General features: G+C 44.0%; 2 protein-coding genes across 2 annotated transcripts; one reads left to right on the forward strand and one right to left on the reverse strand.

The window, feature by feature from the left end:
• Positions 1 to 2,086: 2,086 nt before the first annotated feature.
• Positions 2,087 to 66,404, forward strand: XRN2 (5'-3' exoribonuclease 2). The gene is made up of 30 exons (XM_083448614.1): positions 2,087 to 2,341; positions 13,523 to 13,650; positions 13,729 to 13,840; positions 16,157 to 16,268; positions 17,060 to 17,118; positions 19,150 to 19,239; positions 20,404 to 20,476; positions 21,429 to 21,479; positions 22,231 to 22,388; positions 23,012 to 23,086; positions 24,631 to 24,764; positions 26,470 to 26,527; positions 26,617 to 26,724; positions 27,676 to 27,720; positions 29,421 to 29,555; positions 30,856 to 30,974; positions 32,400 to 32,535; positions 35,579 to 35,686; positions 35,785 to 35,874; positions 37,646 to 37,718; positions 38,608 to 38,691; positions 42,354 to 42,451; positions 42,537 to 42,616; positions 48,907 to 48,963; positions 50,143 to 50,211; positions 50,399 to 50,533; positions 53,803 to 53,939; positions 58,225 to 58,294; positions 62,681 to 62,825; positions 65,827 to 66,404. Exons 1-30 carry the CDS (start codon positions 2,267 to 2,269, stop codon positions 65,881 to 65,883), a joined length of 2,871 nt encoding a protein of 956 aa, XP_083304740.1. The 5' UTR covers positions 2,087 to 2,266; the 3' UTR covers positions 65,884 to 66,404.
• A 10,596-nt stretch (positions 66,405 to 77,000) lies between these two features.
• On the reverse strand, positions 77,001 to 79,501 carry NKX2-4 (NK2 homeobox 4). Its single transcript, XM_083449797.1, has 2 exons — positions 78,882 to 79,501; positions 77,001 to 78,517 (listed from the first exon to the last, which is right to left on the reverse strand). The coding sequence occupies exons 1-2, from the start codon at positions 79,276 to 79,278 to the stop codon at positions 77,799 to 77,801; spliced, it is 1,116 nt and encodes a 371-aa protein (XP_083305923.1). The 5' UTR covers positions 79,279 to 79,501; the 3' UTR covers positions 77,001 to 77,798.
• Positions 79,502 to 129,562: the final 50,061 nt, after the last annotated feature.

The raw sequence follows: 129,562 nt of genomic DNA on the forward strand, positions 1-129,562 counted from the left end.
TGACTAGATAACACCTCACATTTTAGTATCAAATGCAAAATATGTCAAATTTGGAAGTATGAAGGAAGCAATAATTTAGTTCTTGGTATAAAAACTGATCACGAACAAATATGAGGCACTGACAGCCATTTCACATAATATATCTGAATCTATCTGAGCGTTGTTTTTAATTTAAAAAATGTCATGAACTAAATAGATGTGTTATTAACTGAGTTATAGCTCTTGGTATTGACATACCTAAATATTTAACAGATTTGGAACAAATGTAGAATTGATATTCCTTAAATGTATGGGTGAGGGACGCAGGTGGCGCTGTAGGTTAAACCACAGAGCCTAGGACTTGCCGATCAGAAGGTCGGAGGTTTGAATCCCCGCAATGGGGTGAGCTCCCATTGCTCAGTCCCTGCTCCTGCCAACCTAGCAGTTCAAAAGCACGTCAAAGTGCAAGTAGATAAATAGGTACCGCTGTGGCGGGAAGATAAACAGCATTTCCGTGCGCTGCTCTCGTTTGCCAGAAGTGGCTTAGTCATGCTGGTCACATGATCTGGAAGCTGTACACCGGCTCCCTCGGCCAATAAAGCAAGATGAGCACTGCAACCCCAGAGGCGGCCATGACTGGACCTAATGGTCAGGGGTCCCTTTACCTTTAAATATGTGGGTAAGCAAATTTTCACCTATTGGCTTCAATTTCCTATTTGTACCAGCTAATGGAGCACAAAATATGGTCTGAAGCTCAACATCAAAAAAGCTAAGATCATGGCCACTGGTCCCATCACCTCCTGGCAAATAGAAGGGGAAGAAATGGAGGCAGTGAGAGAATTTACTTTCATGGGTTCCATGATCACTGCAGATGGTGACAGCAGTCACGAAATTAAATGATGCTTCTTGGGAGAAAAGCAATGACAAACCTAGACAGCATCTTAAAAAGCAGAGACAACATCTTGCCGACAAAGGTCCGTAAAGTTAAAGTCATGGTTTTCCCAGTAGTGATGTATGGAAGTGAGAGCTGATCGCCGAAGAATTGATGCTTTAGGATTATGGTGCTGGAGAAGACTCTTGAGAGTCCCATGGATTGCAAGAAGATCAAACCTCTCCATTCTGAAGGAAATCAGCCCTGAGTGCTCACTGGAAGGACAGATCCTGAAGCTGAGGCTCCAAGACTTTGGCCACCTCATGAGAAGAGAAGACTCCCTGGAAAAGACCCTGACGCTGGGAAAGATGGAGGGCAGAAGGAGAAGGGGACGACAGAGGACAAGATGGTTAGACAGTGTTCTCGAAGCTACAAACATGAATCTGACCAAACTGCGGGTGGCAGTGGAAGACAGGAGGGCCTGGCGTGCTCTGGTCCAGGGGGTCACGAAGAGTCGGACACGACAAAAGGACTAAACAACAAATGGAGTAACTTGATATTTTACCAAAGGCATCTATCATTTGCATCAACACAGGAATAATAGAACAACAGAACTGTAGAGTTGGAAGGGATTCTGAGGGTCATCTAGTCCAACCCCCTGCCATGAAGGTGTGGGGGTCAAACCTTGGTGTTATCAGCACCACACTCTAACCCACTGAGCTAGCCACAGGGAACAGTAATACGATGCTTAGAAATAAACAGAAGAATATCATCTGCAAATAAAACCAATAGATATTCAGCTGAATTATAGATTGCTCCGTAGATCTCCCTGTGTTGTCCAATAGCACAAGCTAAAGGGTTCCAAGCAAATATTCAAAAGCAAGGGTGAATCATATACCTTAATCCATTTTATTAATTCCAACGGAAATCCGAATTTCTATAATGCAACCACCATATACCTTTTAGAAGCTGAAAAAACCTTTGATAAAATATATAATGTTAAAATTATAAACTGATTTTTACATAAGTCTGTTAAGACCACAACTATCCTGATATTATTATACAAATGAATAGGAATGAAGAGGACTTCCAGCTCCTTCCTCTCTCCCGCCAGAGTCTCTCCCACGTGACTCCCGGGAAGCCGCGCGCCCGGCAAAGCCCCAGCCCTGCGAAGCGCGCATGCTCCCACGGCCGCGCGCCCCGAACCTTCGCTTTCCCCTTGTGCGCATGTGCTCTCCAGGTTCCAAGATGGCGGCGTCAAGCGAGGTCGCCGGTCACGTGGGCAGGAATTGCAAGGCGCCCCCATCCCGGCAGCCCTGACCCGGTGACCCGGAAGCGCTCCGCAGCCCGCGCCGCTTTCCTGCCTCTGGCTGCCTCGCGGTGCTGCCGGGCTGCGCGCTGCGCGAGGGGCGTCCGATGGGGGTTCCGGCCTTTTTCCGCTGGCTGAGCCGCAAGTACCCGGCCATCATCGTGTCCTGCGTCGAGGAGAAGGTGAGGCGGGCGGGCGGGCGGGGAGGGGCCCTGGCTGTGCGGCCTTGTCAGACCCGAGGCCCCGGGCTGAGGGCGGCGGGGAGGGCCGGGCGCCAGGGGCCGCCGAGCATCTGGCCAGGCCGCCTACCCGCAACCCCCCCCTCCGGCTTCTCAGAACTTAGCCCGAGAGCAGCCCCTTCGGCAGGCGGGAGCGCGCGTGGGAGCTCGGGGGCGATGCAGCCCTTGGGAGCCTGAAGATGCGTCGTGCAAAGACGGTGCCTTCGAAACCGTGATGGCTTTGCCCTATAGCGCCCCCGGTGCCCTAGAAGGGATGGGGGGAGGTGGCGGCCTCGATGGGGCTACACTCCCGCTGAAGTAGCGGGTACGGAGCTTGTGAGTCTTCCGGATCCTCGGCTGCTGCTTGAGGCTCAGGAGTGCCTTCCCTCAGCTTCCGCTGGCGGCCCACCTTCGCCCCTATCTGGACAGGGATACCTAACTGCTCTAGGTTCGGTTACTTCAATGCGTTGTACGTGGGGCTGCCTCTGAAGACGGTTTGGAAACTTCAGCTGGTGCAGAATTCAGCGGCCAGCTTGCTCACTGGGGCAAGATGGTTTGAGCATATTACTGCAATCCTGGCCAACAAGCCTGTGTTGCTTTGAATGTTCCCCATGCACTGAATACATAAGTTTTATTGATTTTAATTTATGGTTTTTGTACCATACATGATCACCCATGGTCAGAGGGGGCAGGGTTTCTGTTGAGGCAGGTGATTAGCTGTGGGAGGAGCTTATCAGAGCTTGCAGGGCAGCGGCGCGCGCCTAGTGGCACACGCAGTTTAATCCATCTTTTAGATTTAGGGGAGCTACTCTCAAACGTTTGTTGGGGGAGACCTAGGTTTTTTGGGGGGGTATTTGTCCTGTCTTCACGCTTTTTAAGATGGAGGACCACTGTAGGCCCCCCCCCCAACGACACGTTCTCAAGATGGAGGGGGAGGGAACAGCTGCAGTGGCCTGCGGCTCCTGCACAATGTTTGCCATCTTGCCAAAGGTTGCAGGCAGCTTTACCTGCAGCAATTGCATGTTGATTGCCCTCTTAGAAGACAAAGTCTAGCAACTGGAGGAACGTGCAGCTATGCTCCAAAGAATTAGAGAGCTGGAGCTCTTCTTGGAAGCAACAGAGCACACCGTCTTCACCAAGGAGGAGACAGGGGACACCCCTGAGAAGGAGGCTAGTTCACCAACACAGGTGCCAGATATATGGAGAAACGTGACTCAAAGAAGTAGGAGGCCCAGGGTTCGCTCTGATTGTTTAGAAATACACAATCGCTTTGAAGTCCTCTCCCCTAGCATGGAAGACGAAGAAGAGACTCCATTTGAGGATCTCTCCCTCATTACAGTCGATCAGGTATATGAAGACGAGCAGCAAAGTCAGTCCTCAGGGAATGTGCAGGCGACCTTGGAACGGACAGCTCACGGAAGAACCCCGACCAAACCTAAGAGGAGGCGTGTAGTGGTGATAGGGGATTCCCTACTGAGGGGAACAGAAGCAGTGATCTGTGGGCCTGACAAGATGTCTCGGGAAGTGTGCTGTCTCCCCGGGGCTAAGATCCAAGATGTAACTGAATGACTGCAAGGAATCATAAAACCCACTGACAAATACCCCTTTCTCTTGGTTCATGTGGGAACCAATGACACTGCAAGCAATAGCCTCCAGAAGATCAAAAGAGACTATGAGGCTCTGGGCAGGAAATTGAAGCAATTAAATGCACAAATTGTTATCTCATCTGTCCTCCCAGTTGAACGACGTGGCCCAGGGAGAGAGGGAAAAATAGTGGAAGTGAACAGCTGGCTTCACAAATGGTGTAAACAGGAACGGTTTGGATTCATAGATCACGGACTGCAGTTTCTTGAAGATGGACTTCTGGCAAGCGATGGGCTGCACCTCACAACGGTTGGGAGGAATGTTTTTGCCAAAAATCTCAGAAACCTCATCAGGAGGGCTTTAAACTGACTAATGTGGGGGTGGGAGACAGTGCTCCTGAAGGTAGGAGTCTATCAATTGATGAAGATAATCATCCAAATGTCATAGACCAAATGGAGCAAACAGCACACAGACCTAGTGGTGGGAGGAAAAAATCCTTACATAAGAGACACGGGGGAATGATTAATGGACTTCAATGTCTGTACACTAATGCGCAAAGCATGGGAAATAAACAAGATGAGCTTGAGCTCTTGGTACAGCAAACTAAATATGACATAATAGGCATCACTGAAACCTGGTGGGATAAGTCTCACGATTGGAATGTAATAATGGAGGGATACAATCTATTTCAGAGAAACAGACCAGACAAGAAAGGAGGAGGAGTGGCGTTATATGTCAGGGATGTGTATACCTGTGAAGAGATTCAAGATTTAGAACCTCAAAGCCAAAGTGAGAGCATTTGGGTCAAACTTAAGGGAGAGAAGAATAACAGTGACCTCATTGTGGGAGTTTACTATAGATCCCCAAGCCAAACGGAGGACATAGATGATGCCTTCTTGGAACAGATGGCCAAGCATGCAAAAGGAAGGGAGATAGTAGTAATGGGGGACTTCAATTACCCGGATATTTGTTGGATGTCAAACTCAGCCAAGAGCATAAGGTCAAACAAATTCCTCACTGGCCTTGCAGACAACTTCATTGTCCAGAAAGTGGGAGAAGCAACAAGAGGAACAGCCATTTTAGATCTGGTCCTAACCAATGTTGATGACCTGGTTAGTGGGGTAGAAGTGGAAGGATCATTAGGCACGAGTGATCATGCTCTTCTGAAGTTTACTATACAGCGGAAAGGAGCAGCCAAGCATACTAGGACTCAATTTCTTGAGTCACTCAGAGGAAAAGATGGTGAAATGCAAACAGGGGACATAGAAAGGGCTGAACTCCTCAATGCTTTCTTTGCCTCAGTCTTCTCCGATAAGGAAAACAATGCCCAACCTGAAGAATTTGGAGCAAATGATTCAGCAGAGGAAACATAGCCCAGAATAACTAAGGAGATAGTACAAAAATACTTGGCTAGTTTAGATGTATGCAAGTCTCCAGGGCCAGATGAACTGCATCCAAGAGTATTAAAAGAACTGGCAGATGTGATCTCAGAACCACTGGCAGTCATCTTTGAGAATTCCTGGAGAACAGGCGAAGTCCCAGCAGACTGGAGGAGGGCAAATGTTGTCCCTATTTTCAAAAAGGGGGAAAGAGAGGACCCAAATAATTACTGCCCAGTCAGTCTGACATCAATACCAGGGAAGATTCTGGAGCAGATCATTAAGCAAACAGTCTGTGAGCACCTAGAAAGGAATGCTGTGATCACCAATAGTCAGCATGGATTTCTGAAAAATAAGTCATGTCAGACTAACCTGATCTCGTTTTTTGACAGAATTACAAGCCTGGTAGATGAAGGGAACACAGTGGATGTAGCCTACCTTGATTTCAGCAAGGCATTTGACAAGGTGCCCCATGATATTCTTGTAAAGAAGCTGGTAAAATGCAGTCTTGACTATGCTACCACTCAGTGGATTTGTAACTGGCTGACTGATCGAACCCAAAGGGTGCTCATCAATGGTTCCTCTTCATCCTGGAGAAGAGTGACTAGTGGGGTGCCACAGGGTTCTGTCTTGGGCCGGTCTTATTCAACATCTTTATCAACGACTTGGATGATGGACTCAAGGGCATCCTGATCAAATTTGCAGATGACACCAAACTGGGAGGGGTGGCTAACACCCCAGAGGACAGGATCACACTTCAAAACGACCTTGACAGATTAGAGAACTGGGCCAAAACAAACAAGATGAATTTTAACAAGGAGAAATGTAAAGTATTGCACTTGGGCAAAAAAAATGAGAAGCACAAATACAAGATGGGTGACACCTGGCTTGAGAGCAGTACATGTGAAAAGGATCTAGGAGTCTTGGTTGACCACAAACTTGACATGATCTAACAGTGTGACGCGGCAGCTAAAAAAGCCAATGCAATTCTGGGCTGCATCAATAGGAGTATAGCATCTAGATCAAGGGAAGTAATAGTGCCACTGTATTCTGCTCTGGTCAGACCTCACCTGGAGTACTGTGTCCAGTTCTGGGCACCACAGTTCAAGAAGGACACTGACAAACTGGAACGTGTCCAGAGGAGGGCAACCAAAATGGTCAAAGGCCTGGAAACGATGCCTTATGAGGAACGGCTTAGGGAGCTGGGCATGTTTAGCCTGGAGAAGAGGAGGTTAAGGGGTGATATGATAGCCATGTTCAAATATCTAAAAGGATGTCACATAGAGGAGGGAGAAAGGCTGTTTTCTGCTGCTCCAGATAAGCGGATACGGAGCAATGGATCTAAACTACGAGAAAGAAGATTCCACCTAAACATTAGGAAGAACTTCCTGACAGTAAGAGCTGTTTGACAGTGGAATTTGCTGCCAAGGAGTGTAGTGGAGTCTCCTCCTTTGGAGGTCTTTAAGCAGACGCTTGACAACCATATGTCAGGAGTGCTCTGATGGTGTTTCCTGCTTGGCAGGGGGTTGGACTCAATGGCCCTTGTGGTCTCTTCCAACTCTATGATTCTATGATTCTACCTTGAGCCACTTTGTGGAGCCCACTTGGCTCCTTGGTATACTCCAGAACTTAGGGCGAGGCAACAAGCTGGAAGGTTGCTTGAATGGGAGTGGAGGAAAACTCCACTGTGAGGGCTCATTATCAAGCATATCTAGTGGCCAAAATGCTTTTTCCCTGCAGCCTGAGCAGGAGCACCTAATGACATTATAGTTACTGTAGCTTGTCTTCACTTACCCCACCCCACTGCGCTGCTCACAGTTAGGAAGAATATACTTACGTTATGAATGGTCCCTGTCACCATTAAGAAAAAGAGGTAGGAATAGGCCAATATATATGTGAACTGTCCCTGAATCAAATGACTTTTCTGCTTTAAGTTCTCAAAGTTCTTAACCCAGCTCAAGGTTGTCATCTGAACCAGCCAGATGTTTAACTGATAATCTATCACAGTCAGTTCATCATTTGAAAAAAAAGACTTTAGAGCTGTCTTGCCTAAAAATGGCAACTGGATGTTCCATTTTGGTGACTGTGACCTTGGTTTAAGTAGCCATTTGGCACCTAGCTTATATACCTGAATTTCTAACACTGGTCCAGAGCATTGTCCAACAGGTAGATCGTGAGTTACCGGTAGATCACTGGATGTGTGTGGTAGATAGATGGTAGATCTCATCAATAACAATGGGTAGATCACAGCCAGTATTCTTATAATGTGAGTAGATCACAGTCTCTTGGAAGTTGGATGTACCTGGTCTAGTCCTATTGTGTTGGATGAGTTTCATTTGGTAAGACTTGAGGACATGGACAAGCTGACAGGTGAAAATGTTTCATTTAGTCAGGCCTTTGAGTATTCTGTGGTCCTTTAAATGTTTGTGGGAGGGGTGTTATTGGGTTTATAAATGTATTTTGTGTTCTCATTTTATATTTTTATGTTGTTACTGCTCTATGATCTTTGTATAAAGGATGGTATACAGATTTAATTAACAACAGCAATAGCCCTGAGCCTAGGGTCCCAGGTTTTAGCAGTAGCCAGAAGTGCATTAGCGATAACGATACTGCAGCGCCGCAGAGCCTCGGTTGGCCTCGGATAGCCGGTTTGCGGCGCACCCGCGCGGCCTCCTGGTGCGGAGAGCCGTCTGCCCGGGGAGCGGAGTGCGGCTGGAAGGGGGCCGCCTCTCGCCCTTGGCGCGCCGCACGTTCGTGGGGAACCCGGTGCTAAATCATTTGTAGACGACCTGATTCTGGGTCAGGGTTTCGTATGTAGCAGAGCAGCTCCCTCGCTGCGATCTATTGAAAGTCATCCCTCGACACAAGCTTTTTTAAAAACAAACAAACAAACAAACAGAAGTGCATTAGCACATTCAAAACTAGTGCATCAGCTGCATCCATCTCTGGAGCTGTCTGTTCACATGGCCAGATTGCTCACTGGATCTAGTTAATTGATTTAATTTATAAATTTCTATACAGCTTTATATTTTTAAGAAAAATCTCAAAGCAGTTCACAGCATATTAAACATCAATAAAACAATCCAGAGTCAAACATTTCTGAAGAAAATAAAATATAAAGTACACACTCAAAGCAACATAATCAATAGGAAACCAAAATACCATCTCAGAGATTTCAGAATAAAACACTACAAAGGTGGCCAACTACAAAATACATATTTAACACAAAGTAAGTTAACAAAAAACAAACAAACAATCTTAAACATTAAAAAAAAGTTGCTAAGTGAAGTCAATTATAAAATGCACATTTAAAACAGCATAATTAACGAGAATAAAATATTATAATAAGCATTACATGGCTGTTTGACAGGCACAAAAAGATGGGGTAAAAGAATCCAATAATTAGGCTTTGTTGTCAGGCATAGCGATGTCCCTCCGGTCTCACCAGGATCCTCTTTAGTAGAGCTGGGTGAGTCTGGGCTCTGCCCCCTAAGCCAGCTGGAAAGGGCCTTGCAGGGAGTGGCCTTCATGACTCACAGCCAGGCAATGTTACAGGGAGAATGGAAATTCCTTGATACACCAGCTTACTGGCTTTCTATCTATTTCTGGGCGCAACTCAAAAGTGCTGGTTATGACCCACAAAGCCCTATGTGGTTTGGGTTCAGGCTATCTGAAGGATGATATCTTCCTATATGAGCCTGCTAAGACCTTGACGTCTTTTGGGGAGGTCTTTCTCTTGGTCCCACCTCCTCCACAGGCACGATTGAGGAGGATCCAAGAGAGAATCTTCCTTTTGCTGGCAGGCAGGTGCTCCCCCCCCCCCCCCCCAGTCTTTGGCCACTAACAGGCTATTGTGGCAGGGTCTTCTGAGGGTGGATTTTGTACTTGCCAGCCAGCTGGCACATATGGTGGCAATTTTACTCTCAAGTTGTGCAGCAGCACCAGCCAGCTGACTCGCACTGTGGCACGCACCTCGATGGTGGAGATGTCAGTTGCATTACCTGCAACAAGACATCTCAAATTGGTTGCAAGCAAACCATCCCCAGTTGCGAAATGTGCCTGGCGACCGAGAAATTCCGAACCCTACTTGTTTGTGTGTTGCATTTGTGCGTGTACAATGATTTTAAGTGTTTTCAGCACTGTTTTTAATAGGATTACTTATTTTACTTTTTAAAATGTTTATATTTTATGGCTTTAGTTGTATCTGTTTTAATTTTTGCTATATGCCAATGTGCATCATGCATTGGGAGAAAGGTGGGATATAAATACAGTGGTGTCTTGCAAGACGAAATTAATTCGTTCCGCGAGTTTTTTCGTTGTACGAGTTTTTTCGTCTTGTGAAGCACCACTGCATTTAAACACTGACAACGGCGGGGAGGGGCGGGGAGAAGCAGGACAGCTGCCGCAGCCGGTACCTCAGACTCACCTGTGCGTTGTGGCCACCGTGCGACGCGGCTGCTGGAGGGCGGCAGGGCTCAGGAGCGCGACTCCAGGGAGAGAGAGGCGCTGGCAGCAACGGCTCTCTGAGGGGAGCGCGCGAGGGGGTGGGCAGCGGCGCGAGGCACTAACCATCAGCCGGAAGGTGGGAGGGAGCCGGAGGAGCCGGAAGGTGGGAGGGAACCGGAGGAGTGGGGAAGCGAGCGTGCGTGTGTGCAGTGACCGTCGCCATGACACGAGAGGCAGGGCCGTTTCATCTAGCGAAGCAAGCCCTTAGGAAAATCCGTCTTGCGAAGCACCTCAGAAAATGAAAAACCCTTTCGTCTTGCGAGTTTTTCGTCTTCCGAGGCATTCGTCTTGCGGGGTACCACTGTAGAGTAATCAACACATCTTGTACTTTGCTCTCTGGAGAACTTTAGACTGGAGCTATGTTGGTCTTAGTAACTTTAATCTTTTGCTTAGAGTTTCTAACTTTTCCTTGCTGGTTTAGCGCAGCGTGCGGGGACTCGCCAAGTGGGCAGCTCAGTTTGGGGGCAGCTCATGGGCCAGTTAAACAACCCCCATGGGCCGCTTATGGCCCATGGGCCTTAGGTTGCCAACCCCTGCTCTAGCATCTTCAAGTAGAGTTGAGAAATACTCCTGTCTGAATTCCTGGTTACTGCTAGTCATTATTTACAACACCACTCTCACTATCACACCACCATCCTTTTGCTCAGAAGAGAGACCTTAAATTGGGAGTGTCCTACCACATGCATGGGACAATGACATTTTGGGACAGCCTTATAGTTGTCATGGTGGCCATGAAGTCTTGCAGCACCCCAGTTGAAGTGAGCTTGGCATAAATATTGAGATCCCCCAATGCTGCTGTTCTGGGATTCTCAAAACCAAATCCAAGACCATCTTCATCAACATATGTAGTGAAATAATAGAATTGTAGAGTTGGAAGGGATCCCTGAGGGTCATCAAGTCCACCCCCTGCAATGCAGGAATCTCAACTAAAGCATACATGGCAGAAAGCCATCCAACCTCTGCTTAAGAAGCTCCAAGGAAGGAGAGTCCACCACCACTCTTGGGAGTCTTTTCCACTGTCGAACAGCTCTTACTGTTTGAAAATTATTCCTGAGGTTTTGTCAGAATCTACTTCCTTGTAACTTGAAGCCATTCGTTAGAGTCCTATCCACCGTAGCAGGAGAAAACAAGCTTGAGAGTTTTAAATTGCAGGGGCAAGCAGAATGTGATGTTTGAATGGCTCTCTAAACTATGCCTGTGTGGGTGAATACAATCTGATCATAGCATATGTGCTCAGTTTCATAGAAATGGTAGAGGGAGTCTATCCTAATACTCAGTTGGCCTGGGATTCCGCATTATGACATATGAGGGCTTTGCTTACACTCAGTTATGTCCTCTTAACTCGACCCCCACAGCACAATCCCCTGAAGACTTTTTACACCTTCAGCCTTTTAAAATATTGCCTACATTTAAATTGGCCTCTGGCAAATTGGCGTTCTTGACAAGAACAGTTCAGGTGCTTAGTTGCATAGATAGTGAAATTTGATTTAGGTGCCTGGGCACCAGGATGGTGCCTGGCATCATCGGGATCCTTGGATCTTGACTGTTTTCACACACTAAGACCACATTCTGTAGAATTCTCTTGCTTATATTTTATCTGCGCTATCAGAATGAATTTCAAGAATCAAAATGCTTTTTCTGTGCAGCCTGAGCAGGAGCACTGAATGACATTATAGTTACTGTATTTTTTGCTCTATAAGACTCACTTTTTCCCTCCTAAAAAGTAATGGGAGATGTGTGTGCGTCTTATGGAGCGAATGCAGGCTGCACAGCTATCCCAGAAGCTAGAACAGCAAGAGGGATTGCTACTTTCACTGCGCAGCAATCCCTCTTGCTGTTCTGGCTTCTGAGATTCAGAATATTTTTTTTCTTGTTTTCCTCCTCCAAAAACTAGGTGCGTCTTGTGGTCTGGTGCGTCTTATAGAGCGAAAAATACGGTAATTGTTGTAGCTTGTCTTCACTTACCCCACCCCAGTGTGCTGCTCACAGTTAGGAAGAATATACAGTGGTGCCTCGCAAGACGAAAAGAATCCGTTCCGTGAGTCTCTTCGTCTAGTGGTTTTTTCGTCTTGCGAAGCAACCCTATTAGCGGATTAGCGCTATTAGCGGTTTAGCGGCTATTAGCGGCTATTAAAAGCTTAAGGGATTAGCGGATTAGCTGCTAAAAGGCTATTAGCAGCTTAGCGCCTTAGAAAAAGGGGGTGGGGAGCGAAAAAAAATCTCAAGAATCGCAAGACATTTTCGTCTTGCGAAGCAAGCCCATAGAGAAATTCGTCCTGCGAAGCGCATTGAAAAACGGAAAACCCTTTCGTCTAGTGGGTTTTCCGTCTTGTGAGGCATTCGTCTTGCGGGGCACCACTGTACTTACGTTATGAATGGTCCCTGTTACCATTAAGAAAAAGAGGTAGGAATAGGCCAATATATATGTGAACTGTCCCTGAGTCAAATAACTTTTCTTCTTTAAGTTCTCAAAGTTCTTAACCTTTTTTTTTTTTGTTTAATTTATTATAACATATAAAACGCTTACATTTACATTTACACAATACATATATGCAATACACTACCTTATTTTCATAGCATAAAACATACCTACAATACTCTGTATAATACCTACTTATACTATACATATCAACATACCTACACTCCTACCCCACACGGACACCCACCAAGTGACTTGACTTCCAGCCATTCTTGTTACGCTACTTTATTTTTCCAACTAGCTTAAACACATTTCATTGTTTCTTTGATCTCTTCTTCTATCTTAACTTTACTCTCCTTTCACTCTAATCATTTTCTGGATTCACTCAGTATCTGTCAAAAATTCTACTTTTTCCATATAGATTTTGATGTATTCCTTAAAGATAGCCCACTCCTTATTCACTTTTTGTAGCATATCTCCTCTTATCCTACCTGTTAATTCGGCAATATGGAAGTATTCCATCATTTTAGATAGCCAGTCTGTTTTAGTTGGGATGCTGCTGCTTTTCCAATTTTTGGCAATTAATAACCTTGCCGCCGTAGTCGCATACATAAATATTGGTCTGACCGTTCTTTTTATTTCCTCTGACATGATGCCTAGGAGAAGGGATTCTGGTTTTTCCCCCAAATGAGAATCTAAACATCTTTTTCAATTCGTTATAAATATTTTCCCAGAATCCCACTATCTCTTTGCACTCCCACCACATGTGTAGAAAGGTTCTTGCCCCGTTTTTGCATCTCCAACAGACATCACTACAGTTTTTATACATTTTTGCCAATCTAACCGGACTTCAAAGTTCTTAACCTAGCTCAAGGTTGTCATCTGAACCAGCCAGATGTTTAACTGATAATCGACCACAGTGACTTCATCATTTGAAAAATAAGACTTTAGAGCCATCTTGCAAAAAATTGGATACTAGACATTCCATCTTTGTGACTGTAACCTTGTTTTAAGGAGCCATTTTGCACCTAGCGTATGTATCTGAGTTTCTAACGCTGGCTAAAAGTACTTGTGCCGGAGAAAGAGAGAAAAGATTCCCATAGGCATGTGGTGAGATAGCTTAGTTACCTTTCATAAATCATAGTCTGCCTTTCGAATTTCCTTTCCATTTCCACCATGTTTCCTTGATTGTGTTTTTCTTTCAGATTTGAATGTGATGCATACATCTAAAAATCTTTTGTTATTCATTGTTTGCAGCCTAAAGAATGTAATGGTATCAAAATTCCCATTGACTCCAGCAAACCAAACCCCAATGAAGTGGAATTTGATAATCTGTATTTGGATATGAATGGCATCATCCACCCTTGTACACATCCTGAGGACAAGTGAGTCACATTTGTACTTTAAATAGGTAGCTTGTATTAAACATTGTTTGGATATTGACACAATGTCTTACATTGCAGACCAGCACCCAAAAATGAAGATGAAATGATGGTGGCCATATTTGAGTATATTGACAGGCTTTTTAATATTGTGAGACCGAGGCGGCTTCTCTACATGGCAATAGATGGAGTGGTAAGTACTTAAGTGGTTGCTATTGATGTATTTGGGTCAGGGTTGATAAAAATTGTGTCTGAATCGTTTGAAGTGCTATTTTCTGCTGTAGTTTAATTTCCACTTTATTTACAATGCTGTTGGACACAATGACTAAATTCCATTCCTGCATCTGTTTTGCCAGTTGGTGAACAGAGTCAAAATTAAAGTATCAACACTTTGTGAGTGTGAACATTACTTATGCCACCTAAGATAGATTGTGAATGGTGGCTTCATTTAAGGTTCATTAAGGAAGCTGCTCCGGCGGGAAGGTAAACGGTGTTTCCGTGCGCTGCTCTGGTTTGCCAGAAGCCGCTTAGTCATGCTGGTTACATGACCCGGAAGCTGTATGCCGGCTTCCTCAGCCAATAAAGCGAGATGAGCGCCGCAACCCCAGAGTCGGTCACGACTGGATCTAATGGTCAGGGGTCCCTTTACCTTTAAGGAAGCCACTGGTATGTGATCTCAGTTTGTTGATCTTCTCATCCCAGTGCTTGTCAGTGCTTAGTGTTGTGGCATACATGCACAGTCTAGAAAGGTATTGCAGGATAAGATGAGTTTGTCAACTCCCCTTCAATTTCTCTCTGAGTGCAGTCTGAACTCAAGAGTGGTATTCTTCAGGGAGGTCCTTTTAGAATGATGTATAACCTTAATGTTCAAGAAGAACTCCTTTTTATTTCTTAATCTTGTCTTTGCATTTATTTTGGCCTTAATCCTAACCCCTGAGTGACAGCCACAGGGCACGATGGAACGGCACAGCCAGAGCTATAGCTATAGCACTGGCACTCACACCAGGTCTCAGGCTGGTACTGCAAAGGGTCATAGATCAGACCTGTCACTGTCACATGATAGCAGCTGGGTCTGCACAGGTTCTAGCCAATCCTGTGCTGGCCCAGCCTTACCCCTCCCTGCCTCCATTTTGGGGTTTCCCTTGGCTACTTCTGGTGGGAATGCAACTGGCAGCAACTTCCATCCCTGTTTGCATCACACTTTGTCAGCAGAACTCCACCACTGACAGGGTGATACTTCTGCTCCATTCAGACGTATAGCTGTCAACTTTTCCCGTTTCTTGCGAGGAATCCTATTCGGAATAAGGGAATTTCCCTTTAAAAATGGGAAAAGTTGACAGCTATGTTCAGACATGCTCCAGAAATGGTGGTAGATCAGGGGTTGGGATTGTCCTGCTTAAAATGATAATGCGTTATACCCACTCTCAGTTTGCATTGCATATACACATCTGAACTAGAATACATTAATTTGTAAAATTATAAGCCTTCTGTTTTAGATTGCAAAACTGAAACAACCCCAAACACCTATTTTCATGTTCACAAGTTACTAGCGATATCTCAGTGGAGGATCCCTTAACTGATAAGGATTAATGAATCAAAAGCATATTTACTCAGGAGCTATTCCAGATTGTTTTAACAACCAGTTTAATCAGTTTAGCTGTAGACAACAGCTTGTGAAACTGTTCTTGCACACAGGATGTTTTAGCTAACTTCCATTAACTGTTACTGGTCAGGAAGCCTCCTTGTTCTGAGATCAGTTAGAGAATGATGAAGCAATAATTTTCCAAAGTTGGATCCAGTCATCTGTCCTGGACATAGTCATGTGTTTCAAGTTAGTTTTTTAAAACATGATTAATTAGTTTCTGTCACATACCAGTCTTTCCAGCTGGTAGACAAAGGGGAGAAGGCAAAAATGTCCCTGCCTATCCCAAAGCTTCCTTTGCTGTTGCTGTCTCCCTCCACCACTGCTACCAGACTCCACTGCAGTAGGAAAGAACAGGCAACTGTGTATAGCACAACAGTAAAAAACAGTGTTAACTGCATCATAACAACATATATAAAGTAGCAATTGTCAGCAAGAAGGTTGATTACATTCCACAGGTAAACAAAAAGGTTTTCACCTTGCACTAAAATGAAGCCAATGTGAGGACAAAGAAATGTTGCAGCTGCTGCAGTGGCAAAAAAATGAGGCACAGCTGTATTACTGAACTGGAAGCATATTTAATTGTTGTAAAGTTTCTCATGGGTAATGGAAATCGCCCCATGTTTAAATAAAATAATAAATGCAATTGCAGTTTCTCTTTTGAACGTTGGCTTAAGCTCTTGAGTATGTATTTTAAAACATAAATGGAAAAAATATTGCTACCAGCAGATAAGGCTTCCTCAATTGCATACATAAAGTAAGTAAGCTCTTGTTACGTGAATCATTCTAAGGTTCTCAAATTTAATAAAGTATAGAAATTAAGTATAAAGGGTGAAATGATTAGTCATGGTAATTCTATTCTTCTAGGCTCCCCGTGCAAAAATGAACCAGCAAAGATCTAGAAGATTTAGAGCATCAAAGGAAGGAGTGGAGACTGCAGAAGAGAAGCAGAGAATCAGACAAGAAATTTTAGAGAAAGGTATATAGATCTGTTACTTATTCAGTTTAGTTCTGTAACAGGTAACTTGAAGAAGAGTTGCATCTTCTGAAGTATTACTCTTGCGACAGGCGCCATATCACAGATATCACATGACTGGCCTAGAGAAAAGACTGACATGCACTTAGTTTTGTATTAAATTTTGCATTAGCAGTTGTTTGTGTTCTGTGATTTCTTGGGAGTGTAGGAAAGCTGTGCAATATGGAATTGAGCACAGAATTCAGGTTCCTAAAAATCTAAGCATATTTAAAACCACATTTCTAACCCTTATTTTTACCATTTATTAAATTTCTATACCACCCTTCATCTGAGGGTCAGTGGGAGGTTTACAATAGTTGTACAGATTTGCTTGAAATTGTATTAGCAATGCATTGTAAAAATTGAAGAGTTGCTGAATTAAAATTACCATTAGTAGAGAATAGAGCTACAATGGTCGGCATCACCTTGTAACTAGAAGGAGCTTAATAAAGTATGCAAAATAAAAAGTCAAGCAAATTTGCATGATTTTGTTATTGATCACTCATAATTTATACTTATAACAATACAAATGCATCCCTATGCAACCTGATCTGAAAGCTCCACTAAGAGCCATGGGACTTGTGCCTGAGTTTATACATATGTATAAAATTGTGGTTTTGATCACAACTAGTTGTGATTCCCATAACTGAGTGAAATGAGGTATTACATGTTCAAAATAACAGAGGGAGTATGTCTGTCCCCCTCCCTCCTGCAGTTATCTGTCTCAAACTAGTTAAATTATGTTGCTTTTAAAGGTGGCTATCTTCCTCCAGAAGAAATAAAAGAAAGATTTGATAGCAATTGCATTACTCCAGTAAGTATTCTTCTAATTCTAATTTGGGAGTTGTCACAGTACTGATCATGGTATTGTTGCGTGATTCTTGGCTAATTTCTGACTGGCTGTAGGTTTCTTCCCGCCTCCTATCTTCAGAATAGCTGTGTGAGGATAGACTAGGATCCAACAGCTTTTCTATAGGCAACAATACTGTTTGATGGCATTCACAGAGGAAGAATATTCTTCTCTTTGGCCTCTCCTGCTGCCAAACAATGCTGCACTGTAAGAACGGTGAGGAGAAACTGAAAGGCAGCAGCAAAGATTTTTCAAATTCATGGTTTTTCTCCATGTGGAAAAATCTAAATTTGTTGGCGTATTAAGAATTGCCCTGCCAATGTCAGCACAGGTTTGGGGAGCTGTGGCATGCAGGGAGTTTCGGCAGTTCTATAGGGTAATCTGTTGTTAATACCGCAGGTCAAAGAGAGAGCCTGCACCATGTTTTGGCATTTGCCTAACAAGCAAGCTGTAGAGATGGAGGCATGGGCATGCATGCAAGATTTGCCTTGAAATGGTTTGATATTTGAAGAGGTTTTTTAAATGTGTTCAACTGAACAAACTTAAACTCTCCTGTAAGTGGGAACCTTCTTTTACCTTTTACCTTTTATCTTTTATCTTTTACCTTTCTTTTTCTAAGTGCATTCTGTCAAACATGCTTAAGAATCTTCTTCAAGCTTTGTGCTAGTTGTACAGAACTTTGCATTACAGTTCCTATGTTCCGTTAGGTGCTGGAACATGACTTTAGGCTTATTTGGATTTCTAGCCAGAAACTTCCCATACAAAAAACCTTGGGCTACAACAGAGTTATCTCTTCCAGCCCTAATCCAGTGTTTAGTTTCATGCAGAAACCTTGTGTGAAGGTGTGTTCAGCACAGAAATCCTCATAGGCTTAAGAAAAATAAATCTTTTTTCACTAAGCAAGACCTGAGTGATGAAGAGCTCATTATGTGATGGATTTGGTTGTAAGGGTTTCAAGTTTGGTTTCCTAGTAAACGTCAAACATAAAATGTTAACCTAATCATTAGCCAAGTTGTATGTTTCTGAACCTCTTTGCTTCCTAGTGGAAAAAATGTAAAATATAAATGAGGCATGGGGAATTTCCTGTTGAGGAGAGTGTTCTCCGCACCGCAGTGCTTCATCTCTCAAGGGCTGTCTGCAGTGGGCAGGACCAGAGCCAGTATAAATATAAAAGTGGGGGTTTCCCCTTTTCTATTTCTGACATATTTTCTCTCTCCCTTCCTCTACATTCAGAGGGCTGCTGGGGACAGTTTTATCTTGCCAAGGGGTTTGAACTGGTGACCAGGAGGTTCCCCACATATATAAATGCAGATGCAGATTGTAGTTGTGTAATAATAATATTTTTTTTTAAAAAAATAAAATACTGTGTTGTAAATTTTGTGGCTGTCCTTGAGGTTAATTACTTAGTCTTGAAATTCTATGCCTGTAAAATTGTAGTACAGTGGTACCTTGGATGTCGAACTTAATCCGTTCCGGGAGTCTGTTCAACTCCCAGAACCATTTGAAAGCCAAGGTGTGACTTCCGGTTGGCTGTAGGAGCTTTCTGCACTCAATTGGAAGCTGCGTCAGACGTTTGGCTTCTGAAAAATGTTCCCAAACCGGAACACTCACTTCCGGGTTTGTGGCGTTCGGGAGCCGATTTGTTCGGGAGCCGTTTGACAACCAAGGTACCACTGTACTAATTGGAAGACTATGACTAGGCATTGGTATGCCTCCCCTGATGCATTTTAGGGCTTGAGCTGTGTTATTGCAGCTGTGGATTTATACTTGCTTAGGCATAGCACTCTCTATATGGTTCAAGGAGTGTAGTAATTGGGGGCAACTGGCCCTGCCCCCAAGCTTTCATTTTGCTTCATTTGCTTGCCCCTTCAATTGTTGGACTTTTGTGCTCTGCTTTTTTATTTTAAAAAAAGTAAGATGGCTCACATCTGCAATCTGCCCATCACAATCTAAATGTTGTATTATCCTGTTTTGTATTATTTCCCTGTTCTTTAGGGGACTGAGTTTATGGACAATCTTGCTAAATGCCTTCGCTATTATATTGCTGATCGTTTAAACAATGATCCAGGATGGAAAAACTTGGCAGTAAGTTTCATACCCGTATTGTTCAATAAATGGAACTTGTACTATTCTTGACTGATGCAAATGAGTTCCAGAAGATAGTTGTTTTAATTGAAGAAGATATACCAACAGTTTAACATCCAGGTATAGTTTAGGAGTTCCCAAGGTGTTTAGCTGTTTTATCTCAGATGTGGAAATTTTGAAAACCTTTCATTAGATCACTTCCTCATTTAGCAGTTATAGGCTAAAATCCATAGTTACTTTTGGAGTGTGTGAGCCCAGTGGCATTTTGACCCCACCTGTACCATATCAACTTTGAAACACGCTTGGCTTAAAAAGCAGCTTTTCATGTGTGGTGTGGCAAGGCAAGATGCGGGGGGTGGGGGGCATGTCCCCGAATATACCTGTGTGCCGTAAGAGGGTCTGGTGTGCCTTGAAAAATTCACTACTAATAACATAAGAGCCCGACTGGACCAGGCCAAAGCTCTGTCTAGTTCTCTCAGTGACTAGAAGACTCCTGTGGGAATCCTGCAAGCAGGACCTGAGCACAGCAGCACTCTCCACACATGCAGGTCCCAGCTACGGCTATTCAGAGGCATAGAGTCTCCAGCCATGGAGGTCGAGTGTAGTCCTCATGGCTAGTAGACAAATTCATGGAGGAAAAGGCTAATAGCCTCTTAAAGCCATCCAAGTTAGTGACCTTCACTACATCTTGTGGAGCGAACTCCATAGTTGAACTTTCGGATGTTTGATGCCAATAAAAGGTTTGATGATTATGATGATAGTGGAACTGTGTGCTGTGTGAAGAGGCCCTCTATTGCCTTGAAGCGGGAAGGTTCCATGTGCTGGTGCCTCCGCCCCTCACACAGCCTGCTGTATAGCTGATAGGCATGGTAGGATCACCTGGAAAGGCTTTCTGCCTGGGAAAAATGGGGGAGCAGGAGGCATTATCATCCAGACCATCTCATAGTTGTAAGGAGGATGTGTGAATGTTGTTTTGGGGAGTGATGTGTAACTTTGTGCATGAGTGCAATGCGCTTCCAGTTTTGATTTATTTTTTTAAAATGTCCTAGGTCTTCAGGAACACTGTGCCAAATAACACAAATTAGTAGTAATTTTAATGGTGTTGCAAAGTATTGAGTGTTTCACTCTACTTTTTATGTTTCCTCTTTGTGGTGATGTTTGTAGGTTATTTTATCTGATGCTAGTGCTCCGGGTGAAGGTGAACACAAAATCATGGATTACATACGAAGGCAAAGAGGTATTTTTTTGCAGTTTCTACAGTAAAAGTTGTATCTACTGATATTAGTAAAAGTGGGCTGTTCAATGTGAATAGATCTACTTTTTCTGAATATTTTTATGCAAAAGTGGATAAGCAAAACAGATGTGAAAAAAGGTGTTTAGAACAGTAAAGAGAGGTGTGGTTTTTTTATGAATCATAAATACTATAGTGGTTTTAGAACATTAGATACAGTACAGTATTAGAATTAAAAACATAGAGCAACTTGGAATGAAATATTGACCTTTAAAATGGGAAGGAAGGAGAGAGTGAGGAAGACTGGCAAAGACAACACCAGGGCCGGCTCCAGTTGGGCTTTGGGCTTAATCTTCATGAATTTGGAATCTGATTAAATGGCAAACAATCATTAAATATCCTGGCAGCTACAGGTATTCATATTATCTTGTAAACCGCCCTGAGATCTTTTGATGAAGGGCGGTACAGTCGTACCTTGGTTCTTGAAGAGAATGCATTCCGGGAGTCCCTTTGACTCCTGGAACCATTCGAAAACCAAGGTGTGGCTTCTGATTGGCTGCAGGAGCATCCTGCAGCCAATCGGAAGCCATACCGAACGTTTGGCTTCCAAAAATCATTAGAAAACCAGAACAGTCACTTCTCGGTTTCGATTGTTTGGGACCAAGGCGTTTGAGTTCCAAGGCACGCCTATAAATCAATAGTATTCTGGTGAAAACGCCACTAGGTCTGCCAGTTTTATCAACTTTCTACTTCTGTATTGCCTTTCTGACCTCTTGACTGTCTATTGTGCTTTTGCAATTTATTTATTTATTTATTTTATACGCTATCCTTTCCTACCAAAAGAGCCAAGGGCAGCATATGTAATTTTATTCAGCCTTAGAGGTCAGCAATGAGTAATTATTTCCTTCTGCCTAAGAATAATAAAATGTATCTAACATTTCTTTCTTTTTTGCTTTAGCTCAACCGAATCATGATCCAAACACCCATCACTGTTTGTGTGGTGCTGATGGTAAGTCCATTCTTAGTTTTCTTCCATTAGTAATTCTTCTAGCAGTTAAGTAGAGAATGATTTGTATGGGTCAGTACTGTGTATACTGAGTAAACCACATTTGTAAATGTGGCAATGCCATCTTGGGGTCTACAGTTATATTTTGGAGGTTACTAAGGTTGTTAAAAAACTTATGTCTACATAATTAACATATTTGCAATTGCTTAGAGCTTTTATTTACAATTAGTTGGTTGGCATCTGTCTGTTTTGGAAGACAATGGAGGAGTACACCTTTGGGTGTGAAGTCTAACTGTTGGAAGGTTGCAGCGTCTGCTGTGGCTCTAGAGACCAATAGAGGAGAGACATGTTTTATTGCATCTGGGGCAGAAGAAACCATCCAGTTGTGCTGCTGCAGATGCACCAAGACATTTCTTCTGTCTGCGCTCCTCCCAGCAATCATTTCTCCTCTGGGCACTGGTGTAGATGCATGACCTGACTCTGTTTTCAGGTACTGCGGTCATCTGTTGCCGATTCTCACATGGTGTGGTTGATATTGCCAGCCTTCATAGCATGTTTGCAAGCATCTTTGTAGCGCATGGTTTGCCAATGGGTCTGGTGCCTGAATTTACAGTTAAGCAGTATACATATTCTGTTATGAAAAATAATAATGTTATACTGCTAATTGACATTGTTTTGTTCGGAGGATCATCTGCATTGGCCATTATTGTAGTTATTTACTTAGTATTTGATTTTTGCTTTATTTCTTTTATAGCTGACCTAATTATGTTGGGATTGGCTACACATGAACCAAACTTTACTATAATTAGAGAAGAATTTAAGCCTAATAAACCAAAGCCATGTGCTCTTTGCAACCAGTTTGGACATGAAGTTAAGGACTGTCAGGGTCTGCCAAAAGAAAAAAAAGGGGAGGTAGGTTGAACAGTTTGCTCACTTTCTCAAGAGCCAGCGTGTTGTGCAAGAGAATGAAATGATAGGTTTGAACGAAGGAGATTCCTGTTGAGATCCTTCCTTAGCCATGAAGTCATTGTGTGGCTTTGAGTAATCTCTGTCTCTCAGACTAACATTGCAGGTTGGCAACAAGGACATACTGAAACCCATTCTCAACTATTTGTAAAGGAAGGAACACAAAGCAGGATTCATTTCCTTGAAATAAATGTGGTCTAACAAATTATGGGACTTGTGGGGAGGGGCAGATCAATTCAGCAGAAATGCCAAAATGTGTTTAAATATTGTGCAGCAAAATGGGAATGGGATGACAGATTAGAGGCAGCTCTGCAAGTTTAGACTTCATCCCCTTGATTTCAGAAACAGTCCCAGATACTCTTACCTGAGAATAAAGCATGCACAGGAATTTTCTGTAATCTTAATTTATTATTGAAGTGGCATTCTGAAACACACCTTTCTAGAGCAAAGAACTTAGTGAATTTAGCAGGACTTAGTTCTGAATAAACATGCTTAGGCCTGTGCTGTGGGAGAAGGTACTCTAAAGTAAAGCTTACATACAAATGGTATACCATTTTCCTCTTTTGTAGCACGATCAATTTGCAGATTGTCCTCCTGGTTCGGAACAAGAATTTATCTTTATTCGCTTATGTGTTTTGAGAGAAGTAAGTAATATTTGGATGTGTTTGAACTAAGGCTGTAATCCTATGCAGTGGGTCTCTGGACCTGTTAAATACAGTGGGGCTAACTTCCAAGCCAATGGGCACCAGTTGCCATGGCAACCAAAAAATTAATTCTGGCAATCGGCCAGGAGAAGCCATGTGTCTTGCCCTTTGTTTTTTGTTAGCTACCAGCATTTTCCCTGTTAAGCAGCAAGAGGTGGTTTCAGGACATGCTGCTGCTGCTGCTGAATGGTCTTACATTTAATCCTGCCCTGCCTACTCTTCTCTCATTCCTCTGACTAGGTTGGCATTTTGAGGCATTACTTCTGTTAGTCAGCTTTGTTCAGCTACCATACAAGGGTTTTGTGTGTCTTGCTTCTCCAGAGAGTCTTGCCTGCAAGGTCTTTCTCCGTTCCCAGCCTCCGCTCTCTTCTTCGCAGCTGGCATCTCTCTTTCACGCACCCCACTTTCCATCTCAGAAAGGAGGGGGGGACTGCAGAAGTTTCACAAGGGCTCCCCACATTTTGTTCTTCAGAGGCTGATAAAGGAACAAAAAAGATGAACTGGTTGTGATGTAAGCTGCAGCAAAGGAAAAAACAAAAATCTGGAGTAGACTTTTTTACGGCATGGAAAGATCATGTTCCTAGCCTTTTTAGCCATGACAAACAAGTTAGAGGGAAGGAGAAAATTTTAATTTTGCCAAGCTGCTGGAGGTGAATTTGGAAAAAATCAGGACTGGGGGTTTTGGAGGATGAAATTGTTGGGGGAGGACATTACTTAATTTCAAGGAAGAGTTATGCAGGAATTCCAGTTTGTAGGGAAAGAGTGTCTTTGCTAGATTCTCACCTTAATTCTGTGAGAGAGACAGATTGCGCTTGCTTGATGGAAATGGCTACTTACCTGAATCTGTAATGGATGGAAAGAGATACCGTAAGCATTTTCCATATGCTCTGATAGCTTAGCCATGGTGGTCTAGGCACTGGTAACCTCAAGCTGTATTACTGCAAGTCCAAGATTAAGGCTGGTTTGGAAGCTGCAGCTACTGCAGAATGCTGGTTAATTACAGCAGTTGACATCACTTTTCAAGAACTTGCACTGGCTTCCAATATGCTACTGGGCCACATTTAAGGTGCCCTTAGCAATTTCAAACCAGCCTACCTGAAGGGTCACCTTTCTCCTTACATTCTGCATATTCTTTGAGATGGTGGGTGTTATTGTTTTGTCTTATTAGAGTTTGTATTTTGTATTTTTATACTGTAAACTGCCCTGTGATCCTTGGATCGAGGGTGGTATAAAAATTTAATAAATAAATATGCTTAAGTCACTTTAGACATCTATTTGGAACGGAAGTGGGACATTAGGCATAGCAGTACCTTTATTGTGGACTTGATGGCCTGTCAGGCAGGTTTTTGTGCCCCACTTTGAGAATTCCCTCGATTTAGTGGTATAGAACTTTATGTATAAATAACTGCACACTAACATTTTATTTCTAGTAGCATCTGTAGAAATGTGTTCCATTTCTCTCTCTCTCTCTCAAATAATTCTAGTATTTGGAAAGAGAGCTAACGATGGCCAGTTTGCCTTTCACTTTTGATGTTGAAAGAAGTATCGATGACTGGGTTTTCATGTGTTTCTTTGTGGGAAATGACTTTCTTCCTCATTTACCTTCGTTAGAGATCAGGTATGGAAAGCAGCATTATATGCAAAGTTACTTGATGTGGTGAAAGGTTGTACAATGAATGTTATGAGAACGTGTTTAGGTGTCCAAAAGACTTTGGGCTCTTCCTGTGCAATTTCCCCCTATTTTTCAGAACCAATAGCATACCATAACCTTGTTTTGAAAGTTCCTTCAGTTTCAAAAATGGTTTGCTATGTGGCATAGAGTGGGGCTGATATTTGAAAAGCAAAAGCCTAAAGCCCTCTTTGGTGTACAACATTTAGCTTTTAGATTTAAGGCAACCCTTACCCAAACTGAGTATGTGTGCTGTCTCTGTTTTCCTTAAAAACAAAACAAAACTGTTTTTATTTATTTTCATGGTAGAGAAGAAAATTTTTGAGAAAACAATTGTTACAATAGTAAACAACAAATTACAAACTTTTATCATGCCATGTGTTAAAGTTTCATTTGATTCCTCTAGAGTTCACACCACATTTTCCCATGAGTGCTGAGTAGATTCTTGCCAGCCTGAACAATTTATGTATTCAGTAAACATTTGCCATACATTATAAAAGGAATATGGATTGTGTTTGCCCTCTTCCGCTCTCACCTGGCATGTTATTTTCTCAGCCAATTCTATTGACCATTTTCTGTTATACCAAGATGTGTAACAATAAAACTTGGAGGTTATGTAGCAATTCTGAGTCTTCAAGATGTGTCATGTAATAATGTTGCCTTGTTCTAGGAACCTTACGCAACTCTTCTCAACCTTGGGTTCCCAGATGTTGTTGGACTACAACTCCCACCATCCTCAGCTGGCCAAGGGTGATGGGAGTTGTAGTCCGGAAACGTCTGGAGATTGGAGGTTCCTGCCAATAGGAGCAGAGCAAGAATGGCTTTAGACAAGGGAGAGCTGAGATTCCTCCATTGCAGGGGGTTGGACTAGATGACCATGAGGGTCACTTCCACCTCTGCAATTCTGTGGTTCTGTAATAGGGCTTTAGCTGTTCCAAACTTATTAACTACAATTGGTTATCAAGTGTGTGTGTGATTTGAGGCTTTTTAAATGCATGACGTCATATAAATAATTACCGTATTTTTCTGTGTATAAGACTAGGGTTTTTCCCTAAAATAATAATGTTAAAAATTAGGGGGCGTCTTATACTCTGGAACACCCCCCCCCCATTTTCTTAAATCTGAGTCCCCCAAAATAGGGATGTCTTATACATGGGGGCATCTTATAGACAGAAAAATACGGTACTTTGTATTGTTTATATTTATCCTGCACATTACATTGAGGCTTCTTGAACGTCTGATTCCTCTGTGCCATGGACTGGGCCTGGGCTCATTCCCTCCCAGTTTAGTAGCAAGCTTGCCCTGTCATGTGTGCAGGTGGTTGTTGGTGCTATGCCTTTATAGTACAGGTGATTCAGAAGTGCTTTCTCCTAAAGTTGAGTTTAGAGGTTTTTTCCAGACCCCTGCCTTTTCTAGTTTCCCATAAGATAATTATAACAACTCTAATGAGTTAGGTCGCTGCTGCTTGTCGCTGAAGGAAAGCATTCATGGGTTTTCCTTGTTTCCAATGATATTCGTTATGGGAAGGAATGGCAGCAGGCCCTCTGTGAGATCAGCACTGGTTCACAGATTAGTAACTAAATGCTGGTTCAGACTGTGTGTGTACAACATCCTGTAAAATGGCTAAATGAATTCATTTATATTTGTTTCACAGGGAAGGAGCAATTGATCGTCTAGTGAACATTTATAAAAATGTTGTGCACAAAACTGGGGTAAGCCATCTCACCCGCCCACCCCAATTTAATCTCGTGGAATTTTAGGAGAAGGAAAGATCGTTACAGTTCTGTTTTACAATTTACAGGGATACCTTACAGAAAATGGCTATGTCAACTTGCAAAGAGTGCAAATGATCATGTTATCTGTTGGAGAAGTTGAAGATAATATTTTTAAGAAGCGAAAAGATGATGAGGTAAAAGAGTTCCTGTGACATATTTATTGTGTATCTGTGTTTTATAGAGAATAGTTTAATTTAATTACATTATTGAAAACAGTGAGTGTGGTTTATAATAATCTTCGTGTTACTCTAGTATGCAATAAATTTAAAAATCATGTTTTAACCAGAGACATTAGAGGATAGTTTGCCTCTGTAAGCTGTCAATGAATGTGTGCTGTATCTGGGGTTTATTTGATTTTTTGAATGGCTGGTTTAATGTTTTTAAGTCAGTTCTGTGAGGAAGGGAAAAGAAACAGGAGCCGTGTTGGCCCATGAGAGAGAGAGGGAGTGTAAGGAAGCAAAACAAACAATAACTTCATTAGGACCAACAAAAATAATAAATAAGTATGCAAACCTTTGAGTTGAACAGAATACTTCTTTCACTTGCATGTGAGGGGGGGGGAATGCAAAAACAGAAAAAGATTGTTGCTGGGCAGGGTGTTGCATAAGACATTCTTGGACAAAGAAGCAATGGTAGCTGTCTTACAGCAGACATCAGCTTCAGCTTCCATTATGCTGAGCAACATTTTCCCATTCCCCCCCACCTTTTGATTTTTGCTCAGCGTCTAGTCTGTAAAAGACCTAGTAAACATGAAAGCTTGCACGTTGCTTTGTGATTGACGGTGACATGTTGGGTGTGGAGTGTCTATGTGTGTGATGTGGTAGGAAAGCACCTGGAGATTTAAATAAACAAATGGATACTCCTAAACATTTTTATGAGTATTTTAGTTGGATTCCAGTTTTGTTTAGAACAACAGCATTTTTTGTAGCAGGAAGTAGGGAGTTCTGCATATGGCAAGTATGAATAATTGTTTGAGCATCCCCCCCCCCCCAAGAAATGACCCTAATAAATATTTCTGATGTTTTTGGTTTTTTCCATGTAATTTGTATGGCACACAGCTCTAATATCTTCATTCTTCATTTTAGGAAAATTTCAGAAGAAGGCAGAAGGATAAAAGAAAAAGGATGAAAGTAAATATAGAGCTTCTAGCCCTGTTGTTTTTCCTTGCAACATCCTAATTTAAGGCAAATATATCAGTTAGGGTAAAAACAGTCCTAATATGGTTATTTATTTATGTAAGCCAACTTCTTGACCATTTTGAGTTAAAATGTAGGCTCAAAATAAATAAATAATATTGCAGCTTTTTGCAATACCCATTCTATCCCAAATCACAAACTACTATTGAAGTTTCTCTTGGACGCGTAACATGGGGGCCTTTGAGAAACATGCTTAGTGCTTCATTAGGCTCATGGAACTAGCTGAACAATGATTTATATCTCAGCTGCAGCAAATGATCCAGACTCCAAATAACATCTGTGTGCATGCCCAAGAACGCATCTGCCCCCATAAGATCTTTGACTCCCCCCCCCCCCACACACTGTGTCTGGACCTACTTTCAGTTAGGAAACTGTCTTGCTGAGCAGCATGGAACGCTGCTTGGGTACATAAACCCCTTAGCTATAGGTTCCTTAGATGCTAGACTAAATTCAAGGCATACAGAACAATCTTATGCCTGTTTTTCAGAAGTAAATTCCATTGAATTAAATGAGGCTTTCCATAGAACTGCAATAATAAAGACTTCATATAAAAAAGATCATGTTTTTTGTGCCATTTTTACACTTCCTCACCCTCCCCCCAAAACTTTTTCTGGTAACTTTTATACAACAATTGAAACACCATGTATTCCACTGCTCCCAAGGCAGGGGGTGTCAATTGAACTCCTCTAAGTGTAGTCTTTACGGTAGATTTGTCTTCCCATCACTCTCATATCTCTACTTTAATGCCACCACCTTCCTCACATATGCCACCTGGATTAATAGCAGCTTATTCTAAGGCCAGGTCTCATATTTGATGTGAAACTTGTCAGAATTGTCTAGGAACACTGATGTTCGTGACTTAAATGTCTTCTTATATACATAAAAATATAAGAATGTTGCCATGCTGAAGTTTGGTTGGCTTCTGGCAGGTGGCAGGATGAACTACGGCATGACTGCCTTTCTCCTTTGCCGCTAGACTGGTGAAAGGGAAAGTCCAAATCTTTTGCCCCTTCATTTCCCACTCCCCTACTTTTGCCACTGCTGGAAGGGAGGCAGAGAATGAATGAGAGAAAGTGTTTCCACCCTTGCACCCTGCTGTGTTTCCTCCCTTCACCCTCCCCCCTCGCTCCTGCTGCCGCTCCAGAGAAAGAAGCCTCAGGCTTCCCTCCGTGGCAAGGAGGTCTGAGGGAGGTTGGCAACCTATGGGGGGGGACGGGGTGTTGGGGTGAAGTGAGCAGGGGTGGCAGCCCCTTTTATGCTTAGGATTGTACTGCTACTCTCCTGGTTAGATTTGGAAATGCAGCCTGTGACAGATGGCTAGCACATGTTTAGATTTTGGTTCTAAGCTTATTTCATAGTTGTAACACTTGCTCTGTTCTTTACAGCTGTTTTAGTAATGGAGATAACATAGTGACAAAACTGAAGCACTTTAACCAATCAACTAAAACAATCTAAATCCAAGTGGAAGCATTGGATAAAATGTATACTGCTACTTACTTATTTTATCAGTGGAACCCATAGGCTTTTGTGTACATAATTGCAGCCTCTGCTGAGTCTCAGCATTCAAGAAATATTTCATTCTTGCCTGGAAAATGATGATAAACATTTCTGCTAATGTATGTCTGCTCATCTAGAGGGAACAGCATTCTATGCCTGGTGGCCAGTTCACCCCACAACCTTTGGGGAGGGGAAATAGAGGAAGTCATCAACCAATCAATAATCCAAGACATGCAGCCTTTGAAATGAGAATGCAAGACAGACAGAGCACTGTAAGTGATTGATCTGAACTTTGTCACAAGCATAGAAGTAATGACTAAGTGAGTTTATAGACCTGTGGCTTACTAGTGGCTCAATTTTATTTCTGCAAGTGAATCTCTTTTAAGTACAACTTCAAGTTCTTTTAAATAGCTGTAGGTAAGCAACTGTCTGCTTGAACTTCACTATACATGTCACACCCTTATTTATTTATTTATTTATTTATTTATTTATTTATTTCAAATATTTACAAAACATCAGAACAATTATTAAAAGAGCTGACTATTCAGAACATTGTAAGCATCTGAACAGGCCTGTTAGCACAAACAAATTTCAAGAGATTGCAGGGGGTTAGAATAGATGAACCTTGTGGTCCCTTCTAACTCTGCAATTTTATGATTGTATGAAAGTGAGGTGCCTGAGAATTCCAAAGAGAACACAATACTTCTGGTTTCTGTTTATTGTAGTTTTCTACTGTTAATATTTATTGTTTTTGGCACTCTGAAATATCATTTATTTCCTCTTTCCCCACCATTCATCCAAAAATCCCTCCTTTTTCCTACTCCCCATTTTCTAATTTTACCTTTGCTCCCTTGGTCCTAGAGGTTAAACCCAGGGTGAGACCAGGAATTGCCTTTGTCTCCTTACCATGTGCCTCTGTGCATATGTTTGTATGCAAACATTAGTTTTAAAATGTTTAAAATGTGTTGTTGTTTTTTAATTGTTTTGATGTTTGCTGTCCTGGGTTCCTTTGAGAGGAAGGACTGGATAGAAATTTAATCAATCAGTCAAATTAATGAACTCTTGAGACATACACATACACACCCCAGTTTCATGTACAAGGAAGTTTGCTCCATATGTGTGGAGCCAAGACTGGCATTTTCCAGCACAAATTTCCACTGTTTACATGAAGTTAAAACAACATATATGCACTTTTAATGGTTTTAACTGATAGATGCACCTAATAAAATTGTAACACATAAAGTAGTCTTCAGCTCTGTTGAGTTGGGGGAGCAGGATCTCTAGTGGTATGTTTTCCTTCTTTTAAACACAGCGACTCTCTCTGCCTGCCGTATCACAATCTGCTTTTGAACCGCACCCCCCCCCCGGTGGCTTTTTACATGGAATGGAATGCTACTTGCTCAAAGCCACTTGGGTGCCTGGAACTGGCTTGTACATGATTCTTTTGGATCCCAGCTTCTGCACCTCAATAAAATAGATGGTTCTTTTTTTATTTCTTTATGACAAAGCCATTATTTTTATAAGTGTAATGAAACCTTTTTCCAACTATCTGCCTGACAACTGCATCCCCAGACTCCTTCAGCGTCTCCTAATGCGAGTTTCACCTCTGATGGTTCACCATCCCCAGCAGGAGGAATTAAGCGGAAAGTAGAGGACAGTGACAGTGAACCTGAGCCTGAAGATAATATCAGGTGATACATTTGGTACTTTGTTAGTGAATTGTCAAAAGGGATGTCGCCTCATTAATACTGTTTACCCTTTATCTATAGCACCTTCTAATGCTTTTCCATGATCTTTTTATCCACCAATAATTAATGTGGAGGGTTGGGATACTCAGGAAATTCCAGTGAGATGTGTAGGCTATAGCTGTTAAATTTTAAGTGTCTCCATTAGTATGCATGAAGGTTTTCGTCCTAAAAGCTACTACTCCCTTTGAGACTCAGCACCAGATTGGCTAGAGGTTCAATATTCAGCTCAGCAACTGTGAGCAGAATGTCATTGTTTTACAGCATAAATGAAACTGTTTAACTCTTAAAGTTCTACAACCAAATCTCTTTACTTAAGGCTTCAGCTCCTTTGGGGAATTGGATTATTGCTAAAGGATATACTTTTTACTCTCAAAATTCCAGGCTAAAAACCCAGCAGCTCCAGTTTAAAAAGCCTCAAGCTGGAAGCCTCTGCCTGTCAGGGTAGACAATATTTGGCTAAGTTGACCAGTGATTTGATTCTGTATAAGACAGCCTCATGAGTTCATACATTCTTCTGTGTACTCTTAAATATGTCAGAAATTGTGGCATGGATCCAAAGTAGCACAGAGTCACTGCTGCTTGTATATGGGCACCTCTTACAGCAACTCCCCTCTAAAATGCTTTCCAAAAGCTGGGGGATTCTCCATAATCGCTTTTAATGGGGAGCCTGTAGTTTTTTGGAGGACTGATGTACTCTTTTGTGCTTGTTGGATTCAGAAAATGTATTTTAATATACATGCTTCACTGTTAGGTTAACTGCTCCCAAGAGAAAGGATATTAGTTCCACAAGCAAAACTTGGAGCTCCTATTTCCTTCAAATAGCACACAGTTGTACTTCATGCTCACAACAAACTGTGTGGTAGCTTAGGCTGAGAGATGATGAGTTGTCCAAGCTCTCCACGTGCCACACAAATGTCATGGTCGAGCAAGGCCTGGTGACTGAGATCCAAAGAAGCTTCTTGGCACATGTCTCTATGTGTGTACAGAGACACACGCTGGGGAAGGGGTGGTTTCCCTTCCAGCTGAATCTGTTTCTTCTACCGTGTGCCAGAAGGACCTCTGTGAACCTCTATAAAAGCTTCTTAGGTGAAGTGAAGGGGGCTGCAGAAGGAAGAGGGGCCCGAAAAGCCTCTCTTTGAATCCCAGCCTATGTGCACTCATATGTTTGGCTAACAGGAAGGGAATGGAGGAAAGAATGAGAAAGGTATCTATGTTACTTACCTCTTAAGAGTTTTCTGGGGTGAACAAAGGCATGTGATGCTGTTATACTACTTAATCTTGTATTAAAACCATTTTAAAAATTGAATTGTATGTTATTTCAAGTCATGTTATACAAAAAATAATAACAAAGCTTGAATTGTTGTACAGGTTATGGGAAGCTGGCTGGAAACAGCGCTACTACAAGAACAAATTTGATGTTGACGTCTCTGATAAAAATTTCCGTCGTAAAGTTGTCCAGTCTTATGTAGAAGGGCTCTGCTGGGTTCTCCGGTACTATTACCAGGTACTTACTATCGTTCATTAAAATTTTTATAATTTCAAAAAACCTCATTTGCTTGTCTCCCAAATAATGTAATAAGACTCAGCAATGGCATAATCAGAGCTACATCTAGCATCATTGCTGGTATAGAATTGACAGAGGAGTATGCAAAGACCGGAGCAGGTTTTCATTGTAAATCTGGATATTTAGACACAGAGAAGACCCTGTGACATTTTCATTACTTGCTTGAAGCTGTCTTCATGAAATTGATTTTAGTAGCCATCTTTTTCTTCTTCTTTTTTTAAAGTATTATAATGGTTTAATTCTGTTAGCTATATTGAGCTCTTTAAAGCTTAATCAAGCAAATCATGTTGTAGTGTTGTAATGATGTTTTACAGCAACTTTATTTTGGTAAAACCCTGATACCACGAATGATCAGTCGGGAGTGCAATTATTATGTTATCTTTCTACAGAAGCGTATCAAAAAGTTTAAATTAAGATTTGGGACAATTATAATGCACTGCTATTGTGTGTGTGTGTAATGGTCAGAAATGTTTCATTCAATTGGAGTCTGAAGAAATGTTTAACAATAGATAATGAAGGATAGTTATTATAAAGATAAATAAAACAGGTCTGTTGTGCAGATTCAGAAACTTCTGGATTAGTTAAAGCCAGTAGACATTAACCACATTTAAATAAGATGCCCTCACACCCTGGCCTTCTCTATTTGCCATAGGGTTATGCTGAGGTAGTAGATTTGGTTTAGATTCAGGCATGTGTTTTGGAAGTTATTGGTGTTTGCTTTGAATTAGCACTTCGTGTTACTTTTGTCTGTATGATTTCTCAAATCACATCTCATGCCATTGTTTTTTGTAACTTCAAACTTCCTTAATATAAAAGGAACATGTTCTATGATTTCATGGGGACATCACTTTAAACCATGGTTTAACGCAGTATAAATGAGCTGAACCTCTTCTGAGGTTTATGCGCTCCTGCTTCCCTGCACAACCTTGCCTCTTGTTTGGTGTGGGAGACATCCACTGTGGGTTGTGCCTTTTCCAGCCACCCAGAAAGCAAGGGTGTGGTCTAGATTTTTCCCCCTTTATCCTTTCTCCTGCTGGTGGCTCCTCAGTTCATCTCTACCCTTTCCAGCATAGAAGTTGTGTTCCTCTCCCCATTATTCATAGCTCAGGCCTCTGTTTTTGGTATGCATCTCCTCTTCTTAAAAAATGTTCCTACCTTTCTTCTTCTTCTTCTTCTTCTTCTTCTTCTTCTTCTTCTTCTTCTTCTTCTTCTTCTTCAGCTTATTACAGCTATCTCTCTATAGCGCTTTTGATTCCACAATAAATAAATAAAGCCTTTTTGCCTCTGTTAGTTTTCTGTCTGGCTTTTGCCTTCTGCTCAACAATGGCTCCAACAACAAAACAGTCTTCTGGCAAACTAGCTGCAAAAAGTGAAAGTGCATTAGGATTGTTGGGAAGCAAACTATTGTCAGCTATAATTGCAACAGTCAGTGAGTCAGGATTCTGTGAGCTTGAAAAGTCTGAACTGTTTACTGACTGAAGGATTCTGCAGAAATGCACTCAGCCTGGCTTTATCTAGAACCTATAAGCCAGCTGTTCTTGCTCTTCAGATGACTTCTACCTCTTCTATCTTTGCTAGTCTCCTTACTGTAGCTGGAGGATCTTATTCAAAACCACAACCTGGACTGCAGTGTAATGCAGCAGCAAATAAAGCTAATGTTAATCTAGGCTTCATCAACAGAAGTCTGGTGTCCCAATCAAAGGAAGTCAGGGTCCTGCTCATTTAAACCCTGGTCAGACCAAACCCGGAATACTGTGCCCAGTTCTGGGCACCACAGGTTAAGAAGGATATTGACAAGCTAGAATGTGCATAGAGGAGACTTTGGCTAAACATTAGGAAGAACATCTGTATAGTAAGAGCTGTTCCACAATGGAACAGACTCACATGAGAGATGATAGACTCCTTTGGAGGTTTTTAAGCAGAGGTTGAGTGACCTTCTGTCATGCGTAATTTAGTTGAGATTCGTGCATTTCAGACGGTTTGACTACATGACCCTCAAGGTCCCTTCAGACTCTACAATTTTATGTCATTGACCCAAGGCATGTGACAGGCCACATGCTGGATCTGGTTTTCTCAACTGGGCAGCAAAGCACTCTGTATACATATACAAAATGATGGCATCTTATGCACGGTTGAAAGCAAGCTAGTTGAAGTCCCACAAATTAATTGCACACAAAGCAAAGAGCTTAAAAGCTCCTTTTGCAGTGGGTTTTCCTGGTGCAGAAATAGCTTTTAAGCTCTCTGTCTTGCTTACAGGCTCAGGGAGGCTCTTGCAGGAACTCAGACGGCCCTGTGAGAGCTTCCCAGAGCCTGGATAGCAAGGGAGGGTGTTGGCGCAAGGGTGTTTTGGGTATATGTAGTTTTGCCATTTCTGGAACATAACCCCCACAAAAGATACAGTTGTGCGGCAGGCATATAAATATAATTGTATAGGCATATGCTTCCTTGACACACTCCTGAAAAATGATAATTAGAATTTTGAATCTGTTGAGTTTAATTAATATGGTATCCATTATTAAAAGCAAATTTTGAGAAGCAATGCTTTTATAGAAACTGAAATGTTTTTGTTATGGAAAATGTTCTGCCCCATGCTGCTGACCGTTGGTGAATTGTATTGTAGATGTTACAATCACTTGATTTCTTTTTCAGTGAGTAAGTTTGGTATGCCATCTTTGCAGTATATTGCAAGAAGTTATCAATATGTAAAGCAGTGGCTACTGAGTTAGTAGTAATGTAAAATGACATTGCCACTGGAAAAGAGATTTGTGGTCACTGTTTCATTTGTTGAATTGGTATATTGGTCCCATATCTTAAGTTGGTTTACCAAAAAAATAATGATCAATATTTTGGCAAATACGTATGTTGCTTTAGAAATTGATGTGAATTAGTTACCAGATGGCTTTCAGTCTTGCCTGTCTCCCTACAGAAGAGTTACTGGGTCTTCTAGCTGTGACTTGGTTTCTTCTTACATTTTGCAAACTAGGGGTGTGCCTCCTGGAAATGGTATTATCCATTCCATTATGCGCCATTTGCTTCAGATTTTGAAGGAATTGCAGACATGCCCTCAGACTTTGAAAAAGGAACCAAACCGGTAAGATTACTGTTCATCTTTATAATTATTTGGAAGTCACTAATATTGTTATGGGGGTGATCAAAGTAGTTATTGCTGTTGACTTTTGTTTTTGGCAGTTCAGACCTCTTGAACAACTTATGGGAGTCTTTCCTGCAGCTAGTGGTAACTTTCTCCCACCAACTTGGCGGAATCTTATGACTGATCCGGTAAGAATTTTGCTTTTGTTTATTCACCTTTTCATCTATTCAAAATTGAAATGTTTGTTTTGATATTCTATTAATAGCTTCAGTATCTGTCTGAATAATGTGCCTGTTTTACTCTGTTTACTGGAGACAGAAAATTGGAAAACCAGACTGACTTGAGGTCAGGGTACACCTCTTCCAGTTGGAGCCCAATTTGTTCTTTGCTAGCTGTAGTGAACTGAGGAACAGTTAGAGCTAGGACAGTGTTTCTCAAACTGGGGCCTCCAGCTGTTGTCCTGCAACTCCCATCATCCCTAACCACTGGTCCTGCCAGCTAGGGATGATGGGAGTTGTAGTCCAACAACCACTAAGTTTGAGAAACACTGAGATAGGATGACCTCAAATGGCCCCACCAGCTGTCCCAATTCTGGTCAAGCCACATTGTGGAGCATGTACCCAAGATAAGCAATGAGAACTACAACTGGCAAGAGAGATTAAGGCTACTGTCTGAAGTGTTAACATTTAGAAAATGTCCAGAACTTGCAGTTTGAAATTTCAAACTTTAGAAGTGGTCATTGCACCAGAGCTTGAAAATTGTCAACAAAGTACTGTTCATTTTGACCTGTTCTTCGTACAGTGGTACCTCAGGTTATGAACAGCCTAGCCAATGAACTTTTTGGGTTGCAACCACTTCAAACCCGGAAATGAGTGTTCCGGGTTGTGTGGTGTGGTGTGTTTTTTTTTTTGGGGGGGGGATATATGAACATACTGTGGAGGTGCACTTCCGTTTTGAGTGTCACACTTCCATTGTCCAGCAGCGAAGAAGGGGGTCATCACGACGTTTCCCATAGCAGCAAGGGAGCGAAGCTGCGCGCCCGCCAGCCAGCTGGCTCTTGTCTCGGGAAACCGTGCGGCCTTTCCATGCACCTCCATCTCCCAAGCGGCTCGGCAGCAAGAACAAGTTCCCTCCACCTGGCCGGCAGCATGGGGGGGGGGGGATCTGTGTGGATCCCAGTTCAACTGCTGATTGATTGATTGATTGTGTGACTGTGGAAATGGATAAAAGTGCCCCCCCCATCCAAACAATGACTATCATTAGTACAGGGAAGAAAAATTTTTACTTTTCATTTTTATCATCTACAATACTGTTTTATTTATTTTATAGTATTGTATAGTACATTGATTATTGTTTTCATTTTATGGATCAATGGCCTTGTTAGGTAGTAAAATTCATGTGAAATTGCTGTTTCAGGGGTTGCTTTTCATTGTCTGGAACGGATTAATCCGTTTCCATTACTTTCTATGGGAAAGCACGGCTTGGTTTAAGAACGCTTTGGTTTAAGAACAGACTTCCAGAACGGATTAAGTTTGTAAACCAAGGTACCACTGTACTGAGTTTGAAAAAAAGAAAAGAAATAGCTTATATGTATTATTATTTTTAATTCAGAAAACTTTATAGACCACTTCACCAAAAAAGATGACGAGTCAGTGTGGTGTAGTGGTTAGAGTGTCAGACTTGGACCTGGGAGATCAGGGTTCGAAACCCCCATTTGGCCATGAGGTTCACTGGGGGACTGTGGATCCATCACTGCCTCTCACCCTAATTTACCTCATGGGGTTGTTGGGGTAAAGGAGGAAGGACTGGACCACCTTGCACTCCTTGGAGAAAAGGGGGGATGTAAATGCAACAAGAGCTAAATAGGATCTCTAAGCTTGTGCAAGATTAATCTAACTCTTCATCTGTTACTGTACAAATCTCTGAATCACTGTAATGATCTTGTTTTTTAAAAAACAGGAATCAAGTATAATTGATTTTTACCCTGAAGACTTTGCTATTGATTTGAATGGAAAGAAATATGCTTGGCAAGGTAACATTTAAGATCACGAAATTAATACTTGTTCATAAATATGTCTTTGGAGTCATTTGAACAAAACAAGAAAGAATTTATTCTGTAAGTCATGTTTGCAACCACTTGCCAAAATGATTTATGTGTCTGTTATCAGATAACATTATTTTGGCTTGGAAATTAACTAAAACACAATTCATTATTCATGTAGCATATTTTGTTTTGGAGTATTTTAATTATTTAGCTGCTTTGAGTTACTTTTATAACAGAAAGCCAGATAGAAATGCTTGAAAATAATTTTTGGGGTCTTGCATTCTTCAGTAATTTTATTAGGATTCTGAAAACCTTTATAACTTGGAATGTAGAACTTCTGAATTAGCAAAAAACTAAAAGCTAATACCATAATGAACTGAAGAAAAGTTACATATTTACAAGTATACTTTGACACAGTTCATTGGTACAGTCTAACCAAAGTTAACTTTAAATCTTCTAGTCTTCATTTTAAAGAGTGTTTATTGACTAGGTTGTGCTTTATACTTTTGCAGCATTTATTTCTGCTGACTAAAGAGAGTTGAAATGTGACTGTGCCCATAAGGAATATATACATGATTTCATGTATGCCTTGGAACGTAACCCCCGCGTAAAGAGGAGGTTGCCTGTACCATTAAGTCTCACTAATTTCAGTGAGAGAGCTAAACCATACGCTTAGCTTGGCTTGATTTGGTGAGCCACTGTAAGAACAGGATGTTGAACTAGGTAAGACTAGGGTCGGATCCATTAAGGATCTTTTTATGATTTGGGGACAATTTCATCTTGCCAAAGTTTCTTCTACCCTTTTGTACTATTTTGTAACCTTACGTTTTGTACTATTAAAAAGAAAACATGAGCTCTAATGAGTTGTTTTCTGTAGGAGTTGCACTGCTGCCTTTTGTTGACGAACGCCGCCTGAGAGCTGCTCTAGCAGAGGTGTATCCTGACCTCACCCCTGAAGAAAGTAAGAGTTGCAGGATTAAATCATCTTTCTGAGTACCAGGGCTTTTGGCAGTGGTACTTTTGTGCAATGCTACTTTTTCCTACTATTTTTTTTTTTAAAAAAATATATTTATTGATTTTTCCAATAACATAACATCAAAGCAAAGACATATCCAAAAGAAAGAAAAAAGAATAGAAAATAAAAAAAGAAAAAGAAAAGTACAAAACCCCAAAAAAGGAAGACCCTCTTCCCCACCCCCAACACAAATATTCCCAAAAAACAAAAGCAAAAACACCCAAACACAACAAAGAAAAATTTCATTTTTCAAATTCCTTCTTTTTTGACTTGGTTCCTCAGCCTCCTCCCACCTCCCTCTTTGTATACCAATTTTGAATCCAGTCAGCAAATTCCTTCCAGCTTTCACTGCTTTTTCACTTATTTACTTTTACCCCTTTTAACCTTATTTCTTCCCCAACATCTCTGTTCAAATAAACTTCAAGACAAAATACAAAACTATCCACTCCCCTATTTCCTAATTAACAAAAAAGAAAAAATATAATAATAGAAAAAGAGAAATAACCTTAAATATTCTAATCTTAAACCCTATAATAATATACCCTTATATCTTAATGTCTTAAACTCTTTATCTTAATCCCCTGGAACCAAATAAAATCCTTCCATCATCCCCCAAAAGTACTTATTCAAGCCATGTTACATTAAATTTTACTTAAAAGTTTCCAATTTATCCCACCATCTCTTCCTCCCGGTTTCGGATACTGCCAGTCCTTTTTACAAATTTTAAAATCTTTCCAGTCTTTCCAGTCCACAAGTCAGTCAGCCAGGTTGTCTTATATCCGAGTCTTATATTCTATTATTCTATGATTCTATTATGTCAGGAGTGCTCTGATGGTGTTTCCTGCTTGGCAGGGGGTTGGACTCGATGACCCTTGTGGTCTCTTCCAACTCTATGATTCTATGATTCTATATGTCAGGCCTTTAAATCATCTTCTTGGCCTGTCTGCCGAGGCTTTTTCGAGCCTAAAATTAAGTCCCAAAGCACTTTCCCCTCAACGTCTCCTTTAACCTTCTTCAACCAGCTTGCCCAAACTCTGTAATTCCTCTTGTAAGTCAAGATATAGTCCAAAGCTTGCTCCACACTCTCTTTAAGGTTGCTAAATTCCCCTTCTCCAAACTTTCTCATAGTGCCAACCTCCAAAATGTACCTTGTCAGACTTAAATCACTCAGTCCATATGTGACACTACTTTTCCAGATCTGTCCTTTAAACTCTTTGATCTCATAGTCCATTTTTTGACCATCAATTTGAGGCTCTATTTCTGTAACTTCCACAGATGGTTTCTCTTGCACAGACAGAGCCTGTTCTGTTTGTTCCATCTTCTTCTCTGGTGCCCATTCTTGCGAAATTATTTCCATTTCTTGAACCGGGTCTGATAATTTCTTTCCTTGTTGAGCCAAGATATATGCATTTTTCTTCAATTCAGAAACACCAAGTTCGAGAACAGTCAGTTTTTTTGAAAATTGTTCAAACAGAGCTGTTATTTTTTCTGCCATGTTCCCAGGCTAGTTCTTTCAATATTATCTTACTGTCAAGGTCAGTTACTTATCTTCAGTCTGCAGGCTTGCAGCCTGTGTAGGAATTTTCCATCAAAAAGTGTAACAATGTAACAATCCCATATGTCTTTCTGCAACAGTCCACAACAATCTGTTACAGTTTCCTTTAGTTGTTTTTTTATTCACCATTCAGTAACAGTTATGGTTCAGCTCCCTTTTTCCTTTCCAAAAAAGTCAAGAAATTCATTTCTCCTTTAATCCATCCCTTCTTGATAGTTATTTTCTAGTTGTAAGAACTCTCTATTTTTCTTTTCCTCCTTTTGGCAGCCCGTTCCCGGGCTCGAGACGGTAGAAAATAAAGTCAAATTTCACTGCTCTGCAGGGCTATAAACTGTCAGAACAATCTCCCCCTCTTCCCCTGCTTCCGAGGGGGGGGGGCTTAAAGGGCTTAGATGACAGATTTGACAGATTTGTTTCCTTAATACGACACTTTTCAAAGGCTCCAGCTCTATCTCTTTTGCCTTAATCTTTCTACAAAGTGGAAGGTGGGCTTCCTGTTTTAACCTTCCATCAGATGCCGAATTCCAATAATTTATAATCCAAATTCCGTTACTTACAAAGTTTATTTTTGTCCAAATGTCCACAGGAAAAGTTGGTGCTTCCTGACAACAGCTGTGCGGCTTCACCTCCCGAAAACAGCGATCGATTCGAAGTGCCGTGCCACTCACCCCACGTCGCTCCGGAGCCCCGAAACCGGGTCTCCCCGCGAGTAGGGGAGGCGCTACTGGCACAAGCCGAACCCCAAGCCCACGGTCTTCCTCCGACCGTGGTTTTTTGCGGGTCTCCACCTCGCCGTGGCGGTCAGACCCTTCTTTTCGGAGAGCGGTCTCCTCCGAGACGGAGGAAATCCGCCATTGCCCGGCGCGCCAACCCGGAAGTCCTACTTTTTCCTACTATAAAACCCACATCTGCCTTTCCACACCATAAATCAGTTTGCTTTTATTTTGATCTCAGGTGCCAAGAACTGTTACCATTCTCTGTGCTCAGCCTTAGTAACCTGTATAGAATGAACATGCAGCCTGATGTTTCACAGTTTAAGCTGAATCTCCCTTTTTGCAGTTTTCTGACTCCTATTTTGACCAAATAAGTCAAAATGCTCCACCCAAAGGCTAAGAAGGGTTGAACTATTGCTTTCTGCCTCTGTTATGATACAGACTACTCTTCATCAAGGGCAAGACAACCAGAACCACATTCACATTGATTATAACTTCAAGAATTGTGCTTGAGCTTGCTTTTCCTTCCTCTCATTCTTCCTTCCTTGCGTGTTATGCCTTTTTAGAAGTCATCTAAAGGCAGCCCTGATTAGGGAAGCTTTTTAATGTTTTTATATCTGTTGGGTGCTGCACAGAATGGCTGGGGCAACCTAGTAAGATGGGCAGGGTACAAATAATAAAATGATGGTGTAGAAGAAGAACCCGAAAAGGGGGGGGGGCATCCTCAGAACTGATTTTTCCTAAGTTACTCTGAGAGCCTTTTTGGTTAAAGGTTTTTTTTCCCCCATTCATTTATTATTATTTGCCCCAAAGCCTATGCAGTTGTTTAAATTTTTATTGAGTATCCCATCATTTTAATTACTGTTTTCTACAGCTTTACATTGGTTTGTACATTTACAGGTTTTTGCATTGCTGTACCCCCTGTTTTATGAGAGGGCAGTATATAAATTACTTTCAGAAAGACATCTGGTGCCAGACTCCTAGAGTTCCTGGCTTGATCCCCATGGTGCATGACACCTTGTAAGCAAATGGTTAAGTGTGTACCAAATGGACAGAAACTTCATTGTGGTCCCGCACTAGTACACTGATAAAGCAATGGAAGGTTGTTCAGTTACATTAAGCACGAGTATAAGACAAATGGATGCTCTCCTCTCCCCCATTACTCAGAGTAAACTTGGATGCTCGTCAAAGCAAACATCCCTGTACAATGTCAAATCAATGATAAATCTAGAGAGGACTTTTTAGTTTATGGTGCCGGTAGTAAGCAACATGAGCCTGTTTTGTAAGTATTACAATTAGGTTGCTCTTAATGAAGAATTATCACCCCCTTCTTTTTTCAGTCAGAAGAAATAGTCTTGGTGGTGATGTTCTCTTTGTTGGGAAACAGCATCAACTTCATGACTTCATTCTCGAACAGTACAAGTCTGGTGAAAAAGAGGTGCGTCAAATTTGTTCTAATGGATATTACATTTAATTCATTCTTGTCTGGCTCATCTGATCAGGATTTTATTATTCCCCAATAGGCAGTAGGCCTTCCCCCTGAACTGTGTCATGGTATTCAAGGAAAATTAGCCAGGAATGACAACCCAGTTCTTCCTGATGAGTAAGTATAACTTACAGCAGGGTTTATTTGCTGATTAAGAATCCCTCCTTGTTCAATGTTCTTCAGACAAAATAAAATTAGTTTGCAGTTTATTTGCCTCCTTCACAATTAAGATCAAAAGCTGCTTAATGCATGCCACTAGTTTTCAGTTATTGAATAGACACACATAGATGGGTCATGCCCCAATTGAAGATGGTTTGCTAAAGTTTTAAAAAGAAGGCGGGAGATCTGGTAGAGGAAATTGGCTAGAGTGAAGAATAAGAGAATAAAAGGCTAACAGAAAGTAGGTCCCATGTTGGAAGGATGGGATTAAAGGTGAGTCTGAAAACACTGAGAAGTGTTATGGACACCAAAGGGATGGTTAACATGAGCTGGTGTAAGCATGGCAAAATTTAAAATGTTTTTGGTTTTGAAAATGGACAATCAATTTTGATTAAATTTTGCTATATTGTATTCTATTAGTGCAGTATTGATTATTCAACTTTCTGTACTGTTTGATGACATATTACATGTGGTCATTTTGAAATGTTAATATGCTGCCCTTCCCATTTCTTTACCATTTAGCTTGAATTAAAGCATATTGCCTTAGCTTCTTTTAGTCTTCCATTTCAAGCCTTGTTATTTGAGGTTTTTGTCTTAGAAATATTTAGCATGCAAAATACTTGTTCAACTCTCTTGTCAAGAATTTGATCCCTTCAGTCAGTTAAATGTCATTTGGCATTAAGTGACCATTGCCTGCTTACATCAGATACATTTTCCATTTTTCTCTACAGCCAAGAGTGTCAGGGAAGAGTTAGAAGTTTCCAGTTTCTCAGAGGGAGAAAGCATTCCCCAAGGGGGGAGGGAGAGCAGTGAATCTAATAGAAGGGAGCAAGAGGAACAACAGGGAGGGACTGGCTGTTCACAGGAAAGGCAAGGGTTCAGTTCTAGCTCAGATTCGGAGGAGAGGAGATACAGGCCAGCTCTAGCCAGGAGGGTAGGAAAAAGAGCGGGAAAGCGAAGGGAGAGGCGCCTTCGCCATTTTGAGGGTGGCTGGTCATGGAGAAGCAGAGCTCAGAAGGTATCTGAAATAAGTGACTCTGAGGAAGAATAGTTAAAGTTAAGAACCGTTTATAAGATTGTTTTGTTAATACGCAATAAAAAGTTTTATAAAGAACAAGAAGCATTTGTGTGGTGATCTGAAGAGGACAACGACCAGTCCTGACAGAATACCTTCTGCTCTGCGCCTCTTCACTATACGTAAAGAAGGAGAAGCCAAAATGGAGGGAGCTGTGGCGCCAGTTGGGCAAGGAGAAACCCCAGCGCTCCAGCTAACATTACAGGACTTATGGCAACAGAACATACAGTTGAAAAATCAAGTTGACGTACTATCGGCAGCATTGGGAGAACATAGAACCATGCTGCAAGCGACGTGTGGAGATAGAGTGAGTAAAACATTTACTGTACGTCCGCGTAGCTTCAAGGGAGAAAGCTCTGAATACATGGCTTTCAAGACAGAAATTTCTTACATAATTGAGATAAAGGATAAAGAATTTCAATCTGAGCGAGAGAAGGTTGCTTATGTGATTAATTTCTTGGAAGGGAGGGCTAAGGACTGTGTTATACCCCTAATATCTCGAAGGGATGCCGCCCTAGGAAATCTACAAATGTTTCTGCAGTATCTAGACACGATTTTCTTAGACCCTGCGCATGAAGTAACCACAGCAAGGCAGCTGTTGAGAATGAGACAAGGAAAAGACACTGTGGGAGTTTATTGGTCCAACTTTAGTTTGCTGGTGCAGAAATTAAAATGGGATCTGAATTCCCCAACAGTTGCAGCCCTTTTTAGGGAAGGACTGAATAATGAGATTTTAGACCAATTGGCCCAAATGCCAGAACCTAGTTCCTTGGACTCTCTGGTCCGAACGTGCCTGCAATTGAGCCTACGCGTGGAACGGAGGGCTAGTGAAAAGAAGGAACAATGGCAACCACGGTGGCGGGAAAACAATATTATTGAAAGTACAGAGAGCAGAGCGGGCAATATGCCAGGACGAGAGCGGCCAGAGCCCATGGAATTAGGAGCAGCCAGACCCCTCCCAGTTACTACCTCTTTCATGGTAAGAGGAAATGCAGGGAGAGGAAGAGACATGAGGCGTTGCTTCGTCTGTGGAAAACCAGGGCATCTAGCACGACAATGTCGCAATCGTAAAGGATGGGAGTCTCTATCTGGAGCAGACATGGGAGAAGACAATTGTCCAAAGGAACTGCATCAGGGAAACGAATGTCCCCGGCTGGAAATGGGAGCTTGCAGCCGGGTGGAGAAGCAATAGAAGGCTCTCACGCAGAACCACCTATCCCAGGACTAACGGTGAAGGTGCAACTACAACTACCCAATGGACACAGGGTCCAGGTAGAGGCGCTGTTAAACTCAGGAGCGTCAGCAGATTTCATAGACCAGAAATTGGTACAGGAACACAAAATCGCTTTGTTACCTTTGAATTTCCCACTGCGAGTGAAAACAATTGACGGCAGACCGCTACTGTCAGGAGAAGTGACTTATGAAACTCCACCAATGAGAATGGATATGGGTCATCACTCAGAGACCAGGGCATTTCATGTGACCAAACTAGCTGGACACCCGATGGTGCTGGGCATGAGTTGGCTCAATCGTCACAATCCGGTGATTGCCTGGCATCAAAGGTCTTTGGTTTTTGGTTCAATCTATTGTATGACACATTGTTTGGGGCAAAAGGGAAAAATCTCAGTGGAAGTAATGGGAACAGAGGTAGAAGGGAAGTTGATGGGGAATGAAAGTGAGATTCCGTCACAATATATTGCTTATCGGGATGTTTTTTGTGAAAAAGAAGCGGATAAACTTCCACCACATAGGCCCTATGATTGCAAGATAGATCTAGTCCTTGGGGCACAGTTGCCACCAAGCAAGATATATGCCATGTCGGAAGTAGAATCTGCAGCATTGAGGGAGTTCCTGCAAAAGAATTTGCAGAGAGGTTTTATTAGAGAGTCCACAGCCTCGGGGGGTGCTCCCGTCTTTTTTGTCAAAAAGAAAGGGGAGGAAGGGGCACCGAGATTAGTATGTGACTTCAGAATCCTTAACAGCCAAATGAAGCCTCGCGTGTGCCCACTGCCACGTATAGATGACCTCTTAGAGAGAGTAAGGTCAGCCAAAGTCTTTACCAAGCTTGATCTACGAGGAGCATATAATCTGATAAGGGTCAGAGAAGGGGATGAGTGGAAAACCAGTTTTTGTACTAAGTATGGTGCATTTGAATTCTTGGTAATGCCTTTTGGCTTGCAAAATGGATCAGGGGTATTCCAAACCTTCATCAACCACGTCTTAGCAGGTATACTGGATCAGTTCTGTGTCTCTTATTTAGATGACCTCTTAATATATAGTGAAAGCATGGAGGAACACGTAAAACATGTCACACAGGTGTTAGAAAGATTGAGGACCAACAGGTTATATGTGAAGTTAGAGAAGTGTAAGTTCCATACACAAAAGGTGGAGTTCCTGGGATATTGCATTTCCCACAAAGGGGTGCACATGGACCCCAGTAAAGTTCAGGCAGTGGTGGAATGGGAGGCACCTAAGACTAAGAAAGATCTACAGAGGTTTTTAGGATTTGCTAATTTCTATCGTAAATTCATAGGTAATTACTCCAAAATCACAACGCCACTGACTGATTGTCTAAGAGGCAAGGGGCCATTCAGATGGTCTGAGGAAGCACAGAAGGCCTTTGATAAACTAAAGGCGGTGTTTGCTTCAGAAAAATATCTTATGCACCTAGATCCTAGTAAACGTATGAAGGTAGAAACTGATGCCTCTGATAGGGCTATTGGGGCCATTCTGCTGCAACAGGACAAGGAAGGGGACTGGAGACCCTGTGCCTTCTACTCTAGAAAATTAAATCAATCAGAACAAAACTACACCATATTTGATAAAGAACTTTTAGCTGTGCATGCTGCCTTTAAAGTGTGGAGACATTTTTTGGAAGGGGCGTCACATCAGGTGGTGGTACAAACAGATCATAAGAATTTAGAGTATTGGAGAACTGCTAGACAGCTAAACCAAAGGCAAATTAGGTGGGCGGAGTTTTTTGCTGGGTTTAATTTTAGGATTGAGTATATACCTGGGCATCAAAACGTTCGTGCAGATGCGCTATCGCGCAAACCTGAGTATATGGAAGGGGAAGCACCTCCCAAGTTGCGAGAAATACTGAGATCGGATCAGTGGGGGTGTGCAGCCGTAGTAGTGGACGGCAGGGAATTCCAGCGATTGACAGTAACAGATGAGTTTGCACAAAAGAAAATGGAGGAACTGAGAAAAGGTAGAGGGGAAGAGGAAGGTTTCAAAGAAAAAGATGGATTGTTGTACAGGAGAGGGGTGCTGTATGTACCTGCAGGTGAATTAAGAGGTAAAGTGTTGAGGCAACATCATGATAACCCAACTGCAGGACATTTTGGTAGAGAAAAGACCCTGTATCAGATCACACGACAGTTCTGGTGGCCAAAGTTGAGGGAGGAGGTAACGCAATATGTAAGAGGTTGTGAAGTATGTCAACGAGCCAAGGCACCCAGAGCAGCTCCCGCAGGGTTGTTGCAACCTATGCCCACGCCGGGAAGGCCTTGGGATGTGGTGTCTATGGATTTTATAACGGATCTACCGTCATCCCATAGGCAAACAGTGATCTTTGTGGTGGTTGACATGCTAACCAAGATGGCACATTTCATACCATGTACCAAAATTCCGACCGCACAGGAAACTGCAAAGATGTTTTTAGATAATATTTTTAGGTTGCATGGTTTGCCATCACAAATCATTTCAGATAGAGGGGCCCAATTTACATCACAATTTTGGAAGAGGTTAATGCAGTTACTAGATGTGGAGCTAAGCCTCACGTCGGCGAGACACCCGCAAACCAATGGGGAAGCTGAAAGAACGAATGCAACACTACAACAATATCTGAGGTGTTATGCTGGTTATCAGCAGAGCGGGTGGTTAGAGAAGTTGAGTCTAGCAGAGTTTGCGTATAATAATGCAATGCATGTGTCTACGGGCAGAGCCCCATTTGTGGCAAACTATGGCTTGCACCCAAGGGCATTCCCAGGTCAAGAGGAGCAGTTAGCAGTACCAGCAGCAGAACAAATGATAGAGGAGTTGAGGTGCATTCATGAGATATTGAAAGAGGATTTGGAAGAAGCTAAAGAGGCTTACAAGAGAGCTGCAGACAGGCACCGGCGAGTTGGGGAAGAAATCCAAGTAGGGAGCTGGGTATGGCTGTCTACCAAGGGACTACCAATACGAGGGAGGTATAAAAAGCTAGAACCAAGGAGATTGGGACCTTTCCAAGTAAAGGCTCAAATTAACCCAGTCGCTTTCAAGCTTCATTTACCTGAAAATATGAGAATACACCCTGTATTTCATAGATCTTTATTGTCAGTGTTTGTACCAGCACATAAGTATCAAATTTCAAGGGAACCACCTCCTTTTCCCACCATGATGGGGGAAGAGGAGGCTGAAGTGGAAGAGATATTAGACTCAAGAATAAGTAGGAGGAAATTACAGTATTTGGTTGCATGGAAAGGGTTAGATGAGTCTGAGAACTCATGGGAATCAGCAGAAAAAATTAACGTTCCAGAATTGCAGAGAGAATTTCATAGAAAATATCCCCACAAGCCAAAACCCCATAACTGGCATCTTCAAGAAATTTTTGAAAAGACAGATAGCGAGGAAGAAGAGTTCAGAGGGTTCGGTCCTTCAGAAACAGAGGAGAGCGAGGAGGAGGAAGGGGGGCTTAGGGGAGGGGGTGATGTCAGGGAAGAGTTAGAAGTTTTCAGTTTATCAGAGGGAGAAAGCATTCCCCAAGGGGGGAGGGAGAGCAGTGAATCTAATAGAAGGGAGCAAGAGGAACAACAGGGAGGGACTGGCTGTTCACAGGAAAGGCAAGGGTTAAGTTCTAGCTCAGATTCGGAGGAGAGGAGATACAGGCCAGCTCTAGCCAGGAGGTTAGAAAAAAGAGCAGGAAAACGAAGGGAGAGGCGCCTTCGCCATTTTGAGGGTGACTGGTCATGGAGAAGCAGAGCTCAGAAGGTATCTGAAAGAAGTGACTCTGAGGAAGAATAGTTAAAGTTGAGAACCGTTTATAAGATTGTTTTGTTAATACGCAATAAAAAGTTTTATAAAGAACAAGAAGCATTTGTGTGGTGATCTGAAGAGGACAACGACCAGTCCTGACAAAGAGAGTTTTTCTTCTAAATGAATAGTTGTTCCATTTTTCCATATCCATTAGGACATTGCACTCTCCTGTGCCCATGCTGCGTGACCTGACACAGAATTCGGCAATAAGGTAAAATGTGTATGGATGAAGTTACCCAAATGACTTCCTCTAGGTCATGATGTGAAGTCCCCAATCGTTGAGGTGTTCACCAGTTCCTGGTTGGCTTCTCCTCTTGAGACTAATGGGATATATGAAAGGGAGAGGGAACCAAATTAATGAAGTTAGACATTTCCTCAATTCTCAGGCTCTTGCTTATGTGGGCTTGAAGGCAACTAAGCTACTAAACCTAGAAAAATACGAGCCCTTCCGTAGAATGATGGATCAAATATTTTTTATTCTAAACTGTATTCAGATTATGAATATAACTGCTGGTTTTCCTTTCCTTACTGCAGAGGGATCTACTGACTCCTCCCAGCTGTTATCTGAGCAATAGTGATGGCCTCTGTCTTAATTAACTCCTTTTTCTGAGTCATCCACATAGTGCATGAATAAATGCATCTGACTAGGGCTGAAAAAGAGAGAATTTTGCCTACACAAGTGTTGGGGGACCACATGATTGGCCTTATCAAATAGTGACCAGCCTTTCACAGACCACATTTGACAGGCCATTATGATGTCAGGTGGAATTGATCCTGCCCCCAAGATGTGCTGGTTGCACTTGGCACCAAATTTAAGCCTTCCTCAACCAGATGTTGTTGGACTCCAACTCTCATCAGCCCCAGTCAGTATGACTAGTGGTCAGGGATGATGAGAATTTTGATCCAAAGCATCATGAAGGGTGGGAACCAGGTTGGGGGAGCCTGGCTTAGAGTGTACACATAATTGCTCCTGTACAGCCCCAGTTTACAATTGGCACTGAATGCAAGTCATATAGCGGATGGGCAGAATCCGAGCTCTCAAGAGGAACCCATCCTGCCTTAAAGCAGTGGATCTTGTATTCGGTGCCAGGTGTAAATGACTGAATGCAACTCTGGGTTGCAAAGGAACAATTCAGAGCGCCCTGTAAGTGGCTTTTCCTGTCCTGCCCATGACACCCTGTGATATTAGGTGAGTGACAAGTGGCTGTGGCCATTTCAAAACGGATCAAATCAAGAGGCCTGGTGAGCTCTTTTTTCATCTTTGGGCCTGGGTTGCTCTCTACTGATCCTTGCTGTATTCTGAAGAGAGCAAATAAGTTACCAACTTTGATGTCACATAACAGGCAATGTGTTAATTCTTCATAATTGTTTCAAATATTTTCATTCTTAGTATCAACTTTAAAGACCCACAATTCCAAGAAGACTTTATTTTTAAGGCAGAGGTGTTATCTGGAGCAAAGTAAGTAACCCTTCTGTTTACCCTTACCCGTTCTTCTGAACCACTTGCAGCGCTGTAGAATGGGTGAGATTGATTTTGTGGGTGGTCCTATGTCTTGTTTCAGAGAGTTGAACTTGATGGCCTTCAGGCCTTCCAACTCTGTGTCTCTAGTGCCTATTAGATTAAACTTCCTTGTCTTCTTATTTAGAAAGCCTCCACCAGTTCTGAAGCCAGGTGACTGGGAGAAAACTAACAATGATGGCAGACCTTGGAGGCCACAGCTTGGCTTTAACCGCGACAGGAGGCAGGTTCACTTGGACCAGTCATCATTCAGAACTTTGGGGTAGGCAACTGATTTAACTACTGTTCATCTAATGTTCTTTGTTCATATAGATTCATGCACTCAATTTTAAGTGAGGAAGACATGGAACTGGAACTGAAACCACTCAATAAACCGTCCCTGGTTTTGGCACAGAAACTGATTTGGTTGTTCTGCATGATGACATCTGTCAGAAGAGAGTAAGGGAAAATGTGTCCCTGTTAATTCTCCTCAACCTCTCAACAGCTTTCAATACCATCAACCATGGTATTCTTCTGGAGTGGCTGTCTGAGTTAAGGGTGGGTGGCACCACTTTGCGGTGGTTCCGATCCTACTTGGATGGTAGTTTCCAGAGGGTGATTCTCTGGCCCCGTGGAGCCTTCAGTGTGGGGTTCCACAGGGTTCAATTTTATCCCCTATTAGTGCTGTGAGGTGAGAATATTCTCTGCTAGAAAATTCTCCGGAAAATATTCTCCACAAACTGTAAATTCTAATGTAAGAACCAGTTTTACAACCCACATTTTAAAAAATCTAGTAAATAATAAGTCAAGCTGTGATATTGCCAGTGTAAGTAATGAATAATGATTGTTTTTGATCTAGTTACATTACTGGGCATTGTGTCATTCACCATTGGCAGTTCTGAAATGTGAGCTACAGAAAACATTTTTGGGGTTTTTGTTTTTAAAATGCTATTCACTTAATTTGATGAACATTTGAATTCATATGCCTTTTTTCCTATTTTGGTGTGACCTTATTCTTAGCAGTTCTATACCCTTGGCCATACATTGTGATTTTTTTTTACAGAAAGTAGCTTTAATGCTTTATACACTTAAAGTACCTAGGCCTATACAGTTATATGAAACAGCATGTGAGGTGGCCTTGATTTAAACAGCTGACGTTTCTATATTTTTATTCAGTGCCAGTAACTAGTTTTCTGCAGTCCTCTGACTGTCAGTTCCCCTTTACCAAATCAAAGAATGTGAATTCACTGCATTGCCCCATTGAATAAAAGTATCTGTATGGTTTTTGGTTGCCATCTGAACAAGTTTACTCATGAATAAACATGTATATTAACTAATTATATCATTTTCAATGCATTAAAATGAATACTCTCCTATTTTAAATGAAAATTCTCTAATATTCTCATTAATCGAGAATATTCTCCAAATGATTATTCTTGAGAATTTAACATCTCTACCCACTATGCTATTTAACATTACCTGAAATTGCTGAGTGGGGTTTGGAATACGCTTTCAGCATTATGCTGATGACACACAGCTCTGCTTCTCCTTTACATCTGCAAGTGGGGCAGTGGATGTGCTGGACTGCTGCTGTCTTGCATCAGTTATGAACTGGCTGAGAGCCAACAGACTGAAGCTCAATGCAGATACGACTGAGGTCCTGTGAGTGGGCAGTTCCTCAGGCCAGATGGCTGGGAGGGGGCCTGCTCTTGATGGGGTTACCCTCCCCTGGATCCTTGGCTGCTGCTTGAGGCTCAGGTGGCATCTGGTGAAGTATGCCTTCCATCAGCTTTGGCTGGTGGCCCAGTTTCGCCCCTGTCTGGACAGGGATAGCCCAACTACGGTTGTCTGTACTCTGGGAACCTCTAGGTTAGATTACTGCAGAGGGCTGCCTCTGAAGACAGTTTTTGTCAACCAAGCTGCTCACCAGGGCAAGATGGTTTGTACATATTACACTGACCCTTGGGCTGTCTGCACTGGCTATCAATTAGTTTCCAGGCCCAATTCAAAGTGCTAGGTTTGTCCTATAAAGCCTTAAACGGCTCAGGACCACAGTACCTCAAGGACCACCTTTCTCCATATGAAGTAATTTAACATTATTCTGAAATCGTCATCTGAGGCCTTTCTTTGTGTGCCTCCTCCGTGAGAGGTCTGGAGGGTGGCAACAGGCCTTCTCTGCAGCGGCTCCCTGCTTTGTGGAATGCTCTCCCCAGGGAAGTCTGCCTGACGCCTTCATTATATACCTTTAGGCACCAGGTGAAAATATTCCTTTTCAATCAGGCCTTTGGCCGATTAACATCTGATACCCTTTTAAACATGTTTGTGGTGGAGAGAAGGGGGGTTATTGGTTTGTTATGTTCTTTTTGTTTTTATTATGTATTTTGAATTTTTTACCTTGTATTTTTGTGTTGTGAACCCCTCTGAGATCTACAGATGAAGGGCAACATACAAATTTCATAAACAACAACAATAATAAACTGAACCAGGCATATATTAAGTGTTGAGTAGATTAAGGTTAAATGCAACATTCTTCTTATTTTAATTAGATTAAGGGAATTGCTAACAACAGCAATTAAATGTCTTGTTTCCAGATGGGAAAGTTCTGTGAACTTCTGAAAGACTGTTCATATTTGTATTATCTTGGAACAAATTGTGTCCTTCCATGTCAAGTGACTAGGGGACTTTTTCATGCCTACTAAACTTTAGAACCACAGTGCCTGATGTCTGAGCATCCCAAAGCAATCCCTGATCTGCACTGTTAGGAGAAAACCCCCCAGCTTTCTGAGGAATCTGGTTCAGTTGTGATCATAATTGAATAAATCACCTAAGAGACACCACTTTTTAAAATGTTACAATTCTGTTTTTCCATAAGTTGGGCCAATGGAAGAGAGAGTGAGAACTGTTTCAGATGTTAATGCTACTGGGCCGTTGTTATGTGCATTGTGCTTGACGGTGGTGAGCTCCTGTTGCTCTGTCCCAGCTTCTGCCAACCAGCAGTTCAAAAGCACACCAGTGCAAGTAGAAAATTGGTACCGCTGCAGCAGGAAGATAAATGCCGTTTTCATGTGCTCAGGCTTCCATCACAGTGTCCCGTTGCGCCAGAAGCGGTTTAATCCTGCTGGCCACATGACCTTAGAAAGCTATCTATGGACAAAGGCCGGCTCCCTTGGTCTGAAAGTGAGATGAGTGCCACACCCCATAGCCATCTTTGACTGAACTTAACTATCCAGGGGTCCTTTACCTTTACTTTTTACCTTCACCTAACTTAAATGCTCTTTCTGACTGTTTCTGGAGAAGAAAGAATTGAAGAAATCAGTCAGTGTATGTACAGATGCCCTGGGCACACAACTCTTGCTTTGTACAGTGGTGGATGTGCCTAACATTGGCTGTGTATCCCATCATTCATAGAAGATTTGCCGACCTATTAATGTCTCGCCTTGCCTAGAGTTGAAGGAATTTACCATTGTTCAGGTGTGAAATGTGACACTGTTGCCATGTGTGTAATGACTTTTTCCATGGATACCTTCATTTCTCTTCCCTTCCGTATTACAGTCATGCAATGTCAAGAAACAGAGGACATTCTGGAAGTGGAGTTTACAGCAATATTGCTCCCCCTGGAGCTTACAATCAGGGAAATACTTACAGACCACTGCTGGGAAGACCACAACAGATTCCAAAATTGCTTTCAAGTAAGTTTTTCTCCCCTTTCTATTTTAATTTTTAAAAATGGAACTCAAGGTTCTCTTTAATCATTTGGCCAGTTGGAAGCATATGATACTTGGTTTGCTATTGCCATCTAGTACTTATGTTTAAGTTAACCTTCCTGTTACTGAAACTTCACAGTCCTACATCATTGTTGCTGGGCCTTCACAATCGTACATCTTTTTATCATTGTTTGAACATGTCCTCACCGTACAAGTTGAGAACTGGTGTAGTGAGTGGCTAAGAGGATGATCCAGGAATTCCTCAGTACAGATTTTATAAGAAGAACAAACCCACCTGTAGCCTTAGGAATGACTCTCTCTCCCTTTCTCAGGCCCTCCCCTCTGTAAAGGAAGGGTAGTAGTCATACAAGCCTACTTTAGCGTGCTGTTGTGGGGTGTCTAAAGCATTATACAGTGGTACCTCTGGTTACAGACACTTCGGGTTACAGACTCCGCTAACCTGGAAGTAGTACCTCGGGTTAAGAACTTTGCCCCAGGATGAGAACAGAAATTGCACAGCAGTGGGAAGCCCCATTAGCTAAAGTGGTACCTCAGGTTAAGAACAGAGGTTAAGAATGGACCTCTAGAACGAATTAAGTTCGTAACCAGAGGTACCACTGTAAATGCCTTTTCTTACTCATGAAAACTTGGGAAAATACAAAAAATGTCTAGGAGTTTGAGTTTGGTTGCTCTATTTAGGTAGTTTTTAAAAATAACAAGACAGGTGCTTTAATTTATGTAGGAAATGTAATAAATATAAATTCACTTCTGCATTGCAGGAAAAATGTTTTTGAATGATATTACAATGATATCAAACCTCAGTATTTTTATAATGAAATGTTTTTAGAATGTTGGATTATTTGATTGTTGTTAGCCGCCCTGAGCCCGGCTTCGGCTGGGGAGGGCGGGATATAAATAAAATTTATTATTAGTAGTAGTAGTAGTAATAAATACAAAAACGACTAAAACCAGCTGACTGGTAGTAGAGGAAAAAGAAAGGGGAGATTTTGTCCAGTGTTTATGGTGTTGTATTTATACCCAGTTTTGAAGAAGATTTCTGAATTTGAGCTTCTGGTCTTCCACAACCATGGTCAGCAACAGAAAGGCCCTGCTAAAGGGAGATGAGGAGAAATCATTCCATTTTGTGGCCTGCTCCTGACCACTCAACCATAGTTTTACATACTAGTAGGTCTGCCAGGACTCCAGGATTTCTAGCAATCTGGTTGGTTAGCACTTGTATAAGTATCATTATGTGTTCATGTATCATTGCATTTGGTAGGGTGAAGATATTTGTCAATATATTGGTTTGTCAAGATCTTACTCCATCTGTGTGATAAAATTATTCAAATCCACTTCACTTTTGTTTCCTTAAATCTCATCATATTCTAAGAACATTAACTTGTGAACTTAGCATACTAAGCTTTTTATTTTCCAGGACATCTTTTTTGTAAGTGAATGAAAATTAGAGTATAGCAGGGTAATACAGTCAATCCAATCTAAGCTCTCTCAGAGCTAGCTGTGGGGGTTAGTGATGTTCCCTGATTTCACATTGATGTGCCAATTTTCAGCTGATGAATAATTGTATGCTGATAGCTTGCAGGAGTCAAGTGGAGTCTGCTAGTACTATGCGAATACAGGCTTGGATTTTGCTGTCAGAGTGTCTGATTTTATTATTTTCATTTCAGTCAGTAAACTTGTCAATTAGCTGACTTTCCACTAATCAAAAAGAAAAAAGGGGGGAGCATTTTTCAATCAGTAAACATGAAGTCTTGGCTTTGATTGCCATGCTGATTACATAAGTTATCACTTCAGTTGCTACTGGAGAGGGCAACTTAAATCGTTGCATCGCTTCTAGGAATTGCTTGCATTTTCAAGACCAATGAAATATTAACTGTCATTTCTCTCGTTTTCTGTAGCTTTTTGAAATGTCAACCTCTTGTTTTTATGTTTCCTCACTTACCTATTTTCTTACATTGCCATGATGAAAGGTAGAAACTTGGCATTGCAACTCTTTCTGTTACGGTATTTAGGTGTGTGCTGTGTACCTTGAGTAAGAAGAACTATTTTCAATGTTGTCTCTTTGTGTGGAATTCTGCTGTTTATACAGATATTTGGATAACAGTGTCAGTGCTGTTAGAGAAGTGTCCAAACCAGTAGTTTTTGAGCTAACTGCTCTTAACAATTATGAAAGCAGATATCAGAATGCATCCAGATTATTATTTACTCTCATTTAGCACTTCAATGTTATTCTTTTTGAAATCCTGAGTTTTACCCTCTTTTTGTGAGTGAGGCAGAGGTGGTGGGGGAGAATGGAATGAAGAGGGGCTAGAATGCTTCTTCTCCCTTGACCCTTCAAAAATACCATCCCAGCTCTGCCCATCGGAATAGGAGATGAAGTGAGCTGGGTCCCTGCCCATGTAGTGTGCTTTTTGCTAGTTTTCCAGAAATGTAATAAAGATATGTGAAATGGTTTTGTATAGGAAAGGTTGCCAAATCCTTTATAAACCATTTGAGTTGTATATTTCTCAGAACCGGCTGACTGTTCAGTATTAAGATAATTTAATAAGTTTTGATACGGACTTGAATTTAATACGTACATCTCACATGAATATTTGAGTTTTTTAAGATTAAACTACCATTACAATAGCAGTTGCTTCCTAAAGTAAATCCAATATTTGTACTGTCTTAGTTTCATTAATTTATGATGGCTCTGTCTTACATTGTTAGTGCATAAGGAACCTCAAACCTTAAGGGCTTCAAATCCTGGCCACAAATGTATTTATATGTTGAGGTTGGTATAGGGATGTCCCTAATTTAGCCTGACCAGTTAGGAACATAGTGCAAAAAGCTTTGTTCATTGGCCTCTATGAATTACTCTGCTCCAACAGCAGCCAAAGCAGGAATTGCCAGTGTGGAAAATTAGGCTGGATTTCCACCAGCAAAGTTACATTGGTGTCAATCAGACATGCCTGCACTGTACACAGTTCATTCAGCTGCTACCATAAAAGGTTTTTGTTCAGGTCAGACCATTAAAGTATAAGCCATCCAGTCTGAATGTGCCTGGAGAGGGGCTCAGGTTTCCTTCCAGCCCTGCCTTTTTTAATGCTCGGATTCACAAAGGCAGTGTAGCATTCCAGTAAATTATCGCTAGCCCCTGGTGTTCTTGAATATTAACCCATTATCAGGGACATTACTGTCCTGTCATAGTAAATCCATTGGACAACTTCTGAATCTAGCTGTTATAATTAGGTGGCACTTAAACATCATTGAGGATAATCAAAGATGTCACTGAAACTGAAGCTTTTGATTGATAAATGATGTAAGTGTTTTGAACTCACCAGGGATCTATTGATTAGATATTTCTTTCATTCTGTTTACTGGTCCATTTATTTAAAAGAACAGAAGCCATTTAATTGCATGGCTTGTTAAATGATGTTGTTGCTGGTACATCTTTGTAGTGTGTTGTACTTTTGAGCTAAGAAAAGACGTAAGTGGGTGGTCTTTTAGTAGCATCAGATGGTTGCAGTTCCTGGTGTCCTGGTGTCCACAGTTCACCTAGTGTGTAGCTTTCTAATACAGATTATACTAAAAGTACTCAGTTTCTCAGATTTATAGCCGCCTCATCTGGAAAACTTGGTGATGGGTAACAAACATGCCTGGAAGTTGGCCTTTCTTGCTATCTTCTGAGTAAAAAGAATGAGATTGCCAATCAATTAATGATTTGGTTTATTTTCATGGGGGGAAATTTTAATTGATGGGGCTGCAGTTGTTGCGCTTTGGGAGGGAAGGGTTTAAAAAGATAATATATTAAAGTGGCCTTTCTAAGAATGAGTGGTTGTTTTTGTTTTGCAGTTGAAAGTTATCTCACATTTCTCCATGTCACAGAAGGCCACCTGAGATTTTAATAATATTACTGGAGTTAAATTTAATTGGCAATATGCCTTTTAACTGATCAGTGACAGCAATAAAGAGGTTAATTCTCCCCTCACAGCTGCCATGCCAAAGTGTGTTTCAATAGAATTTTGGAAATTAAGCCATTCTTACACATCATATGAGGGGCAGCTTGCTTTCTCCCTTTACCAAAAATTTTGCTAAATACTTTTTGTCACTGTGTTCTTTGTAATTCTTAAAACTAAAAGTTCTAGAATTCTTATCTGTGTAAGGATTTAAAACTACTTGTTTTTGTAATAAGTCTTAAAATACACCTATTTGTGGTTCACTGTGATATGTTACATGTGTGTTTATATTTTATTTTGCTTTAATTTCACAGATATTGGTCCCCAAGACTCATGGCAAGGTCCTACACCTCTCTTTCAGCACCCACCACAAAGATTTGACAGGTATTTGTTAAAAATTTCCTTTTAATTACATATGTTAGTGTCTTAATGGAAACCAATTTCTATGACTGTTATTTTTGTTATAAAGATCTCTCTAAATATCTCTCTGAACCCATCTTTGGATGGTTTCTGTAAGACCTTTCCTTTAATAATCAGAAACTTCAAAATTAACTTTGCTGCTGATGCTTCTGCTGTAGCATTCTTGGTTCTTTGGCCTCTCTCTCTTTGAAGCACTATGAATTTCAACACAGACAGCTTAAAATTGCATTAGGTTTTGGACAGGCTAAACAAATTTCTTTTTAGGAGAGTCGTGGAGCTTAATGAGGCATAACTAATGGTGGTCCACTTTTATCATCACTGTGCAGGAACCACAGCATTAGTACAGAGCAGCCATTGATTCTTGCTACAAACCTCTTGAAGTCCTAATCAGCTTCTTTGGTGCAGCTTTTTCAGGCCTGACAAGTCTATTGTAGGCCAGTGTCACTGTAGGTCAGTAGTTATTAGTTGCCACTGAAAACAGTTTCTTTAACTACTTAAGACTGAACTGAATTAAATGCAGGAGGGACTCTGAGGAGGATTAAGGAATCTGCAGTCCAATAAGTACCATGGAACAGAGAGAATGTGACATGGTTTGATAATAAGGGATGTTTTATATGTGTGTCCCTTCATTGAGAAGCTGATTGTATGCCCTTAAAACCAGATATCCTGGGGTTTGGAAAGTGTATCTGTGAATAATTCTGTTATATCTGTAGAGCAAAATAAGATAATACAAATAAAATAGTTGCTAAACTGAGCATATGTTTTCTTTGTATGTATTGTTCCTTGCTATAAGAGAACACCTAATAACAAAAAATTGAGTAAATTGCCTTCTAATTTTGCTATCACAGTTCCAAGAGTGTATGGGAATTCTGATTTGAGGGAAATTCTGATTAATTATTTAACTTGAAGTGCTTTACTTTCCTTATATTTGTAGGCCATTTTTTTTAAAAAAAGAGTTCAAGAACATTGTGACTTGTCTCTTTATAGTCATAATCAAGAATACTCATTAATGTGCTTTCATCGATTTTTGTGCTGCTATTAAATTAAATCAGTTAAATCACAAGTACAGCATAATATGCTATGCTTTCATTATGGCACCCCTCCCCCCTTTCAAGAGTAAATAAACCTTTCTGAGCCCCCCTGCATTTAACTGAGACCCAAAGCAAGCAGTTTGCTTAGCTGTAGTTGTTCTTGTTCCAAGTTAAAGGCAGGTCAGATTTTTTAAAAGGAGATTACACATTTAAGATTCCTGCGATATTTTACAAAAAGGCTAGAGTGCTGCCTTCTCTCCCACCCCTGGCACTTGCCCAGTTAATCTCGGTGGGCAGTTAATGTCTGCAACCTCTGTCGGTATTCTGGTCTGCTTTTCAGTTAAGATGGGCTCACCACAATGGCAGGTCAAGGAGGACCATATCACTCATTTTGGAGAAGCCTCCACCCCACCTTTAAGAACCATTTATGTAAATGTGGTGTTCTCAAAGGACCACCTGCTTGCTATATCATGAACTTGATCGGCTCCCTGAAACAGTTTTATCTCACTGTGGCAGACCTATCAAATTTTAATCAAGATGGGCTAGAAGATACATCCACTGTTTCACTTGTTAGAAGGAGGAAATAATTCTCAAATGTCACAACAGCTGGGCCCATTTCAGATATTTCATTTCATTATAGGACCTGACTACCTGTGAGGTGGTATGATGAAATACATTTCTACCCCCCACCGCTGAGATGCTGTCTGAGACTAAGAATGCAAAAGCTTGATTTTTCTTTGTATTATCAATTTCACACAATGCTGTGTTGGTATCAGGTGACCCGGAGCATGTTGTAGCAACCTTGCTGAAGTTAAGTAGGTCTGAGTCTGGTCAATCACTGGGGGGGGGGGGGGGAGGCTGCCTGAGAATCTCATATATTCTGCCTTGAGTTCCATGATGGAATAAAGGTTGGGGTATAAATAGACATTGGTGGTTCTTTGTTTCAGGCAAAGTAATTTGCATGAACGGATTTACATGAAAGTGCCATCCCTGTCTGTAAGATAGGATTTCAGCTTTTCAACTTCTGATTTACTTGCTAGGTTAATTTTGAAAGTTGAAGCTTTTCATGGTTTAATCTTGCATCTGTAAGAATTAGGTATTGGGGTCAGGTGCTATTTTGCTTTGTTTTCAAGTGCTTGAAAATATCTACTTGGCTGCTGCTGGAAGCAGAATTTGGGGCTAGGTGGATCTTTTTTTAATCCAGTAGGGCAGTTGTTCCATTCTTATAGAATGTTGCAGAAAAACATTTTTTTATCTTTCATGGACCAGAAACACCACACATATAGCCAGGTTCACCTCAGAGTATAAGCCATTTCATAGTGGACAAGCAGGAATCCCTGACGTCTCACCACATTAATGACCTACAAAGAGTGCTGGTTGTCAAAAGTAGTGCTCTGCTATCCACTGCTAAGTGGCAACTCAAGGGGAAGAAGGGCCCTATTATTTTACTGGTGGGTATTGGTGCAGGAGGGATGCGGGTGGCGCTGTGGGTTAAACCACAGAGCCTTGGGCTTGCTGATCAGAAGGTCGGCGGTTCGAATCCCTGCGATGGGGTGAGCTCCCGCTGCTTGGTCCCTGCTCCTGCCCACCTAGCAGTTCAAAAGTACGTCAAAGTGCAAGTAGATAAATAGGCACCGCTCTGGCGGGAAGGTAAACGGCATTTCCGTGTGCTTCTCTGGTTCGCCAGAAGCGGCTTAGTCATGCTGGCCACATGACCCGGAAGCTGTATGCCGGGCTCCCTCAGCCAATAAAGCGAGATGAGCGCAGCAACCCCAGAGTCGGTCACGACTGGACCTAATGGTCAGGGGTTCCTTTACCTTTCCCTTTATTGGTGCAGGGGTGTCAACTTGAATAAAATATTGTGGGGGCCCAGGAAAGCCCCACCCCACAAAATTGATCACATGACACAGTGCACACACACTATTTGAATGGGAATGGCCATCAACTTTGCAGGGACCTGGCCACCTCAAATATTTTATTGTGGGGCCAAAGCTCCCACAGCCCCTAGGAATTGACTTCTCTGTATTGGTGGGAGGCTGGAATTACTAAAGAGCCTTCCATTCACATAGACTTCCTATCTTGGTAGGAGGTAGCAGCCATGGAAGCAGCAGTTTCAATAGATGTTTGCTGGTGCTTGAGCGAAGCAAGTCTAAAATTCTGTTGGATTTGCAAAACAAGAAAAGTGCATCTTTGAATCCTAGCCTACTAGCTTTGGTAGAGTTCCGCTAGGAACTCTTGAGAAATGTTAACTCTGGCTTATACAACAACAGTAGGCACTTGGTGACTGTTGCTCAAAGTACATGAAATGGTATTTCCAGTACTTTCCCCAAGATGATACATTTTAGCTACTCTGTATCATTTGGTCCTAATGATACATCATTTTGCTCAAATGTATCTGTCTTCAAATGGATTTTAAATTTTTGGTGAAGACAGATGAAATCCTGTGGGTGACAGAGCTTAGGTCTTAACTATAACTAAAACAAACTACATTTTCCTGTATATATTTATGTGTGTATGACCTCTTGCTATATACTGGTACAGTTAAAACAGTACTTGTTGGTAATCTGGGATGGCATTCTTGGTGATAATAAGACATTGCATTTGTGTTCCCATATAAACAGTATGCCAAATGTTGGTTGGTCCATGCCAATTAGTGCTTACGTTGCTAGGTCACTGTGGTCAATTGAAAACGGCATCAATAGAACTTGAAAAGGTTTCCTCCTGATCAGACCTTCTGACATATTGAGTAGAATAATGGATGGGGGGAGATAACGCTTAAAGCCCTTACCCTGGATTCAAACTACTCTGCAGTAAGAATTCATTTGCAACCTGCAATTAACTAGAAAGAATGGACTCCCAGATTAGCCTGGATGTCCACAAAATAAAGCCTCACTCTGGCGCTTGTTTACTCTTGAGATAATGTTACATTTTGCTGACGTGATTTTTTTTCTTTATACTTCAAATCCCTGCACAGAGGCAGGTTGGGGAAGCAGCAATACCAAATGGACCATATTCTTTCAGGACATCTTTAAAACCTGAATCTGAATTTGACAAAGATTTTTAAATCCTTAGGTTTGTTCCCAGTGAGCATACGGGAGTGAAAAGACAGAAACTTTTGTTCTTAGTTTAGTTTTTGTTTAATGTTCCACTACCAGGAAAGAAGCAAAATTGTTCTAATATAACAGTAAGTTTGGTTTTTAAGAGGTGCTTAATATTTCTGTAAATAAGCTGAGGTGTGCCATATCCAACACCACTTACTATATCTTTTAGACAGATGGTAAGAAAACTTGTACATATGATATACATGTTTTTTCTTCAGAAATTCAGGGGCCACTCCGCTTCTTGCATGGAACCGCATGCCTCATTCGCAAGGACAACCCTACCAACAGAATCAGTACCAGCGCCCAGGTGGACCAATGAATTACCCACAAAGGCCCAATGATCGGAGGGAAAGGGGAAGACAGGTAACATAGTGCTGTGTGGTTGTTCTTTGTGATCCTTCAGCAAGCTAGAAGAAAGTGGGGTATAATGTAATCTCAATCCTGAAAGCTAACAGGATGTTCTTTGGCTAAAGAAAAAATCATATGTATAGTCATTGAATGTATGGGATATATTAAATACAAGCAACTCCCAAGGAGTGTTCCAAGCACTATGTGTTTAAGTGAAATCGTGTATATTTGAAACACCATTGAAAAAGCCGACAACACACACACACCCATTCTGCCCCTGCCCCTTTTTGTGACGTTTTTGGGTCACTTGCAGGTTCTGCGTGATGTTCACATGTATGGTTGCACACATATCAGACATACCTAAAACAGTGGCTTCCTGTAAATTAATCATTTAGCAAAGAGTACAGTTTCACAGTAAGGTACTTGAACACCCAGTGAGTTTTTCTGTGGATCTAACTGTGGTTAAGACTCATTATAATTAATGTTGTCCTGTTAATTTTAATGGGATATAAGGATGAATAATTTTATCTGGACTGTGGCTGAAATCTAGACTTGTAACAATTTTCACACATCCTAGGCTGAAAATATCTGCCACCACAAAATGTCAAAGGGTTGTCATTACCAGAAGAATATGTTTGATGACAGGGTCCTTTTGCTGCCTCCATTCTCTTTCCGAAGTGGCCGCTCCATGGGGGGGAGGAACTGGAGCTGCTCCTGCCCCTGCCAGCTAGACAGGAGCTCCGTCGTGTTCTCCAGACCTTTTTTGCCTTTGTGGGACTTAGCTTGCTTCCTTTGGTCACGTAGGGCAGTTTGTCGTGGATGTGCATATGCTCTTTCTGTGATGAGCCTGCATGTAAAGGGCCCTGCTTTTGTCTGGGACTGGGGTGGAGGACCTGCTCTCCATGTCTTGCTGGACTATCTCCCATCTTCCTTGACTATTGGCCATGTTGGCTGGGTCTGGTGGAAGTTAAAGTCCAACAAGAAGGCCACAGGTTCCTCATTCCTTTGAAGAATCTCTGATTTCTTTTATTAGCCATACATATTTTGCCTAAAATAAAAATGATATTTTTATCTCAAGGCCTGAATTAAATATTGCTACTAATTTTTCTTTTTTAACATGCAATAAAGAATCCTGTCAATATAAGTAGGCATACAACATGCTAACCAGTTGAAAACTGTGTACATAGGCAAACAATAACTAAAAACATTAAACTAAACAATGTTGAAATTATTGAGCCACCTTCTGGGACTGATCTTAGCTCTTGAAATAATATAAGAATCAATTTTTAGCCTTACATTCTCTTTCAAGAGTAACTGAATAGGTAGAAACAGGTAGCATTCTGAAGAGGTTTCACTTCTCTCTAATGCTAGGATCAGCTATCATTCTGTTTTAAAAACTTGTTTCCTGTGTAATTTTCCCCTGTGGTAAGTCTGCATAGTCCCTTTTTCAAAAATAAATTCTTACCTGGCATAATTTTGGATAATCCGATATCCCTCTTATAAGACTGCACACAATCTGAAAGACAGATCTTGCATTCCAGATCTTGATTCTCTCCCCAGCCCTCCCCCCCCCAAGTTCCCTTCATGCAATGACATTTCACTGCTGGCACCAAAACACAGTAATCCATTGATATCTCAGGTCTGCACTTGTGCCTTTACTGGGATGATTGCATGAGAGTATAAGTGTTTTCGCAATTCTTACCTTAAACACCTGATCCTGAAAGCTCTATTGAAATTGCATCAAACTGTTGATAAGCTGTCCTGAGCATTTGGTGGACGCTTCTTGCCACAGTTGTGAGGGGGGTGGAGCTGCCCAAACATTCACACAACCATCACTTGGATGTACATCCTGGTCTTGTTCAAAAGCCATTCATCGGGGAAGGCTATTGAAAATGAAAAAGTGAAGTTCTCCACATCTGGACATGTCTCACATGGAGTGAAGAATGCAGAGTTTCCTGTAAGGCACTTTGCAAGTTGCAAATGCTAGGATTGGTTGCTGATTATTACTTTGATCTTTTGTCTTTCAAAAGATAGCCTAAATAGGACCCCAGAATTGGATTCAGGTTTGGGTTTCATTTGTAAAATTTCCCCCAAAATATACCTGCCATACTCAAGGACAGCATTAGATTCCTTCCCAATAGATCTGTGGGCAGCCCATCAAATGCTTTGTTCACCTGTCACAGGATTGCCGCAGGCGCACTAGGTTGCCTATGGAATAGCAGCTGTTGGGGCATCAGATAGAAGTCTGGAGATGGGATTTTGGCCACAGGCCTCTTTGCTAACCCTTTGCATAGATGCAAGTACTGTTTATTAAGCATAGCATGAAATAGTTACCCTAAGTTCCCTTTCAAAGAAACTATAAGGTTATTTACTACTTTGTACCCTATGTCAAAATGTATTTTATTGAAATATTGTACATATTTGCAAAAGAGTCCTCTTTTACAATTGCCGACTTTTGAATTAACTCTTAGTATTCTGTTGTTCACATAGCTGAATGACCCTTTTGCAGGCTGCATAATGTAGTGCAAATAAAAGAATGTGAACAATAATTTCATGTTACTGGTCAAGAGTAACTGGTCAGTTCAAGTATCAAGCAGTTAATTTAATAGGGTTAATGTTACACTTAAACTTCCATGTAAATATGTTTTGTAATGTTAATTTACCAAGTTTCCGTTTTAGGTTCCCCTTATACTTCTAAAGTCCAGTTTTACTCAAAAATGGCAACTTTAATAGTAATAGTAGTAAAAATAGCTATAACGGAGTTCAAGGATTGGTGGCAATTGAGGGATATGATCCAAGCCAAAGTTAAGACCTACTGATTTAGAGAGAAAGATAAGCACATCCTTAATTCTCTCTGGGTTTGATGAGGCATAAAATTGCTTAACTTTGGGCTGGATTGTGCCTCCATTTGCATGTCATTTTATTTTTCTTGTGCCACTTTTCTTGTAATCTCTTCTTTCTGTTTTGTACTACCTTATGACCGGAAAAAGAGTAATACTATCTTTCTCTTTTGCAGGGTTATGGAAGGCCTTACCCATTGCCACCATCTTCTGGAAGATACAACTGGAATTAGGCTTTCGGCATTTCCACCATTTAAAATAATCCTTTTTTAAATACCATCTTTATCATCTGAGTGCTTTCTAGGTGATAAACTTTCTTTTTAAACTGTGTACATTTTTACTGATAAGATTTGATATGATACATATGTTACTTTACAACTGTACTGCAGAATACAAGTGAAATTAGCACTTATTTTGCTTGTGTGAAAAGTCTAATGAAGCAGGAGTCCTGTTCTGTCTTTACTGTGTGGTTTTTATTGCATTACTACATTGTTGATGCCTTTCGTATTCACATAAGAATATCCCTTTGGTTCACAGCTAGGAAAAGGTTTGTCCTATGAAGAATAGCATTGAAAACACACAGAGAAATTGTGTTTTAATTGTGGAAGTTAGCTTAGAGGCTATCTACAAGCACAATGTTTTAAAGACTTTTGGTCAGCATTCCTTCTAAAGTGCTTCATTGTTGATGTATTTGTCCCTTTAAAAAAAAGTTGGTGAAGTTTTGAAGTAAAAGTTTCATCTTTTACAACATCAATGTATCTTTGTTATGCAGTTTCTTTCATATTATTAGACAAGAATTAGAAGTTCTCAAGTTTGGCTGAGTCATTCCTATGCTACGTCATCCACAGGAGCCACTTATGCTGCCTGCCTCCTAAAGCAAACTGTGTGAGAGAGAGACAGAGAAAGAGAGAAAAAACACTCTTCTTTCCTTCAGTAACTTCTTAAAGCTTGACTTTGAGATATTAAAAACGAATGGTCTAAAATAAATGCCTCTTCCTCCTGAAGCACTTACCCAACCATTACATTAGATAAATTAGCAATGCTTTCCCCACTTCTTTTACAAATACACTAAAGGGAAAATCTATAGTTCACCTCTTACCGCATCACTAGGTGTATACTACTTTCGCGCAATCCCAGCTCTCTGCTCTCAGGAGGTTTGCAGCAGGAAACTCCCACACCAGCCGTGGCAGGAAGGGGAGTTGAACTGGGTCCCAAAACATTTAATTTAGAAACGTTAATAGAATTGTCATCTTCCTATATGCAGGGATTTTCTTTTTCTAGGAACTTGCTCGTTTGTTTTCTGTGTTTATATGCCTCCTTTTGGGCAAGGCATTCAGAACAGGTCACAGTTTATAATAATAAAATGTCCAAAGCTAGGATAAGACAGGGCTAGTTCACATGTATGTTCATCGCTTGATGGCTGCTACATCAACGGATGAATTGCATGTGTGAATGAGGCGTTGGAGGACTAATGCCACAAATAAGAGCTTTAATGTGCTCTAGATGTCACTCTAAAATGCAATGGATTTCTTTCTTTTTTAAAAAAATATTTTTTATTGGTTTTTCCATGAATACATCCTCTAACAATATTTCTCTAACAATTTTCCAGATTTCCCCCCTCCTCCTCTGGACTTCCCTCACATTCCCATTTTGTTTTATTTCCATATTACTCACCCTGCGTGTTGTTTCCCAAAATTTTCCCAATACATATAGTCTTACCTTTTGTTATATACAATTGTGTTTGTTTATTCAAACCCTGCCAATGAGTCCAATTCTTTATGCTGCCTCTTCATATATGTTGTAAATCAGGGGTCAGCAAACTTTTTCAGCAGGAGGCCGGTCCACTGTCCCTCAGACCTTGTGGGGGGCCAGTCTATATTTGGGGGGGGGGGGATGAACAAATTGCTATGCGCTACAAATAACCCAAAGATGCATTTTAAATAAAAGGGCACATTCTACTCATGTAAAAACACACTGCTTCCCGGATCGTCCACAGGCTGGATTTAGAAGGGGATTGGGCTGCATCCAGCCCCTGGGCCTTAGGTTGCCTGCCCCTGTTGTAATTGGTTCCCATTCTCTTTTAAAGTCTTTGTTATCCTTTTCATGTAGTTTATCTGTTAATTTTGCCAGTTCTGCATGTTCCATAAGTTTCCCTTGCCATTGTTCTTTCGTTGGTATTTCTTCTGTCTTCCAAGCTTGTGCTAATTCAATTCTTGCCGCTGTTGTTGCATACATAAATAATTTCCAATTTTCTTTTTTTAAATCTTGATCTAAAATTCCTAGGAGGAATGCTTCTGGTTTCTTAACAAAAGTCTTTTTAAACATTTTTTCCAATTCATTATATACCATTTCTCAATAATTTCTAACCCTTTTGCATTCCCGCCACATATGTTAAAATGTACCATCTTTTTCTTTAAATTTCCAACAGATTTTAGATCCTTTTTATACTTTATTACCACTTTCTCTGGCGTAATATACCATCTATACATCATTTTCATATAATTCTCTTTCAACAAAATACAATCTGTAAATTTTAAATTCACCTTCCACATCTTTTCCCAATTTTCAAGTTGTATATTGTGACCTAAATCATGAGCCCACTTTATTTGTGCTGACTTTAGCATTTCATCCAGCGTTTCCCCATATAACAGGAGATTATACATTTTTTGAGTAATTTTGTATCACTCTCACTGTGTAGCTGAAACCTTTCTTATTGTCTCCCTTAAACTGTTCATTTAATTGTCTATGATGTAAGCAACTTTGGAAAAAAAACTTTAGTTGCTCATATTCTTTCAGCTTTAAGCCTTTTTCCACCTCTATTAATAATTCTCTGTACGTCGGCCAATTTCCTCTCTTACTAAGAGGTTTTAATGCTAATGCTTCCACCTGTGAAAGCCACCATGCATTTCAACATTGTGTTCAGATATTCACCTACTAATAATCTATTGTTGAAAAACTGAAGCTACAATCTTGCATATGCTTACTTGGGAGTAAACTGCATTGAATTTAGGCATTTCAACTCAGAATTCAGTTTAGGATTGCACTCTAATGTAATGGACATGGCACTCACCCCATTAATTATTACTTTTAAAATTAGGCATATTTTTCACTATTGATTTGAGGATTGGTTCTGGTTCCTCAGCAGGAATGTTAAGAAATTCACTTCACTTTCAACTATGGTTTTATTATCTAATGTTAGTCGTACTCTTGAGTAGAAACACTGAAAACAATGGATTGAGGTCAGTTGATTTCAGTGAGTTTACTTTGAGTATGACTAACACTGGGTATAACCCCATGTTTTTTTATGCCTAAACTTTAGCTAATCTTTAGCTTATGCTCGTACCTGGATCCAGTATGTTTACTATGAGCTAATTCAAGTTAGACTTGGTATAAATAGACATGCAGCAGAATGAGGTGACGGCGCAGACTGGACTACCATTGCTTGCTCAATTCCTCCTTTTTTATTTTTACTTGCATGGAATTTGTTTAGGGGAGTACCAGCAATCTGTAGTCTGAAGTAGTATAGTCTGCTCTATCATATCAGTTTCATTCCTCCTCCTCCTCCTTCAGTAGATCAGAATGTGGGAATGCTTGAAACAAGCCCTGGGCCTCTTTTGAAGTAAGGGTGGCCCCGCTAGAAAAGAGAACAAGCCGCCTGCATTTTTGTGTGGAAGAGAATTTCAGCATTTTTGTTTGTCATGGATCATGGAGGAGCCCTGTTCCCTTTTGCAGGATAGGACCAAAATGTGCAGTGGACAAAAATTAAAGCTGGTGTGGGAAGCGAGGGACCAAGCTGTGAAACAGGCAGGTCTCCGAGGCAGCTAAACATGCCAGGGAGAGAGTTGCGGTATTGTTTGCCCATGAATGGAGGGGTAGACCATTCATGGGGGCTTCTTCATCGTTCACTGATGCCACAGTAAAGTGAAAGCTTGTGTGTGTAGGTAGGTAAAGGTAAAGGACCCCTGGACAGTTATGTCCAGTCAAAAGCGACTATGGGGTTCGGCGCTCATTTCGCTTTCAGGCTGAAGGAGCTGGCGTTTGCCCACAGACAGCTTTCTGGGTCATGTGGCCAGCAGGAATAAATCGCTTCTGGTGCAATGGGACACCGTTATGGAAACCAGAGCGCACGGAAACGCCATTTACCTTCCTGCTGCAGTGGTATCTGTTTATTTACTTGCACTTTGAGTGCTTTCGAGCTGCTAGGTTGGCAGGAGCTAGGACAGAGCAATGGGAGCTCACTCTGTCGCAGGAATTCAAACTGCTGACCTTCCAATCAGCAAGCCAAAGAAGCTCAGTGGTTTAGACCACAGCGCATGGGTTTTTTTAACCTTTTGTGTGTGTGTAAATTAGCCATCTCACAGGTGTAGGCTTACATACGCACACACATCCTGCAGCAGTAAACCTGAGCTTGATACAAGTGTATATTTGACTGAAAGCTGCAGCTAATCCTGACAATACAGAAGTCCTGTTTTGGGGGGACGGGACAGGCAGGTGTGGAGGACTCTCTGGTCCTGAATGGAGCAACTGTGCCCCTGAAGGACCAGGTACACAGCCTGGGAGTCATTTTTGGACTCGCAGCTGTCCATGGAGGCACAGGTCAATTCTGTGTCCAGGGCAGCTGTTTATCAGCTCCATCTGGTATGCAGGCTGAGACCCAACCTGTCCGCGGACAGTCTCGCCAGAGTGGTGCATGCTCTGGTTATCTCTCGCTTGGACTACTGCAATGCACTCTACATGGGGCTACCTTTGAAGATGACCCAGAAACTACAACTAATCCAGAATGTGGCAGCTAGACTGATGACTGTGAGCAGCCGCCGAGACCACTTAACACCGGTCATGAAAGACCTTCATTGGCTCCCAGTACGTTTCCGAGCACAATTCAAAGTGTTGGTGCTGACCTTTAAAGCCCTAAGTGGCCTCGGCCCAGTATACCTGAAGTATACCTCCACCTCCATCGTTCTGCCCGGACACAGGTCCAGCGCCGAGGGCCTTCTAGCAGTTCCTTCACTGCAAGAAGTGAGGTTACAGAGAACCAGGCCGAGGGCCTTCTCGGTGGTGGCGCCTGCCCTGTGGAATGCCCTCCCATCAGATGTCAAGGAAATAAACAACTATCTGGCTTTTAGAAGACAGCTGAAGGCATCCCTGTTTAGGGAAGTTTTTAATGTTTGATTCTATGTTGGGAGCCGCCCAGAGTGGCTGAGGAAACCCAGCCAGATGGGCGGGGTATAAATAATAAAATTATTATTTTTATTTTATTTTTTATTATTGTAGCTTTCTGAAGAGTGTTTCTGTGTGAGGAACTGTTTGCAAATGCTTGTTGGTTGTGTTCACACTTCACATTTTAGGTTTATGCTCTACAAATCATGTGAAGCAGTTACAATTTTCCCTGCTTAGAAAATGTCATTGCCAGACATTCAGAAAAGCTGCTGCCTTTATAGACACTTTCCTGCGACTCTTTCCCAGCACCTTTCCCTTCGGAAGGACCCTAGCAAAGATACACCTGTTCTTTATAGTTGAACAGAACCCCAAATTTCTAGAGCTCTGAATAACAGGACGGAGAGGAATGATCCAGGAAAGGATTGATTTATTCTCTGTGGCTTCTTTGCCCCTAGCCAATGACTATACCAATTCAAAAATATTATCAATCTGATAGATTGTTTTGTGCTCCCAGCAAGGTAGGCCTGTCAGCCTGTCACAGCAAAAGAACTTGCGCTATAACAAACATGTCTGTCTTTAGGGTGCCATAAGAATCTTTGTTATCAATTTGTGTCAGTTATTGTGGGGAAAGGCCCTGTCATTTCTGCCTCTGTACAGAGCCTGGTACACAGGGGAGAGGGATTTTTTTTGCAGGGATGGTTCTGGATGGTGGTTCTCATACACCCCTAGGTTGAAATTCTCCTAAGAGACCATGAAATAATCCCTATTTGCCTTCAGAGTTGCAGCAGGAGGAGCCGCTTCGTCCAGCCCCCTCTCCCCCATGCAGGTGCCTCTTTGCAGAGTTAAATGCAGGTCTCTCTCCTGGACAGTCTTGGCCGCCAATTAAAGGCCTGCGGGAGGGAGCCTCTCGAGGGCCCCCAACTCCTCCAGGGGCTGGAGAGGGAGAGTGCTCCTCCAGCTGACTTTGCCCTCCACTGCGCCAGAGAAACTTCGGGAGGCTCTTTGTTCCCACTTAAGACCCCTTCCTGGCCGGGCCGCACCAAAGACACTTATCCACCTCTTCAGATAATGAGCTTCACCCAAGTCTGCCGGGTTTGTCTTCGCCTTAAGGATCTCGGCAGCACTAATTGCAGGAGAAGCCCTTTCTTTCAAGCAGCCCGAAAAATGCCACAGCTGAATGGAAAGGAAGGTTGCTCTGGGCTGAGGAAGACGGAGAAACCCTCGCTGCTCCCAAAAAAGAACCAGTTTGGCTTTTCAATCATAAAGGGGTTTTAAGTTGGAGGGCAAATTAGCACCTGGAACCCTTTACAATATATTTATACAGGCACATGCAAAGACTGCTTTCAGTAGCTAGCATATATACTTTAGCTATGGATGGGCAGAGTAGTAAAGACTTGCAATGGTTATAATATTTGTTATTTTAAAAAATAGTTTTATTCTGCTGTTAGGAGCTGCACAGGGAACAAGTAGTTATGTTCTGATGCATTATGGTGGAGAGTGCAACATGCCCTTTTCAGTTTAGTAGTGTTGCTTAGTCATCACAATTCCTGAGCAAATCTTGCCAAGCTAAACTTAGTATGCTTTAGACATGCAGTTAAATAGTGATGTTTCCTTGCTTGGTGCCTTCCTTGCCAAGGTGTCAGGCATTCAAAAGACATCTCTCAAGGCTTCCCATTACAGCTTCAGAGAAGCCAAGAGCTCTCCTTGTCTCACTGCGGGTGAGATACACATTTTTAAATAATATATGTGTGCATTCACACACAGAATTTCTATGTTTAAAATGAAACTTTCCCAGACTTGCGCACACTGGAAAACTTGCACAGCCTTTCTGCAGGGACTAAGAAAACTGTTGCTGCCTTTGTGCAAGGGCAAATTAAGAAACTCATTTATTTAGATTATTCAATTAAACATTTTTTTCTAGAGATAAAAGTTGAGAGCAAACACCCGATATTCAGGCCCCTTTCTTCCATTTATCTCTGGCTCTTTATTCACATTAAAAAGAACTGCCAATGCCATCTCCTTCCCTCCACTTTATTATGGTGTGGAACAGGGCTTGCAAAAATGGTCTTAATCCCACACAAGAGTTGAGAAATGAATAATAACCCTACGAATAATTTGGCACAAATCACCGGGCAGTTTTGCAGCGCCAGCTCCGCTGGAGTGACCAGGGGAGCCCTTGCCCAGCGCCTGTTCCTTTCAAGTCCGCAGAAGTCCCAGGGGAGTTGGAGCTGGGGGAGCTCCTGGGCGCACGGGAAAGGCCTTTGCAGTTTCGGGGAAGTCCCTTCGTGCTGTAAATACCAAGAGAATCCTTTACCATTCGGGGGGGGGGGGGGCAAGCCAATGTCGCTTCTTCACTTGCCAATGTCGCTCTCAGTGGCGTAGCGTGGGGGGGTGCAAGGGGGGCCGGCCGCACCGGGCGCAACATCTGGGGGGTAGGGTTAGGGGGCGCAAATCCACGGGTTAGGGGGTGCAAATTACTTGCCTTGCCCCGGGTGCTGACAACTCACGCTACGCCACTGGTCGCTCTCACTCTTTGGGCTCAGCCACGCTAGTTCAGAGCCCAGAACAAGTTAGACCACCTGAGGCTCTCCACCTTGGGATACAGATATTTGCGCCTGGCGATGTCCCGGTCCACACGCGCTTTCCTCCCGCAGGAACGGCCTGCCCAAGCAACAGCTTTTTCCTGATCACCGCGTGTGGTCCGGTTCAGAAGTGCACATTCCTACCTCGCGTGTCTAAATGAACTGTGCCAGATCAAACCACGGAAGACAAAACTCTCGCGTGGCCCCAAACACATCATTTCCCCGCGGTCTCGGTTTCTATATTCGCTTTAGAGTTTTGTGCAGCCCAATGCGACAGATGTTCACTTAGAATAAACTCCCATTGGCTTCAGCGGGAACGATTTCCAGGTAGTTCACAGCCCCAGTGCTGCTCATAAACTTATGACTTTACCCAGCTCCGCTTCTATCCTAGGATCATTTCTGGTGGGTGGGAGAGTACGTGCTAGTAATTTTAATCAGGTTTAGGCTGCGATCCTATATCCACTTGCTTGGAGTAAGCCGCACTAAACTCAATGGATGTTACCTTTGAGTAGACGTGCATATAGAATTGTCGGGTCACAGTATGCACATTTACTCGAGCGTATTGCCACGTCCAATGGACTTTCGAGGCAATGCATTTAGTTTTACAGGTAAGTAAGCGTACATCTTAAAAACAGGCGAATTACTCACCCGTTCCCTAATAATTATGGAATTGTTTTTCTGCCTCCATCTCGCACGCTTTCCTTTTCCAAAAAGTTCTTTGTCGCTGATATTTCCCAGCCCCCGCCTTATCCTCTCTTACTTTAAGACAATTGGATGTCACTGTCTTTTAAGTCCCAAAGAACAGTAACTTAAAAATGAATATTTATTGGTCCAAAGAAAGTGATCCTAATCAAGATAACAGGGAAAATAAAACTGGTGTCTGCAAATGGCTAAAGTATGTTTTGTCCAAACGTTTATTTAGGATAGCAAATACAATAAGAGGTGGGAGGGAAGTGAGAGGGTGCAGCAGGATTGTAGCATTTCATGCAACCCGGTCCTTTTACCACTAAGTCCAAATACTTGGATTTAAGTACTTACAGTCCGATCCTGTGCATTTTTCCTGGGAAGCAAGTCCCAGTAAGTTCAGACTTACTCCCAGGTATTTGTGCCATCTCATAATTATTATAGTTGAATCGCAAACGGATTTAATCGGAAAGAGGTGTGCCATTTGTTATAGGTAGCATTCCGGGCCTCGGTCCGGAGCAGCGAAGACGACGAAAATCCCGCATCAACCAAACACCACAGAATATGCTAAGCCTATTTCGTCTCTCTGCCGTCTGAGCCTCTCTCTTTCTTCCCCATGCATTTTCTAACTGGCGTTCCCAAGTAAGACCCACTGAGTTCAATGGGACTGATTTCCTAGTATTTAGGATTGCAGCCTTAAGACGTTCGTTCACAACGTGGTTTTGCTTTTCTTTTCTTTTAACCCGACTTCTAAACACAACACGGTGTTTTAGTCCCTCTAAGACTAACCTGATACAGCTAAAGTAAATTCAGAGCCACTAACTTTTAAGTCCCATTGACTGCAATCACCTTAAATGCCACGTGCGGCAGAACATGCGCTTACATAAAAGAAAGTGCCATTGAACTAAATGTGGCTTAGGTAAGTGGCGAGTGCAGCCTAAATCCCTCTAAATTCAAATGGGCCTTCCATCGCAGTCTAACTTGCTCCGAATGGACAGGATCCAGCCCAAGTGTGGTACTTCAAAAACATACTGGTGTGAAACGAGAGACAGAGATTTAAACTTGAGCTTTCTCGTTTAAAAGACTTAAACAAGAGCCTAGCTTTGGTTAGATCGCGTCCTCTTGGTTCCGAGTTTATTTTAAATGACACATACTGTATTTCCAAAGATCCAGTGTTAACTTCAAAAAGAACTATCCATTTGTTTTAATGGAACTGACTTCCCACCTAAACTTAGCAGTAAATGTCACTTTGAGGAATACGGAGAAAATAGAGCAATGGAAAATGCCCAAATTTATCTTAATTGTGGAGACACGGAAATCCATCATGCCCAATAACGTGTTTACAAAATAATTACCTAAAATGCACTGAAAGCGTAGTCTTTCGCGTGTCTACTGGGAAGTAAGTCCTACCGGACTTCCTCCCAAGGAAATGTCTTTCTTCATTCTGAGTAGACGTGCATAGGATCGCGCCATTCCAGGGCGGGAGGGGAATTCTGTGCGCTGGGCAAGAGTACTTGGCTTGTGCTCTGAGATCCTAAACAGAACTCTTTACGCGGAAGAAACTTCAATTCAGCACCGGCCAGAAGCACTTAGAGCTGGGGGGTAGCAAAGCCCCATTCAGCTCGGTAAAGCGGGACCTTAAAGCTTCCTGGAAGTTCTCCTGCGCCATCTCCACGAATGTGAACCCGGAACTCCCTGGTTTCGCGTGGCTCCTGGTCCTGCCAGTGGGGTTTTGGCAGGTGAGCTTGTGCCCGCTTTAAAGCTAATGGCATAAATTATATAAATTAACTCCTATGTTATCATTTTTTTAAAAAAAGCAGCAGCAAACCGGGAACTTCCCTCCAATAGGCCTATAACAACCGCGGCGCCACAAGCGTCTCTCTTCTTGGGCATCCTGTTTTATGAATTTCTGATATCTCCTTGCTTTGCGTAAAGTAGGCAGAATCGGCTCACTGACATGGTTGTGGTCAGATTTCGACCCAGCCTTCACTTTATTCGTGTTATTTTCAATCTGAGGTTTCAAACTGTACCCACTTATTTAAAAGTCACACGCGCGCACGCACACACACGGCCTCCGCCAAGCAGGACTTGGTGGGACATGATCTCTTTGCTTCTGATGACCATTTGAGGAAAAATGGTTACAAACAAACCTCGTGCTAGTTTTGAGAACGGCAGATCTATTTCAGACCCGGCGTGTTGGAAGGAATAATAATCCCATTCTTTAAGAACAGCAAACAACAGCAAACAGCAGCCAGCCAATTAAAACAACAGAATAACCCCCCCCCCGCCCAAAGAACAGACTTACAAAATTATGTAAAAGCGATTTTCCTGCCCACGCCAGAGACTACAAATGACTTTGGATGCAATCCTACACTGGGTCAAGACTGTTTAAAGCCCACTGCAATTTAAACTTTTCTGAGGATTTCAGCCTTCAAAGGCAAACATAATTTGTTTCCAGTTTCAGGGCCACCTTCTCCTGCCTGTGGATTTATTTCGATCCTTTGCTCCCATGGACAGAGGAATTCTGCCCTTTCTATCCGCCCCGTCCATGTTTACTGCTTCTTTCGGTCTCTTAAGAGCTCAGCTCTTAATACAGTCCTAACCCTATTTTACCAACGTGGAGATTCCAATTCAGTGAGGCGCACGTTGCTCCCCGAGGAAGTCTATTCGAGCTCCTCCTCAGCTCGCATTGATTTCAGTGGGGTTTGCGCAGGAGAACTTCTCGCGGAATTGGACCTGTTATGGGAACTAGGCAGGGAGCGGTGCGCATCTCTCTCATCTGTTCATGTATCTTTCAGTGAAACGAGGCGGCCGTTTGTTTTGCCTGCTCTTTCTACAATGGCTGGGTTTGTATGAGGTTGTGCCAGTAATACATTCGAACACATAGTAAATAACAATAATTAAAAACTTTTCTTTCTGTTTAAACCTGCGCGTCCGCGTCCAAAAAGTTGTATTGGAAATTACCCCTATGACGGGGTATCCCGAATGTCAGGGTTCCTCTCTCTCCCTTTCCCCGCCACCGCCCAGGCGACGCTTGCGCCTTCCCTGTTGTAAAAATGGCGGATCAGGCTGATAGTCGACCTCGAGTTCCAATTCCATCAGCTCTCAATCAATAATAACGAGATTGCACTTAAGGGACTCCCATATAAAATTATTATTAGTGTTCGTAACAGGATCTCTTCCCTTTTTTTCCAGAGATAAGCTGCGCTTCATTGTTGATCTTGCTCGGTTGCCTTGGTCGGAAATGTACAAAACACCGATCCAGCCCAGTTCTGGAACCACCCAGGCACTGTCTTGATGAACATGTTCAGATCAAGCTTTGCTGGGGTTGGGGGGCTTCTCTGCCCCGCTTTCCCGCCCACCACTGGAGCGGATGCCAAAATTACGCCAGAGAACAACCTGCTCCCAGCGGATAATCCCCGACTCCGCGTTAACAAATCGTTCCTTAATCCCCCTGTAGTCTTCAGCAAGTAGGCAGATACCTGGGCTTGTGGCCTGAGGATGATCTGGAGCCGAGGAGGACTTAGACGGCAGAGGGAGCTTGCCCCTGTCTCCCTAAGCCAACCGAGTCCAGTTGGTTGCCGTCGGAGCCCGCCAGCGCAGGGGAAGGTCGCTGCGTCCCGGGAGCGGGCATCTCTTGCGGGGGTCGGGGGAGGAAGAGCAACAGAACGGTTCGGTTTATTTTGGGGTGTGTGTGCGGGGGTGGGTAGGTGTTTGTGGGGTTGTTACCATGTCCGGCCATAGAGCAAGCTGGCGTTGACCAGGCCGCCGTTATACTCGACGGCCGCCGCGTCCATCTGCGCCAGGGCGCCCACTTGGCTGTGCAGCGAAGGCGGGCTGGGGGACATCTCTTCTAGGTCCGGCGCCTGGCCCAGGGCGGTCACTTGCTGCTGCTGCTGCTGCTGCTGCTGGGGGTGCTGGGCAGCGCTGCCCCCGGCGCCGCTGGCGCTGGGAGCTTGTCCGGCAGACTGACCGGCGGCGGCGCTGTGCGGGCAGGGCTTGCCGTCCTTGACCAGAACCGGCACGGCCACGCGCCTGGGAGACGCCGCCTGGGCTTGCTGCTGCTGCTGCTGCTGCTGCTGGCACAGGCCGGGCCCCTCGGGAGGCGTCTGCGTCTGCGGCTGGTGCTGGAGCTGCTGCGCGGCCTTGTCCTTGGCTTGCCTCTTCATCTTGTAGCGGTGGTTCTGGAACCAGATCTTGACCTGCGTGGGCGTGAGGTGGATCAGGCTGGCCAGGTGCTCCCGCTCGGGCGCCGACAGGTACTTCTGCTGCTTGAAGCGCCGCTCCAGCTCGTACACCTGCGCCTGCGAGAAGAGCACCCGGCGCTTCCTCCGCGGCGCAGCGTGCAGCCCGGGCGCCAGGGACTTGGCAGCCTCTGCGATGCCCGACAGAGCCCCCATGCCGGCCATGTTCATGCCCCCCGACGGGCCCATTAGCCTGGAAACTGAGCACACACACACACACGGGAGAGTTAGGAGGCGGTTAGAGCAGAGGGCAATCTCGGGGAAAGGGACCTGGGGCCGAAAGCGTCACCCTCACCAAGTATGGAGAGCTCAGCTTTATTAAGCGCCTAAGGCGACTGAGTCCCAAAGAGCTGGGACTCTTATGCGCCCTGAGACGTCAAGAGTGTCCTTGAGCACGTCCAAAGTATTTCCCCCCTCCCCACTGCGGAATTCCAATTAGCTCCCCAAATTTAGGGGTGAGGGCGTCCAGATTTGGGGTGCGGCGCTGGAAGAGAAAATGCAGTCTGAGTACCCAGCCCCACCAGCCCCACCAGCCCTATTCCCTTCTAGCCCCTCCCCGCTTACTCGTGGGGTAGCGGGGATCCGCGTTGGCTCCGTACCAGCCCGAGGCGGCTGCGCTTCCGCGCACGCTGTCTGGATAAGGTGCCAGGTCGCCCACGTTGCCCAGCCCGCCGTTGCAGTAGCCGGCCACGGGGCCGTGGGCGAACTGCGAGACGCCGGCGTGCGCCATGGAGTGGTAGGCGGCGGCGGCGGCGGCGGCGTTGTGGGTGCCCATGGGGTGCTGCTGCGGTGGCGGAGGCAGGGCTGCGTTCTGGGGCTGCCGGTAGGCGGCGGCGGCGCCCACGCCCAGGGGGGCGCCCAGGCTGCCGTCCATGGCGCCGAACTTCTTGTAGGTCTCGTCCATGGGGCTGAGGATGTCGGAGACGGAGAAGGGCGTCGTGTGCTTGGGGCTGAGCGACATGGCTCGCCGGGCGAATCTCCTGGGCTCCCTGCGCGCTCGCTCGCTCGCCCGGCCGACGCGGCTGCCCAGTCCGGACGAAAAGGGGGCTGAGCGCCGCCGCCGCCGCCCGCCGCCGCGGGAGCCCGGCCAAGGAGAGGAGGGGGCGGCAGCAGGAGGAGGCGGCGGCGGCGCGCCAGCCCTCCCGCAGCTCTCGCCTCCTAGCTGGGGTTTCTTTTAGTCCGGCGGCACCCGCTTTACGACAGACACCGGCGGGGGCGGAGCCACAAGAAGGCTGCCCCCCCCCCGCAGCCACTCGCTGCCTCTGCGGCTGGAGCCCCCTCCAGTGGAGAGGGGGGTCCCCCGCCAATTAGAGAGGCACCTCCAGCTGCTCCAAGGTAGGAAACCACTCCCCGCGTACAAGGAGCCCCCACCCCAAGCTCCTCAAAGGGAGCCCCTGCTAGCCACGGGGGACCCCGCCTCCCCGAGGGAGAGGGACCCCAACTCGGAGGGTTCCCTCAGCAACTATTCGGGACCCCGACCCCGCTCACTGGGAACCCCTGAGAGAGCCAGGCGGAGAACCCTCGACGCCGTCTCTACTTCTTGCTCCAAAAGCCGGGGGAGGCCGAGTCCTGCGAGGCCCGGGGCAAGCAAGGACACCATCCTAAAGGACAGGCACGCCTCTGCCCTGGACGCCTCTTCAGGCTGCTGTACCGATTGCTCGACGGGTGCGCTCCAGGCCCGTTCGGCACGACCCTCGGCGTCAGCGCACACCCGCCTGGCGCCTGAGAGCGCCAGCCGCTCTTGGACTGGGTCCCTTTTGCGCCCTCCAGCAAAACTGTGGCAGCAAAGTTGGCGAAAGAGGAAATGCCCCCCGCTTGAAAGCAACACCTTGAGCGTGCGCGCGTGGATGAGAACGTTTCTCCTGCCTTACAGGGTTGTTGTAAAGATGACTGAGATAATAGAAGAGGAGCGCTTTGAGCATGGAAAAAGCGCATTATAATTGCTAAGTAGGATATGATTTGAATTGAGGGTTGTTTGAAACACCTAACTGGAAGCAAGCTTTGAAGTCCTCCAGTTCTCTTCCTTCAATATTGGGCAGTGGGAAAAGAAAGCGAGAAATCGAAAGTCTTGTCCAAGGAAAAGGGATGTCCAAGTGCTGTACAGGACAAATTGCGCCTACGAAATCTGTGGGGACTGCATGCCACATGCGCTTACTTCACTGGGCTAAAGAAAGAAAACAGCACTCCCCTCCCCCCCCCCGTACCCAGGAAAGGATAGATTTCGGCTCCCTGCTACAACATTGCTTGAATTTTCCGGTCCAACCTAAGATATCGAGTGAAAATGAGCGTGCCGTCGGAACACGGACTACAGAGAGCGGCACCGTTTGGGAAGCGTGTCCCGTGGAAACGAAAGCGGATTTGCTTCGGCCTTGTGTTTAAGGATGAGGATTGGAGCTTTCCCAGTTCTCTGTCCGTCTAAGAATCCGATTCTAAACGCATACCTCGGGGGAGAGTGCTTTTGTTCCAAGTCACGTCGGAGCCGGATGATGAAGAACAGCAGCTTCTCCTTAGCGTGACTTCTCGGGCAGAGACCACTTTCTCCTCTGGAAGCTAGACGCGAGATCCGCCTGGCAGCTGGATTTACTAAAGCAGGTGTGGGTGGGTGTAGGTGTGTAACCACGGAGAGGAGAATCTGGGTTGACAGGATATTAAACGTGTGCCAGACCTGAACCCGTCGTGTCCTACCGTCGGATTCCTAACTAGGGCTGAGTCTGATTCTAGCGCTGGGTCTCCTTCAAGTGTTTTGGTGACGGCTCTTATCTTTAGAAGAAAGGCAGAGGTAAAAAACAAGCGCCCTCCATTTACAACCCGCTAGAGACCGATCCCCTCCTCCCTCTCTGTGTGGCTTCACTCTTTTGCTTGAGAAGGACCGGCGCGCTACCGCTGTGGCCCTCGAAGAGTTCCACGTCCCGCGCCTTTCCTGTCCTCTCTGAGTGGGACTGAACGCTGGCTGGGGAGGTGAGACTAGACGGTGCCGACTTCTCGTTGATCCAGATGGAGCGACCTCTGTGAGGATGAAGAGCCGCCAGTGCTCCCGTTTTCTAGGAGCAGCCCTGAAAGCGATCGCCTTTGGCCTGGGAGAAAACGTGCGTGGAAACGAGGTCTAGCGGCAGTAAGAAAAAGTGAGCGACGGTCAGGTCTAGTCCTGGCTCGACTGCAGAAGCTCTACGAGCTACAAAGTTGCTCGTGGAGAAGGAAAATGAAACGCCTACCGACTCTTGTCAGGGGCGATGCGGAGAGCGCTTCATTCGGGAAAGGAGAGGGGAAGGGGGAATTTGCTCCCTGTGGACTGCCCGCTGGCAGTTGGAAGTCTATAAGGTTGTGGGCACTGTGGGCATCAGGGTGAAGAACTAACACTCTGCACGCGCCCAGAAGTACTTACCTGTGTAACACAATAGCTAACAATAGCATACGTTATTATGTGACTCTCCATACGTCTTGGCCCAATAACACCAAAGGGTGGTGCTGAGCGGGCATCCCCAAAGGAGTTGTGCCTGCCACAACGCTAACAATACCTGCGATATCGAGGTGCTTTGGACAAATGCTGGTGCAAAGTGGGCAGTGGCGAGTGGGCAGCAAACAGCAGCCGGACCAGGCAAGTAGGTCACTAGCCTATGGCTTTCTTGGCTCCGATGCCAAGTCTCCTCCTCTTCCAATTTTATTTGCCCGCTCTTGGAAGAGGCTTGCTGTTGAGCTTACTTCGGAGAAAGCACCAGGAGATGTTAACCTATGTCCGGCTGATGTCACTTCAGATGGCAGGCTCCACACCAATAGAAAACCATGCTCTCTTGACTGCCTTGATGACGCGCTTGTTTCCTGGGAGTAAGGATCCTGTTTGGGGGAAGCATGCCATCACATGTGTCATCTTCTGCAGTCTGAAGTGGCACTGCCAGCTCAGGCAAGGGTCCCTGTCTGCTGCTTGAAAGCACGGGCATCTCTTTCAGAGACCCCTGTGGGACAAAGGGGCACAGGAATCTAGTCAAGGTTCAGCACTTTGGAGGCCCATCGATTTCAGTGGGAGACTTCAGCTCTTGCTTAAACCTCTCCCACTGAAATCAATACTTAATTTAGGCTGCAAGTCCTAGACCTACGTACATGGGTGTAAGTCCCACGGAACTTCTGAACAGGCGTGCACAGGGCCGTGCTCTTAAAGTGCTGGGTGTTGACTGTATCGGACCTTTACGGGGTGAACTTATTTTATGTAAGGGTTGTGGTGGTGGTGGTGGTTTTGCTTTTTTTTTTTTTTTTTACTTGTGGTGCTTTTAACAAAACCTGTATTTCGGTCGAGAAGTTTAGGGGGGGGGCTTATGTTTTATACATATGTGGGGCGGTGTATATGTGGTAATGAATGGAGGAAAAATGAATTACTTTCAGCAATGAAAATGAGATCCACCTTGGAAGCATTTTGAGTGCCTTAAACATCGGGGGAACCCCGCAAGGAAGTCCCTACTCAGATTAAAGGTTTATACTCTGCGTGATCTGCTGTTCAGGGGAGAAGCTTGTTCTGGGTGCCTTTATGAAGACATCGGCAACAAAGACCGGGATCTTTCACGACTTGCTCCTCGCAGGGTTAGTCTCAGTCTTATATACGTGAAGACCTCAAAAGGTTCCATGGAAGTTCCGTCCCAGCAAGAGCGCACTATAGTTATAAAAATTATCAGTCGCGTTTCTAAAACTGTTCAGATCCACTTAGAGAAACAGTTTTAAACGCCATGGTTTAAAACCCTTTAAACAAGTTCACGCTGCTTTGGGACGCTTATTGCAACCCACCAGAGAGTTGCCCTGAGCAAACGCTCAATATAACTTTCTGGTTAATCTTGCCAGTTTTCTATCCATTCTACTGCTACTTTATAGAGCTCAAAATTTGAAGATGATTTCAAGGCCTATAATATTTTCGGCTGTTGCAAACAGTCGCCTTTCCTAATCGAAACCTGGCCAAACACCATAAACCCGACGTGAAGCCTTTTTCGCATGTAAACTAATGGATGTTAAAAGTGTTGACTTTTGGGTTTTTTTGCGATTCCGACCGAAGCAACGTAGCTTCGGTACATTTGGTACATTGCTGGTACATTTGGAACTGTTGGCTGGGAATGTTTAGGACTGGCTTTTTCGAATGGGACGCCGGTAAACCGCCTCTCTCTCTCAATAGGTTACTGGGTTTTAAGAAAACTGGGGTCACCTCTTTACACCTCGCTGCCGTAACTCTCAGCACAAGTAACCCAGAAAGGAGTTTGTAGATCGCTGGCCTTTCCACGTTACTGGAGTGTGAGGGAAGGAGGAAACCTCGGTGAAACGTCGCCTCCTCGTTCGCCAGGGCACCGTTTGGAAGAGGCGCACGAAACTGCGACTGCCAAGTCCATTCCTACAAGGAGTGCGATACCTCGATATAAGAACTACCTCCACCCACCCGCAGGTTCAAGATCAAAAACTCCCCACGCCTAGGAGAAAGTCAGAGCCTGAGAAGAAGAGTCCTGCAGGATCAGGCCACTTCTTTCCGAAGAGACCAAGCATTGCCTACGGGAAGCCCACAAGTGGGGATGGATGGGGCGCGAGGGCACCTTATCCAGCCATTGATCTACGCCAGGGAATTGCCCTCTTGGCTCTGGGGAGCCCGTCTGGTGTCCCTGAGTCACCATTCTTCCTGTTGCAAACGTTTCTGAAAGGGGAAAAGGCACCTACTATTAGCCTAGACGTGTTTGGGTTCCCAACCCGTAGCGGTTGCGGGTGGGTGTCCGGGCGGGCGGGCGGGCGCTGAAATGTGAAGGAAGCAGAAGAGATGAAGGCTCGGAGAGCTTTCCGATTTCGTGGCCCGTCGCGGCGGCGGCGGCGGAAAATCCACAGAGAAATCAAGGGCGTCAGGCAGGGGGAGCTGCTGAGGTTGGGGGCAGGGACGTGGGGTAGGACTCGCGGAGCGGCTCTGACCAGGGCTCTAAGCTCAGGCCAACGGATGCATGAAATTCACATTTGTAGGCTCGTTTTTCTATTTTTCTTCTTTTATAGGCTGGCCTGCTGTTTCACTCAGAAATCTGTACAAGCCAGCGGGCAAAAGGTTGCATCCTGTTTGGGTGGCGATGCAAATGGGAAATCTGCACGAATAATCCTAACATAAATAGCCCATCGGGGACTCCAAGTGAAAATGATGACAGGAAACCCGACAGTCTCCTCCTCCTCCTCCTCCTCCTCCTCCATGGCCACCTTCCTCCATCCTTTCAGCATTCAATTGCTTTCATAGGAAGGCAAGTTCCCCAGGGGGTTTCTTCCCCTCCTTACTGGAAAGTGTAGGTGAACTTTGTGGGAATGTTGTAGATACTAGGAGAGGATATATTGATTTAATATAGTATCCTTCCTAACTCACACTTGTGAGTCAGCAGCAGAGCGACATTCCCCAGTATATAGCAGGAAGCTAGTTGGTAGATTCGTTTGAATATCTTTACTTAAGCAATCCAGTCTGGCTTTGTTCAGATTGGGTTCTGTTCCTGTTAAGTCCCCTTTTATCCCTCCCAATAATAATAAAGACACAAGAAGCTTCTTTTAAAAGTAATAAGAAGGTTACTCACATTCAGTTCATAGTTGGATCCCTGAAGGCGGGTTTTAGCTTAGAGTTACAGAAGAGGTTTGAGTTCATCCCATATGGGAATGAGCCCATGTCTTGATGGCTGAGAGCAAAATACATCAGTATCAAGAGAGCATGGCATCAGGAGGAAGAAGACGGAGGTGGCTGTGTGACCAGCCCCTTTTATGGGGTCTCCCAGGGTCACACCCACCTACCTGGTCACACACAGGGGGAGGAAGCTCCAGACCAGGTGTGACAGGAAGTCGTCCTGGCTGCAGTAACACCCCCCTGCGTGTTCACTCTGGGCAAATAGGAAGCGTATTTGACTGCTTATGTTACATCTCACAAACTTTATCATACAAACAGAGAGTAACCGACTGCACCTTCCACTATGACACTGAAAGCCCCATTGCATAAAGAGCATGCAGATGCATGCAAAAATAGTGGCAGACACACCCACGTGTGAAAATATTCAGGAGAGGGAGAATTTGACTAGTAGTCAAACCACTTTATGTCCTGTGGAACAACAGTACCTTGTGAATCCTGCTAATGCAGAAAGGAAAGTGTGTGTATAGGTTCTTCAAAGAAAAAGAAGACATATAGGGTAGCTAAATCAGAAGGAACGAAGGAAGGAAGGAAGGAAAGAGAGAGAGAGAGAGAGAGAGAGAGAGAGAGAATTCTTATAGCCTAGGAAGCCTTTCTCATCTCATTGAAGGGATACTCTGAAAAGGAGAAGGTATGGGGAAATCTGAATTGACAAAGGATAAAATGTGGGAAGGCAATGATTTAGAGGAGAATGTCATATTGAAGTTGGAGAATCAATGGATGTACAAGAAAGGTACTATCTACATTAAGTAACAGGGTGGATGAGCACATTGTCATAGAACCATGGAATTGCAGAGTTGGAAGGGAACCTCGAGGGTCATCTAGTTGACATTTCAGCCCAGCAAAAGAAGAGGGAATGCAGAGCAGGGCTGGTGAGAGGGTGCATGGCCTGGGGAGACCCCTGGGGGGGGGGGGATGCGATCTCGAGCCTTGTGTTCCCCACCTTGTCCTAGTGGAAAAGAAAGGAAGCAGCCAATTGTTTATCCAATATATGCACAGCAAACTTTGAGGGTTCAAGATTTGCAGTGCATAAACAAGATAGATAATTGGCTCTTGAGAACACACACTCTCAAAACAAGACAGGAATCAAAAGATGACCCAATTTATCAGCAGTTAAGGGTGGCTTAAGGGACACGGGTGGCGCTGTGGGTAAAAGCTTCAGCACCTAGGACTTGCCGATCGAAAGGCCGGCAGTTCGAATCCCCGCGGCGGGGTGTGCTCCCGTCGCTGGGTCCCAGCGCCTGCCAACCTAGCAGTTTGAAAGCATGCAGTGCAAGTAGATAAATAGGGACCGCTTACTAGCGGGAAGGTAAACGGCGTTTCCGTGTGCGGCTCTGGCTCGCCAGAGCAGCGATGTCACGCTGGCCACGTGACCCGGAAGTGTCTCCGGACAGCGCTGGCCCCCGGCCTCTTGAGTGAGATGGGCGCACAACCCTAGAGTCTGTCAAGACTGGCCCGTACAGGCAAGGGGTACCTTTACCTTTACCTTTAAGGGTGGCTTGAGTTAAGGGTCATCTGGCCAGAGGCCACCAGTAGCAGAAATACATGTTCCAAATCTTTCAGATCCCTCTTCTTAGCTGACATGCTTTAATCTTTCTTACTGTTATTTTATGTTTTAAATTGTTTTTAACCCTTTTTGTTGATAATTTTAATACTTCTTGTAAACCACTTAGCGGCTTTACTACCATCGAGTGATATATAAATTTTGTTCTTAAAAAGGAAACAAAACAAAACATTCATTTTCTATGTTGCACTTTTGCAGAAAAGGTAAAAGACAGTTTGTGGATAATATCCCCACCCCCCCGGTAAACAGAATAAGCTGGATGTTACAAGTCGAGGCAGTTAACATCATCCATTTTTGTCACAATGATATAAACAACACAGGAGTGCATAATTGCTAGTGTTGTAAAAGCATTTTTGTTTGTTTGTTTTTAGGAAACCTTTCCACAATTGTCCATGTATATTCAGAGCATGACAGCCATAGTCTTTTATTAACTTATGTAATAAAGCAAAACCAGATAACATACAAATTATATTCTGCCATTTATCTTCTGTGCATCCACACTTGTTTAGTTAATTTCCCCACACTTGGTGGAATCAGTTCTCAAAAACAAATATTTTCCCGTTCTAGCAACTGGAGGTCTAGTGGCCACAAATAAAAATGTCAGTGATTCCTTATGCATCAGATCTTTTGTATTCCCCATACAAAACGATAGAAAGAGAAACTAGGGTTTATATGGGATAATTTGGCCACAATTTCATCTTTACCAAATGTCACAGACACCTCATACAGCTGCCTGTCTCTTGGACTAACTGTGCTCTCCTAATTGCAGCCAGCATGGATGGGGTAGTGGTTCAAATCCCCACTCAGCCATGAAGCTCCCTGGGAGACCTGGGGCCACTTGCCGTCCCTTAGCCTGACCGACCTCACAGGGTTGTTGTGAGGATAAAATGGGGAGGGGGAGAGGTATGCACACCACCTTGTGCTCTTTGGAAGAAAGGTGGGATATAGAACCATAGAACTGTAGAGTTGGAAGGGACTATGAGGGTCATCCAGACCATCCTCCTGCAATGCAGGAATCTTTTGCCCAACACAAAATGACAACAATGTCTACTTAGAAGTAAGCCCTATTAAATTCAATGATGTTTACTCCCAGGTAAGTGCAGTTAGGACTGCAACCTTTGTTGTGAACTTTACATAGGATCTAAGGAGAACCTTTGTACAACTTTCAAGGCATTTCTTTCTACAGTGGCTTTGTCAGCCATTCTGCTCCGTAGGTCATTTCTAGGTCATTTCCCCACACTATATTGTTATAGGTTTTTGGGTACCAAAGTTTGTGCTTAGATTTAGTAAGTGCTAGAATTTAATCAATGCTTGGCTGAATTTAGCAGTGTCAAAATTGCCAAGCCAGTCTGAGAATGACAGAGATGTTAAGCAAACAAGGACAGGGTTATGATCCATCAAGAAAGCCATCAGCGAGGCAAAGACTCCTGGGTAGTTAGCATAGTACAATGTCCGTGTTGGGAGGGGGGAGTTTCAGAATCACAGTGGGTAAGCAAGAGGAAAATTAGTTGTGTTCTGCAAGCAGTTTACAAGCTAGAGAAAAGGGGGGCAGAGCAGAATGGGGGCTGGAGTGTAATCCTGGGAACCCCTCCATCCTAGGCTCAGGTCCTATACATGTAGAAACCATGACAAACCTAGACAGCATCTTAAAAATCAGAGACATCACCTTGCCAACAAAGGTCCGCATAGTTAAAGCCATGGTGATGTATGGAAGTGAGAGCTGGACCATAAAGAAGGCTGATTGCCGAAGAATGGATGCTTTTGAATCCTGGTGCTGGAGAAGACTCTTGAGAGTCCCATGGACTGCAAGAAGATCAAACTTCTCGATTCTGAAGGAAATCAGCCCTGAGTGCTCACTGGAAGGGCAGATCCTGAAGCTGAGGTTCCAATACTTTGGCTGCCTCATGAGAAGAGAAGACTCCCTGGAAAAGACCCTGATGTTGGGAAAGATGGAGGGCACAAGGAGAAGGGGACGACAGAGGACAAGATGGTTGGACAGTGTTCTCGAAGCTACCAGCATGAGTTTGACCAAACTGCGGGAGGCAGTGGAAGACAGAAGTGCCTGGCGTGCTCTGGTCCATGGGGTCACGAAGAGTCGGAAACAACTAAATGACTAAACAACAACATTCACTGTTTGAAACATGGCAACCCCGACCACAGTCCCATTTCCAAAGGAAAAACAGGGCCTGCTAAGTGCCTCCACCCCTGGAATCTCACACTGCTGTGGAGATTGGAGTGGAGTGTAACAATATGATGTCCCTCTAAGACACCTGTCGTCTCCTTTAACAAATGTAATACATTGTGCAGATACTTCATACGGGGAAATTTACAAAATCAAGTTTTCAAATGAGCTAAGCACTTGCATAGCCATTCTATTGATTTTTGTTGTTATTAAAAAGTGAATGGTTTGGTGCAGCTGTAACCAATTATGCTGCAACCTCCTGGCCATTCCCTAATTTGCTCACTTTTCAGAGGAACTTGAACAAATCCCCCTTCTTGTATGTTCCTGCTCCTTCACAATCCTTAAATTAAATGTAAAAGTACTGCTCCTGTCCACGCCTGTCCAAACAAGGAAGCATCATGGATGAAGGCCTCCAAGCGGAGGACACAGGTAAAGAGAGCTGCCCCTCTCCACACTTTCCATCCCAGCTGCCTTCTAACCAATCAGAATATTGATCTATGTTACTCAGTGATGCCTACAATGACTGGTTGTGGCTCTCCAGGCTTTCAGAAAGAATCTCTCCCAACCTTTGTAGATATTCCAGGGACTGAACCTTCAGTGCGGAAAGGAGATGCTTTGTCACTAAACTATAGCCCTTCTCTTTGCTCCTGATTTCTATTTAGTTATTTACAGGATTTTGAGACTGCTTTTCACTAAAGACCCCAGAGCGGGTTTCCAAACAATAAAAATTATATATATATATATATATATATATATATATATATATATATATATATTAATAAAATATTTATTAAGGGTTTGGAAATTACAGAAAAAAGAAAAAGAGAGAGAAGGAAACAATATAAATTTAACAAAACATACATTACAATTACAATAAAAAAACACCACTGCAACAATACAGAAAAAAAAGGAAAAAAGAGAAAAATGAAAAAAACAAACCAATACATTAAACACACACATCCAATATTCCATATCTTTACCTTTCATTAACTTGGTTCATCGACCTCCTCACACCTCCCTTTTTTGTATTCTATTTCAATTAACTGTTTCAGCAAATTCTTTCCATCTTACTCAATTTTTGTTCTATAATTTAACTTAACAATCTAACCTTAAATTTTTCATTTTATCCCGTTATCAATCCACTTTTACTTAAGTCTTTAGTACATTTCCGCTAAAACCACATGACTTCATTCCAGCATCCTTCTAACATTCATTAATTTTACAATGTTTTTGTAGGTAGGCTTTAAATTTTTTTCAATCTTCTTCCACTGACTCTTCTCCCTGGTCTCGGACTCTGCCAGTCATTTCCGCTAGTTCCATGTAATCCATCAACTTCATCTGCCATTCTTCCCTGGTGGGTAGATCTTGTGTCTTCCAATACTTTGCAATAAGTATTCTTGCTGCTGTTGTGGCATACATAAAGAAAGTTCTATCCTTCTTTGGCACCAATTGGCCGACCATGCCCAGGAGAAAGGCCTCTGGTTTCTTCAGGAAGGTATATTTAAATACCTTTTTCATTTCATTATAGATCATCTCCCAGAATGCCTTAATCTTTGGGCACGTCCACCAAAGGTGAAAGAATGTACCTTCAGTTTCCTTACATTTCCAACATTTATTGTCGGGCAGGTGATAAATTTTTGCAAGTTTGACTGGTGTTATGTACCACCTGTAGATCATTTTCATTAAATTCTCCTTTAAGGCATTACATGCCGTAAACTTCAAACCTGTGGTCCATAACTGTTCCCAGTCAACCATCATGATATTATGCCCATTTTATCATAGCAGATTTCACCATTTCATCTTGAGTATTCCATTTCAGCAACAAGTTATACATTCTTGACAAATTCTTAACTTTAGGTTCAAACAACTCTGTTTCTAATTTTGATTTTTCCACCTGGAAGCCTACTTTTTTATCCAAATTATATGCCTCCATGCAATAAAAATAATAGAGATTATGCAAACAAGTGAAAATTAAAATCAAAGCCAACTAATACAGACAATTCAGATAAGGGCATCTGGAACTCTAGGGCAGGGCCATGAGCCATGCAGCACAGCATTATTGGGGTTGGATTGGCAGGCTCTGGAACAGGAGGAGGAGGAGGAGGAAGAAGAAATGGGGGGTGGCGGAGCTGATTGGGTTGGATTAGAGAGGATTGCTCCTTTCTGCCCTGACACCAACCACTTTGGAAGACATTCCTGAAGAGCTGTACTGCTTGCCAAATTGTGTTCTTGTGCTAATTCACAAAACCTTGAGGTCCACAATAGACAAAAGATTCCTGCATTGCAGGGGGTTGTACTAGATGACCCTCATGGTCCCTTCCAACTCTACCGTTCTATGATTCTATGGCTGTCTGATCCCTTATGCTCTACCTTGATCACTGAGATCATCTGATGGCATACTTGTGGGAATGTTCAGGGTGGCAGGAGAGGATATACTGTTTATTAATATCCTTCCTAACTAACACTAGCAAGTTCCTTTACTTAGCAGAGTGCATTTACACAGCAGAAAACTAGCTGCAAACTCGTGTGAGTTTCTTAAGACAATACGCAATTCAATCTGGCTTCTCCAGATTTAGATGTGTTCTAATATTTTCCTGGTAAGACCCCTTGAATCCCTCCTAAAAGAATAAAGACAAAAAGAAAGTTTACTCATGACCAGGCAGGGCACACTGTTATCCCTGAAGGCAGGCTTAAGGCTTAAAGTTACAAACTTATACTAATAGGTTTATCCCATAAGGGAGATGACCTGGGGGACTGCTTCATTCCACGAAGTCCGCAGGACAAAAAGAAGATGGAAAAGAGAGAGAGTGGCCGCATGCCTTGTCCTTTTACCAGGTCTGGAAAGATCACACCCACCCACTAGTCACATGCAAGTAAGGATGCCCCAGGCCAGGAGGAACAGGAGGTTCTGACTGGCTGATCCAAACATCCCCTTGCATGTCCACTCTAGGAAAACAAGGAATATTGTATTTGACTGCTCTCAGTGGATTACATCCCACAATACTTCTGGTGGTTCCCCATGCCTCTGAGATTTAGGATATGAGACTTCAGTGTAGCAGGCCCTGCCTTGCGGAGTTTCTTGCCAGAAGAAGAAGAAGAAGAAGAAGGGGGGGGGGAGGAGTTTGGACTTGATATCCCATGTTTCACTCCCCTTCAGGAGTCTCAAAGCGGCTAACAATCTCCTTTCCCTTCCTCCCCCACAACAAACACTCTGTGAGGTGAGTGAGGTTGAGAGACTTCAGAGAAGTGTGACTGGCCCAAGGTCACCCAGCAGCTGTAGGTGGAGGAGCGGGGAAGCGAACCTGGTTCACCAGATTACGAGTGCACCGTTCTTAACCACTACACCACACTGGCTCCAGTAGAGGCTCTGTGGGAATTATCCTTGCCTACTTGTAGGTGTTTCCCGAAAACTGATTATTTAGACAGACCTTTGAATGATTAATTTCTTTTCCATAATCAGTTTTTAAATTATGCTTTTATTTATGTTACTGTAATTTTGTAATCACTGTAATTTTATGAAAAGTGCTGCCTACAAATATTTAAATAAAATCTGGTCCTGTTGCATGGAATCAGTTTCAGTTGCTGTTGACCTGAGAATGTGCCCTGCTTGCCCTGGCTCTTGCCTAACCCAAGCAGACAAAGGCTCTTAACCAGGAAGTAAGAAAAAGATTGTTATTTAAGCACATAATGATACAGACTCAGCAGCAGATACAGGCAGTGGCGTTGCGTGGGTTGTCAGCACCCGGGGCAAGGCAAGTAATTTGCGCCCCCCGCTGCACTGTCCCTCCCCCAGATAGTCCCTCGCTCTCTCTCCGCACTGCACCGCACGCCTGGCACCCTCCCCTCTACAGTGGGCGGCGACCCGGCGGCTCGGATCGGATTTGCACAGCCAGCACTGCAGTGAGAGAAGAGTGAGTGAGCCAGGTAGGGGCAGAGAGCTGCGAGCGCGAGCGCCCCCCCCCCCAGATGTTGCACCCGGTGTGGCCGGCCCCCCCTGCACCCCCCACGCTACGCCACTGGATACAGGGCTGAGGAGTCACAGTTCAGGCACTGAGGAGCAGGGCAAGAAGGTCAGGACTGGGTGGAAGCAATGAAGACGTGCCAATGGGTTTTCCTGCCTGCCAAGCTTTAAAGACAAGGTGTGGCATGTTCACTCACGAGACTCACTCAACTTGGCATGTCTGCTCACCAACCTCCCGCACCGCCAATGAAAACCAATACATGAATAGATTATGAACCTATTCACGTGATGCTGACACAAACTCCACATGTACACAATGCAAAAGAAGGAAAGGGCACTACCCCCTTCTCTCCCCTGCCTCTTTCTCTCCTCCCAAAACTCACAATGCCTATGGCAGCAATGTCTCACACCAGATGTAACCGATCTCTAAAAAAGACTCTATGAACTGAAAACAGAGACACTATATGTAGCTTCGTTATTCATGAAAATCTTTCAATAAAACCTTTGTGTTTTTTCCAAAAACTTGGATTTTCAGGACTGTGCTCCATTGAAGCTGATAGGTTCGCTCCCATCTGCAAAGCTGGGGCCAAAGGTGAGTCCTTCCCAGTGGCTGCTGCCAGACTTTGGCACTCTCCCCCTAGAGAAGATAGACTGGCTCCATCCTTTTTGTCTTTCTCCTGGCAGGTGAAGACCATCTTGCTCCAACAGGCTTTTGGGAACAGAGAGCTTTTAATAAAAGGGCTGGTGCTGCACAGTATTTATTATAATTATTGCTATGGTTTTAATAGATTTTACATATGTGTCAGGGGTTCAGGAGCAGAGGCACAGGGAAGGGAGGAAATGGAGAGCGAGGGGGAGGAGTCCGAAGGAAATGTCAGCGATGACAGCGGTCCGAGGTCTCTGAGTCTTTCCAGTGAATCGGATGATTCACAGAAAGGGGCTCCCATGGTCAGGGGAAGAGGGGTGCCCAGGGGAACACCCCAGGAAGAAGGGGCCAGAGGGGACTCAGAGAGCAGCAGTTGGAAATCCGGACCAGCGTCCACACCAGAGTGCAGTAGGGGGGAGGAGTCCCAAGCATCGGGATCAGGCGGCGCGCTGCCAGCGGGAGAACATGAGCGAGGATTGACCACGCCTCCGTCGGGGAGCGAGGAAACGGTCAAGAGGAAGGTTGAAGGCTGCGCGCGCGCGCCAAGTTCAAATGTACAGGAGGGCGGCACAGTTGGCAGCCCGGATAGGAGCCAGGTCCTAAAGCCCGCCGAAGAGAGAGAGAGGAGTCAGGGGGGTCAACGTCTGCGTCGGAAGAGTCCAGGAAGGAAGGAACCCCGGGGGGTAGCAGGACCCAGAGGAGAAAGGAGAGACGGAAGAGGTGGAGTAAGGCTAGAGTCTTAAACTGGTGTACAGGGGGCGGAGATTCAGATGGAGCTTCGCTGGTCTAAACCCTAGACGTAGAGCTGGGGCGCTGCGGCTTGGAAATGGAAACTGTACTTCAATAAAGACTTTTGTACATTACCACCGGCTAGCGTTGGTCCTCTGTGAGCTGGGACCTGGAGCCAGCTCTGACAGTAAGCTCCATCTCCAAGAAAAGTTTTGCACCAAGAACCTCGCAACGTGAGTCGACGCAGCGAGGGAAGAGGATTGGTGCTTCGCAAGCTCACACAAATCAGGCAAGATGACTACAGAACAGCAACTAACAGACCTGCGAAATGCAGTGAGTCAACTCAAAGCGGAGGTACTTGCATCCAGAAAAAGGGAAGAGGAAATGGATACCGCCTACAGGGATCTCCAAGCCAGGTTGGAAGTGCTTTCTAAACAGGGGCTACCGGGACCCAAACCAGAGGGCATTGGGCTGGGAAGAAGAGGGGGCAGCCTGGTATCTCATTTCGACGGGAGTTTACAGCAGTACCCTAACTTCCGAGCAGACCTGCTGTTTGCGCTGGGTCTGCTGGAAAAAGACTTTAGAGATGAACGAGAGAAAGTGGGGTTTATCTTGTCCCATTTGCATGGGGAAGCCAAAGCGTGGCTGAGGAATTTGTGGAGAGATAATGATCCGGCGCTCCAAGATGCGGATGCTTTCATTAAAGCGATGGACTCGTGTTTTTCATCAAAGATTGACATCGATATTGCCAGAAGAGACATACATGGGCTCAAACAAGGCAGAGCCAGTGTGAGGCAGTACCATTCCCGCTTTTTTGGATTAGTTCATGCGCTGGGATGGGAGAACGATTCTGCTCCAGTCAGAGACCTTTTTTGGGAAGGCTTGAATGCAAATGTAAAAGATGAGATTGCAAGGGGGGAGAGACCAAAGAGCACTCAGCAAGTGGTCCAGCGGGCGCTGGAGATTGGGGTGCGTCTGGAAGAACGTCCATGGAACAGAGAAGAAGGACGTTGGGGACGTACGCCAGCGAGAGCACCTCCCCTCGTTCCCAAAGATGCAGCGCGTGCGCAATCCACACCCTCGCAGGGAGGGGGAGAAGAACCGATGGAGATTGGAGGTGCCAGGGCTCAGTCAGCTACCAGAGCCCTAACACCGGGAGCAGTCAAAGCGAAGCCTCCTAGAGGGAACAGGAAGTGCTACATCTGCGAGAGTGCTCAGCACATGGCGAAAGAGTGTCCCCAGAGGCTCCACAAGCACACTGCAGCCTCAGCAACAGTCACAGACGCAACTCAGCAGAGAGAAACACAGCAGGGAAACGACAGAGTCTGGCTGGAGGAAGAGGCACTGGGGTCCAGCCAGACAAGTCAATGAAGCAATCCCCAGAAATTTTGCAGCCCACAGACCCCCTCCCACCCAAACCAGTGGTGCAGCTTACAGCGTCGCTCCAACTGCCCAATGGACTCACTATGGAAGTCCCAATTACCATTGACTCTGGTAGTAACGCAGACTTTATAGGACTGGATTTCATTCAACAGCACAAGGTAGCGCTACTGCCAGCCACGCGGCCTCTGCAGGTTGTCACGGTGGATGGCAGGGAATTGCTGGGGGGGCAAGTGGTGCAGCAAACGCCTCCCATGGTGATGCAAATTGGGAATCACCGAGAAGTCATCAGCTTCAATGTCACCCGCCTGTCGGACACGCCTGTAGTATTGGGCATGAGTTGGCTGCACAGGCACAGCCCAGCTTTGGCGTGGTACCAGCGCCAACTGACATTCGGCTCCTCCTACTGTGCGGAACATTGCATTCTGCCTAGCCCGGAAGGGGAAGAGGATGACCCGCAGCTACAATTAGGCATGCTGCAAGCAGTGCCACGCAAGTATGCAGCGTTTTTGGAGGTTTTCTGCGAGAAAGAAGCGGACAAGCTGCCTCCCCACAGGCCCTATGACTGCAAGATTGACCTCCTGCCAGGGGCGACGCTGCCAACCGGGAAACTGTATTCCATGTCTGAAGACGAGCTGCAGGAACTCAGGGAGTTCATAGACCTCAACTTGAAACGCGGTTTCATCCGGGAGTCGAAGGCAGTGGGGGGCAGTCCTGTATTCTTTGTGAAGAAGAAGGACACGCCCCAAAAGAGGCTTGTAGTGGACTTCAGGATCTTAAATTCCAAGCCCAAGCCCACGGCCTTTCCTATGCCCAAAATAGACGACCTGCTCGCAACGGTGAGGAAAGGACGCGTTTTCACGAAGTTGGATCTGCGAGGGGCGTACAACCTGATTCGCATACGGGAGGGCGACGAATGGAAGACTGCCATGTTCACCCCCCTGGGCACCTATGAATACAGAGTTATGCCCTTTGGATTACAAAATGGCTCCCACTGTTTTCAAGCCTTCATGCATCACGTACTGGCGGGTCTCCTCTACAAGAAATGCGTCTGCTTCTTGGACAACATCCTGATATTCTCAGAATCAGAGGAGACCCACGAGGGAGACGTCAAGGCAGTTCTGCAGAGACTGCAGGAGCATAGGCTGTATGCCAAGCTGGAAAAGTGCCAGTTCGACAGGAAGGAGGTGGATTTCCTGGGCTACAAGTTGTCGGACAAGGGGCTCGCCATGGACAGCGCCAAGGTTCGCGCAGTGTTGGACTGGAAGAGCCCGCGCAATCGGAAGGAGGTCCAGCGGTTTGTGGGTTTCGCCAACTTTTACCGCAAGTTCATCAAGGGGTTCGCGATGCAGACAGCGGCCATTACCGACACGCTCAGCTCCAAGAAGAAGAAGTTCATCTGGACGGAGCAAGCGGAGCAGTCCTTTCAGAACCTCAAGCGTCTCTTCTCGTCCGAAGAGCAGCTACTGCACGTGAATCCCAGCAGACCGATGAGAGTTGAAACGGACGCCTCAGACAGAGCCGTGGGAGCAGTACTGTTGCAGCAGGACCCGCATGGGGACTGGAGACCGTGTGCCTTCTACTCTCGAAAGCTCAGCAAGTCAGAGCAGAACTACACCATCTGGGACAGGGAGTTGCTGGCCATTCATGCAGCATTCAAGGCGTGGCGGCACTTCCTCATCGGAGCCAAACACACGGTGCAGGTTCGCACGGACCATAAGAACCTGGAGTACTGGCGCACGGTAAGGTTCCTGAACCAGCGGCACATACGATGGGCGGAGTTCTTTGCAGATTTTGACTTCAGGATAGAGTACATCCCAGGCGACAACAACATCATGGCAGATGCACTGTCCAGGAAGCCGCAATACCTCGAAGAGGCGGCACCAACAGCGGCCAAGCACATTTTCGCACCGGAAGCGTGGGCGTGCGCTTCAGCAACCGTGGATCTGGAAGCTGTCCGTCGAGCACTTCAGGAAGACCCCTTTGCACAAGCCAAGATGGAGGAGGTGCACAAGGGCACGGCGAAGGACGAAGAGTTCCAGATACGCGACGGATTGCTCATCCGCAGAGGGGCCCTCTACGTACCGGGAGACGACCTCCGCGCGAAAGTACTGCAGCAGTTGCACGACGCACCCACCGCCGGGCACTTTGGCAAAGAGAAGACGGCAGAATTAGTAGCCAGAGATTTTTGGTGGCCCAAGATGCGGGTGGAAGTCGCGGATTACGTCTCGAGGTGCGACACCTGCCAAAGGGCCAAGTCAGTGCACAAACCTCCGGCGGGACTACTCGAACCGCTGCAGACACCGAGCGAACCGTGGGAGAGGGTGGCCCTGGACTTTGTCACGGATTTACCCAGCTCGAGAGGCAAGACGGCAGTGCTAGTGGTGGTGGACATGTTCACCAAAATGGCCCACTTCATTCCGTGCGCGAAGGTGGCCACGGCGGAACAGACCGCCAAACTGTTCATAGACCACGTCTTCAGGGTTCACGGTCTGCCACCGTCTATCTTGTCTGACCGGGGGCGACAGTTCATCTCGAACTTCTGGCAGAAGCTGATGGGTTTCCTGAACGTCAAGATCAACCTAGCGTCGGCAAGACACCCGCAGACCAACGGACAAGCGGAGCGAGTCAACGCCATCATGCAGCAGTACCTGAGATGCTATGCAAATCAGCAGCCGGCGACATGGGTGGACTACCTGCCGCTAGCTGAGTTCGCCTACAACAACACGAAGCACGTGTCCACGGGGGTGACACCGTTCTTCGCCAACAACGGGAGGCATCCCAGAACCTTCCCGGGATTAGAGAGACTGGGGGAGGGGGAGCCACAGGCAGCAGAAGCCTTAGCGTCAGAGTTGCAGGAGGTTCACGAACAGCTTCGAAGGCAGTTAGAACTAGCAAAGCACGCATACAAACTGCAGGCTGACAAGCACAGAAGGGTTGGGGAAGACATACAGGTGGGAGACTGGGTTTGGTTGGCAGCCCAGGCAGTGCCGACCAGATCGTTAGCGAAGAAGAAGCTCGGACATAAGCAGCTAGGACCTTACAAGGTCGAGGCACAGATCAACCCAGTGGCCTTCCGGTTGACACTTCCGGAGGGATCCAGAATGCACCCAGTCTTCCATAGATCAGTGCTCACGCCCTACAAAGCACCTCACAGGTTTCAGGAGCCGGGCACGGCACCAGACCCGCTCAGGGAGCAGCCCACAAGGAGGGGGTCGCCAAGAGGGGAACCCATCAACGAGGTCACAGAGATTTTAGACTCGAGATGGGGGGAAGAGGGAGTAGAATATTTTCTCGCCAGCGAAGGTACCCCGGCCAGCGCCAACCATTGGGTGCCGGACTATGCCTTAGACGACCCTCTTCTCAAGGAAGAGTTTCACGCCTTGTTCCCACACAGGCCCATGCCAGCCGCGTATTTCGACGACTGGCTTTTCACACCCACACTTTCAGCCAGCACGTTCCAGGGGTTCACCTCGGACGAAGAACCGGCATTAGAAACACGTTCCCCGGAGGGATCGCCCTCGGGGGCTGCCTCAGACCGCTCTTATTGGTGGGACGATCGACCAGAGGAGCAGTGGAGCAGGAAGTTGCTGGGGGGTCTTTGGAAGGCAACGGCACCAGAGGTGACCGGGGGAGAGACGGACATGGACGTGTTGGGGGAGGACCTCGGGTTCGAGCACGGCGGCACAGAGATGGAAGCAGAGGAAATCGAGGTCGACGAGAGCACGGAGGACGAGCCGGACTTATCCGGCTGGAGGCACGCCAAGGGGGACGAACTGTATCCGCCATTCACCCCCACAACGACGGAGCACCCAGCACCCACACCTGAAGGAGGGGAGGGGGGAAGGGGGGGCTTCGAGGGGGGGATGGATGTCAGGGGTTCAGGAGCAGAGGCACAGGGAAGGGAGGAAATGGAGAGCGAGGGGGAGGAGTCCGAAGGAAATGTCAGCGATGACAGCGGTCCGAGGTCTCTGAGTCTTTCCAGTGAATCGGATGATTCACAGAAAGGGGCTCCCATGGTCAGGGGAAGAGGGGTGCCCAGGGGAACACCCCAGGAAGAAGGGGCCAGAGGGGACTCAGAGAGCAGCAGTTGGAAATCCGGACCAGCGTCCACACCAGAGTGCAGCAGGGGGGAGGAGTCCCAAGCATCGGGATCAGGCGGCGCGCTGCCAGCGGGAGAACATGAGGGAGGATTGACCACGCCTCCGTCGGGGAGCGAGGAAACGGTCAAGAGGAAGGTTGAAGGCTGCGCGCGCGCGCCAAGTTCAAATGTACAGGAGGGCGGCACAATTGGCAGCCCGGATAGGGAGCCAGGTCCTAAAGCCCGCCGAAGAGAGAGGGAGGAGTCAGGGGGGTCAACGTCTGCGTCGGAAGAGTCCAGGAAGGAAGGAACCCCGGGGGGTAGCAGGACCCAGAGGAGAAAGGAGAGATGGAAGAGGTGGAGTAAGGCTAGAGTCTTAAACTGGTGTACAGGGGGCGGAGATTCAGATGGAGCTTCGCCGGTCTAAACCCTAGACGTAGAGCTGGGGCGCTGCGGCTTGGAAATGGAAACTGTACTTCAATAAAGACTTTTGTACATTACCACCGGCTAGCGTTGGTCCTCTGTGAGCTGGGACCAGGAGCCAGCTCTGACAATATGCATATAATTTTACTTTTTAAAATATTTAATTGCTTTTTAATGATGCGCCTTTTCTATGTTTTTAGCAGTTCTCATTTTTATATATAAGCTGGCTTGAGTACCTTCAGGAAAAAAGGTGATTTTGAACATGTTAATAATAATAATAATAATAATAATAATAATAATAATAATAATAATTATTCTGGGCAACAAGCCTACACCCTCCTGTTTGATCACTGCTGCCTCCTGTTCCACCACTTCCCTCGGCTGCATTGAGGAGTAGCAAGTTGCCATTAGCTTATTCCAGCTTCTGGGTCATATTCAAGGGCAGCCCCACACAAAGCGCATTACAGTAATCAAGTCTTGAGGTAGCTTCCCCTCCTGGGCTTGTTCCCTGCCTCCACTCATTCCACAAGTCTCTGTGGCTGAGAAGAATGGCAATGGGACAATGTCAGAAGTCCTGCACAAATCCACTTGCACAGATTCCACTCATTTCAGTATGGCTTGCACCAGAGAACTTCACACTGGATCGTGCCCAAAGTCTTTGCCACGTTTAAGGCACCTGCTCTTCTTTGGCCTAACGCACAGAAAACTACCCTACCTAGAATATGATAACAAGCTGAAAGAAAAATGCTACGCTCTTTGGGCAACGCTATTAAGCTTAACAAATATCGCTCTAACAAGCCCAAGGCAGCAGAATTATTGTTGTTGATGAATGGAGCAGCGTATAACTCAACACATACAACACAAAGCCTGGCAGCAACGATGAAGGTCGTTTTCTTGAAACATGCCTTTATTTGGCCTAGTGCAGTAATTACACATTAGAAAACAAAACACAGGATGGCTGCTATTTCAACAGCCATAGCTGTGAACACAGCAAAAGTGTCCAGACTCCACAGGTTGGCCTTAATAAAAGTCAATGCTTTTATATAAAAAAATAAAAGTTAAATAACTTGGCTTCCATGGTACTTGTTTCACATGTTCAAGGCTTCACTCTTTCAGAAGGAGTTTGATACCTATTGTCACAAAGTAATTGGATTCTTTCTTCTCTGCTCTACAGATGCACCAGAGCACAACAAATAAATTTCACTGGGTCCTTAGCTGTAAGTCTAAAGATGGCACTGATGTGGTCATCACCATGGATGTATTTTCTACAGAATTATCTCCGCATTGAAATAAATAATGGCCTTTAACCCCAAACAGCAACACAAAACACCACAACAACCCACAAAGGAACCCAGCCAACTAAGGATTAATGGGAGAGGAATTTCTTTCTCATTGTGATCACTAGGTGGAAGCCAGCACAGGTCAGAGCTGATCAAGGCCGATATAAACCTACAAACAAAGAAGCAGCTTGGGGAGGGGCAGAATGTGAGACAGGCTTACCTTTTCACTACCACAGCTTTAGATCTGCAACAGGCACACAAGTAGGAATATATGGCTATTGATTTCAAGAGGACAGCACACTTATACCCTAAAAATAGGATTACTGTACATGACTATTTCTGGAGAAAGGTGCTAGCACCCCAACCCCCCTGTTGAGGCTGGGAGTGGCCTGAGCAAGTGCTTTGTCACATAGCACACATTCACTGCTCCAGTTTGTGATGATAATAATGACCAATCTCTATGGCTTTAAATGAGGATTAGATAGTACACTGAACCATCAATAGCTACTAAACGCAAAAGCCAAAATGGAACCTCCAGGTTCAGAGATGTTGTACCTTTGAACAGAAGATGATGGCAATACAGTGGTACCTCAGGTTAAGTACTTAATTTATTCTGGAGGTCCGTTCTTAACCTGAAACTGTTCTTAACCTGAAGCACCACTTTAGCTAATGGGGCCTCCTGCTGCCGCTGTGCCACCGGAGCACGATTTCTGTTCTTATCCTGAAGCAAAGTTCTTAACCCGAGGTACTATTTCTGGGTTAGCAGCGTCTGTAACCTGAAGCGTATGTGTCAGGGGTTCAGGAGCAGAGTCACAGGAGAGGGAGGAAACGGAGAGCGAGGGGGAGGAGTCGGAAGGAAATGTCAGCGACGACAGTAGTCCGAGGTCTCTGAGTCTCTCCAGTGACTCGGAGGATTCACAGAAAGGGGCCCCCATGGTCAGGGCAAGGGGAGTGCCCAGGGGGACACCTCGGGAAGAAGGGGCCAGAGGGGACTCAGAGAGTAGCAGCTGGAAATCCGGACCAGCGTCCCCCCCAGAGTGCAGTAGGGGGGAGGAGTCCAAGGCATCGGGATCAGGGAGCGCGCAGGCAGAGGGAGAACGTGAGGCAGGAGTGACCACACCCTCGTCAGGGAGCGAGGAAACGGTCATCCGGAAAGTTAAACGCACGCGCGCGCCAAGTTCAAATGTACAGGAGGGCGGCAAGGTGGGCAGCCCGGGTAGGGAGCCAGGTCCTAAAGCCCGCCGAAGAGAGGAGGAGGAGTCAGAGGGGTCAAGCTCTGCGTCGGAAGAGTCCAGGAGGAATGAGACCCCGGGGGGTAGTAAGACCCAGAGGAAGAGAGAGAGAAGGAGGAGGTGGAGTAAGATTAGAGTCTTAAGCTGGTGCACAGGGGGCGGAGACCCAGACAGAGCTTCGCCGGTCTAAAGTCCAGACGTAGAGCTGGGACGCTGAGACTTGTAAATGGAGACTATTCTTCAATAAAGACTTTGATACTGTACTATCGGCTAGCGTTGGTCCTTGGTGAGCTGGGACCCGGAGCCAGCTCTGACAGTATGTAACCTTAGGTACCACTGTAAACAACATTTGCTCCTGTCAGAGCTGTCTCCTGGTCCCAGCTCACAGAGGACCAACGCTAGCCGGTAGTAATGTACAAAAGTCTTTATTGAAGTACAGTTTCCATTTCCAAGCCGCAGCGCCCCAGCTCTACGTCTAGGCTTAGATCGGCGAAGCTCCATCTGAATCTCCGCCCCCTGTACACCAGTTTAAGACTCTAGCCTTACTCCACCTCTTCCGTCTCTCCTTTCTCCTCTGGGTCCTGCTACCCTCCGGGGTCCCTTCCTTCCTGGACTCTTCTGAGGCTGACGATGACCCCCCTGACTCCTCCCGCTCTTTCCGGCGGGCTTTGGGACCTGGCTCCCTATCCGGGCTGCCGATGTTCCGCCCTCCTGTACATTTGAACTTGGCGCGCGCGCCCAGCCTTCAACCTTCCTCTTGACCGTTTCCTCGCTCCCCGACGGAGGCGTGGTCAATCCTCCCTCATGTTCTCCCGCTGGCAGCGCGCCGCCTGATCCCGATGCCTGGGACTCCTCCCCTACTGCACTCTGGTGTGGACGCTGGTCCGGATTTCCAACTGCTGCTCTCTGAGTCCCCTCTGGCCCCTCCTTCCTGGGGTGTCCCCCTAGGCACCCCCTTGCCCTGACCATGGGGGCCCCTTTCTGTGAATCATCCGATTCACTGGAAAGACTCAGAAACCTCGGACCGCTGTCATCGCTGACATGTCCTTCGGACTTCTCCCCCTCGCTCTCCATTTCCTCCCTTCCCTGTGCCTCTGCTCCTGAACCCCTGACAGCTCCCATATCCTGATTGTGGATTTCTGGACATATCTGGCTGGCCACAATGAGATGCAGGATGGTGAAAGATAAATATTTGCTCTCGTCCAGCAGGACTACCTTTATGTTCTGAATCACTGTTGCTAATTACATGCATACTAATCCTACTATTTTCTTTAGAGACAGTGTTCTGTGGTGTTTTTGAAAGAGTGCTGTCACCTTGCAGTCCCGAATGCTGTGCTTATATCTTTAAATGCCTTGACAGAGCAAGAGACAAGGGGCAGAGCCACACCATACAATCAAAGCACATGACTTCCCCAAAGAATCCTGGGAACTGTAGTTTGTGAAGGGTGCTGGGAATTGTAGCTCTGTGAGAGGTAAACTACTATTCCCAGGATTTTCTTTGTGGTTACTTCCAGCTGTTCTCCAAAGGTGCTGCAGGTGTGGGAGGAGATGTTGATGACAGAATTACAGTGGAATGAGTGGAAGGTTCCTCCACACAACATTTTGTGACAGACCCCACTTATGCTTTAACTAACTCTAAATAGTTTCTAAGCATTACTTCTAAATATCCAGTTCAGTCCTGTCCTTCCGTGTCCTCTGCCATTCTTCTCTGTTTCACAGGACATTCTTTCCGTTCTGAGATGAACTCCACTTTTCTTGCCTTCAGTTTACCAATATAAACCCTTTGCAGATTATGCTCTGTTGCTATAATGATGCTTTATACATTTCTCACAGCCTGTCTTATCCTTTCACAGCTTTGAACTTTTGTTTGGATTTAAAATATTCCCCCCTCTTAACCTTTAACTGATTCTGCATACTTTTCCTTCTCGTTCTCTTTCTCATCTTCTCCTAGATTCACCATCTAATCCTCTATGGTTCACTCAAAAATTATTTCACTTTCTTTCGTGTTCTTGCAGTTACTTCCTCAAATAATTTAAATTCTCTCATAAATCTCATTTTTCTTATTACCTCCTCCTCTCTGTTCTGTTTCTTTCTTTCCTTTTATGGCATATGATAAAATAATTTTTCAGACCGAGAAAGTGCTGCACCAATCTGTTAAATATTTCACTCTTATGTTTCCATCTCTTATTCAGCATAGGATTTGGATGTGGTTTTTTTAAACAAAAAATGTCCTGTGGCATCATGTTCTGTGCCATGGCAGTCTCCACAAGAGAGAAGATGGGGCCAGGTGGAGCCAACAACCTGGAGCTGCCATGGGGCTCAACAGTTTAGGGTACAAGACTGCAGGGATAGTGCTGACCTTCGCCAGTCCCTGTGCAGAGCCTCTGCTGAATGAAGCAGCAGGAGACTGGACAGAAGGAAATGCTTGAGAGATGAGATGCTTTGTCACTCTGCTGTTTTTGGGAAAGTTCAGTGGGAGATCTGGGAGACTCTTCTAAACCCTTTCTTACTGCTCACGAGGAACCCTTCCCACGGGTTCTTCTGCTCCCTGCTCTAGATGGTGCTGTGAGGTGGAAGCTGCTCTTGGCTGCTTGTTCAGGCTGCTCCTGCTATAAAGCTGCTCTGATATGCTGAACTGGGGAACTCCCGACTTCCTGCACTTTTGTTCTCACTCTCTCCCTCCTCCATCTTCCAAGAAGAGGAAGGATGTTAATAATAATAATAATAATAATAATAATTTTTTTATACCCCGCCCATCTGGCTGGTTTTCCCCAGCCACTCTGGGCAGCTCCCAACAGAATATTAAAAATAGAATCAAACATTAAAAACTTCCCTAAACAGGGCTGCCTTCAGATGTCTTCTAAAAGTCTGGTAGTTGTTTTTGACATCTGCTGGGAGGGTGTTCCACAGGGCGGGTGCCACCACCGAGAAGGCCCTCTGCTTGGTTCCCTGTAACTTGGCTTCTCGCAGCGAGGGAACTGCAGAAGGCCCTTGGCACTGGATCTCGGTGTCCGGCTCTTCCTTGATGAAGTGGTTTAATTCTGACAGCACTTTTCAAAGTTGTTCAGCAAGTTAACATTCCTTTTCAGATGTCCTCAATGCATTTATCAGCTTTTTCAATTTCCCTGTATCAGGAGCTGCCTGAAGTACACTTGGTGGGCCTCAGGCTCACATGACTCAAGCGGAAAACCACACAACCAAAGTTCTGGAGAGCTGGACACTGCTCTGCAGGAAAAGGAAGACATGACTTCAAGGCCTCAAATAAAAAATGGCAATTCACATCTAATTCTGCAAGCAGATTGAAAGTGCTGTGTGGAAGAAGAGTGAAATATCAGTGATAAGGATTTGACACTCATTGGTTATCAATTATTGTTGACCTGAGTGTCTGGGCTGAAAGATGGAGGTGGAGACGCTCCTTCAGGTATATTGGGCCGAGGCCGTTTAGGGCTTTAAAGGTCAGCACCAACATTTTGAATTGTGCTTGGAAACGTACTGGGAGCCAATGTAGGTCTTTCTTTAGCAGCACTTGTGCAGAAATCCCTCCTCCTCCTCCTCCTCCTCTCACCTGCTCTGCCAAAGACAGTGGCTCTTTTGGATTTGGAGGCAATTAACACTCTTATGGACAAAGATTATGGGCTTTATTGGTTGCACAGCAAGTATAAAGCTACCAGGCTAGATCATATTAATGCACAACAAGAATAAAGCATAAGGCTACTATCAAGATAGTAATTCTTATGCCCCTCCAGTTACTAATAATTCCTTCCTAGGAATGACAACAGCTGGATCATAGAATTGCAGAGTTGCAAGGGACCATGAGGATCATCTAGTCCACCCGCTGCAATGCTGGAATCTTTTGCAACACAGGAATCTTTTGCCCTCTGTGGGGCTCAAACCCGTGACCTTGAGATTAAGAGCCTCTTGCTCTACTGACTGAGCTATCCCTCAGGGTCTGGACCCACAGATAGCTGGAACTTTTGTCACATAGTACCAATCTGGATCTCTCCTCTGGGTCTCCTGCTCAGTGCTTCCAGCTCTCACATTAATAGCCTGCATCCTGCTGAGTAAGCTAACCGGTGCATTGCTCACGCCCACCTGAGTCCTAAGAGCATGGGTATGCAAACTAAGGCCCAGGGGCCAAATCCGGCCCAATCGCCTTCTCAATCCAGCCCATGGACGTGTTTTTACATGAGTAGAATGTGTCCTTTTATTTAAAATGCATCTCTGGGTTGTTTGTGGGGCAGAGGAATTCGTTCATCCCCCCCCCCCAATATAGTCCGGCCCACCACATGGTCTGAGGGATGGTGGACTGGCCCCCTGCTGAAAAACTTTGCTGACCCCTGCCTAAGAGCCTCCCATCAGGATCAAAGGGATGAGTCAGGAGGCTGCAGCTGCCTCATGATCTCACCTCTCAAGGCCACACATCTCTAAGGGGTGACACCTGTCATGCACAGGGCATACACTTTCCATTCTACTGATTCTGCATTTCTACAATAGTTCTGGCTGGACAGAAACAGCTTCAACTCTTTCAGAACTCATGTGTACAAGCTTTCAAAATTATTCCTGCAAAGCATTCTAGTTCCATGTCTTCTTATATGGCCATGAAAAGGGGAATTGATAAGCATCATTCTTAATGCCTCGTGATACAAAGTTCTTCTGGACATGCCCCCAGGCACCTGCCTGGCTCTTTTTGCTGCCCTGCCCTCATTTTGGCAGCTGTGGTCTGCATTTTGCTTAAACTGTGGGATGGCTTGGCTGCTATGGGTGAGGCTAGGATACCATGGAAAGTAAAAAGGGACGCGGGTGGCGCTGTGGTCTAAACCACTGAGCCCCTTGGGCTTGCTGATCAGAAGGTTGGTGGTTCGAATTCCTGCAACAGAGTGAGCTCCCGTCGCTCTGTCCCACCTCCTGCCAACCTAGCAGTTCGAAACGGCCTTTCCGTGCACTCTGGTTTCCGTCACAGTGTTCTGCTGCACCAGAAGCGGTTAAATCATGCTGGCCACATGGCCTGGAAAGCTGTCTGCTCCCTCAGCCTGAAAGCAAGATGAGCGTTGCACTCCCATAGTCTCCTTTCACTGGAATTAACCATCCAGGGTCCTTTATCTTCCCTTGACTTGCCCCGGGAAGTCCAGTCCTTGGTGAAGAGGCATGGAGGATTGTGTTGGTGGTTGGCAGCAGTGGGGCATAGCCAGCTAGGGGCCAGCTATAATCATAATCATATTACTTTTATTATTTATACCCCTCCCATCTGAATCATAGAAAAGTAAAGTTGGAAGGGATCCCAAGGGCCATCTAGTCCAACCCCCTGCAGGGCAGGATTAATATTTATTTCATTCTCATATAGACAAGATGACAAACCGGATTCACTAATCATTAGCTGCTTTCTTTCACTATTATCTAGCTGGGGAGCAACAGACTGGCTCGTTAATGCAGCTAATGAAAAAGGTTAGTTTAAGAATTCTGCCAAGTTTCTGATATTTTGACAAATAGCATAGCTAATTTCAAGGAAAAAATGTTCTGTGGACAAAAAAGATCAGCTTTTTTGTATGAACTGTGTTTGTGAATTCAAAACCTGATCTCTGCGTTTTCATAAACAAGGGGAAGGAGGAGGTGTGACAACTGCAGTATTCAGCAATGTACAGCTGCATACAGATGTTTGAAAGACAACACCCTTGTCCTAAAAATGGACCCAGGACAGTTGCACAACATCTGCTTGCCATGTTTGTTCTCTGCATTGTTTCAACTCGTATAACAATTGTGTGGTGCTCATTCTAGTGTTAAACTTCTAATTAATTATGACATTTCTACGGTTCATATTTTGCTTTAAATTTGGGAACCTGAAAGAAAGTTAATTAGCTCTCTCTATGCAAAGGATAGAAAAACAGAATCTTGAGAAATCGCCATCTTGCCATTTCAAAAAGGTCTTGCCTGTCAGATGTCTTGGGCTCCTTTGAACTGGCATTTTCTCTGAGGCTGTTCTGATAGCTTTTTAATTGATTTTTGGTTTGTTAGTTTTAACACATTTTTAGTCTTATTGCATTGGGTCTCCTATACACTGCTTACGGACAACTGTGATAAAGCAGTATACAAATTGTTGAAATTGTTGAAATAAAAATAAATAAACAAACAAACAAACTTGAACACAAAAGAAAATACCTTATTAGGCCATCTTCATATGTTGTCTTTTGCATTGATGGATGAATTCACCCTCTGAAATGATTTAATTCATAAACCTCTGTAGCATGATGTTTCTCATATGTAGCCCATAGCTTGGATTATGTTCACAAGATAAATGTACAGTACTCTGTTTATTGTTGGAACTGTAAAAAGCCAAGCTACAAACAAATGTCCTACAGTTGGAGAGCAATTATATTTAAGCATTCAGTTTCACAGTACATCAAAAAACAGTGCTTGAGACCTAATTATTTCAGGGTTTCTTTTCTTTTTTTGCCCAAAATACAGAGGCAGGAATCCTCATAAATACCTTTCCACTGAAAGTTTACACATAAAAGCATGCTAATGAATACCGTGATAACGCAATTTGTTCTTTTTGCGTCTGTGATAATCTGGAGAGCATAATCAGAGATATGAGCTGCAACTGAGAGTGTGACTCCATGGCTATTCTTTCAGCCGCAAAGATTTATGAACTGAATGAAGCCACTCATATACACTTATCATTACATTTGTGGTAGAATAGGGTTTTCCATACATTATGTTCCCTGTTCATCCAGGATTCTCACTTTAGTTCCTCGTATGTTCAGATGCCATGGATTGGAAAGAAACGTGACGACAGCCTTTCTCAGGAGGGCTGCCACCTGCCACTCAGCTGTAGCCCCCAAGTACTTCTAATTTATACTGGCTGCTTTAGGAATCATTTAAAGTGGGAAAGTATTTCATAAATAAAAAACATAAAAAATACATTGATACAGTGATTGTTGTTGTTGTTTAGTCGTTTAGTCGTGTCCGACTCTTCGTGACTCCATGGACCAGAGCACGCCAGGCACTCCTGTCTTCAATACAGTGGTACCTCGGGTTAAGTACTTAATTTGTTCCGGAGGTCCGTACTTAACCTGAAACTGTTCTTAACCTGAAGCACCACTTTAGCTAATGGGGTCTCCTGCTGCTGCGCCGCTGGAGCACGATATCTGTTCTCATCCTGAAGCAAAGTAACCTGAGCTAATATTTCTGGATTAGCGGAGTTTGTAACCTGAAGCGTATGTAACCTGAAGCGTATGTAACCCGAGGTACCACTGTAGGATCATTTCAGAAACACACCCACCAAAACGACACATATCTGTTGTAATTTTGCAACTGGGACTTGTATAAAACACTGGAACTGCTTCCCACCTGACTCCTGAGGCAATAGCAGAATGCAACTGAGCACCAATCAGGCAATACGCTGCCTGACAATCTTGCTCTGGGTCTTCATAATGGATGAAATAAGAGCATAAGAAGAGCCCTTCTCGATCAGGCTAGCGTCCCATCTAGTCCAGCCTCCTGTTCTCATAGCGGCCAACCAGATGCCTGTGGGAAGCCTGCCAGCAGGCCCTGAGGGCCACAGCGGCACTCTCCCTTCCTGAGTTTTCCAGCAAGAGATATTCAGAAGCATATTACCTCTGACCATGGGGGAAAAGCACAATCATTGCTACTAGTAGCCACTAAAAGCCTTGTCTTCCACGAATCTGTCTTACCCTCTTTTTCAAAGTCCAGCTTAGTGGCCACCAATGCCTGTTGGGAGGGTGAATTCCATGGTTTTAAATATGTGCTGCATGAAAAAGTACTTTATTTTGTCTGTCCTGAATCTTCCAATCATAGGAACAAACTCCTAGAGGCCAAGGGGTCTTTGCCCCCTCAATAAAATATTTGAGGGGCCAGGCACCCCCAAAGTTAATGGGCATTGCCATTCAAATGATGTGTGTGTGCCGTGTTGTGTGATCAATTGTCATGGCAGAGATTACCCCCCCCCCCAATATTTTATTCAAGTTGGTACCCCTGCTTCCAGTATTCAGCTTCATTGGGCTCTAGTGTTAGAATCATAGAAATAATAAAATTGTAGAGTTAGAAGGGACTCTGACGGTCACCTCTGAGGGTCACCCCAACAATGCTGGAATCTCAGCTAAAGCACTCATGACAGATGGCCACCCAACCTCTGCTTAAAAACCTCCAAGGAAGGAGAGTCCACCACCACTCTTGGGAGTCTGTTCCACTGTTGAACAGCTCTTACTGTCTGAAAGTTCTTCCTGATGTTTAGTTGGAATCTCCTTTCTTGTAACTTGAAGCCATTGGTTTAAGTCCTACCCTCCAGAGCAGGAAGAAACAAGCTTACTCCATCCTGCATGTGATAGCAGTTTAGATAATTGAAGATGGTAATCATATCTCCTCTCAGTCTCCTCTTTCCCAGGCTAAACACCCCCAACTCCCTCAACCATTCATCATAAGGCTTGGTTTGCAGACCCTTTCTCCACCTACTTTCTCCATGCTCTGCATAATTTTATTATTTTCTGCCATATTCCCATACTCACCCTTTCTCTGAAGCCATAAATGCTGTACCTTTTCCACCCAGTGGAGCTGCCTTTGATCAGTTTGGTTCCGTTTTCTGAAGCCTTTCATGTCATTGTTGAGGTGATGTGACCAGAACTCCACTCAGTATTCCAAGTGAAATATCTGGGAATTATTATGACTGCTAAAAATGGGAACTTATACAAAGACAATTATGATAAATGTTGGCCGGAGATAAAGAAAGATCTAGAAATATGGTCTAATTTGAAACTCTCATTAATGGGTCGTATTGCTGTGATAAAGATGAATGTATTGCCAAGAATGTTGTTTTTATTTCAGACATTGCAGATTATAGACAAAACTGACTGTTTCAAGAGGTGGCAAAAAGACATATCTAGATTCGTCTGGCAGGGCAAAAAGCCAAGGATAAAATTTAAAATATTAACTGATGCAAAGGAAAGAGGAGGCTTTGCCCTGCCAGATTTGAAACTATATTATGAAGCAGCAGCTTTTTGCTGGCTAAAAGAATGGTTACTTCTTGAAAACACAGACATTTTGGATTTAGAAGGATTTAATAATGTTTTTGGTTGGCATGCATATCTATGGTATGACAAGGTTAAAGTGCATAGAATGTTTAAAATTCACATTGTTAGGAAAGCATTGTTCAATGTTTGGACGAGGTACAAAGATTTACTTGAAAACAAGACTCCAAGGTGGTTGTCCCCAATGGAAGCAAAAGCATTAAAAAAACTCAATATGGAGGCCAATTGGCCAAAATATTGGGAGATTTTAGAACAAGATGGAGAAAAATGGAAATTACAGAGTTTTGACAAATTAAAAAACAGAGTTCGTGATTGGCTTCATTATCATCAGATAATGGAGGCTTATAAAATGGACAGAAAAATTGGCTTCCAGGTGGAAAAATCAAAATTGGAAACAGAACTGTTAGAACCCAAAACTAAGATTTTGTCAAGAATGTATAACTTGCTGTTGAAATGGAACACACAGGATGAGGAAGTGAAATCAGTGATGATTAAATGGGCACAAGATCTGGGTCATAATATAATGTTTGCTGACTGGGAACGGTTATGGACCACTGGTATGAAATTTACGGCATCTAATGCTCTAAGAGAGAATATTATGAAAATGATATACAGGTGGTACATGACACCAGTCAAGCTTGCAAAAATTTACCATTTGCCCGATAATAAATGTTGGAAATGTAAAGAGGTTGAAGGTACATTCTTTCACCTTTGGTGGACGTGCCCAAAGATTAAGGCATTCTGGGAGATGATTTATAATGAGCTGAAAAAAGTGTTTAAATACACATTCCCGAAGAAACCAGAAGCCTTTCTCCTGGGTATGGTTAGCCAACAGGTGCACAAGAAGGACAGGACATTTTTTATGTATGCTACAGCAGCAGCAAGGATACTTATCGCACAGTATTGGAAGACACAACAGCTACCCACGCTGGAAGAATGGCAGATGAAAGTTACAGACTACATGGAACTGGCAGAAATGACCGGCAGAATCAGAGACCAGGGAGAAGAGACGGTGAAGGAAGATTGGAGGAAATTTAAAGACTACTTACAGAAACATTATAAGATAATGAATGTTTGATGACATCGGATTGATGGTGAATGGTTATTAGTTAAAAAGTGAATAGAAAAAGATCCAACACTTTTCAGATTTAAGGAAATGCAATTATCTATTAGACTTTAAGATTATTAGAAAATCAAAATATGATAGAGGGAAAGAATTTGCAGACAGAATATTTGATTTGGAATACAGAGATGGGAGGTCTGGGGAAGTCGGAGAAATAAGTTAATGCAAAGAATACAAGGAGACAAAAATTGTTTTTAATACTTTTATTTTCTTTTTTGTATTTCACTGTTTTGCGTTGGTGTGTTGTAGTGTTCTTTTTTCTGTTCTTTTGTTGTGATGTTGTTTGTTTGTTGTTGTTTTGTGTCTATTGTAAAACCCAATAAAATATTATAAAAAAAAAAGAACTCCACACAGTATTCCAAATGAAGTTACACCATAGATTTGTATAATGGCATTAAGATATCAGCAGTTTTGTTTTAAATTCCTTTATTAATGATCCCTAACATGGAATTTACCTTTTTCACAGCTGCTACACACTGGGTTGACATCTTCATCAAACTATCCACTACAACACTGTCATTCCTAGTCAGCCACTGCCAGTTTGACCCCATGAGTCTGACCCATATGGTAACTTATTTTTTTTTCTTGCCTGTACATGCATCACTTTGTACTTGTTTACACTGAATTGCATTTTCCATTTTACTGCTCATTCACTCAGTTTGGAGAGGTCCCTTTGGAGCTCATTGCAATCTCTTTTTGTTTTAACAATTCAGAATCATTTGTGAATATAGCCAATAATTTGCTCACTCTAAACTCTAGGTTAAAATTTGTGGGAATGTTGTGGGTAGCAGGAGAGGATATATTGACTGAATATTATCCTTCCTAACTCATGCTTGTGAGTTTATTCATACGGCAGAGTACATCCCCCTCTTTACACAGCAGAAAGCTAGTTGCAGATTCGTTAGAATCTCTTAAGTTCTATTATTCCTGGTAAGACCCCTTTGATTCCCTCCTAAAAGAATAAAGACACAACAGTCTTGTTCATAAGTAACAATTAGAAGTTTACTCACATTCACTTCACAGTTGGATCCCTGAAGGCAGGCTTTAGCTTAGAAGAGGGTTTGAGTTCATCCCACATGCTGCTGTCTGAGAGCCAGCAGTGCAGTCCAAGAGAAGAAAAGGCATCAAAAGAGAGGAAGGTGGCTGTGTGACTGGACCTTTTGTGGGGTCTGGAAGGGTCACGCCCACCACCTGGTCACATGCAAAGGAAGGATGCCAGGTATAAAAGGAAGTTCAACTGACTGGACCAACATTCCCCTGCATGTACACTCTAGGCAAACAGGAAATGTTGTATTTGACTGCTTATGTTACAAGTCATTGTACAATGCTGGAAGGACATAATCAGCAAAGAAACAGCTTCCCTTGACAGGAAGTCATAAGTCTGAGCATGGCCTCAGAGAAAGTCCTCTCTAATGTATCAAGCATATGCAACTCAGATGTTGCTGAAATGCCTTAGTAAATCTCCATAGAACAGGAGTGTGGCGCTACATCCAGCCAATGGACTGGATCCTTACCTCTCCAAATGGCTAAGTTTGACAGCTTGGTGGCACCATCCAAACATCAGTCACCTGATGTCACAATGACCCCAGGTGACCCATCATCCTTTGCCCACACAGTTTGAAAAGAAACCACAAAGGAACGGTGCTTTCCAAACCTCTGAAAATCAGCTGTATGGTGTTGCTTGCAAACCTTTTTTCCGGCAAAGTGGCATCTTTATCTGCCGCAAACCTGACATTATGAATGGTATCAGAAGTGGGGCAGTGTCAGAAGCAAGGCAGCAGTAAATCACACCATGCAAGTTGGAGTTAATTTTTATTAGCAAGAACACAATCTGCACAGACTTGACGAAGTGTCAGGCCTAATGAGCACAGCAGCTCACCCCCAGTATGTCTTGTCCCATGGATCAGTTGTCAAGACTGAAAGTATCTGCCTCCCTACAGCCATCTAAGTCCCCTCTGCTCCAGGGTTTTCCCCAAGCAATCAGAAACTGTACCTGCCTGAAGCCAACCTCTCCTTTGCTCTTTTCATGCCTCTTTTGGTTCTGTGAGACCAGGGGAGAGGGGAACTTGTCACTGCAGAAGTGGGAGTCACCCATGACTCTTCACCAGCCTGAGTCATCTCTGCCACTTGGCCTCCCTCCTCCCCTGCTTCAGCTTCTGCGTCTGTTTCTGGTCTTCTCTCTGCCACATACTCCCCCCGCTCACTAAGCCCTGTTACCTCTTCAGCTTCCAACACCTCCTCTTGCCAATCTGCTCCCTCTGACCACTCAGCATTGTCCCACCACTAGTCTCCTGGCTCTGAACCTTCTTTCCTTGGGGATTCTCCAGCTGGTTCCTCCCAGCAGTCCTCTGCATCCAACCAGTCCATGACAGGCAGGTGGGCATGGCTTGGCTGAGATGACCTTGCAGGCCAAATGGACAGGTCTGATGGGTTTAATTAGGCCTGTGGATAGTGGTTTCCATTTGCTGCACAGAAGAGCTTAATAGGTTGCAGGCTCCTGTGGTAGAAGATGGTCTTTAAATATTTATGTTTTAAAATTGGCAATTTACAATCTCTTGTTAAAACCATTCTTTCAGTCCTCCCCCTCCAGTCCTGGTCATAAGCATGGCTCTGTGTTGCTCCAAATCCCCACTCAAGCAGTAGGTTCACTGGGTGACTTTGGGCCAGTCACCATCTCTTAGCCTAACCCACCTCACAGAGTTGCCGTGAGGATGAAATGGGGAGGAGAAGAGCCAGCACACAACCTTGAGCTCCTTGGAAGGAAAAAGGTGGCAAATAAATAAATAAATAAATAAATAACTTCTACTGAGGAAATGACTGAGGAGGCTGGTATGTTTAATCTGAAGAAGAGGAGGCTTGTGGAATATTTAAATTCAGTGGGGTTTTTTCTTAAATTTTCCTACTCATATTGAAATACTGCCCCTCAATGCGGCCAAACTTAGATTCACAAAATGTTCAGGGAAATGTGTCCCCCTGCGTCCCCCCAGAAAAAAGCACTGTTTAAATTGCAGTCAAACCAACTATTCATGTTTTGCTAGAGAGGCACAGGAAGGGCTGAGGCTCACAGAGCTTTCCTGCTAGAGAGAAATCTGTGACGTCACTTCCCTTTTGTGCCCTGACAGGAAGAGGGCATGTCTATATCTGCTCCTCCCTGCTTGGGCTTCCTCTATTTTTGCTCTTCTTCACCATGCCTACAACGTAATAACATCCAGTTTAAAGCTAGACTTAGTATATTTTAGTAACTTAATTACCATTATAAGCCTGCCTGCATCGGGGCTCCGCTAGGGGCACCTTGGAAGATGGCCGACAATACCATCTCTCCAGCTCACACGAGGTAATTAAGGGGCTGAGATGGGAGTAAATCAGCCTCCCATTTTTCTTCCTGGGGAAGGGAAGATGCACCCTCATCCGCGGTTGCCCATAAATCACCCCCGAGTTCGAAAGAAGGAGGGGGTGAGGGCAGTGGACGGAAAGCCCTCGAGCGAGCTTGGATCTCCCGGATGCTGTCTCCGAGAGCGACCCAAGTTGCATTTCTTAAGATAAAAAATTGGATATAAGAGTTATTGCACATGCTTCGAGAGAAGAAAAGGGTACGTTAGCTGCTTATTAAGCCTGCCACTGAGAAGTTAAGAGTAATGGATTGGACTGGAAAGAAGATAACATCTAAGACGGTATGTTGAAATGGAACAGAAAGGGGGGGATAAAACTTCTTCTTTTCTTATTACAATATTACCTAACAGCCCGTCCCCCAGAAGAACCGGTAATACAACCTATAGCAAGTGAGATTGGAAAATAAACTGTGGGGGGGAAAAGAAATCAACTAAAGCCTTTGTTTTTTGAAATATCTGGAAAGAAAATAAAAGACTCTCCTGTGACAAAGTTTTTAATCGGGATCCACCATTATGAGACAGACTATGTTGCAGAGATTAACAGTCATAGGGGGAGGCGAGCCATTACTTTGTTATCATGTTTGTATTCTAAGTTCGACTTGGCAAATCTTCTCTGGAAAGGCTAATTTATGGTGCAACTTGTCTGGGAAAATTAATGAGCAAATGCCTAGATTTTATTTCATCGGAGCTGAGAAAGATGACGTCTGCCACCCGAGGAGGACTTTTGGATGGATTCGGCATAAATAACAGCGTGTGAAGATTTATTGCAAACAAAAGACTTAGCAGCTTTTTTAAAAAAGTGAGAGCCTTACAAAGCTCACCCAGAAGCATAATATTGCTTACTTTAACTCGCCTGTGGAAACAACTCAGAGGCTATTAAGAAGAAAAAGGATAACAACAAGAAGATTGAAAGATGGGACTGGTGAACAGTAAAAGCAGCAGATATATGAGATGATTGGACCCTATTGAACTCGAAGCATGGGAACCACCAACAAAAAATTATAATTTGGCAAAATATTTGGACTTTATGATATTTATTGGTATAATTTGGAATAATTAATGTTATATGATTGGATTGTTAAATGGAAAACTTAATAAAAATTATTATAAAAAAAATAAAAATAAGCCTGCCTGCATCAAGCTATTGTACCTGTTATTCTTCAAGACATATTCTGAGTGAGTAAATGTTATTTTTTACCTTTTACAAGACTATTTATATATGTGATTATTATTTTAAGGTGGAGAAAAGGAGGAAATACCAGGGAAATACATGCCTGAAATGCCTTAAAGCATCCTGGATTACTAATACTAAAAGGTTAAAAGTAGGCTATCTAAGCTTCCCTTTAAGCTGCGAAGGGATAGCACTTTGCTATTTTAAGGGGGCAAAGTTGTTGAGCTCCTTTTGGGGGGCAAAATCGCAAAAAGGCAATTCTTAGGGGAAATCGGCAAAAATGGGACTGCCGATATGGGCTGCCATATGTTCATATTTTCCCTGACATTTTTTTGCCAATTTCCACCCAGATACTGCTAGAGACAGCAGTATTCCAGATAAGTCCGGGAAATTCCAGATGTATGGCAACCCTAAATATACCCCCTCTTAGCAGCCACTCACATCCCAACAAGACTGAGAGGTGATATGATAGCAATCTTCAAGTAACTGAAGGGCTGTCACAAGCTTGTTTTCTGCTGCTCTAGAGAATACCGCTTACAGACGTAGACTTTGTTTGGATAAATATGACAACATTTGGAATGAGATTATACAGAATCATAGAATCATAGAATCATAGAGTTGGAAGAGACCACAAGGGCCATCGAGTCCAACCCCCTGCCAAGCAGGAAACACCATCAGAGCACTCCTGACATATGGTTGTCAAGCCTCTGCTTAAAGACCTCCAAAGAAGGAATGTACTAGGCTATTAACATCTATATATGTATTAGGATAATAACATATCAATTTATATAAGAATGTATGGGAGTATATTACATTGCATTTTTGTATATATATTTTTCTTTCTTATAAACATCTTTGCCCCCCCTTCCCCCCTTCCCCTCTTTGTGGCACTTTATTTCTTTATAACTGAAATCATTTAAATCATTTAAAGAGCTGATTGACAGTGGAATGGACTACATTGGAAGGTGATGGTTGATTACCCTTCATTGGAGATTTTTAAATAGAGGTTGGGTGTCAGGATGGAATTATTTAGCTGTGATTCCCTCATTGCAGAGGGTTGGACTAGATAACCCTGGGGATCCCTTCCAGCTGTAGAATTCCATTATTCAATGATAATCTATGAACAAGTTAAAAAGCACAGTTCCCAATACCAATTCTTCCAGGACTCTACTTTCTATCTTCTATTCAGAGACCTGTTCACTCTCTGCTTCCTGTTACATAACCAGTTCATGATCCACAGGGTGACATCCCTTTATTCCTTGACCACTAAACTTCCTCAGGAGTTTTTGGTGAGGTACTTTGTTAAAAGCTTTTGGAATGTCCACGTACACTATGCCAACAAACTCACTTCTATCTATATGCTTGTTAACACACTCAACTCTGTTAGATTCATGAGACAGGACTTGTCCTTGCAGAAGCCATGCTGGCTCTGCTTCAGCAAGGCTTATTCTTCAATATCAGGGGTAGGCAACCTAAGGCCCAGGGGCCAGATGCGGCCCAATCGCCTTCTAAATCCAGCCCGCGGATGGTCTGGGAATCAGCGTGTTTTTACATGAGTAGAATGTGTCTGTTTATTTAAAATGCATCTCTGGGTTATTTGTGGGGCATAGGAATCTGTTCATTCCCCTCCCCCCCCCAAAAAAATATAGTCTGGCCCACCACATGGTCTGAGGGACGGTGGACTGGCCCGCGGCTGAAAAAGTTTGCTGACCCCTGTTCAATATGCTTGCTTATTTTATCTTTAACCATACTTTCCACCAGTTTTCCTGGGACAGACATTAAGCTAAACAGGAAATAAACAAGATGAGCTTGAGCTCTTGGTACAGCAAACTAAATATGACATAATAGGCATCACTGAAACCTGGTGGGATAAGTCCCATGATTGGAATGTAAAAATGGAGGGATACAATCTATTTCAGAGAAACAGACCAGACAAGAAAGGAGGAGGAGTGGCGTTATATGTCAGGGATGTGTATACCTGTGAAGAGATCCAAGATTTAGAACCTCAAAGCCAAAGTGAGAGCATTTGGGTCAAAATTAAGGGAGAGAAGAATAACAGTGACCTCATTGTGGGAGTTTACTATAGATCCCCAAGCCAAACGGAGGACATAGATGATGCCTTCCTGGAACAGATGGCCAAGCATGCAAAAGGAAGGGAGATAGTAGTAATGGGGGACTTCAATTACCCAGATATTTGTTGGATGTCAAACTCAGCCAAGAGCATAAGGTCAAACAGATTCCTCACTGGCCTTGCAGAAAACTTCATTATCCAGAAAGTGGGAGAGGCAACAAGAGGAACAGCCATTTTAGATCTGGTCCTAACCAATGTTGATGACCTGGTTAGTGGGGTAGAAGTGGAAGGATCATTAGGTGCAAGTGATCATGCTCTTCTGAAGTTTACTATACAGCGGAAAGGAGCAGCCAAGCATAGTAGGACTCAATTTCTTGACTTTAAGAAAGCCGACTTCATAAAACTTAGGGAAGTGCTGGGTGAGATCCCATGGACCGTAATACTAAAAGGAGAGGGAGTTCATGATGGCTGGGAGTTTGTTAAGAGGGAGATAGTAAAAGCACAACTTCAGGCAATACCAATGAGACGGAAACATGGAAGGTGCCTAAAGAAGCCAGGGTGGCTATCTAAAGAACTTTTAACTGAGTTAAGATTAAAAAAGGATGTGTACAAAAAATGGAAAAGGGGGGAAACCACCAAAGAGGAATTCAAACAAATAGCCAGCACGTGTAGACACCAAGTCAGAAAAGCTAAAGCACAGAATGAACTCAGGCTTGCTAGAGAGGTTAAAAGCAACAAAAAAGGCTTCTATGGGTATGTTCGTAGCAAAAGGAAGAACAAAGAAACAGTGGGGTCACTCAGAGGAGAAGATGGTGAAATGCAAACAGGGGACACAGAAAGGGCTGAACTCCTCAATGCCTTCTTTGCCTCAGTCTTCTCCGATAAAGAAAACAATGCCCAACCTGAAGAATTTGGAGCAAATGATTCAGCAGAGAAAACACAGCCCAGAGTAACTAAGGAGATAGTACAAGAATACTTGGCTAGTTTAGATGTATTCAAGTCTCCAGGGCCAGATGAACTGCATCCAAGAGTATTAAAAGAACTGGCAGATGTGATCTCAGAACCACTGGCAGTCATCTTTGAGAATTCCTGGAGAACAGGCGAAGTCCTGGCAGACTGGAGGAGGGCAAATGTTGTCCCTATTTTCAAAAAGGGGAAAAGAGAGGACCCAAATAATTACCGCCCAGTCAGTCTGACATCAATACCAGGGAAGATTCTGGAGCAGATCATTAAGCGAACAGTCTGTGAGCACCTGGAAAGGAATGCTGTGATCACCAATAGTCAGCATGGATTTCTAAAAAATAAGTCATGTCAGACGAACCTGATCTCGTTTTTTGACAGAATTACAAGCCTGGTAGATGAAGGGAACGCAGTGGATGTAGCCTACCTTGATTTCAGCAAGGCATTTGACAAGGTGCCCCATGATATTCTTGTAAAGAAGCTGGTAAAATGCGGTCTTGACTATGCTACCACTCAGTGGATTTGTAACTGGCTGACTGACCGGACCCAAAGGGTGCTCATCAATGGTTCCTCTTCATCCTGGAGAAGAGTGACTAGTGGGGTGCCACAGGGTTCTGTCTTGGGCCCGGTCTTATTCAACATCTTTATCAACGACTTGGAGGATGGACTCAAGGGCATCCTGATCAAATTTGCAGATGACACCAAACTGGGAGGGGTGGCTAACACCCCAGAGGACAGGATCACACTTCAAAACGACCTTGACAGATTAGAGAACTGGGCCAAAACAAACAAGATGAATTTTAACAGGGAGAAATGTAAAGTATTGCACTTGGGCAAAAAAAATGAGAGGCACAAATACAAGATGGGTGACACCTGGCTTGAGAGCAGTGCATGTGAAAAGGATCTAGTAATCTTGGTTGACCACAAACTTGACATGAGCCGACAGTGTGACGCGGCAGCTAAAAAAGCCAATGCAATTCTGGGCTGCATCAATAGGAGTATAGCATCTAGATCAAGGGAAGTAATAGTGCCACTGTATTCTGCTCTGGTCAGACCTCACCTGGAGTACTGTGTCCAGTTCTGGGCACCACAGTTCAAGAAGGACACTGAAAACTGGACCATGTCCAGAGGAGGGCAACCAAAATGGTCAAAGGCCTGGAAACGATGCCTTATGAGGAACAGCTAAGGGAGCTGGGCATGTTTAGCTTGGAGGAGAGGAGGTTAAGGGGTGATATGATAGCCATGTTCAAATATCTAAAAGGATGTCACATAGAGGAGGGAGAAAGGTTGTTTTCTGCTGCTCCAGAGAAGCGGACACGGAGCAATGGATCCAAACTACAAGAAAGAAGATTCCACCTAAACATTAGGAAGAACTTCCTGACAGTAAGAGCTGTTTGACAGTGGAATTTGCTGCCAAGGAGTGTGGTGGAGTCTCCTTCTTTGGAGGTCTTTAAGCAGAGGCTTGACAACCATATGTCAGGAGTGCTCTGATGGTGTTTCCTGCTTGGCAGGGGGTTGGACTCAATGGCCCTTGTGGTCTCTTCCAACTCTATGATTCTATGATTCTAGGATCCCTTTTTAAAAATTGTTGTTTCATTGGCCACTTTCTAATCCTCAGGTGTAGAACCTGATCTTAGGGGTGTTACATATTTTTGTTAGAAGATCAGGAATTTCACATTTGAGTTCTTTGAGAACTCTGAGGTGGGTGCCATCCAAACCTGGTGATTTGTCAGTTTTTATTTTGTCTATTAGGCTTAGAACTTTGTCTCTAAACACTACTATTTTTCTCAGCTCCTCAGACTCTCCCCCTGCAATAATGACACTCCTAGTTGAGATACATATTCACCATGCTTCTCATAGTCGAGACTCATGGAAATGGATCTACCCAGCAGCCTTTATCTGACCTACTCTGACGGCCTGGAAAAAAAATGAAAAGTAACAAAATCTGAATGAAATAAATGAACATATCCAATTCAATTAACATATCCATTCATGACTGTGGCATTCATTCCTTTGCTAGAAATGAAATATGTGAATGAACCACATTTGTTCCAGTTATTAATTTGTTTTAAAATGAATATGTCCTCCTAAATCCCACTACTTCAGCTGACGGCTTCACCTCATGATAAGGTTGCCCTTGCGTAGCATCTAGACAGGCCGAGGCGCCTGGCTTCCCCCAGCAGGTCTCCATTTTAAGCATGAGTGACCAGGGAACATGGATTAGATTTACTGTGATTTAATAGTGAAGACGTTGTTGCCTTGATTTCTGAATAAAGTTCAAGTATACAACTAATTTCTTTATTCCTACCACATTCCTGAAGCATTTACTGTTATATGAGTGTTTATTGTGTCGGCAACATGATGGCGATGATGGGGATATATTAAGGAAAAACCCTCTTACATTTTTTTCTTTCTTTCAGTAAAATGTCAACTCTATTACCGGTGTGTCAACCCCATTACTGCAACATCATGTATATAATCATAAACCTTTTCAGTGCAACAAACAAAACATTCACTTCAGGTCATTATAAGAAACAAGCAGTAGGCAGAGCGGGAGATGCTATAGGTGCCTGTCCCTATTAGCAATTTCTTATGTCTTCTGTTCTGCTACAGTGGCAGTGGCTGATTTTGATGATGAAGAAAGAGTGTGCAACAGCTGGAGTAGATTTTCTGATTCTTAGTATTTCCTTTAATTTAGATAACATATTTTTCATCTTATGATACATCAGCCCATTGACATTTATATTTCTAATATAATACTCAAATGGTAAAACACAGAGATTAACTTTGGATCAACACATTCAGTTCTTAAACCCTGAAAAAGTAATTATCTTTTCAGCACAATGAAATGAAAATATTATCATACTAACAGTCAGCAAATGTATCATCAGAAAAATCAGGTTTAGTCACAGTCTCCAACTTACCTACTTTTAAAAGATATTTACAATATGACTCTCTCCAGAAATACAGAACTTTCCCTGCCTTCAGCTTGTGTGTTTTGACTTAATTATAATTAGCACAGAAACAAATGTTTCCAACTACAGCTCTACCTCCTACCTCAGGTTACAAACACTTGGGGTTACAGACTCCACTAACCCGGAAGTAGTACCTCGGGTTAAAAACTTTGCTTCAGGATGAGAACAGAAATCATGTGGTGGCAGCGGGGCGGCAGCGGGAGGCCCCATTAGCTAAAGTGGTACCTCAGGTTTTGAACAGTTTCAGGTTAAGAATGGACCTCCGGAACGAATTAAGTTTGTAACCAGAGGTACCACTGTATTTTAAAAATCACCATAATGCTGTACTTCATCATTTGAATTCTGAATGCATAATTTTGAATTTGCAAAGTAGAATTTTGAAAGTGATTTCCCCTTCAAATATGGAATTTCAGTGCTTTAGAATTATTAACATCTTTTTCTTGTTTTAATATTGAGATATAAAAAATGAAACCACACGAGGTGCCACAAATCCTATCGATACTAAGTACTATTGCATGCTGAGTAGCACATGCTATCAAATAATAAATGTTGCTGCATGACAACTATCAAATTCCCTCAAGTATCACCTTTTAAATATTAAGACCAAGATTCTAAGAGAAAGGTAAAATAATGAAATGAAATGCTGCTGGATGTAAAATAAAGATATCAAATATTCATCTAGTCTTTCAATATCCAGGGAATATCTGTCAATATTTAGTATTCCAACATTTGCAGAGAAGAATTCATGGGAGAAAAATAAATTCAGGTCTAACTGCTTCCTCTTCACTGGGTACAAAGTGTGTGCTTATCCTCACAAGCATGTGCTTGGAACCTCATGAAGCTCAACCGGGAGGATTTGGGGCAGCGCAGTAACCAAGCACTGATTCTGTGGACAGCAAAGGGGCTGGTGAAGCATCCTCTTCCTTACCCTGCCTCTTCTCCAAATTGCCTCTCAGCTGAAGCAGGGTGTGTGCGCGTTTTGGGTGGTGGGGAGATATCCTAGGAAGTTGTGAAGTCTAGTTAAAATTACATGTGCTTAGGAACTAAGCTGTATGGACTTTGAATCCAACCTTTTGGTCTACCTTGTGTGATTACTTTTCACTATCGCTGTCCCATCTACGAAACAGATCCATAGTTTTGACTGCAAAAATCTCCCACAGAAGAGACTCAAAGCCCATATTTCACTTTGAAAATCTTGATGAATTTCTGCAGGAATTCAAACACTGGTGCAGGAAATAAAGGTCCTGCAATAAAGTAGTAATTTGCCAGGTCAAAGGCGATCTGCCACTTCAAAATATTAAGGCCATCAGTAACCAGAGGACTTTTAAAAATGGAATATGAAATGATTACATTCCGTGGTTAACATGACACAACTATTTTGGTGCTGCTTTTCTGTAACTGCAGAACTGCGGGGCAGAGAAGTTGTTAAGCATTTTGAGAGATCCTTGTTGTTTGTCTTGTATTCATGTACATGGTCACAGGCATCAATTTCTTCTGTTCAGATTTCTCCAAGCTGTTGAGTCTGACTTTGTGTATTTCCCATTCAGGTTTATACCAGACTATAAAAAGCAAGCTCTGTGTTGATTTTAGGTTGCTGCACAAGTGCTTTAGACCTTACTGGGGCAACAGTGTAGAGTTCAAGTAGAGTTCATTTGCCCTTTCTTAAAGTCACTTTGAATAAGGAGAGCTGGTGCAGCCTTGCAATGTGCTACAAGCCAGGAAGTCTTCCATTTACATCTCATGAACTCACTAGGACCACAGGCACAGAGCCAAAAATATTTTGCTGCCTGAGGTAGAGCAGGAAATGGTGCCTATCTCCAAAGTCCAAGGTTAGTAAAGTTCTTTTGGCACCTGAAGCAGAACCCCCCCTCCCTAGTAGGCAAAAGACAGCAATAACATACGGGGGGGGGGGCGTATAGGGCTGGTTGCCAGGGGTGCAAAATGTAAACCCCCAGTGCTGGTTCAATACAGCTGAGTGCTTCCGTCACTGTCCTCCATGCGAACCACGAAGTGACCTCTCCAGACAATGGAACAACTCTCCTTATCTCTGCGCCTGCGATCTTCTGGGTGACGCAGGTGCCATTTGGCAGTTGAATGCACATGTGTACTCCATCCATTTCCCTCCCTCCCCACCCTTCGCATGGCCCTGGGCGCTGGCAAACCCAGACTACTACCAACCTGCTCTCCTTCTAAGGCTAACTCTGTCCAATAATAGGGCCAGCCTTCCACAGGCAAGCCGCCAGTGCTATTTTTCTATAGAAAGAGGTGCCAGAACTCACCATGAACGCCTCCCTCATTTTCTTAGAATGGCAATGGTGCTCACATGAGAGGTGCCGGAACTGAGCTCCAGCTGAAAAAAATCCTGCAAGCACTATATTTCAAACTCAGATGCTCCCAGTCTGCAATATGGGGCTAATATTTACTATCTGGACAGCAAACCTAGACAGCATCTTAAAAAGCAGAGACGTCACCTTGCCAACAACAGTCCGTATAGTTAAAGCCATGGTTTTCCCAGTAGTGATGTATGGAAGTGAGAGCTGGACCATAAAGAAGGCTGATCGCCGAAGAATTGATGCTTTCATAGAATCATAGAATCATAGAATCCTAGAGTTGGAAGAGACCACAAGGGCCATCGAGTCCAACCCCCTGCCAAGCAGGAAACACCATCAGAGCACTCCTGACATATGGTTGTCAAGCCTCTGCTTAAAGACCTCCAAAGAAGGAGACTCCACCACACTCCTTGGCAGCAAATTCCACTGTTGAACAGCTCTTACTGCCAGGAAGTTCTTCCTAATGTTTAGGTGGAATCTTCTTTCTTGTAGTTTGGATCCATTGCTCCGTGTCTGCTTCTTTGGAGCAGCAGAAAACAACCTTTCTCCCTCCTCTATGTGACATCCTTTTAGATATTTGAACATGGCTATCATATCACCCCTTAACCTCCTCTCCTCCAAGCTAAACATGCCCAGCTCCCTTAGCTGTTCCTCATAAGGCATCGTTTCCAGGCCTTTGACCATTTTGGTTGCCCTCCTCTGGACACGTTCCAGTTTGTCAGTGTCCTTCTTGAACTGTGGTGCCCAGAACTGGACACAGTACTCCAGGTGAGGTCTGACCAGAGCAGAATACAGTGGCACTATTACTTCCCTTGATCTAGATGCTATACTCCTATTGATGCAGCCCAGAATTGCATTGGCTTTTTTAGCTGCCGCGTCACACTGTTGGCTCATGTCAAGTTTGTGGTCAACCAAGACTCCTAGATCCTTTTCACATGTACTGCTCTCAAGCCAGGTGTCACCCATCTTGTATTTGTGCCTCTCATTTTTTTTGCCCAAGTGCAATACTTTACATTTCTCTCTGTTAAAATTCATCTTGTTTGTTTTGGCCCAGTTCTCTAATCTGTCAAGGTCGTTTTGAAGTGTGATCCTGTCCTCTGGGGTGTTAGCCACCCCTCCCAGTTTGGTGTCATCTGCAAATTTGATCAGGATGCCCTTGAGTCCATCCTCCAAGTCGTTGATAAAGATGTTGAATAAGACCAGGCCCAAGACAGAACCCTGTGGCACCCCACTAGTCACTCTTCTCCAGGATGAAGAGGAACCATTGATGAGCACCCTTTGGGTTCGGTCAGTCAGCCAGTTACAAATCCACTGAGTGGTAGCATAGTCAAGACTGCATTTTACCAGCTTCTTTACAAGAATATCATGGGGCACCTTGTCAAATGTCTTGCTGAAATCAATGTAGGCTACATCTACTGCGTTCCCTTCATCTACCAGGCTTGTAATTCTGTCAAAAAACTAGATCAGGTTAGTCTGACATGACTTATTTTTCAGAAATCCATGCTGACTATTGGTGATCACAGCATTCCTTTCTAGATGCTCACAGACTGTTCGCTTAATGATCTGCTCCAGAATCTTCCTTGGTATTGATGTCAGACTGTCTTCCCCTTTGATTGAGGGCACAAGGAGAAGGGGAAGACAGAGGACGAGATGGTTGGACAGTGTTCTCGAAGCTACCAGCATGAGTTTGACCAAACTGTGGGAGGCAGGGGAAGACAGGAGTGCCTGGCGTGCTCTGGTCCAGGGGGTCACGAAGAGTCAGACACGACTAAACGACTAAACAACAACACTTACTATCTTACAAAGATACTGTGAAGGATTGCAAAATAATGAATGCGAACCATTTTGAACACGTTATAACAGTTGTGGTGGGAATTTGCGGCACTCCAGGCATGCTAGAGCACTATTCCTTGACCATTGGCAGGGCAGGCTGAGGCTGATAAGAGTTGGAAGGCCTGAGTTAGCCACCCCTGCTCTAAAAGAAACCCTATAGGAGAATGTGCTGAATGCCGTTCCATCTTGATTTTTTAGTTAAAAGTAATGTTTTAAGGAGGGATGTGGGTGGCACTGTGGGTTAAACCACAGAACCTAGGACTTACCGATCAGAAGGTCAGCGGTTCAAATCCCCGCGACGGAGTGAGCTCCCATTGCTCGGTCCCTGCTCCTGCCAACCTAGCAGTTCAAAACCACATCAAAAGTGCAAGTAGATAAATAGGTACCACTCCGGTGGGAAGGTAAACGGCATTTCCGTGTGCTGCTCTGGTTCGCCAGAAACGGCTTAGTCATGCTGGCCACATGACCTGGAAGCTGTACGCTGGCTCCCTCGGCCAGTAAAGCAAGATGAGCACCGCAACCCCAGAGTCGGTCACAACTGGACCTAATTGTCAGGGGTCCCTTTACCTTTACCTTTAATGTTTTAAGCAGGCAGCACAAATACTTCCTCAAAAATCTTTTAGTTGTGAGAATATGCAGGGCTGGCCCAAGACATTTGGGCAGCTGACAGTGGCAGAGCTTCATGCATGCTCCAGCACCGGGGGGGGGGTGTGTGGAGAGCAGGCGGGGGCGTGGCTGGCGTGCTTCGCAGGGGCGTGGCACCCAGTGCAGGGGGGGCAGCCACGATGGCACCCCACCAGGATTGCTCTGCCAGGGCTGTGTGCTCCCCCTGCACTCCTCTTCCTCCGCCAGTGGCAGCTGAGATGAACCACAAAATGTTGTCCGCATCAGGGAAGAAGGGCGAGTGAATATTTATATTTGGAATCAAATCAGCCTTATCTGACAGTTGAAGTGGGAATCAGAGGCCATCCTTAGGGGAAAGGGGCTTGCTCTGGAGAAGATGATGGAACAAACCGCTTCTGTATCTCAAGAAATTCAAGTGGAGGTTTTGGCCCCACAGAAACAATTTGATGGACATAAGCTGAACTCAGAGGTGATGGAACTTGAGAGTCAGATTTGGAGAGACGGTGCCCTGCTTGGACCGAAGAAGGGAAGATGGGCAGATTTTCCTATGGAGGGAGGCACTGAGGGAGAGATTGGAGATGCGGAGTCCCCTAGTCCCAAAGGGTCTTTGGAGTATGTCCTGGAACATCTTTTGGACTTCAGCTTCGAATATGGAGTATGGGCAAACTTACCGGGACGGAATCAAGGAGCTGCTAAGATGGAAACCCTTTGGGACTTAATTTTTGGCATCAAAAGAAATCTGCAGACAGGACAGGGAGAAGAGTTAAGAGCCTCGGATAGAAGAGCACCAGGCTGATGGACTATATGGAACTGATAGAAAAGACTGACAAAATCCGAGACCAGGGAGAAGAGACGGTGGAAGAAGACTGGGAATTTTTTTTTAAAAAAAATTATTTAGAGTAATATAGCATAATTAAGGAATGCTGGGAAATGGTGGAATGAAATTATATGACTTTAGTAGAAATAAGATAAGGATTTAAGTACAGATAAATTTTAAGATTTTGATGGTAAGATAAGGTTAAAATAAATTAAGACAACTAAACGATAGAAATGAAAGATGGAAAGGATTTGCTGATTTAATTATTAACTGGAATACAAAAATGGGAGGTGGGGGGAGGTCGAGGAAATAAGTCAATGAAAGATAAAGATATGGAAAATGGATGTGTTTTTAAATGTTTTTGTTTTTTATGTTGTGTTGATGTATTGCTTTTTCTTTTATTTTTGATGTATTGTTTCTTAATTTTTTTTGTTACTGTCTTTTTTTTGGTAATTATAAAACTTTTAATAAATATTATTATATATATAAAAAAAAGCTTTCAGAATGCTGATGGCAGCTGAGCGGAACGGGGTGGGGAGGAGTAGAGGTATAAAGAAACAAAAATGTAGAAGACTGAACAAAGGCCAAACTTCATGTGATGTTAACCCAGAGGTTTGCCCTTGATTTTTCCTGCAGAAATAGCCAGTGCACCCCAGTATGAATTGGGACCCTGTTGCTATTGAGCAGCATCAAACTGGTGGTTGTGAAACCAACTCATAACATTTATTTGACACTTTAGAATACTCAAAGCAGTTCACACACATTACCTTAGTAAACC

This window comes from Podarcis tiliguerta (genome assembly GCF_965153285.1).
Source record: "Podarcis tiliguerta genome assembly, chromosome: 7".
Taxonomy (NCBI): domain Eukaryota; kingdom Metazoa; phylum Chordata; class Lepidosauria; order Squamata; family Lacertidae; genus Podarcis; species Podarcis tiliguerta.

Excerpts from the sequence above, each read along its gene's own strand:
- XRN2 (XM_083448614.1), top strand. The coding sequence starts at position 2,267 with ATGGGGGTTCCGGCCTTTTTCCGCTGGCTGAGCCGCAAGTACCCGGCC. Across the intron at positions 23,087-24,630 it reads GCTTATGTGTTTTGAGAGAA|TATTTGGAAAGAGAGCTAAC; the intron begins GTAAGTAATATT and ends AAATAATTCTAG. Across the intron at positions 48,964-50,142 it reads ACACAGAATTCGGCAATAAG|TATCAACTTTAAAGACCCAC; the intron begins GTAAAATGTGTA and ends TTTCATTCTTAG.
- NKX2-4 (XM_083449797.1), bottom strand. The coding sequence starts at position 79,278 with ATGTCGCTCAGCCCCAAGCACACGACGCCCTTCTCCGTCTCCGACATC. Across the intron at positions 78,518-78,881 it reads GGATCCCCGCTACCCCACGA|TTTCCAGGCTAATGGGCCCG; the intron begins GTAAGCGGGGAG and ends GTGTGTGCTCAG.